Genomic DNA, 144,179 nt, shown 5'->3' with positions numbered 1-144,179 from the left:
AGATCTTATCCCTCTGATGAGACTGTATCCTAACTATTTGAATTTTTCTACAAAGTGTGGTCTACCTTTGACGATGACTGAGAATTGTTAGGTTTGTACTCAGGACATGATTACCTCATGGTTTGGAGGCGACAGGTTTATACACCTGGCATTAAACATGATCTGTTTAAATTTTGGTCGCGTATCGGCGAATAGCACATCTAATTCTGGCGACGCTTGGCCTATACGCATAATTTTTTACATGATCTGTTTAAAATGTTTGTCGAGTATTGAGAAAATAATCCTTTTGGTTACTGAATGGAGATGTCTGATACCTATTGGATGCACCTGGCTACCAATTTGATGTTGCTGTCCACCTACCGGACATGCGTTCCTGACATCTGAATATATGTGTCTGGAAACTGACTTGGCGTACCTTGCCACCAACTGGACGTGATAAACTTTCCAACCAACTGGTTATGCGTGTCTGACCAACCAACCGATGTGCCTAGTCACCGACTGGAGGTGTATAGCCAACAACTGGATGTGTCTTGCCACCGACCCGAGGTGCCTGGCCACCAACTGGTCGTGTTAGTCTGACAAAAAACTGGGAGTGTCTAACCTCTATATGGACGTGTCGTGTTAATTGACCTACAGGTGTAAATTCTGTTAAAACACATGTCAAGTCATGTAAAGGACTCGCTTCGTCTTCTAAGAAGACTGCAGGAATGGTTATAATTTTCTTGTTTATGCTCTGTTATTTACGAAATAAATATTTTGTTTGTACATTATTTTTTTATTTCTCTAGCATCTCACATTTATAGTATTTTAATTACATTGACTTTTTTCTATTGAATAAGGATAGAACCAAAGAAATACATCTTTCGAATCAATCATTATTTTAAAAAGTAATTTTTTATGATTTTTTTTAAATTTTTTATTTAAATAATTATATAAATTGAATTTGTCGTCCCAATGTCAAGATGGTGGATTTAACAGTAATAAATGTTTCCTGTACTCTAGTGGGTAAACATTTAAACTAATATGTTGGTAACGCACTCAAGCAGACGTAAACAATATGTCGGATCTAAAATGGCCTACAGCAGGCGAAAACACGATGGCTGTCATAATGTCATACTGTTTGGCCGTATATCTTGGCATTAGTGTTGGGAGGTCAGCCTACCTGTGGCTTCCGTGGAGGAAGGAACCATCACCATTTTTTGACTTCACTGGATTATAACCGGGGAATGCATGATGCAAGTAGGTTTTTAATATACAATTGTATTAAATGTTTATTTTAATAATTTTAAAATATCACCCATAAAATTTAGTTTATAATTACGGATTATCATTATAGAGGGCGTAACGAAAATTACGTTATATAATCAAATATGGCGGCTGTTCAACGATGACATCATACAAATCCAAAATGATGGGTGTAACGAAATCTGCAACTCTTCTAGATTACAAGATGGCGACTATAACAAAAAGTATATCGGTGACTTTTTGATTCTAGATGAAGTTAATTTTTGTTATTTATTTAAAAGAATTTCTTAATTAAATATGATAATAATTACGGCTTTTCATGCCCCAGCCACGCTCGTGAATTCTAGAAGGGCACCTGGGCCTATATAAGTCCGGGACGCTGGCCTCCGAGTCGGTGAGGAGTTCGGAGTTTTCCCGCGGCGGAGTTTCCGGGGCGATAGTGCCGCGAGTGCGACGCAGCGGCGTAGTCCCTGGACAAAGGTTCCAGGGCGGAGAGTTCAATTTTGAGTCGAGTTTTCCGGGTGATAGTGCCACGCGTGAGGCCGAGTTCTGGGTCGAGAGAGTCTGCGCGATAGAGTCGCGGGTGCAGCGAGAGTCCCGAGCGAAGTTCCGAGTGAAGCGTCGAGTGGAACCTCGGCGAAGGGAAGTGCGACGGCGGCGACGGAGACCCGCGACGGAGGTCCACGAGGGGTGCTGCGGCGAGAGTTGCGCCAGAGGTGCGGCCCAGCGAGGTGTGCGGTGTGCAAAAACCGAGTGACTAGGGAGTAAACATTTTTAAATGTAATTGATTATTAGGCATTTTTAGAAGATTATTTGTTAGTGATGTAAACAATGGCAATGAATAAAACTGTGCAGTAAAATCTTTAAATGGGCTATCCATTTACGAACCCAGTAGTTTTCCCACGACGATTTATTATTTTCCTTGATGTTCTTCGCCAGATGAAGTGGTCGGTGCGCGTCACTTGAACTTCGCGCCGCGCGGCGGACTTCGGCGCTCCTTCCCTTCCTACCTTCCCCCCCCCCTCTCTGCGTCCAGTGCTGTGTTTTGTCTTCCCCTCGTGAGGTGTCCGCGCATGCGCGTGGCGCCCTCTTGCTTAATTAAAACTAGGTGTAATGCCATGAAGGCTCTTCTTGTTCGTTAGCAGTCAGTCGGTGCTGGTCGTGAATTAAGCATGTAGTCTGATACTTGCTTTAGAGAGAGTGTGTGACAGCGGGGAGAATGCACGTAAGTGTTGTAAGGTGGTGACCCTTACAGTAATGTAAACGGTACTTGGTTATAGCTGTATTATAAATTCCATTTCGGCCGTCACCGTCTAAATTCAATTTGGCATTTATTGTTTTCCTTGATCGTTTTTGTATTAATACCATGCATAGTTTGTTTGACGTCTCTCCCCGTCTGGTCTACAGTCTTCGTTAGGACATGTTTTTACGTAATGTATTTAGTGTATTAATTTGTGAGTTTTCTTTTTATATCTTGCTTTATCATGCTTTACAGTAAGCTTATACCGCCTAGTGTAGGTCAGGCCGCGGTCGCCTGCATGTTCATTTGACGTTTTTTGTATTCTCTAATGAGGCATGTCTGTGTTCACGACATTGTGTAAGCGTTAATACTTAATTGTAATATTTCTATCCATCAAGTATCTATCAAGTTTCTATTATGTATTAAGTATTTAATCCTAAAGAAAACATGGATATGTGTTCACGTATTTTGCCGTAGCATTTGTACCGCTAATTTTTCTTGCTATCAGTATTATTAAAAACCCAGTATTACTCTTGTATGTGAAAGAATGTTTTACGTGAGGCTTTTGCCCAGGATTAAACGACATGTATGTAAATTCATTCTTGCTAATTCAACCTTTGCATCCATCCTTGGCTATAATTGTTATATTACCTCTTTGAAAACCTTTTATTCAGCATAATTTATTCAGTATTTTTAGGATAGTGTTACACGCAGTTGAAGGTTCACGTGAATGTACTTCACCTGTTTACACTGTCCCATGAAGCTCATGGAAGCCTTCAACTGCGCAACTCTGCTTGTGTTATGCTGACTATTAAAGTTTTTGTTTTTCTCTTTTGTCTTGCATGCACCATGGGGTCACCGGTCACGGGATGGGTGTATCGTCTGCGCCGTGACGAGCTGGTTCAAATCCTCTCCGAGGAGGGCGTTTCCTTCGAGGAGGGCGCTACTGTTGCTGTTTTGAGGAGCCTACTCGTCCAGCATGTTCGTAACTCCTGGGAATCAGCTGATGAGGTACCGTCTCGGCAGTTCCCATCCCCTTCATGGGCCGTGAGTTGACCCATCCTTTGCTTAACTCCTGGGGACTGCCGCCTCTTGAACCCGCCTCTGACAGTGATTCCCTGGAGGCCATGCTTGACGATGTGAGTTGTAATCTTAAGAGGGCCCGCGAGGCTGTAGCCGCCTCTTATAATGCTACGCGGAGACCACATGGTTTTGCTGTTAATGACTTGGTTCTCTTAAAGAATTTTAAATTGCCAAAACTGGCTGATAATGTTAATTCAAAATTGATTTCTGCTTTTGTTGGGCCATTTGTGATTGATAGATTTTTGGGAGACAACACGGTCCTATTGCGTAACCCTTCTGGTTCTAGAAAATATAAAAAGGCCCATGTGGGTCAATTAAAGAAATTTCATCAATAATTTTTTTTTCCCTTTTTTGGACTTAGTTTTTTTTGTTGTTGTTTGGGTGTTCGTGTTTCCCTCTCTTTTTTTTTTCCTTTCCTCCCACCGATGCTCCCGCCACGCCCAGAAGAGGACTTCGCGCCGCAGCGCACCCGACGCTCCTCGCCCTGCCCGAGATAGCGTGACCGCAGCCGCCCGCCGGGTTCGTCGTGTCTGCAAGGTCACTTGCTTGCTGGGACGTTGGTCGCCGTCACGTCACCGATGAGGAGCGGTGGCATGGAGTCGCCGCCGTCTCCTGCCCGTGAGGGGCCGTGACGCGTGCGGAGACTGACTCTTCTGCAGCGGCCGCTTCGGCTGGCCCTGCCTGCCAGGCGCCGAGCGTGGGCAGGCGGTGGAGACGCCCGCCGTTCTTGCCCTGGGTTCGCGCTGGGTGAAGGCATGCTGTTCCTGCTACTCTGGGATGAAGAAGATGCTGTCCGATATTGAATTTATTAGGGACGTCCCGTACTCTAAACTTTCTCTTCAGCGCTGAAGAGTCTTTATTTCAGTGGAAACGCTGAAGACTCTTTGTTTCTGTGGATACACTGAGAATCCTTGCTAGGTGTCCTACACGGAAAATTATGCCAGTCATGAACTCATTTCAAGAAATTGTTATCTAGAAACATTGGTTGTATTTGTATACACATAGACATGTGTTGAACTCACTTCAAGAAATTGCTAGTTAGAAACATTGTTTGTATTCGTATACACAGAGAAATGTGTTGAACTCACTTCAAGAAATCGTCAGTTAGATATCAAGAAATTGTTATTTAGAAACATTTGTTTGTATTTGTACACACATAGAATTGTGTTGACTTGACATTTGAGTTACTTCAAGAGTTGTGACCGGACCTGCAGTTCCTCGTGTCCTTGTGACTTGGTTGGCGAGGCTCGCGGTTGCGTTCGTCAAGGGTGGGGGAGTTGAAGTGGTCGGTGCGCGTCACTTGAACTTCGCGCCGCGCGGCGGACTTCGGCGCTCCTTCCCTTCCTACCTTCCCCCCCCTCTCTGCGTCCAGTGCTGTGTTTTGTCTTCCCCTCGTGAGGTGTCCGCGCATGCGCGTGGCGCCCTCTTGCTTAATTAAAACTAGGTGTAATGCCATGAAGGCTCTTCTTGTTCGTTAGCAGTCAGTCGGTGCTGGTCGTGAATTAAGCATGTAGTCTGATACTTGCTTTAGAGAGAGTGTGTGACAGCGGGGAGAATGCACGTAAGTGTTGTAAGGTGGTGACCCTTACAGTAATGTAAACGGTACTTGGTAATAGCTGTATTATAAATTCCATTTCGGCCGTCACCGTCTAAATTCAATTTGGCATTTATTGTTTTCCTTGATCGTTTTTGTATTAATACCATGCATAGTTTGTTTGACGTCTCTCCCCGTCTGGTCTACAGTCTTCGTTAGGACATGTTTTTACGTAATGTATTTAGTGTATTAATTTGTGAGTTTTCTTTTTATATCTTGCTTTATCATGCTTTACAGTAAGCTTATACCGCCTAGTGTAGGTCAGGCCGCGGTCGCCTGCATGTTCATTTGACGTTTTTTGTATTCTCTAATGAGGCATGTCTGTGTTCACGACATTGTGTAAGCGTTAATACTTAATTGTAATATTTCTATCCATCAAGTATCTATCAAGTTTCTATTATGTATTAAGTATTTAATCCTAAAGAAAACATGGATATGTGTTCACGTATTTTGCCGTAGCATTTGTACCGCTAATTTTTCTTGCTATCAGTATTATTAAAAACCCAGTATTACTCTTGTATGTGAAAGAATGTTTTACGTGAGGCTTTTGCCCAGGATTAAACGACATGTATGTAAATTCATTCTTGCTAATTCAACCTTTGCATCCATCCTTGGCTATAATTGTTATATTACCTCTTTGAAAACCTTTTATTCAGCATAATTTATTCAGTATTTTTAGGATAGTGTTACACGCAGTTGAAGGTTCACGTGAATGTACTTCACCTGTTTACACTGTCCCATGAAGCTCATGGAAGCAAAATGTAAAGTAGTTTAAATTATTACAATTCGCGTGACCCCTAAGCGCAAAATTAAGCAAGTACAATAGCAATATGTATAGGGGAACCTGGGGCAGAATGGGGAAGCGGGGCATAACGGGGTACCACGATTTTATCGTCAAAAACGTGCTGCCACTTGTTATGTGTAGACGGAAGTTAAACTCTAAAGTGAAACGCAACACCACAGCGTATCCGGAGCCATCTTGTTGTTTGCAGTTCGTTAGAAGTGGTAGTATGCTGTTTCAGACTGTGTGTTTTGCAATATTTACGTGATATTCCAGCCAAGGTAACTAAATATACTTACTTATTTAAAATTTATACTTATACTAATTAAAAAGTGCATGTCTTTAGCGACAATTTATGAATTCCATCTAATGTTTTAGATAAGTAAATTTTAAGCTAGAAGGTTGTAACCAAAAATGTTTCTCAAGGGGCAAAACGGGGTACCTACTAACCCATTTTGCCCCATGTTTGTTTAACTAAATACTGAAATGACAATTTGTGATATTCTGCATAGATTATTTATTCTAAAAAATCTACTTATATAAAATGTACAAATCAGTGTCTCTGAAATTCTACGGCATCCTGAAATTTCTCTTCGAAAACCTGAAGCTACATCGGTGGCACGTGCAATGGGCTTCAATAAAGTAGCAGTATAGAAGTTTTTTGATCTCTTAACAGAGGTTGTTGACAAATATGGCCTCACTGCAGATAAAATTTATATTGTTGATGAGACGGGAATCACTGTTAGTCCCAAAGGTCATTCCCGAATTATTTCTCAGAGGGGTAGTCGGCAGGTTGGTACTGTGACTTCAGCTGAAAGAGGGGAAACTGTAACAGCAGAAATTTGTTTTTCGGCTGCTGGTGTTTACATACCACCTATGCTAATCTTTCCAAGGAAAAGGATGCAACAAGAGTTTCAAACAGGACTACCTCCTGGATCATGGGCTGAGGTTGAAGATAAAGGATGGATCACAAAGGAATAATATTTATTTCATGGTTTAATAATTTGTTATCTTTTCTAGAGCATCCAAACAATCACCAGTGCTTCTCTTGCTTGATGGACATGCATCTCATACTAAAAACCTTCAACTAATTGATACAACCTGGAAAAATGGTGTTATTTTATTGTGCTTTCCTCCTCACTGTTCCCATAGTCTACAACCACTAGATGTATCATTCATGAAGCCCCTCAGCAAGTATTACGAAGATGAAGTGAGGAAATGGTTGCGTTCTCATCCTGGACGCGTAGTGACGTTATTTCAGCTTGCATCTCTGTTTGGATCAGCTTACTTGCAGGCTGCAACTATGTTGACTGCCATCAATGGTTTTCGGAAGACTGGGATCTGGCCTTTTGATGGGAATGTGTTCACTGAAGTAGATTTTCTTCCTGCAGATCCCACTGACATAGGTTTACTAGCTGATGGTCCTAGCACTGTACCACCTCTGCAAATTCCTCCCACAGATGACCCCCAAGAAGGGTGCTCTAACTCGGAAGATGCAGAACTCTAAACATCAACTTCAACACCATTGCCTGAAACATCCTTTCAAAGTAGAGCTACTCTCTTCACTTTCCCAAATTGTTCTCCCCAAAGTAGTACAAGGCGAACAGAGGAAAACACGTAAAAGGGGAACAACGGCTATTTTTACTGCATTTCCCTATAAGGCAGAATTACTAGTAATACAGAATAAAAAGACCAAAAAATTGACACGAACAGCACAGAAACAACTCAATTTAGATGAGCGCAAAAAGAAAAGAAAGAAAAACATAAAGTCTCCTCTCCTCAAGTGCTCAATAAGTGAGAGTGAAGAAAGTCAAGATGAAGATGCGGAGTGCCTGTACTGCAATGTCTTTTATTCTAAGTCAAATGAAGGATGGATAAGTTGTTCAAAATGTTTAAAGTGGGCTCACAATTCGTGTGCTGGTGTTGACAGTGATGATGACGAAGTGGTTTACATCTGTGAACCCTGTGCACACTAACTACCATAAATTTATGTATTTTCATTCAACATAATTGTATGCTCTTATTTAATGCTTAATGTTAACTATTATTAAACTTATTTAACTTATTTAGAAAATTCAAATTATTGGTTTCCAAATTTATTATAACTATACCCCATATTGCCCCATACTAGGGGCAAAATGGGGCAAAATGCACTTTCTTATTTAAATGATGATTATTAAAATCAATAGTAATTTATAATTTTCAGTTTATGATTTAGTTATTCTTCATAGACTAAAGTATCATTTTTACATAAAATTTATCAATTTGTAACATTTCTAACTACATTTATTACCTTCCAACCATTAGATACCCCATTTTGCCCCAGGTTCCCCTACTTGTATTATAGTTTAAAGTGGGTTGATCGCAAGCTGTACACCCCGACTGTGCGGACTCTCAAACGAAACTTATGAAGGTTTTCAGGAAATTTGAGTAAATTTAATGCATTGTTAATACCTGTGTTTGACTTGTCCCTTATCCGCAGTAACTTCACTATTAAAACATGTTTTTTTTTAGTTTATAAAAAAATAACGCACAAATTTAAATTTTTTGACATGGCATATTTAATAGTTTTTAAATGATAAAACTGTTCAAGACAAAAATTATATACATTAGTCGAAATCATAAAAATAATATTGCAAACGGGTATTTACATTATTGAGAACTTAGAAATATATATATTTAAATTTTTGTCTGTTTTTCTGTTTGAGCATCAATCAAAAAACGCTAGAAAGATTTTCATAAATTTTTTAAATGAAAATATTCTATTATTGCTAATTTTGAAACAAAGCTATGTCTAAATACAGAATTACACACCTAAGGGGGTGAACAAGGGGTTAATATGGTTTTGGGATAATTAATTATATCTCTGAAACTAATCACGCTTAAGAAAAGATAATGTTTACCAAAAATTAACATTATAAATCTACCCACAACTTTTTTTATACCTTTTTCAACCCGTAGAGGTGAAAAAGTATGTATAATATTTTAAAAGTTAATAATTTTATCTCCGAATTTAATTAAGTGCAATTAATGATTTGTGTTCCAATAATGAACATACGAAACATTAAAACACATTTTTTATACTAGGTGAAATTTAACACCTAAATAGTTATAAAAGGGAGTATATTTTAAATATTAATAACCCCTTATTTAAGTAAGCGTAATGGATGATTATGGGTACAAATAATACACATACATCAGCTTACAACAACAATTTTTCATTTTTATAAAATGCAACCACTAAGGGGTCAAAAATAGATAACAATGTATCAAAAATTAATAGTTATATCTACGAATTTAATTTATTGTATTGAATTATTTTGGGTACTAATAATGAACATACAAAACTTACAACTAAAATTTTTATATTGTGCGAAATTCAACCACTAAATGTTGAAAAAGTTTATGTTTTACAGGTTAAACAGCGTAAGTCCGTATTTAATTAAGCGTAATTAATGAATTTGTATACAAATAATGTCCATACAAATACTCACATCCAATATATTTTATTTTTTTCTTAGAAAGTCACCCCCTAAAGGGGTTTATTTTAGTAAACCTTAAAATGTAGAGATAGCGCAGCGAACATCATTCTCTAGAGATATAATACATTGTTAGCCTATATACCAGTATTGGAAACCATGATTCATTAAATAACGTCTGAATGAAAAGTTATAGTTAAATTTTAAATATTGAATCATTTCAATAAGTATAAACTTTGGCCCACCAATACACTTAGTAGGCTACAGACCACAGTGTTTACGAAAGTAAATATATAGGTACGGGTGCATATGGCCACACGTGGGTACGTGGTCTTGACCGCTTCAGCTTCTGGCTATAACAGCTTCTGCACGCATGCACACTGAACATTTAACCGATACATATTATTTGTGTAATACGTGGTTATTTCATTGAATTTATGGTGCGTACTAAACGTTCGCTCTCAACGCGTCTAAAGAAGTAGGCCTATAACCTCAAAAACGCAGGCGATGATAACTTCGGTCTAGGGCTCAGGGTCAGGGTTAAGACATTTAGATGTGGAGCGTTCGGTACTCATGTTGTTCGACTAGACCTGTCTCACGTTATTGCTCTGACCACTACCACTACTTACTTTACTTATCTCAGTGGCTTACGTCAGCGCTCAGTGGTGTAGTGGTTAAATTAATTTACTGTAATTGAATGCCTGTAGTCGTTTAGATAACGAAAGAGTGTGGTGACACAAAGGTAAGAGACTGAGCTTGCATTCCAGAGACCTTGTATTCGAATCCAAATTCACACATCCTGATTTCGTTTTTTTTCCCCCAGCAGTTTTCTGAAATCACTGCATTTCAATGCTGGGTTGGTTCCTTAATATAGACCATGACCGATATATACATCATAATCCTGGAATTTTGATGTGTAACCTCTCAGCTCTCAGTATACGGCATTTGGCAGGAATAATTTCGTGGATGGAACATAACTCCCATGGAACGGAAATGTGTAACCACGGTGCTGCCATCTGTGGCAGATGGTGGGATGGCGAGAAACAAAGTTCACAAGGTTGTAGTATTAATATTTTAGTGAATTTTAACAAAATCACGCTATTTCTATAAAAGTTCTTGTCGAAGATCAGGTTCAAAGTCAGGGTTTGGTATTTTTTCAAGTCTTTTTCGCTTTTATCAGACCTATTTTATAAAATAATTTAAAATTTCGCTATGCAAATTAAATGATTCGTTGATTGACGTAACTAGCCGCGGGTGCAGAAATTACGTGTGATTCGCACCAAAATATGTAGTTGAAAACCCAATTTTTGTACATTCATTAAGCATGTAATTAATTAAAAGAATTCTATGTTAAATTTTGTGTCCCATTTTTCACATTATAAGTTAATTTGCATCATGAGAAAGTATATATTTGCTCTTCATCGGTGTTAGATATTTAAACATGATTGGCGCTTACTGAAAGATTCGCTCACATTTTAAAAATATTTTTTCTTCACAGTTTCATCCTTCTTACTATTTCTTTAAGCAAGAAGAGCAAGAAGTCTTGTACTAAGGTCCGCTGTACATCCACGTTGATTCAGAACCTCAGAGACAAACGTGCTGATCCTATTTTGCAGGCTGTAATTACATTTGTTCTTCCTGTTTTTAGCGCGCCCGGTTTGACGGATAAGCAACGAGGTTAGTGGAAGGAAGGGAAACAAGCGGCAGAGGGTTAGAGGAAACTTAACTTATTTAAGGGTAAGCGTAAAAAAATTTCCCGCAAAAATCTTCTGGAGGTTGTTCTTTTTATGTCGGCAGAGCCGGGCTGCTACATCGCACCCGAGGTGGTTGTGGTGAAGGTGAATCACGTTGCGTGGTTATATGTCCGTAAATAAATTGAAATTTTTAAACTAAACAGTTCGTTATTTCACAGACACTGTTCGAAACAATCAAATACTTTCCGTGCAAAAATAACAAAACGCACACATATTTTATTCCTATGGAAAACACATAAGCCTTACATTACAAATAGGCTATATTGCATTTCTATAAAATATATATAAAGGTAACCACTAGTTAAGTTAATGTTATACCTTTATAAAGCAAATTACGACCAAACATTCAATAAAAATTAAAATGAAATTGGGATAATGTGTGACATTACCTAGTCAATAGCGTGAACTAAAGGTTTGTTAAACTAGCTTTAAAACAGCACATTGTAAAATTGTTAATAGTTTTTTCGTTTTTGTGGCGAAAACTTCATATAAGCTATATGTTACAGTAAAAATATTTATTTATGGATCATTTTATGTTAACTACAGAAAAATAAATTAAATAGATGATTTAGAAAAATTTAATGTTGCGGTTTTATCCATAAAAAAACTTTACAATGAGATGAACTCATTGCTCTTTGCCAACACATAGACCTAGATGATCATTGGGCCAATGGTCATAAGGAAAATGAACAAATCTTAGGTAATAAACAGTCGATAAGTTTCAGGGGCCTTCACACTAAAATAATAATAGTATTTTTTTATAATTTTATATTAAACGAACAAAAAAGAAGTTGACGGGCATTTTACACAACCACTAAATGAGCAAGTGGATGTTAAAAATTTACCATCAATAAGTTATAATATGGCCTTGTAAAATTTAGGCTTTCATCTGCCCTATGACGGTACTCAAATTAATATATTTGCCCTTTCAGTGCCAACAAAAATAATGTGAATGAGATTGGGCCATTCTTGAGTTCTTGGTTTTCGCTCATTATTAATTCTGAGAAAGCATGAAATACGTGCAGGTTCTGAAAGCTATGAACTAAACAACAATGTTCTTGGACAAAAATTATGAGCAATTTATGTACCTCTGAATAGGATAAAACTATAATAATTTTTGATATTCCATCACGCTATTGTTTATTGAAGTTCAAGGCATCATTTAATGAGATAGTGTGATAGATAACAAAATTATTATTACCTTTAAAATAAGATACATTGACAAATGCTTCTTCATAATTAATTCATGGAAACAAAATAAACCTATTTTTTAAGGAACTAAAACTTTAGCTTACACAAAAAAAAATAAACCGTTTTTTACTTATATTACTGTAAATTTTATTTCAAGTAGTTAGTGTAATCATTACTTTGCGTATTTGGATGACTAGAAGTAACAAAAATATTTTGCAGAGATAAGTGGAACAGGAATGAATCAAATATTTTTTTATAGATGACGTCCATAACTAATCCTAGGAGTAAAAACATCGTGTGTAAATTGATCAAGAAATGAACCAAAATCACAATCATTGGAATCAAATACGCTATCGAATGATTATCAAGAACATTTTTTTCTGGAATGTAAAAAGTCGATGTATTGGATTTGAAATTTTTCACTGTTTTCCTAGACAAGAAGCTTGAATTTTTTATTATATTTATTCTAAAAGCAAGGATGGCTAAAAATTGCAGCTCAATTCCCTATAACTAACGTTCATATTTTCTTTAGAAATCTGGTAAACCGGTGAACATTAAAAAGCAAACAACAACCTATATTTAGACTACTAATTGAAAGAATATATTATGTTTGGTACCCCGAATATTAATATTATTTTGTCGGCCACCACTTGCTTATAGCATTTTTAAGGCAATTAAATGTTAAAAATGTTTATCTGGGAAAACTGAATAACTTAAAAAATACATTGTCATAAGAAGTGGAGCTGGAAATTATAAGCTGACTTTATTTAGTAAAAAATATACACACGTGCAAGCATCCACAGTAACCTTTATATTAATAAGTAATTAATATTTTTTGCATGAAAAACATACAAACTTTTACAAATTATATGAAATTATTTCGATTTAATAGTATGCACCCTACTTAAACTTGTAAAACGACTGGGCAACAATACAATATCTAAAATATAGTAAAATAAAATTTATTCAAAATATAAATTAATTAACAGCAAATAAGTCTTTTCATTCATTTTGGTCCAAATAAAGTCGTCGCCTTATTTTTTTTCTCCACTTAGACACTTCATTAGTGCATAACTTCGAAAACCATGCAAACAGATCTTTCGCCATAACTGCTAGCCGATTTTCACCTGTAAATGTGTGTTTCAATATGTAAAACCAAAAATAATATGTTTATATTGGATAAGTTAAAGCATATGTTTCAACTTAAGGTAAAAAAGAAGCTACAATTGTTTGTCGTACCTCTTCTAGTTAATATTGTCACGTGCACCTAGCCGGTGCCACCGCCATTTCTGTCACGATCCACCTTCAGAGGGGGGGCGAGCATCGTAGCTCTTTACATAGAAACAACTCGCTTGGCATCAACTAGTCTTAACTTCATAAAATACTTTACTGTACCTAGGATCATAGGTTCGTCATCCCGTACAGGATGTCTGGTGAGAGCTGAACTAAGGAGATTTTGCAAAATAACATAATACTTAATTAAAATTATTTTATTCTTAAAGTCAAATACTCAACATCATTTTAAAGAACATTTAAATAGCGGGATTACAATTTAAAACAATAATCTCTTTACTTCCTTAACGATTGAACGACCTTACAAGAGAGAGAATGAGAGAACTTCACTAAACACTTCCCTAGTCCTTCCGAATACCTCAAATCATAATTAATACTTAAAATTAAAACAAAGATAAGTCCATACTCACATTTTCCGAAAAGCCTTTCTTGATCGATTACTTTAAAAAAAATAACGTAGGGGCCTCTCCTGCCCTTGAAATCCCGAACGAACATTACATTTTAAAAACTATGACGCGTGACCCCTGACGAGGGCCATAGCCTCCGCCCGAAAGCTTGACGACTACATTATGACCTAACTTAAATTAAACGACTCGTGGCCTCTGGCGTCGACCATAGCTTCCGCCCGAAAGCTTGAATTCCTACATCACGAACGAACTAACAACTCGTGACCACAGGTGAGACGCATAGCCTCCGCCTGAGTGAGCCTGAATTCCTACATCACGAACGAACTAACAACTCGTGACCACAGGTGAGACGCATAGCCTCCGCCTGAGTGAGCCCCGAGTCACCACTCACTTGCGCTTAAATTCGCGCGCCCTGCCGCGCCTACCATAACAAAAGCTCGTTATTGAAGTCAAATTTACTAAACAACTAACTAGAACATCTGGGAAGACTACCCCCCCTCTACCCCAATGTGCAGGCCACACCGCGCGGCTTGTTACGACAGCGCGCCCCAGTAACTGCGGCCCGTGGCTGCGCCAGCGCGCGGCCAAACAAACAAACAAAATTCTGCAAGCCCGCAGCGCGCCGCGCCGGCCCCGTGCCCCAATTACATGGTCACGCCACTTGCGCTGACGAGTGAACAGAGCAGCCAGCCCAGAGTCCCGTCAGTAAAGTCCCTAAATTTGATTTCAACAACCCTGCAAAATTTCAACCCGCGACATAACCCTCCCCTCACAGAGCTCGAGCCCCATCGAGCTACCTCAAAATTACAAATTGTCTTTTTCCATTAAACCATAACTATAAATTCCTCATTTCACAAAAATAATAATTTTCTTAGTTCCTTGCTGTCTGAACATACATCTAGATTCTGCATAAGATTTATTTTAAAACAACAAGTATTCATAAAATTAAATGTAAAACTTTTATCTGGTTTGTTCTCACAGGAACCTTCAGAGGCTCGAGTTCTCAATTCTAAAAAAAATTGTTCTGTTAGTGAAGCTCTCTTTACAAATTAAATTACTGTTCTTAGTTTCTCAGTATTCGTTAAACAATGTGCAAATTCTTGATAATTATTATTTTTTTTTTTTTTTCGGTTTCCGTTTATTACCATACTTCTTTCGTTCTTCAAAAAAAATTAAGTGTCCTTACAGTGTTTCAATTAATTAAACTCTTATCTCGTGAAGGTTGGTGCAACTCCTCGAAGTCAGTGTTGTCGAGAAGAGTAGCTCCCTGGGCTGGCCATCAGCAAACACCACTCAACTCCAACAGCTACTGGACTGGCTTCCAGGGCAGCTCACAACTTCTCCCCACATCTGCTTCGGAGTTGTGCCATCCTCATCACGAACAGATTACAATTCTGAAACATCATCAACAGGCATTACCATCACGCCTGACAAATACAAAACTAACTACTAAACTGCAATCGATGGGCAAGGATGCAAACACACAAAAAAATAAAATTAATTAATTCAACTGCTAACATAAAGTATCCCACCCTTAGCATAATCTAATCAGGCAAATAATTTGATAGGAAAAACTTAAGGAAGGGAAACATGACCTCCAATGATTTTCCCTACCTCTTGAGTCTTGATCTTCTCTATACAGCAAATAGTCCCCACGAAGTAACTGGGTTGAAGGTCACTTCACATGACCCACCCATAACCTTTCTACTCTTCCTTTCTTCTGGGGGCAACCACAATGCCCACCAATCTCTCTCCATGGTGCCGAACCAGCTATCCCATGAGAGTAAACAACGTAGTCAATAGAAGCGCAGAGGGGAAACACCAATCTCTGGCTTGTCGAGTCATAAAACTGCTTTATCTTCTTCTTCTTCTGAGTAAAAATATCTGACTAACCTTGCTTCTATTCTTCCAAACAGTAAAAGTTCATCAGGTATCTTCATGAAAGAAACATTCTAACTAATAATTCTTCATTTTTCTTCTTCTTTATTTCTGTTAGTTGTAATAGAAGGCCATGTTAGGGAGGTTATAGGGAAAAAGAGTGGCCAATTCCCACCCCATCACCCACCTAGATCATGACTAATTAACTTTTAAACTTTCTATTTCAAACAAATAAAAAAAAACATTTTTTTTTATTCAAACTTTTAAACTATAATTACTTTTACTTCATAACCTCAAAAGCAAATCAATAATTCTAAATGAAATTGTGATTTACTGCATCCTTGTTCCATCCGATCTGTTTGTTTATAACCTTTCTGGTAAAGTATAAAATTTTCAAACATTACTAATTCAAAAAAAAGTAAATTCTGGTGTCCTTCGAGTTACAATTAAATTTACTATTTCTTAGCTTGAAATAATTTAAGTTTTCAGAACTATTTCATTGTCTAATTCACAACACTTAAAAATCAACTCAAAACAACAAATCATCAAAATCAATAAGATCATCTGACCTACCTATCAGTACTGTGAACTTGAACTGTTCGTACACATTTATAATAAGCTATTGTATTTAAATTCCAACCTAAATAAGGTTTAAAAAAAAACTACTAATCCCTCTGTAAATTAAGAAAATTAACTTTAAAAATTAAACTTAAGGTATTAGTTCTTTTTGACAGCTACCACAACTCACTAGTTCCATTACATTACTATAACCTAAAAAGTTCTGTAAATAATGTTTATAACAAAAAAAAACTCCAGTTACTGTCTTCCATAAAAAAAAATAAAACTTTACATGACCTTATTAATCTCCACTTGTAAGTCCATGGCTGCCAGCTTTCTCTTCTCTTGAATCTTCAGTCTTGGCTCTTGTTTCAGTGATCTTGTATCTTGTCTCTCGAACTCTTGTCATCTTGTAAACTGGACTGCTGCTCAGCTCATCTTAAGGAATCTGTAACAGTTTCAAAAATACATGTTAATTTAAATTACATAATTCCTGTTCTTTGGTCCTAAAAAAAAAATTGTATTATTAGTACACATTACCCTGAAACAACATTATTATTCATTGTTTATTACTTAAAAAAAATGCTTTACCATAAAATCCTTTTTTGTTCTTTTCATTAGGCCTATTTATTTTCCTTCTTCTTAATTAAATTCTGCTTCAAATGTTAATCCTAACTTAAGACCTACCATCTATTTATTATTCATTACCTACATTATTTATGTTACCCTAAAATTCCCATAAGTTTCTAATACTTCCTATCAAAGACATTCTCTCTAAAAAAAAATTTACTTGTGACTCTTAACTTAACAAACTTAAAAAAAACTTTTACACTAGACTTAACTTATTATTCATTCTTAGTTACTAAATTTCTATTTGTAAACTTTAGTACTTACAAACAAAAACTGCCTATTTCTCTCTACCTCTTAATCTCTTTCAATTATTACAATAATAATGTTACCTTGCATCTTTAAACTTTCTTCTTTTCAATTAAATTAGACATCTCATAACAATAAAAATTCTGCCTATACTCTTCTTATGGGTGTACAAACCAACAACAAAATTTCAAATTCTCAAGTTTCCTTATATTTAAATTATGCAATGCACATAACCTCTGTGGTGCCTGTACCCTTTTAGGCCTACCACCTTCTCCTCTCACAGCATGACAACTCTTATTCCTCGGGGTCTGTATTCACTGTTACAAATCAAATATCTCAAAAAAATTAAAAACAAATTTATTATTTTAAGAAAACAAAAATTTACATTGACTTTACTATGGAGCCTGGAAATCTCAATGTCCCACAGCAGCTAACATGACTAAATCCCATGGAACCCCAGGTTTACATAACCTGTGCCCAAAAATTTAAGCATACCAGGCTTTCCCTGCACTGGTTTTACAGCATCACACACTATTTAGGGCCCCTGATCTGCCATCAGTCCCAAGGAGTTTTCCCACAACCCCTCTCTACACAAGCGCCTACCGCATTCCTCTCAATTGGCTATCGGTTTTACGGCATTCTTTTGGGATCCGACCATCAAGTTAGGGCTAATCGAACACTAAACCTCCATACTTCCAAACTAATGTAAATCAATTAAATTTTCTCTGTAAATTCTAAAAATCAAAAAAAAATTATTCCAACATGCCAAAGAAACTTCCAAAAAAAATTCATAATCTTATCTTCAAACCATTAAAATAAAAATAAATAGATTACTCTGTTTTCTCCTTAATAACTGTAAACTGTCAACAAATATTATGTCGTAAATTTAACTATGCTTACTGACTCTAAATCAAAAAATCTCATTTGTCCTAATTAATAAACAACCGATTTCCTTAAAATCTCACTGTATCTCTCAAACTCCACTGGCTGAATATCTCAATAAATTCAAAAACAAGTATCTAAACTCTTAAAGAAACTCCTCCCCAATTATTCAACTTATTTCACATTATTTTATTTCATTTCTTAAAACACCTTACTCAAAAAAAATTAATTAATTATCTAGCTATCTTCCATTATTATTTATTTACCGAACAAAACTTTCTCCTAAATTAATTTAGTAAAATTCAATTTCACATTAGGCAAGTACACTAACTCTCTACAGCAATGTTTCTCATTTCCCTCCTTCCTAACTGAATCCAATCTTACTTAACCTCCAGGGAATTTACCTCACAAAATAACCAAAAATTTCACTGTAGTGCCTATCTGCTATAGGCCCACTACACAGGGGGCTCTCACCCCACCAACAAACTTCATTGAAATGGTACCCTATCCCATACAGGATAGCCACTTCGGTACTACATGGGGAACTCCTGCCCCAAACTACTCACAACTCTCAGGATTCTCCTGACCCTTAATTCCGTAGTCAGCCCATCTCCTATGGTCTGCGCTACAATTCCCTTTCTTCCCAGGGACACAACGCCTCACCTTAGGGTCCCTCGCCCTAATGAAAACATTAATTTTGTCTCTCTGTTCTTTTGGAGTAAATTCCCTCTACACACAAAATCTAGCCTTCCCAGTTTTCTCAATGCTTATCGATTTTATAGTGTACCTCCTTAATAATGTTTACAAATCCCAAAAAAATATTTTTAAAACCGAGGTAGAATTTAACTAACAAAAACATAAACAACTTACAACGAAACACTTCTAGCCTATACATCATACACTTCTTAAATTAAATTACTTACATACTGAAAGTTCCTCTTCTCCTAAAACACACTTAAATTTAAATGTATTTAACCAATAGTCTATTTTCTTATCGCTAAGTTACCGTACAGCTGATCAAAACAAGGTCACGGCCTGTCCACGTCTCCGTATGAGCCCGTGACGTCACCGAATTCCATCAGGTGCGCCAACCCTCGCTTGCGGTTCCTCCGTTCTCCGCTAGGTCTCAGCACCTCCCCGTCACGTGTTCACTCTGCCACGTCCACTGACGTGTCGTTCTGAAACAACTCTCAACATTTTTCTAATTAAAACAAAACATCACTATAAATTCTATAACTCTCTTTTACATAAACTCTCGTTTTCTCTTTAATTCCTTTCTAACGTTTATCCTTCCCTCGACTGATTTAATTCGTACGTCTCGTCTCCTACGCGCACGAAAACAAAACAAACTTCTCTTGAAAATAATTCCTATTTACGACAAAAAATTTTTATTTTAAATTATAATTCTCTTAACCTACAATCTTAAATTAACTTTAATAAAACTAAACCACTTGCATTATCTTTAATAAGCATTTAACTTATAACGTATTCTCCTCACGTAATAATCCCCGATATAAATCTACAATAAATTCAACGACTTAAAACAACTTATCACTATAAACTTTATCCTTACAAGTATCCTCAAATAAACATCTGTTACGTCAAAAAAAAAATCTCAAAGACTTCCTCCACTATAGACTAAAATTCCGTAATCCTCTCCTCAAGTAAACTCTTAATAACCTGCTATCAGAAGCTGAAACTAACTTAATAATAAACATAAAAATCTACCTCTCTCTCTCCAGAAATAGAACCTACCCGGCGCCTCCACCATTTCTGTCACGTGCACCTAGCCGGTGCCACCGCCATTTCTGTCACGATCCACCTTCAGAGGGGGGGCGAGCATCGTAGCTCTTTACATAGAAACAACTCGCTTGGCATCAACTAGTCTTAACTTCATAAAATACTTTACTGTACCTAGGATCATAGGTTCGTCATCCCGTACAGGATGTCTGGTGAGAGCTGAACTAAGGAGATTTTGCAAAATAACATAATACTTAATTAAAATTATTTTATTCTTAAAGTCAAATACTCAACATCATTTTAAAGAACATTTAAATAGCGGGATTACAATTTAAAACAATAATCTCTTTACTTCCTTAACGATTGAACGACCTTACAAGAGAGAGAATGAGAGAACTTCACTAAACACTTCCCTAGTCCTTCCGAATACCTCAAATCATAATTAATACTTAAAATTAAAACAAAGATAAGTCCATACTCACATTTTCCGAAAAGCCTTTCTTGATCGATTACTTTAAAAAAAATAACGTAGGGGCCTCTCCTGCCCTTGAAATCCCGAACGAACATTACATTTTAAAAACTATGACGCGTGACCCCTGACGAGGGCCATAGCCTCCGCCCGAAAGCTTGACGACTACATTATGACCTAACTTAAATTAAACGACTCGTGGCCTCTGGCGTCGACCATAGCTTCCGCCCGAAAGCTTGAATTCCTACATCACGAACGAACTAACAACTCGTGACCACAGGTGAGACGCATAGCCTCCGCCTGAGTGAGCCTGAATTCCTACATCACGAACGAACTAACAACTCGTGACCACAGGTGAGACGCATAGCCTCCGCCTGAGTGAGCCCCGAGTCACCACTCACTTGCGCTTAAATTCGCGCGCCCTGCCGCGCCTACCATAACAAAAGCTCGTTATTGAAGTCAAATTTACTAAACAACTAACTAGAACATCTGGGAAGACTACCCCCCCTCTACCCCAATGTGCAGGCCACACCGCGCGGCTTGTTACGACAGCGCGCCCCAGTAACTGCGGCCCGTGGCTGCGCCAGCGCGCGGCCAAACAAACAAACAAAATTCTGCAAGCCCGCAGCGCGCCGCGCCGGCCCCGTGCCCCAATTACATGGTCACGCCACTTGCGCTGACGAGTGAACAGAGCAGCCAGCCCAGAGTCCCGTCAGTAAAGTCCCTAAATTTGATTTCAACAACCCTGCAAAATTTCAACCCGCGACAATATGTTTAGGCCTTAAAATTATTATTTTTATATGTGTGCGGGTTATTAAATTATAATTTTGCAGTTTTCATTCTTAAAAATAAATTTCTTCTACAGAATAATGTTTTTAAAAACTGTTTTGAATCATCAAAATATTTTTACAGGTGTTTTATTACAAGCTATTATTTTGCAAGATAACCAACGCCTTATTTTTATTTGAGGTGAAAATTATGTCCAAAATTCAAAATCGCGCTCGCAAAAATCATTTTGGCTACCCTAATACCATAATTATAAGTTATAGAATTGTAACTACCGATGAACGCTTTGAATTAGACTGGAACACAATTTGTAAATATTATTCCGTAACAACTATATGTTAATTTGTGTGTACAAACAATTCGCTGTGGTACTATGTCCACTTCAACGAATATAATTAATGACTATGAATCACACAAAGTAACACAAGGTTCATACTTGTAATTTTTTCCATAATAGTAGTGTAACTTATTGTTAAAAACTTCATACATTAATTTACATCTTGTGTGGAACATTAATATTGCAAACATTTTCATCTAGAAAGTGCTGAAAAATGTAGCTGTGTACTCACCTGACAAGCTGTGGAACAGCCGCGTATGCAATTAAAATTCTGCTTAAAAGAAGCAATTTTATCTTCATGCATTTTTTAAAATAAAAATAAATAGTACATCAACTACACCAAATACATTAGAAAATAATAATAGACAGCTCCAGATTTTGTGTGTGAAAACCAAGCGTTGTTGTCATGTTAGTCCGATAGATAGCAGACTGTATGCTCAGTACGAACCATTAAAGTATTATTTGTCTGTGGAGTGGAAGTCTGTTCTGAAGTTGAATACAACTGGTCAGTCATTGGATATGAAAATAATTCTTAAATGTATAAAAGCAAATATTCTATAAATTTTTTTAATAGCTTAAAAAGAACTTGCTAGAAAGAATCGTAAAGATGACCTCATGTATTGAATATTGCTTAACAAACTTATACCAACACATCTGCATGAGGTAAGTGTCAAACTTCACTATAAAAAATAGTTTTGTTTTGCATACATGAAAGGGGAGTAGGAGTTGTTCTCATTTTGACTTCAAGTAATAACATGGCAATGATTGTACACATCAACTCCCTTACGTCGTACCTCCTTAGTATAAACAATGTACCTGTTTAATGCATACGATACCAACATGATGAAAACAAAAATTACTTTCTTAACTGTCAGAATTTTTTTTCTTTTAAACTGATATATGAGGAAAAATTAACCTTTAGCGTTGCAAAATTCCTTTAAAAGAAGTTTATAATATATGATACCAGATAATAGAATATATAATATAAGATTTATCTATAAAATATTTTTTTTTCGTGTACATCTTATCACTAGGTGTTTTTAAAACTCCCCCAGTGTGTTAGTATAGAGATGTCCGTTATTAGTCTCTAGTGTGTCTGACGTCACTACTACGTGGACCGCAAATATCTGTAAGAAGGTGCTTGAAGAATAAGGAAGATAACATGTGTCATGTTTTGTAACCATCTCGTAAACGATATTTTTTAAGCAACTACATGTTTTAAAAATATTTGAATTTTTTTGGGCTAGGATAAAATACTAAACTGCCCGAAGTTTGGGCTTGTCATATTGCAGCCATTCTCAAGAGCGAAGAGTTACTAAAGGTTTAGTCTCTTGCCAAGGTATTTTATATATGGCCAATAACAGCAAAGCTAAAATTGGTCACTGAATGATGGTCACTGGATGATGGTCTGGCCAATCAGGATTGTGCTGAGTAGAAGCTCAGTTAATACAGTTATATAACATTTGCTACTACCTTCTCCGCATACACAGATTTAAATCTTGCTGGAGGGCTTTCGTGGCCAAAGTTTAAAACAACTTCTTGTTTTTGAAGTGAAACTTCTTTGGGCGCATGGGAGTAAAATTTCATGGCCGAATTTTAATCCAATATTTTCGTCTATGAAACATTTCTGACGCAAAAAGAATGGTGAATTTTATGCGGACGGTGCAGAGAACTTTTTGGGCCTTGAGCGGGCTCCACGTGGTGGCGTGCGGCTCAGGGGTGAACCCCGCCATGCTGCAGGGATAGGCGGGTCGCGGCGGTAGGGACCCGCCTGCGCCTGACTCGCTGGCATCTAGTAAGGGAGTATCTGGGCAGAGGGCAACACAACTGGATTTGAGCTTATTTTTGTGCACCGTGCCAAGGGCCATATTCGAAAGAAAATATTGTTCTTTCATTTATATATAATTATTTTAATGACTTGTGTTAATCGTTATTGTTAAACAGTGTTATGTGAGTATTTTTTTAGCTGTTTAAATATTTTGGCTGGTATAATGCTCTTCACGCTTTAGTTTGACATGGATATTAAATTTTTACCAATTATTATTTGATTTAATCACTCACATTATTATAATTATGAGCCAACGAGCGCATAAAATGTAAAATCCAACTTTGAATATTGTAATTAAAACTTTTAACAAATACTGTATTTGAAATATTATCTGTTTTTATTTTCTCTCTTTATAAAAATAGATTTAATATAAATTATTTCTGTGAGGAAGGTCCCTGCCGTTTAGTTATCCGGTCGCGGAGCGGCAGAAATTATGACTTATTTTTTTCATTTGACGGCAGATCATTATCAATGCCTATGATTGCATTGCAGTATGTCTATGTAGCCTAATGGCAGAATAGGTTGCACTATCACTAAATGATAAGTTAATGATTGCATAACTAAGAAATCAGTTTATAAGAATTTTCGATCACATCGAATCTATAGGCCTACATAGGCGTACTTACAGTAATTTTAGTAACGCTCAAGCTAGCTAGTTAGATATTTTACACTTGTTTACTGGACCCCCATGTTTCTCCCAAAACTGAACTAATCAGTCACAGTAAAACAATCAGTTACAATAAACTAATCAGTCCTAGCACTGTTGTTAACCACAAAATAAAATCACTATTATATCCTTTTTATAACTAAATAATTGATTTAGGTTTACTGAAGGTGTCTCCTGAAATGATTAACTATTATGCGGTGAAGTATTTTTTACAAGTCAATTACCTCATTAGCAGCACACAAATAATAAGTTTGGATTGAACATACATGAGATTTGATGTAAGCTTTTGGACATACGCCATTGCTAAGCACATGTATGTATGTAGAAGAAAACTACAAAAAACACAAAAGACAAAAACATAAATTAAGCAAAAAATTGCTGTTGTCAACAGGATATAAACACCACATAATATTTCATAACAGGAATATGGTCAGCAAACAAAGAAACAACAAAGAAAAATGGACTAACAGAACGAAAAAAAAAAACAACACAAGTTATGACAGCACATACATGTGCTTAGCAATGGTGTATGTCCAAAAGCTTAGCTACATCAAGTCGTGCACTCCCATTGCACAAATCTTTCAAAGATAATACATGAGATTATTGTACAGGCAGGGCGACATCCAAAGCTGTCATAAATTCAATAAAACGTCTTAAAATCTCAAAGCTTCGCTATATTTTAATTAAATTTAATTTTTAACTACCGCACTCCACATTACAAATGCGATATTTTATTTAATCTTGCAGATTTCCCGGTCAAAGCTTCGTTTCCAACACCAGATGGTTGGGAAAATTATTTACTAGAGTGTATGGAAGTAGAAACTATCTGGACGTCCCATTTTTTATACCTCAGGCCGGAAGTACGCCATAAAGAATTCTAAATTATCCTCTGAAACTGTCCCGGAAACAATCAGATTTGAACTGCGCCCCGTGATCATGCAATAATATCCTACCAAACATTATTATAAATTCTAAACATTGACTAAAAAGGCCATAAAATTAATAAATAATTGATAACTTTGAAAATACAGACAAATCGTAAAAAAATAAATTAAGCGAGTCTTCAGTACGCACCAGTGATATATAAACATTAAACTTTTTTAACTGCCAATTTAATGTATTCTCTTGCTGAAAATAAATTATAATACAAAATTCCGATACGAAATTTACGCAGAATTCTTTAAAAATATAGACGCAAATTGTGTTTTTAACTACATTTCTGGACGCGAATCACACGTAGTGTCCGCTCACGTCGCTAGAAATCGCTATCGGAACATCTACGTTGACAGTCGAATTATTCGATTTTCAGAGAAAATTTTTAGACTATTAAGAAACGGCTCTGATAAAATACCTAAAAATTAAATGAAAAAATACTAAAGTCTGACTTTGGATCAGAATTTTGACAAGAAATTTTCTTAAAATACTTATTAAATAACTAAAAAAGCTTTTTAAAATTCATTAAACAGATAATAATGTAAAGTTAAACTTTGGCTTTGTAAACATTGTTCCGTACCATCCGCCATAGATAGCAACACCGTAGTAACACATTTCCGTTTAATGCGACTTCCGTTCCATGCGACTTCCGTCCCTTTCACGAATTATTCCTACCAAATGCCGTATACCGAGAGATAAGATGAATACACATCAGAAAGCTTTGACATAACAGGATAACAATTTTTTATAATATTTAGGCATTAAAGAGAAAACATAGCAAAGCCATAGAAGCGGTAAACTTGTAGATTGTACATTTATATATCATTGAGTTTTCGGTGAATTGTGTTCCGAAATTTCCAGTCATTGTTTCACCATTTATAATAAAAAAAACATTATTCTTAGGTAATGCCGTTATATTGAACCTTTAAGTAGTAATAGCCTAAAAAAATATTTGGATTTGTCTTAGCAAATAAAAATGTTAAACATTTATACATTTAGTGGATAAATAAACTTATATATTTGCCGGAAATAGTGTTAAATATATTTTTACAAACATTAGGTTCTAAATAAAACAAAATAAATATCTCATAAAAACTAATATTTATAAATTATACCAATTTACATGTTATTAACTATGGGACGTGTATGGATTCATACGTAACTAAACAGTACGTAACAAAGATTTTGGATACATACTTATTTCCAACATAAAATGTATTAAATATTGTAAACGTCAGGTCCTAATTATTTTTTATTTGTAAAAACTGTGATGAGAATTCACAAAATAAATAATACCCTTATTTGATAGTATAATTAATACTGTTTGTTATTGTATTAATTGAAATCATGTAATTTTATTAATTACAATTTAAGGTCACGTACCAGAACAAAAAATATTCATGTAATTAAATGTATTCTTATTTCAAATAAATTGTTTGTTTAAGTAAACTGAGAGTAATAATTAGTTGTTGAATATTTTCCTTAGAAGTAAAATTATCTGTGAGTAATGCATAAATATTTTTCCGTTTTGTGTGAATAAATATCTTAAGAAATTTATTTGGAAAAAATGAAATTTTTATTAACTTTTCCAAAATCAATTTATATTTTTCCTCATGTTAAAATTTGATTTATTTACAAAACCGTTTATTTAGACTTGTGTAAATTTGATTTATTGTAATACTAATAATGATAAAATTACAAAAAAAAAAAAAAAAAAGATACGTATTTTACTGACAACTGCTAGCATTTTAGCGTAGGAAGCTAGAGAGAAAATAATTATTTGCTCGTGAAAATTTCATTGTATTTTTATTTTTTTACTTCTTTATATACTTTTACGGTATATTAATGCAAGCAAGACGTCAACACTAAAAAAATCCGGGCAGTCGCCGCCGACAGGGGATATAGAAAGAAAAAAAATATATATTTTTTTTTCCAACCCTACCTCCAACAGGGACACTTTCCCGCCAAAATGTTTGCAGCCGGTGAAAGTACCCCCTCCCCCACCTGTTGCGGGGGAGAAGCGCTACGTACCGTTGATTGCACTCTCCACTTTAACACCGTCGGGGAAGTTTCGCCGCCGTCGATAGTGCCGCTGGGAGGGAGGGGTGGAGGTCGTGTTGGGGAGGGAGGGGTCGCGCTCCCACCGGACGAGGCGAGGGAATCAATCAAGCGGCCCGAGGGAGCAGGGACGAGCTAAGGAGTCCTGAAGGTCGCGGGCGGGGGGTGGGCAAGAGGCGAGAGTGATTTGCTAGGCCGGGATGGGAGTTGTTGATTGAGTCAACTCGTCCGGAGGCCGTGGACAAACACCGGCCCTTGTCTCCCCCCCTCCCGGGGCCACACCCCTCCCCCACCTCCATCTCCGTGGTCACCCGGGTGGTCACTTCGCCAGCTGTCCACCTGGTGGTCCCCGCGCAGATTCCATTACTTCACACCCTGTGTGTGTGCGTATACAGGCCGAGTCTGAACTCGACCGACCACTTTTAGCTCAATGTTTATAACTTAAAAATAAGTTGAAAACATACATACCTACGATAGGCCTATATGTTCTAAATACGCCTTTGAATTTTCAACTGAAACGGTATTTTTTTTTTTAAATAATAAGAAACTATTGATGATGAGTTGCCAAGCGTCTACGTAATGTCTAAACAAACCAAGTTAATACAAAAACTGCAAATCTTTAAGCTTAAGTGAAATTACTGAAAGGAAAAATTTAGAGTAAAAACCCTTACTTTTCATTGATTTTGGTGGAGCAGAGAAATAATGTGGTTTTGTAAAAGCTGATTATTAATACCTATAAGTTACATGTCCATAAAAAAAAATTGTGAGTGAGGTTTTCAGCACTCGCCAGTGATGTCTGAACTCATAACCTCAGTGTTATCATGTTGTTCATGTTGCAAATAAACTTATAATACAAAACTCGCACATTAAAATTAAAGTTGAATTCTTTGAAAATATGCCCACCTTAATAAATAAACTGATAAACAATTTAAAATTTTTTAAAAACAGCTCCGACAAAACCCAGAATTTGTTTCTGAATTTCAAAAAGTAATTTTACTAATCTACTACTGATCTTGTTAAAATTCACTACGCAGTTAATACTATGAAGTTTTTGCACATGTTAAAAATTATACTCCTACTGCCTCACTACAATTTTAAACTGAAACATTAAAAAAACATATTATAAAACCTAAGTATAAGTTTGTATATTTGTTTTCCTTAAACGACTAAAAACAGTCTGTTAATACTTCCTACAAACCAACACCTCTTTGAACTGATTCTATATATATATTTTTATATTATTATATAATAATGTTATTAAAAAAGTAAAAAATACAGTGATGAGATTCAAACCACTTCCCTTAAGATTAACAAGCGTGTGCTCTAGCACTGTGCAACTATGACTACTGGGAATTTATAAAGAATGCATCTATTAAAATCATTGTAATGCCAGCTTTCTTAGGTATTTTAAAACTTTAGATTACACTTTAATACGAATATTGTAGTTTAGAAAATATATTCCAGTGTTGTTTCACTATAATACAAAATAATTCGGCACACCTTTACGTTTGGTATGCCTCGTAAAGATTACGAAAGTTATTATATACAGGTTTATGTGGCTAAGCCATCTTTGTCACATTTCAGTTTATCGACTTCCGTTCAATTTTTACGAAATTACTCCTTCTATTATAAATTACAATAATTTGTAGCAACTGTGTAAGAATAATTTTGCGGTAGGCATTTAGAAACATTGATCGCTTTAAGGGCAGAGTTTTATCAAATTCTATCAAGTGTTCGCCTGTGCTTACAAATGCTTATCTTAACACATTTGAGCCCAAATAATTAAATTCATAAAATTTTGGGAGAATATTACAAGAATTGAACCAAATAAATGTCATATAACAACTATGGCGATAAAATGTCTACATATGCCATAGTTTGCGAGAAAATTCACGTGATATAAATATGACGATGGGCATAAGTGAGCACCTCATCATTAAAATTGTAAATTTATAAAATAATAAGTTAGAAAAGTTATGATGTATTGTATTTAAAAATTTTCATTATTTTGTAAGATTTATCGTATTAACCTTATGCTGTAAGCATGATTACTAGGGGCATGAAGATTTCGCGAAAAGATTTCGAGACTCGATGAAAGTTAAAACACTGTAGCACCGTCTGTGTTTCGTGATTGGTTGAGTTTCTCCCAGGTACACGTCAATTGTAACAACACCAATCACAGCGATTCAGTGCGGAAGTAAACGCGTCCTGAGTGGCTCGTTGAAACAAGGCAACGACTTCTCTCACAGACGGCCGCCAATCACATGGAAGAAACCACAGGAGCGGGTATACCTTGTTGCAGTCTAATAAGTGTTCAGATCTTTTCGCGAAAAGTTCTTGCCCCTAATGATTACACTTATAAACATAAAATCGCTCTTCACGTTGTATGAAAGAAATTGAGCAAACAGTTATTCAAATATAAAATATTACCAATATTTAACTGAGATTAAAAAATATTCGATACTTTTCTACATTGTTCTTTACAACTGATAAATTAAAAATCACACTGCACATACACATGGACATATGTTACACTCATAGATAGAGAAAACTAAACATTATTTACACATAATTTAGTGTACAATTTTGAAAAAGTCAATTAATGTATATGTTCGTCTTAACTTTGACAGCTTATTTTGATAAGTATACCTACTAATCATATTACAAAATATTTTGTGTAACTTTGGAAATAACATTGTGCACAATGTGACTTCACATTTTGTACAAAATGTTAATGGGTTCCCTTTGCACCATCTGAAATGGAAACGCCTTTGCTTGCCTCTCTTTCCTATGATTTGATCTGTTCTGTCAACTTGAACATCCGAAGTAACTTTTTGTTTGGATATAGATGGAAAACTGTTTGGCCTACCCTTCAAATTATTTCTTCCATGCCCCAGTTTCAAATACTTCATGGCAATTTCTCTACAAAATCTTTTATGGAGATTGAAGTTGGTTCATGAATCAATCTATAAAGTTCGAAAACATTAAGAGGCCTATACAGACAGTCTTCAGGACGTGATTGTAGGGCCTTTTGCTAAGAATAATTTGCAGCTTCCCATTACAGATAACACTGTCATTTTTTTTGCGTGCATAAGGAAAGGATGAATGGGTCGATCTATGATTTTTATAATGCTTTTAAAAATTCGTAACATAGGTAAAAATATTTCCGAATGTGTGGTTTTACGCAGCTGTTTTATGTATCGTGTGTAATGCATACAAAAAAAGTAGAAACACACAACGATAGAGTATTAATCGTTGATTAAAATGGTGTAAAAAAATACATAGGTCACCGCTGAAAAACTCCCAGAATTCTTCTACGACGAAAAGCATTTCCGCACATTTATTCTGCCGGGAAGTGTCTCCCTCGCGCGGCGTATTCTTCAGCCGGCGACTGGAGCCGAGGAGTGGGGCTAGCGGCTGCTGTGAAGGCAGCGGAGGGGAAGTTCGTCTGACGGCTGCTCGGTCGCCTTATCAGCGCGTCGGGGTATCGGATATCGCGATAAGCACATGTATTCGCAGGAATAGTGTCTACCACTGAGGCCGCCTGGTCGGGAAGGGTCATTCCATGCCAAATCAACCAGAAAATAATAATTTTTGGCATCACCATCTCAGAATTAAAAAAAACTCGGCAAATTAGCAGTAGGTGTGCAGAAAAGTGCATTAGCAAAGTTAAAGCCCCCTGTGAATAATACTTTTTATACAGCAGGGTTGCCAACTTGTGGAAAAAGTGGAATTTTTGCTGCGCGAGGTCCAATAAAAATATTTGTAACTTCCTTTGTAGTTGAGTGAGAACCTTGAAGTAGGGCTCAATAGAAAGCTAGAAAAGTGTCCTTTGAGATAAAAATAAGTTTTACGAATTTTAGAAGAAATTTGTTTCAAGGTCATGGTCATGTAACATGTGACCTTGAAAATTTTTGAAAAGTATATTTTTGAAAAATGTGAAAAAATTATATGTTATGAAGTGCGTTATTGGTCTAAGTGACATAAGTTTCATTTTGGGATGGATCTGGGATCAAACACTAGAACATTGTGAATTAGGCCATGTTCACTAAAACTACTCTAGTAAGGCATTAACACAATTCCACTTTTTCCACAAATTGGCAACCCTGCTGTATAAAAAGTATTATTCACAGGGGGCTGTAACTTTGAGAATTCACTTTCCTGAACCTGTACTGTTAAAGCCCTAAGTTTCATTGAATTCGGTGATGGTGATGTCAGCAGGTGTGTGAAATGGCATTGAATGACCCGGAAGTAATAAATTCTAGGATTCAGGCAGTTATTCCCAGAGAAAACCTCAACCATTCTACGCCCACCATATCGCGCGGCGAGAAGACTCAGTAAGGCATACTCGGAGCCAAGTGGAGGTTACCTGTAGGCGGAAAAAGTTGAGCGACTGTTATTTTTACCCCTTGTTAGATCGATATTTGGCTTTGTAACAGCATCGAGAAGTACTATTATATGCACGATTTCTTTTTCAAGGATGGAGTTAAAAAGAAACTGGAGAAAATAAAGAAGAATCATCTTTATATTTATGCAACAAGAAAGAAAAATGAAGCTACTCATCTCAAAGCATACTGGAGTCAAAGGTCAGTTTGTTTTGTAATATGTCATACAAAATACAGATTGCGTTCATTAGCCTGCGTAGTCGAAACTTAGTCTACCTTGTGATCTCTCACCTCCAACACTTTCCCCACCATAATATTGAGTTATCTTAGATGAACAGTCGCATATTGAAAAGTTTATTTAAAATATATAGGTTAAATATGTATGTTTATAATATGTAAAGCATCCATAAGTTATTATTTTGGACAGACTGAGCTCCCTGTTGGGAAGGGGGAGGGGCGGAAACAAACTCTGGCTCCTCACAGTCAAAGCATATAATATGTGTTTGTATTAACGTTGTAGTATTAACCTTTAAAATGTGTAATGTGTACATTTTTTATTTGGCACTGAATTATCAATTTATTCACAGGAATAAAACTATACCTAAACAAAACCATGTCAATGAAGAATTGGAAAACCAGAGCCTATCAAGAATTCACTGCAGCCATCAAGAACTGATTGAAAACGAAATAACTTCCGGAGTGCATGAAGTAGTGTACTATGAAGAAAGCTATCCGGCAAAGTGAGTAACTGTTTACATTTTATTTAAAACAAATCTAAGTTATTATTTTAGAGAAAGTAAGATTGGCAACACAAACAGTTCTATTAATTTAACAAATATGTTTTGGCCAAAATATACATAAGATTTTTGGTCTGTTCAGTGTAAGGTCATTTATTGCACAAAAATAAAGAAGTCGGTATTAAAAAGGATAAATTTTATGCATTGCAGGAAAAAATTTAAACTTGATAGCTGCAGTTATCAAGTTCCGGAAGGTAGAGACTCACGATGACACCTTGGCAGCCAGGGAGTAAAAACGGCACAAGAAATTTCTTCAAGAGAAAATGACACATCAGATGAAGAGAATAACTACTCTGTAACCAATGTCCTGCACAATGAAGATGGGCAGTGTATGTAAGTCCCTTAGCCCACTTTAAAAATAAGTTAATTACAAAGTGTTTTTAATACATGCTATTTTTCTTTCTTCAACTATTTCCTGAAAAATTGTTTACTTTTTTTCCTTCGTATCATTTGCACACGGTCGGGTAGTTATAATATTACACGAAACTAGACATTCTTTCGAAACTATATTTCTATCTAAATAAATCAATATAAATAGTTAAATGTTATTGCTACTGTAATGTGGCTCTTTCAGCTCTACAGCCATGTCTTACACAGAAATGCAACCGCCTCTGAAACTATTTGAGATGGAAGCAGGATGTTCTTTCTGGTCAACCACCGAAGGAGCCATTGACATTCCATATGAGCTGGTGGACAGGAATGAGCCAACTGTAGACAGTAGATGTATCAACAATTCAGAGACAAGCAATCAGGTTAGCTGAATAACAATTATATTGCTTTTAATTATATTGACCTGTTAAAAAATTACAGTTAAGTTATAATTTAACTTTACGAATATACTTCAATTGAAAAATTACACAACTACTCAAACTACATAAATGTTTTTATCAGAAATTTCACTAAAAACAGGGCAAAAAAATGAATACAGTAAAAAATCTTATCCCCATTTAGTGACAATAGACAGCATATTTTACTGACCTTACTTAAAAGTGATACACCATCCCCAGTTAAAACATAAACAGCATTCATAAGAACACTGATTTAAGCACTGAAAATGTTTATATTGTAGCAAGACTTTTCAAAGTATGCATCATACATTGGACAAAAAACTATTAAAGATACTACAGATACTATAAGTACTTTTACTGCTATCAATATTCCTGTTTTATTCGTAACTAGGGAAAAAATAATATATACATATTTTATGCACATAGAAATATAACATGATTTTAGGTACATTAATAGATATAAGTTATTCAAAAATAATATATTTATGAATGATTTCAGCCGAACAGTTTATTCATTACTCCAAGAAAATATCAACATTTGGATGAATATATTGAACATGTAAAGGAAGACAACGGTTTGATACTAGAAAAGCAGCAAAAATCCACTATGGTCCTCAATGTCAACAGCCTGACATGGATCCAGAAACATTTGAGGAACAGATTCAAGCTTTCCTCAGTAGGTTACAACTAACACAAGAGGACCGTCAACAGTTAGAGAGAGACACAATTCTCCAGGCAGGAAGCGGAAAATGGCTTGAAACACACAGAAAAATTCTAACAGCTTAGAATTTCGGGAAAGTCTGTCGTAGACGTGCATTAACAAGCTGCGTTAACTTAGTTCGCAGAATTGTTTATACCTCCGATATTTTGAACGTGCCTGCAATTTATCATGGTAAAAGGTTTGAGGTGATGGCTATAGAACTAGAAAAACAAGAAGGAATATAAGGTTGGAAAAAGTGGACTCTTCATTGACAAGGAATTCCCTTTCTTGGGTGCCACTCCGGAAGGTGTTATTGGAGAAAAGGGTCTTGCAGAAGTTAAGTGTCCATCATCTGCAATTGAAAAAGATGTTACTGCAGCAGTTAAACAAGGGAACATCCGATATATGAGTTCGAAGGAGATGAACTGAAACTGAAAAAACACATTCATATTTTTATCAAGTTCAGGGACAGCTGCACATTTCAGAGAGGGAATATTGCATTTTTAGTGTTTGGACATCAGTGGAAAAAGAGATGGCAATATTTCGAATTGAAAGGGATGACAATTTTTGTAAACAAGAGATGGAACCACATCTTAAAAAATTCTATTATAACTGCATTTTGCCAGAACTGGTGGACCCTAGGCATACGAGGAGCATGGAAATTCGAGACCCTCCATACATTATTGACGCTATTGAAAAAAGAGCAAGAAAAAAATTTGCTGCTGTCAAGACTTGTTCAGCTGCTCATTAATTACCTCTGTAGCGTATCTTCTTAAAAAATGTGGGAATATAATATGTATTTTTTCTTAAAGTATTTATTGCGATATGACATTATTATATAAGAAAATTTAAACTCAGTGCGCTGTTAAATTATGCTTGTAAAAGCAGACCATCTAAATTTACTCAACTGTATCCATAAACTCATATGTTTATTGTCTTTGTGGTGTGCAAATGTGTTCAAATTCAATTATATTTGATTAAATAAGATGTATTTGTACAACTTCATACATTAACTTTTTTTTTCTTCAGAAAAGCCAAAAATAATTTGTACAGATAAATCGATGATTGTTATTTTCTGAACAGTTATTGGGTGGAGATGCATACAAATATTTTAAACAGCAAATTGTAAACAATCTAAACATGAAAAAAATACAAGGTAGAAAAAATAACATGATTCTGTGCCGTATTGAAAATGCATTTTGGCACAATTATCATTACCACACTTCTTTTTAAAATCAATAATAATTGATATTGACAATGTTGCAAATATTCTATTTCTAAAGGAATAAAGAGTTAAAAATACATGATATGACATGCTAAGTTATCGCGTCATTATTTCAAAAAAAAACTATTCACAAACAACTGGTTTGTTTACGTTTGGAATAAAAACTGTGAACACTAGTCACACACCGTAAAAGCCACACATCTTCCTGTATACTCACTTCATGTTATAGAATGGGGAAAGTCCGGGTGAACAAAATTACGATTTTTGCCTCATAACGTCACCATGTTTCGGATGACTTAAGACGACTTGTTCCGTAATTTTTTAAACTTCAAATACAATTTGCAGCAACAAATAGTACCTGTGACTATGTTATATGACTTCGTTGAGCAAAGAGATGCATTTCAACCTGTTGTTGAAACAAACATATTTTTATGTAGGAATGTTTGTTAACTGATTGTTTCATCAGTGCACGCTTCAATTCGTTTGTAGTCGTATGATAAATTGTAGTTTAGTACGTACATTTAAATCTAATACGTATTTTATGATGAACGAAATTATATATATATATATATTACCGGAAGGGTGAAAAATCATGTAAACTGTTGATTAGTTATTTCTGAAACCCAGTAATAATATAACTACGTTCGTACATAGTATAAAATTGAAAATTTGGAAAATATTATTCTTTATTTGATTGTAATCATATTACTTTCTTGCTGGTGGACACGTAATAGCACACAACTTGAAGGATAACCAGACCCAAGTGTATAACTGAATTATTAATTATTATATAACTCAAGTCAAAACTTAATTATTTAAGTAAATCATTGCTTGCCAATAATTGGCACAAATCAATTTTAATTTCTTAGTCAGCAAGGTTTAAAACTACAAACGAAAAATTTCCCAGCAAGGAAGTGTGCATGTGTCCGCGTATGCGTACCTGTGTTGTTTATGCTTAGGTATGCGCACTTGCTATGCTATGTATGCATTATTTTTGACTAGGTAACACGTAGGCCTACATATTTCCGACTATGATATTAAAATATGTAATATTTTTTGGTTAAATATAACGGAAAATGCATTTGATTCGTTATATGGATATGAGTTTCGTAGTTATGACAGCTCCATAGAACTTGCAATGAAAGTTCGGCGCAGCTCCGAAAGCTTGGAAAATGAGAGATCTCTGAGAATAAATACTCCAGCCAATAGTCTTCTCTAGTGTAAATAACCTGGCCAGGGGAGAGAATTGGGAGGTTGGTGGGCAATGCGCTCAACACAACGCCAAGTGCGGCCTTTATCCACTGACGTATAGTAAATAACTGTGCCTCGAAGGTAACGCGACACCGCGACAACACGAGACTCGAGGACAGAGCGATAGCGGGTACTGAACACCGCGATCTTTCCTAAAAGACACTGTAAGCTGGAATGACGGCGGGGTGGAAAGTGTTTCCCCCACTCCGCCTCCCAGTCGAAGTGACGCGCCGCCAAGATAACCAATCCACGTCTCCTCCTTCCAGCTTTGTCCCGCCCACCTTGCACGATGCCGTAAGCGCAGAACCCGCTGGCGGAGTTGCGCCCTGTCTGTATAGGCCTCTTAACGATTGTCATATCAATCACTCGAGTCACAAGACACCAGTACCACATTTCTCCCAGATTGTGATTCAATGATTTCCCAAAAGTCAGTCATTGTGATCAAACACCCCACTCCCCCATATATTTGTTGTAAATTCTTTATCAGTAAAGGTTGGAGAACAGGTACTAGCTCTTTCGCTTCATGGTTCCATCTTGGTGCAGATGAAATTGGTTGAATGTTGTCAAAGTTCGTTGCCAATGAAAATCATCCGTTGTCATTCCATATGTCATATCATTACTGGTATCAAAGCTGTAATCATACGAACCTCGCGATGTTTTCTTAAGTTACTTTTCAGATTTTTTTTTGCATTTTTTTTTGTTATATTTTCTCGTATTGTAGCAGTAGCTCTGAATTCTTTCTGCTACAATTCTCTCACAAGTGAATGGCTGGTAAAGAAATTGTCGAAGAATACAACATGACTGGCAGGATCGTCGACAGCTGACAGCATACTCACTACCACTTTACTGTCTGGTGGAACCAATAGATGGAGCTGCAGAAGGTTTTTTTTTTCCAACGAGGAGGCTAAATTTGTAACAGTATCCACTCTCTCCACACATAGTACATAAATTGTAGCCAAATCTAAACGGTTTACCTAATAAACTGCTTGAGTGAATTGTACCCATAATATCTATAATTCCATCAATAGACAAAAATTTGTAAAATATACCCCACTGCAGGAACTTCTCATTGCTATTATTATAAATTGGTTTTATTACAACACTGTCAAAATTTTTTCCAAATTATAATAGTTTGCAATGATACTCAGTACGCAACTATGTTAATGCACGATTCCATAAATTTTGAACTAAGAATGTTTGCATATTTACGTTTTTTTTTTATTTAAGTCATTATGTTTAAGACATTCAAATGTTTTATTCATGATTAAAACTTAATTTTAGATGTTGGCATTTCCCACCCGCACAGTTTTTTGGTGGCCATGTTGCGCCCGTGTGCCACAGAGTGCCAGCTCGCCGTGCTCGAAGCAGTGTAGGCGCGGCGCTGATTGTCGGAGCAATACGTCGTTGCCGCGGGGAACGGCGCTCAGTGTCGCTGGGCAAGGGGGTAGGGGGGTAGGGAGGAGCCTCGTGCGGCTCGATAATCGCCAGGGCTGTGCTGTCGCCATTGTCACTGCCGTCTGTAGCTCTCGACCTCATCGACATAATGCACCGCCGCGGTGCCCTCTTCTCCCCCTCATTCCTTCCCACCCCCGCACACGCCGACCCCATCATAACAATCACCAGCCGGTAGGGCCTCGCTACCGCAGTTTAGTGTCTGTTGTTATTTTGCCAGTGGCGAAACAACAGTTGTCATCTGGGGCGTTGAAAGATATGGCCATAGAGGTTACAATTCCCCCAAACATTGCAGTAAGTGTCATAATCTCACATATTTTACTTTAAACCCCTCAAACCAAAAGCACGTTTTAGATTTTAGTTTCACTATATTTGTTTGAAATTATGTTAAAATAAAAAGAAGTATATTAAGTTTAAATGTATCAATGTCTCGTGTTGTTTAGGATATAATCTTCATATTTTGTAATTTTAAAAACATAATATACAAAGAATTTAAGTAAAAACTAATTTTTTTCTGTTAGTTTTACCCATTTCCTGGAATTGCGAAACGTCTTCCACCAAACCTTTTTTCTTTAAAGAAATGGTTTAACAAAATATAAAAAACAAGCAATCTTCATAAATGTATTTTAATTTAAATTAAAGGAAATTTTACAAATTGTTATATTATTTTAAGATCTGTTTCCAATGACAATCTGCGTAATTTCAGAGTCGCACCTGTGTTTCCGTGCCATGTGCGTCTCTGCCTGAGGACGGGAGCAGATAGCAGTTCCCGAAACGTCGCTTGTTTCTGTTTAGGTAAAACTATTGTATTTGTTTGTTTTTTCGTTTTGTCATGTTTTTTGTCTCGCTTCAACTGTTGTGCTGAATTATTTTGGGTTTCAATATTTTTGTGTTGTCATCATTTGTGGGGATTTTTTCGTTCTCTTAGTACATTTTTCTTTGTTTTTTCTTTGTTTGCTGACCATATTCCTGTTTCGGAATATTTTGTGGTGTTCATATCCTTGTTGACAACAGCAATTGTTTGCTTAATTTTGTGTGTTTTTTGTATATTTTTTTGAGTATTTTTATTTTTATTTTTATTTATTTATTTTATTTATTAGTTTTTCTTCAACAGAAAAAGTTCTTAGCAATGGCGTATGTCCAAAAACTTACATCAAGTCATGCACTCCCATTGCACAAATCTTTTAAAGATAACTTCTTAATTTACTGTTCTAAGAAATTGACAGTACATTTTTTGTTGTTTACTATAGCAATAGATTATAATCTAAAGTTTAAATAGTAATCTTTTTTAAAGTATGGTACTAAAGCTTTATTTTGATTGATTTAATTATCTTATACAAGTAGTGAACATAGGTAAAAGCAATGGATAAAGATTATTATATATTTTTAAGAAACTTTAATTAACTGCATGCATTTAAGACGTATCACAGAATATCAGTATGAACAATATTATGTATGGACTTAAAAAAAGTTTAAATTAAAAGTAAAAGGATGTCAACAGACTTCCATATATGGTTGTGATTATACTTGGTAATGCATTTACGCAAAACCAATGTAACTGTTCATTGTTTATTGGGATACTTAAATATGATACACTTAAGACTTTGAGAATCCTAAATAAAAATATAAAAATAACAATTAAGATCTAGTATATCATGATTCTATGGGTCCAACCACACAAATTCTGTTTCTATTTAAAATACAACTACTGTACTCTGCAGTCTCAAGTTGTTTTATTTTTATGTTCAACCTTTATACTGTATGTACAGAGTCCTAAAACGGCTATTTGTCGTGGAAGGAATAATAAGAGCTTTGCTGCTAAAAAAAACACTGTATTTAAGCTTGGTGGCGGTGCTTAATGCACTGGGACATCAAGGCGACCATATTATTCTTTATGCCGCCTTGAAGAACGAAGTCGTTGTCAGCGCCTGCGTCCTTGCACTCACGTGAACTAAACATATTTTTACCTGAGATGTGGATACAGTAGCTGGATGAGTCCATTACCTGCAGGCGTGTACTACTATTTCCTGGGAGGTGAATACAGGAGCTAGGGTGAGTACGTTACCTGTGGGCGGGTATTTCTATTGCCTAGGAGAAGAAAACAGGAGCTAGGGTGAGTACATTACCTCTGGTCGGGTACTTCTATTGCCTGGGAGGTGGATACAGGAGCGAGGGTAAGTAAATTTCTTGTTGGTGTTCACAACTATTACCTGGGAATGCCACAGCAATTTGGCAATGTGTAGATAGATACACAATGTGACTTGCGTTTGATGAATAAAATACCTCTGGATGGAGTGTTTGTTATCCGTATCAATATCTGAGATTGAGGAGCTCACAAGGTGGTATCTGTTGCTTCGGGAATATGACCTGGAGATAAACCACATTAAAGGAGCATACAAAATCACTGCTGACTGCCTGAGCCTATATGTGCGATCTGGATGTGAGCAAGTTAAAAACCAAAATCAAAGAATTTGTCATAGTCCCACTATCTTCCGAGTACTGGATAAGGATCCGTAGACTCGCCGATATCATGCGAGACCTGTCGGCGAAGCAACCAAAAAAGACTTCTGTCAAGAAACGGGCTCTAACTGCCAGAAAGAAACACCATTGTTACACACGATACAAGCCAGTTCTGTGTATCACGAGACGAGACACTATTCGCATAATGAGAAAACAAGATGGCGTTCAAGGAAAATTGGAAGCCAGTCATCAAAATGGATCCGAGGAACCTGGTCCAGGAAGCTGTCAGATGCCATCTGTCGACAGCTGTTAATAGCCCAAAATGCCTAGTCACCGCCTCATGTGACATATGGCCAAAGGCGCAACAGAGAACTAAGCTCCTACATAGTGAGCTTAATGCCAAATTACCCGATGGGCCTCTAGAACTGTTGTCTGTGGATCTGTTCCGCCCATTGGAAGGTGTGCAACTCATATTTTTGAGCCTTGGTCGCTGGTCCTTGAGCTGCGACATAATGTCGTCCCCACCTGGCATAGGCGTGTAACAGTGGGACGTCCTTCTCTCCTTCCCTCCTTACTTCCAGATCACTCTAGACATCCTTCCTTCCTTTCATCTGGGTGGACACCACACTTCCCTAGAGGGTGCACTGCACCCTTTAGGAACTTTAATACCTGGTGGTTCATACATAGTCTGACTTTCTCTCCGAGTAACAGGTCTCTGAACTTTTCTAACACCCACACAATAACGAGGGCATCTTTTTCGGTTACTGTGTAAATACAATCTGCTTGATTCATTGTGCAACTGGCCATTGCCACGTCTTCTCTAGGCCCTCGTCATCGCACTGTGATAATTTGCAACCTAATTAATAATCGAACGCATCTGTAAAAAAGAACTCTCTTTGTACCAGAGTGACTTAACACATTCTCTTTTAAAAAACAGGTTCTTATGGCGCTGAATTGCCGCTTTTTGTTCGCCGGCCATTCTCACACACTGTTCATTTTCAGTAGCGCGAATGATGGCAGTGGCACCTTAGAAACTCGCCAATGTTAATATAATAAAATCCTACTAGGCCTAGGAATACCCTAAGTTGTCTAACTTTCCTAGGGGTAGAAAACTCCTGCATGGCTTTTAATTTCTCAGGCGTTGTTGTTATTCCAGTTGGTGTCATTAGGTATCCTAAAAACAGCAGTTCAGAAATTTGATTTACTTATTTTTACGGTCATGCCGGCAATCTTCAACTTAGTCAACACAATGTTGACATGCTCTAGGTGCTCCTCGAAGCTCGGTGACATGATTAAAATTTCTTCAACGTACTCTCACATGAAGGACTGCACGCCGACCCTAGAGTCGCGTCCAAACACCTGGTGAATACCGCCACATTACAAAGACCAAATGGCATTACCTGTAATGTGTACTGATGATTTCTACATAAAAGAGCAGTGTATTGCTGTGAAAGTATTGTTATGCTTTAACGAAGAATTTGTGGAACCTAGCCTTATTTCTGAGGAAAGTTAATTTGGTGATAGAATATTTCCTGCAGAATATTATCTGGTCAGTAGGACTTTGATTATTTTCGTAAGGCCAGAGAACTTTGTAATTTTCGCTTGCAGTGTAACTCACCTCGTGCCCTAAAATTATATAAATTTTAATTAATTATAAACACCTTGGAAACTGCTGGGCAAAATATTAAGAAAATTAAAGTTAATTATCAGAGGGGACACGAGGCGGTGAACAAGATAAAATTTACACTCCCTGCACACTAGTAACTTGGGAGTTCGTGGATCGTTATGTAGAAGAAGGTATATGATAAATAAATACACTATACAAATAATTTGATCTATAGGTTTTCCTGGTTTATTATTAAAAGGTTTTGTTTAAGCATTATTTCGACATGATAATAAAGATCTTAGTAATTAACAAAGTTAAGGGGGCGCCCCGACATTATTTAAAACAATACATATTTCACCTTAACAAACAAATGATTACATTAACAAATCTTTAAAGTATTGCACCAAAATTTGATTCTCCCAATGGTTACATATATTATTAGTTTCCTTGATTTTCCATGTTCTTGAGGATTATGTTCTTAAAGCACTGCTCGCTGGTATCTTTTTAATGAATTTAGTTCCTTCTATGCAAGTGGAATATATATATATAGCTCATATCACCCGGGTCTTCCCAGGATGACATCGGACAGAGAGGAAAACTCTTCTAAAGGGGAAAATCAGCTGGAGGTCCCGAAGATCATGCGGGGAGAAATTTCTCTCCCCAGAAACTTGGACCCTATCTGAAACACAAGTCAAATTCAAAACGAATTAGACCTGCTTCCAGACAGTCATATACAGTTGGCGCGAAAGGCCAACAAATGGGAATATGGGGAGGAAAATAAAAGCCGGATTACTCACCAAACAGGGTGTGGAAAAAGGGCTTCCGAGGTGTCTCGCGCCGACATCAGGAAGACGCGCACCGAGAAATCGCGGATGCGCGAAGGAAAACAAATTTTAAAGAATTAAAAAAAAATAAAAAACTTTCACTAGACATGACTTTTTCTAAAAACTACATCTGACTGGCTACTGTACAAATGGGATCACAACCCTTAAGCAACTGACTACATCTTTCATGCAACCGAAAACCGCCGTTCCCGCGAAAAGCCTCTTAGTGCAGAGGACGCCGAGAAGACGTGGTCAGTAGCCGAGGTCAGAGTGCTGAGTTCGGCGATGGCAGACAAGGCTCCTTATTAAATCAGGCTCTAAAGCCCCTAGGAAGAAGGAGGGGGAAGGTTCGGTTCTATGCCGAAAACATGCGAAGGTGCCCGAGGTGGGCGTGACAACAAACGACATGAGCGCTCTCAACCGGCGGTAACAGGAAGCTAAAAATAATCGACTTCTACAGGCCGCGAGAAGGAAGCATAGGGCCTTATGGCGCCGCGGCGCTGCTCTCTAGCGGCGTAAAGGGGAACTAACTGAGGCGGTGAGCTGACTTGCCACCAGGTGTCACGAGGGTGTGCTCTGCACGCTGGCGACCAGGCACGCAGTTACTTTTTCTGCCGCTAGATGTCGTGGACGTCTCTGTAGGACCAGGGAGAAGGTCCTTGAAATAGGCCATCGTCTTGGCTAAGTTCACGTCAGGTCACTGCTCCTAGCATAAATTCTCAGAACTAAGGTGGAGAGGGCGGAGAGGGGAGGGTGGGAAGAAAACACCACTCCGCTGGGAACGCAGGTCCACTGGAGACCCATTCGTGACGAGACTTGCTATTCTCAGCAGGCCTCTAAGAAGTAGCAGCTTGCAGCCCAGAAGCTGCTCTATGCAATTTTGGTCATGAAGAGAAATAAAATTACAAACTCGGGACGTGACTGCAGGCGAGAGAAATTTCAACCGGGCTGCCCACGCCCACATTAGACAGCAAAATATCAGATAGGCCCCCTGAGAAAGGGGGCTTCGGTCCACTGACACAAAGTTTAAACACGTGGCATACACCGGCCTAACAAAGAGTAAATCACCCCCTTAACAACCAGATAAATTAAAAAAAGATTTCCAAAAAAAATTTAAAATTATAGAAAAATTAAAAAAAAGGTGACGAAATGCCTAATTTCCGGCACAGCAGTCAGGACTTAGTTTTTGAAGAGATCACCCAAGGAATAATTCTTAACAAGATTTTGCTTACTTCTACAGGGCCACGACACTATTGACCTGGCTTGGGTGGCCATTTTGTACGTAGTAACTAGCACTCGGTCGGCTTTTGAACATAACATGTATGAACAGATGCTTAAGGACAGACATATGAGTTTTCATTACGTAAACGTATTGATAAGTGATATACGGCAATGTCATCAGTTCACTACGCTGCGTAACATTCACAAGTTTCTGCGCTATTGGTGAAGTTTTACTTCTGTGTCCACAATACCTTACATAATCTCCGTATCGGACTTAAATAAGTTTTGAGGACTGCACGAGTGACTGGTGTGGACTGTACGAGCGGCTTGTTGCGAGAGTAGTTTTAGTGTAATCCACTTTGGACCTGGTCGTTGAAGTTAAGAAGAGTTCCTAGATTTGTTTCGAAGATGTGTATTAGTGGGAATAAGATGAACAAGCTGTCAGTCAGCTCTGAGAGGCTGCTGACATATGAAGAGCCTGACAAACCCTGGCGATCAGCTGGTGGAATAGTTCTGTGCGGCGCCTGATATCCCCCTCCGAGGACTTGGGGAGTCTCCGAGCAGCCGCGCAGCATTTTTAGGACTCGTGAGGCGACTGTTTTCGAATTTCAGGTGTGGAGACTTTTGTATCGTAAATTATACATAAGTCCATGGTGTCTACACAGTGACAGTAAAGGCAGTTACAGGTTTTCACCACAGTAGGGGTTTTCATAATTAGAGTTGTTTTTTATTAACTGTGCTTAACTTGAAAGCTTCACTTTGTAATTGATATTAATTATTGTTTTTATAATGATTGTTTCGTTTATGTTTGATTTTAATTAGTTGCTATAACTTTTTTTCTAATTTGTGTGTTATTCATAATTCAAGGAATTTAATAGTACTTGCTTTGATTTTTTTGTATTTTAATGTTCTCGATATTTAAAGGCAACTATTTTTAATATATTTGTTTTTTAGTCTTACATCTGGTCTGAAATATTTTTTGATAGGAATAGGAATTGGTGTTAATAAATAGTTACGGTGCCCGGGTTCCTTGCATTCAGTGTAGTAGCAGAGAAATTGATGCTCTTTTGTTGCTTGTTTATTGTTTATTAATATAACGCATTAAAAATATTGTAATCACTCTATGTTTCTAACCCAGTACATATGCTTCCTAACAATGTGCCTCTTTGTGTACAACAGGGCTAGCGCATGACGACCCACCAATTATTTTTTTACTTAGAAACGAAATTATTGGTAGTAGTTATCTTTGTTGTGTGACGGCACTGAAAAAGGGTATTCACTAAAACACGAAACCTCTACTCCACTGTTCAGCAGGACAGAAACTTCTTGAGTATTCACAGATAATATGGCTTCCGGGCAGATATTCTTTATCCTGGATAATAGATCATAGATGTGTCTTCAGACAATAATTCCCTCTCATCTTCTCGTAATAACACTGTAACTAAAAATATCTTATAATCTAGGAAACTTAGATCAGCACCAATATCATGGTGCCACTACTGCCTAATCTTTTGTCTGGAACCAAGGGCTTTGTCTTAGTTTGACAGACCTTCAGTGCACCGGACCTGGCTATCTGATGTGATCAATTTACTTATTAACGGTGGCGCAGTAGGCACTTGACCTTTTTGGGTTTTAAAGCTATTCGCAGAAATTTTAAGTGGCTGCTGCCTCTCGAAATAACCTTTTGTCGCCGGAGGTGGATTGGTGATGATGAATGCGAGTGAAAATAATTTGTAATTGCTGCTTGCGGCGTCTTGACCTGGCGGTCTTTGATCAGACCCTCGTATACAAATGGGTGCTTGTGTTGTGGCGGACGATCTTTGGGCGCTACTGGCGGAGGGCTGGTTTGTTGACCGTTTGTTTGAATTTCCCTTTTCTCTCTATATTCTTCCTTCGATCTGAAGGGCCATGAAGCTGGAGGGGCAGACTTGTCTCTGTCCTGTCTTTGTAGCCTTCAACTCGCTGTGACGCTCATATTATTGTCCCTGATGACCTTATTTACGGCCGTTTCTTGTAAAGCAGGGTTCCTTTGGAGTAGAAGTAGCTGTTGTATGCCTTCCCCTCTCCCTTAAAACATCCCTTCCAGGGAGGTGACCATTGATGAATCTGACACTCCTCCCTCCGTGAAAGGGTATTTAAAGCCTTCTGTTCACGGGACTTCTGTCAATTTCTATTTTGCCAGTGGCTGAGCACTTAAATGTGTGGGTTGTTGTGGTAAGATCCGTGCTTCTCAGAGTTGTCTCTCAGTGGAATTGTTCGGGTAAGCTTCGGGAATCGGTTATATATAAGTAGTTGTTCGCGAAAGACTGTGAAGTCGCGAAACGTGCGCCTTGACAGCTGTACTTGGTACTTTAGGATAGTTGTGTTAGCAGCACAGTGATGAGCTCCTCATTGTTCATGTCCAAATCCAGATGTCAGTTCTTTCAATCATATTGGGCAGATGGGCCTCCAGATAATTCCCCTTTTTTTATTCATACCTCTCAGTATGAACCTGAACTCTTAGGTTCATTCGTAAATCTATATACGTTTTTATTCTAAATTTATATTCTTTTGATCCAAAATAAGATTCGAAAATTTATATATATATATATATATATTTCTTTACACAAAACTTAACCCCTTTACACCCCTAAGGGTTAAAACATTGAAAGTAATAAAAAATATTATTTTCATTTTATTATTTTTTATTATTAATACCACTATGAGTTTCGGAAATAATATTATTTAAATAAAAATAAAAACATACCCCGTTTTCACCCCCATTTAAAATATGTATTTTCATGAACGCAAAATAAAATATATTCGTTACTCTAGATGCAGGTTTTTTAAGTCCTTTATTCCTAGTTTTAATTGAATTACAAGTTTTCTTTCGTTTTTAAAAACAGCAACACCGTTTACCAACCACAGGTTTTAAAATTTGTAAAATTGTAAAATATTTGTTGTTAATTTTTGTATGTTCGTTATTGGTATCCAAAAATACTTATTACGCCTAGTTAAATTCGGAGACGTAATTGGTGATCTTTGAAACATACTATATTTGAAATCCTTACGGGCTGAATTACGCAATAAATATAATTATGGTTGCTAGTTTTGATATGTTTTTATTGGTACCCAATATACTTTATTATGTTTGATTGGTTTCAGAGATATAAAATTCATATTAAAACATTGTTTATCCCTACTTCACTTCCTTAAGAATGGAATCCTGTCTTGTTTTTAAGTTAGTCAAAAACCTTTCTAATAAACAAAATATTGGTTTGTCTGTAAAGTCGGTTTACGGACGATAGTTTAACGTGACAACGTCGTAACAAAACATTGATGAAATGATTGCATACTTTTATGAATAAATTAGAATCATTCTTATTGAAATATAACTATTTTGTATGGATACAAAGACGAAGTGAAATGAAATCAACAATTTAATTGATAAATTTTCTTTTATTTGCACTCATTAATTCAAATATGTTTATTACTTTAACGAACAGATTATTTTAACTATACCTTTTATACATGTTTGCTATTTAACTTCCAGATCGTCGAGAATGTTTTACGCTTTTTCGCAATTACACATTTAACAACGAAGTTTGTTCGTCGTGAAATTAAACGTAGAACTTAATAAAAATGCCCTTGATGTTAATAAAATAAGTATTAGTAAGTTTAAGAAAGAATTTCGGCTTTTATCTCCAACCCAGACGCTCGTGGTGCGCTGGGGCCGAGATTAAATTCGTCGAGAATATTTTACGTTTTTATGTCTTCCAGTGCTCATAATGATATGCAATTGTGGTCCCGGGCACGAAATTTTATTTATAATTCATTAATAATAACGCCCCTCGCGATAAACAAAGGAAAATACGTATTAAGGAATGCCTGGTTCCCGCGATAACGGATAGATATCGCGATTCATTCGGTTCGCGTCCGTCACCGTAGATTGCAGAACGGTAGGGGAATAATATTATTTTATTTTTATAACACGTTTTTATAACAAATACGCATCCCAAATACACCAAATTTTATTTATAATGTGTGATAATATTTTTTAAAACATTGTGCAAAAGATTCCGGGTGTAATTTGAATTATTATGTGTAACTGTAAAACACCATTGTTCGTACAAAAACGTATTTGAAAATTTTACATTACTTTTAAATAACCGTACCGATTGTGCTGAAAATCGGTGGACGATCGTTAAATTACATAATATTAATAATTCAAAGTACGAAAACATGATTTAAAAGTCAAATCGATTGTTGTTCCAATCGAGTGGAAGAAAGATGCGGCGCAAACATACAATGAGCGTAACGGGACACGTCAAAGTGGAACAATGTGCGTAACGGGACACTTTTTCGTGCATGCAGCGGCGTTCATAGATTTATTAGACGTCACGTCAAAAATTCATTAAAATCCATCAAGTAGTTTTCTATTGACTATTGAGCAAAAAAAAAAATAGATAAAAATTTAAAAATTAATTATTTGTGTTTCCAATATATTTTTATCATTTCATAAAATGTACTTAATGTTTGCATCAAACTGTTTTATTATTATTTAGAAGACCAGTAATGAAATATTATTCACCTTGTGCTCCTTGTGCTTGACAGATAAGTAATCTAAACACACTGAGAAAAAGGTTTTGTTTGGAACAGAAATTTTTTTTTATGGCGAAATAAATTTATTTTGTGGATTAGGGCTAATATTTTGAAGTAAGAAAGATTTCGTTAATCCAAAAAAACAAAATTGTAATTCAACTGAATATTACATAAAATGTGAGAAGTCAATTTGGTTACTCACTAAATTTATTGAGGCGCCCCCAAAATATGTTTTACGTTCTTAAATTATTTATGCAATGGGCAATTTTGATTTAATACCATTTCTTGAACATACGTCATTGCAGTTATGCACTGTTTGTAATGGGAAAACCTTATAAATACACAATAAGGAAACACAATAAAAAACAAACCGAAATCAGCCGATGTTAAACAAATAGACCCAACGATGAACCTAAACAGTTACTATGGACAACAAAACGACGAATTTCGTGAAAGGAATTTTTGTCTTGAAAAATAAAAACAGCACAGTCAAACGACGACGAGACAGTTTCAACAATAACAATAAATGCAGGCAGAAAACAAAATCTGGACAACGCAGCAAATATACGGACACAAAGATAGAGATAAATAGATATTATGGACAACACAACGACGACACGGCATTTCTTGTGCGGTCTGATATGTATGTTTGAATGTGTTCGACTGTGCCTTCGTCGTTGTTTTACCTTGGGTATATGTGTTTGGCATCGACTGATTTAGGTTAGTCTTTCGTGTCAGCATTTATTGTTATTGTTGAAACTGTCTCGTCGTTGTTCAACTGTGCTGCTTGACAAAATTCCTTTCACGATATACTTGTGCTGTCTGATATTTAAGTTTGAATGTGTTCGTCAGTACTGTCGTTGTTGGGTTGTGCATAGTAACTGTTTAGGTACATCGTTGGGTCTATTTGTTTGACATCGTCTGATTTCGGTTGTTTTTTTTTTGATTTAATTCTTATTTTTGCAGTTATGAATTTTTCTCATGACAAACAGTGCAAACCTGCAATGGCTTACATCCAAGAAATTATATTAAAACCAAATATTCAGTAACGGGGAGAAAATGATTGCTTCGAGTAGTATGTAAATGGGCATCCGAGCGCAGGCTTCAGGCTGAGGATTGAGGAGTGTGACGTCACGGCGGTCATCTTGTGTTGTGACGTCACGGCAGCCATCTTGGATGGATGTGACCTTGACCTTTGACCTTTACCTTGACCGCGGCGGCCATTTTGGATCCGCCATCTTGGATCCGCCATATTGGATGACGTCATTGTGTTCTCGAAAATTCCGGCGATGTGTTTTCCGCCATATTGGATGACGTCACCGTTGCATTTTCCGTTACGGCTGCCATCTTTAACTTTTTTATTTATTATCCGATTTCAACGAAATTTCTTTTAAAAATTATTAATAAATCCATTTAATAAAATTTTAATAATAAATAATTTTAAAATTTACAATTACGACACGGAGTTTGGATTCCTCGGTTCGAACCCGACGGGTGCAAAAAAAATTAAAAATGGCGACCGATCCTTCCCTCACAGTGGGTGCTGGCAGACTGACCCCCACCACTTCTTACCAATGCATATACGAACTTACACCCCCCCCCCCCTCCACCACCCCCCCCCCATAAAAAAATTATGTTTTTCGCACACGACGATCCACCCATCCCCTTTTTTATTTTATTATTATTTTTTCATCGTAATAGCCACCCTCCTCCACCACTACTCTAGTTTTTTCCCCTCCCTCCCTCACTTTACCGTCATTCCCACCCCTACCCTCCTCCTCACCCCTATTCTACCTTTTAAAGTATAAATACCGGCCGCAGGACCCGGGAGCCGCCAGTTTTTGCCTCAGTTCCTCCTCACCAGCATCGTGGTCCTTGCAGCAACTAACATGTCAACGAAAAAATCAATCTATGACCCATGGATGCTGGAGTCCTCGACGCAAATACGTAGTGACGATATGAGCGATGAAGAAGACGAGGAAACGTACCTTCACAACTGGTATGCCATCGAGTGCTGCAGACGACAGGGACGTCGCTGGTCGCGAGACGAGCCACGGGGTCGATCCCCCGATCGTGACCTCTCACCAGTGGAGCCTATGCGTCAAGTGTTTGGAGAGGCGGGCTCTCGTCAGTTCGTGAACCATGAACCATCACGTGAGGCGTCATTGTCCCACACCACCATTGCTGGTGCTGCCCGAGAGCCTGATACATCTCGTGACGGATCTCCATCTTTGTCATCTCCCACACCGTCGAGACCATTAACGCCACTAACGTCAATTGCATCACGCCGAATGTCAAGTTCTGCAATGTCTACACCGTCGCCATCGCTACCTCATCATCATCCCGTGTCGAAGTATACGGATAGCCATCGCTCCATACCAGAGTCCACAGAAGAACAGTGATCTGCGTGACGACAAGTATAGCGTGAAATATTTACAGTGTTCAAAGTTTGAGACACCTTGCTGTCGTGAACTGTGTCCCGTGGCCAGATCAAAACTATTGTTTGACGCTAACTTTAACGCGGCAATGCATATTCATAGGCAATGCAAAAATTAACCGTCATATACTTTATAAATATTATTATTTTGATGTTGTATATTTTATGCAGTGAATCTTTTTAATCAAAACGTGAACGAAGAAAAAAATAGCCATGTTCTTACAACTATTTTGTTTTTTGCATCTTTGTTAAAAAACTTTGTAATCAAGAAATATTTTTTTAAAAATGTATATCTACAAAACTAAATTAAAATTCTTATAATGTTTTTGATGTTAAAGTATGTATAAAAAAACTTTTTAAACAAATGAATATAAAAAAAATAATTCTACGTCTAAACGGTACGAAGAAGGTACTTGGTAGGGGGGAGGGGGAATTGGGGCAAAAACTAATGTGTGAGCGATGTATATATATATATGTATGTATGAAACGCAGAGAAAATAAAATGGAAAAAAAAAATTTTAATGTTTGTGTTTTATCGTAATAATAAATCCTCCCAAGTCACTATACACACATTGTTTTTAAAAACAAAAAAATATCTCTTCATGTTTATACTTGAAAAAAAAAATTATACATATTTATACTTGTAAAAAAAAATTAATTCTTTTCAGCTTTATACTTGGAAAAAAAATTATTCATCTTTATACTTGGAAAAAAAATTATACATATTTATACTTGGAAAAAAAAATTATACATCTTTATACTTGGAAAAAAAATAAATTCTTTATTACTTTATACTTGTAATAAATATTAAAAGTTATTCTTTATAAAATAATTTTTTAATATATTGTTAGCACGTGGCGACCAGCACACGAGTCCTTGAAGAGGACGTTAGGTCTCTGCCCCCAGCGCCGGGTCCCACGGTTCGGCGAGCCACATGGAGGGGGAAGATGCACCAGCATGGTCCAGGGGAGAGGAGGGGAAATTTTTGCAAACTAAGATTCCCACCACCTCCACCCCGCCTCCACCGCCGCGGCCAGGGGACGCCGGACCCCCACCACCGCCGCGAGCGCTGTGGAGGGGGTAAAAGTCGCCTCACTGTCCGGCCGACCGCGTAACGGAGCAGCCGTGCTTCTCGCACGCTCCCCGCATGACGCATATATACACGTACAGAAATTAAAAAAAAATACAATTTATTACATACAAAGTTTTATTTATACAAAATATGTTTTACACACACAAGTATTTAATTTAAAAAAAAAAACTCATTGTTTTAAAATATCCTTTTCATCAATCCACGAGTCAAACTCTGGTCCATGATGCAACCATCGTATTAAGGCCTTACCCTTCTTACGCCGTAACACTTTTTCAACGAGAAAAGTATCTGGAAATTTAGTTTTCATAATCTCTTCTCCATAAAACGCCCCTGTTATACGTTTTCCTTTCAGATCCTCGAGAAAATAAGTACGCGGATACGTATTTTTTATTCTACATACACGAAATAGTTCACCAGTCCAATTCCCCTTGTAAGGTCTGTGAAAAATTCCGCGATTTTTCGAAATCCGCACAATGTCGCCGATATTCGCTTTTTTCTTTCGCGAATCTAGTATATTAGTCTTGGAGTACACAGTTCGAAGCAGTCGATTGTCCTTTACGTCCTTTGGCTTCATTTTCGTTGTAGAATGCACAGTAGAATTGTATTCTCGTACCAGTTTAGGAAGTAAACTCAGCCACTTGTAATTACCGTTCACTGTAAAATTCCTATACAGTTTATTCTTCATCGTACGAATCACTCGTTCTGCCATTGACGCTTTGACACCGCTAAACGTAGAATAATGCGTAATGCCAAACTTTTTCATCAGTGCCTTGAATGATGCATTGTAGAATTCTTTCCCGTCGTCCGTCTGCAGTATCGAAGGTCTTCGTTTATGTTTCAAAATATCCGCCATGGCATTCGTAACTTCCACGGCGGTTTTCCGTTTTAAGGGTCTAGCCCACAGGAACTTTGAATAAGTGTCTATGACTATGAGAATGTACCTGTAGCCCTTGTTCACACGCGAATACTCAATCATCTCGATCAGGTCAGACTGCCAATTGTCGTCTAATCCTTTGATTTTTATTTTTCGTCGCGGATAATTACGTCTTGTGGGTTTATGCAACTCGCCCGCAATGGCAAACTTTGACATGATCACTATTCAATATATCCCGCTTCCCGTAATTTTTTAAGTATGGAAGTGATTTCGTTGGTGTGCGAATTATTTCCCACGCTCTGAGATGCCTGTAGCAGTCTAAGACGATCAACTATTTGATTGGGGTCGTCATAATATACATAGTCCAATTTTCTACCAGTGTCGAGTTTATAAATTCCGGCCCCTTCGATGTCTAAGAAAAGACTAGCTATCAAAGGATATTTCTCATGTTCATAATCTTTGAATCGACCTGTTTTCGGGTCATTTTTCACGTAAACGGCGTTGGAAGCGTCTAGCAATCTTCTATATTTTCGCAAATCCACCTCTGAATATCGTCGCGGTTTTTTACGAAACAAAAGTTCGCATAATCCGCGAGTAAGTTTTATCACCTCTTTTCCACATTCAATATTATCGCCGGACACGAAATGTACTTCCTTCGAACCAAGGACCCATTTACTACCTCGTTTATGCACGCCATACGTCGCGTCGCTGTTTCGAGGCACAGATGAGGCCAGGTACTCGCTAGCGAGAGGACCGACTTCGAAACCCTTTTTATTTCGAGGTTTCTTCCTAAAAGTTCGACCGACACGAACTTTGTCTTCGCTAGTAGATACGTTGGAATCGTCTGTTAATTGTGGACTCCGCTTGCGTTTGCCCGTGGACGTAGTTTGCGGCTCCTCTTTTACTTCGATTTTAGTCGGTTTCTCGTTTTCGACGCCCCCTCGCCTGGCTATGAAACTATCCAGACGCGCACTCAAGGGCCTCAATTTTTCCTCTCTTCGAACCTCGTCGCTTAATCTATGTTGCTTGGCGAGCAAGTACTTTGTTCGTATGGCCTCGATGACATCGTGCAGTTGCTTAGCCAAATCGGTGTTAACATCCATACTGTTTATCTCGAAGCACCTTAAGACCCCAGACGTAAATTAAGTTTTGACAGAAGCGACTTTAGGTCGTCGCGTCTTTGTGCATTCGATACTTCGATCATGTCGCGAATTCGAGAATCCGAAGCTTCCACGCGCTGGTCTATGGCTACGAGGTACACGAATATTTCGTCCTTTGCGCGTTTTATTTCCTGGCCGAATAGCGAAATGTATTTACGTATTTCATCATCATGTTTCACGGTGCATAGTTCGGTACGCGGAGCTCCACTGCTACGTCCAAATTTCGAAATGCTATGATTCATGTTTGACGATAAACTGATCGAAACCCTGTCTGTACCTGCCCTTATATAGAGACCAGTCCTTTACGATGACTAGAAATCCGTGTTCTTCTTTCCAACACAAGGAACACATGTCTTTAAATTCCTGAAACGACATGTCGGTGTTTACGTGATCGTCGTAAGCATGACGTAAATTAAGTTCGTCCATGCGAAACAAAACTATTACATTCGCATTATCACGCAGCAAATGTTTGGGTATTCTACCGTACGTCTGACACAGGTATACGCAGTCTACCTTAGCGTGTCTACCCATGGAAAAGTACTCTTGTATTACGCCTTGTTTCTCACAAGCCACATCATCGAACACAAACACGGAATTAGGCTTTGCTTCGTCGGTAGACACCACATCGGTATTATCGCTAAACGGAAAATACTCCAGACCATCCACCGAGCGAAGAACAGCGGCCAAGCGCTGGTACTTTGGCTGTTGCAACGACTTGGAATACAAGTAAACGTTCTTGAACCGAAGACCGTTTGGCTCCTCCAGTAAACTCAGTAAAACACACGTCTTGCCGCAGTTTGACGGTCCTGCTATGATGCAACGTACGGTGGACGGTAATAATATACCATGTCGTGATTCACGACCGATAGTTTCATCGTCTTGCGTAATGCACACTGGCAAACAAACATCTTGCTTGACTACCTCCATCGTACTGACGAAAATTCTATAAGAGAAATCGTATTTATTGATATTAGGTCAGTTGCATGTAATGTCTCGAAGAGGCAGGAACAAACAACACATTGGCGCGGGACTCGTAAACTCGCTGATAAACAATCTACCATTCGAGCTACACATTCCCGGCTACAGATTTTGCGGCCCCGGCACGAAACTAGCGAAAAGGTTAGCTCGAGGTGACGTGGGAATTAATTCTCTCGACGAAAAGTGCAAGCAGCACGATATCGCATATTCATTAAGCAAGGATCTGGAATCTAGGCACCGGGCCGACGAGATATTGGCACAGGAAGCCGAGGTAATAAGCAAATCGCCGGACGCGGGACTAGGAGAGAAAATCGCGGCCTGGAGCGTATCTAAAATCATGAAGGCAAAGACGAAATTAGGAATGGGTGCTCGTCGCCGGACAAGGTGTCGCAAGATCAAGAAGCGCAAGACACAAAGATCCAATAAGAAAAAGGGCGGGTTTTTACCGCTGCTGGTGCCTGCTATTGGTGCACTAGGCGGGATCGCAGCAGCCGCGGCAAATATCGCTAGAGCAGTCAACACTAGCAAGAACCAGAAAAATCAATTAAAGGAAGCACAACGACACAACGCCAACATGGAAGCCATTGCCATCGGTAAAAAAAAAACGGCGCAGGACTGTACCTACGACCTCACAAGGCAGGTCGAGGCATGAAAAAGAAACGAGTAAAGAGAAAATCCTAAGTTCCCTACCGAAACGACCGCTCACCAACGTAGATTTAATAAAGTACGCACGCAAACTTAAAATACCAAATTTCCGTGGCGTGTTTATGCGAGACACTTTGCCCAGCAAGCCAAACACACGTGAGTGTGCCATAATTAATTTAGACACGTCGACGGGTCGAGGCACGCACTGGGTGGCCTATGTAAAGACGGGAAAAAAAGCAACTTACTACGACAGTTTTGGTAATTTACGTCCTCCGCCCGAACTTAGGCGGTACCTGGGTCGGACCACTACGATGTTTTACAATTACGAAACGGAACAGAGGCCTAATCAAACAAATTGCGGACACTTGTGCTTGAGATTTCTGACCAAATATGAAGTATATAAAATAAACGTACAGTAGCGAAAATCAATCAGTCATGTCCGTAACACTCATATTGACAGGTCGTAGCTCGCAGCTACGAGCCACATTCTACCCGCCTCTGGATTTAGTCGGAGAATGGTGTATCGGGCTCGTAGATTTTCAAACGTATAATGCCATACCTAATATCGACGAAGAAAACTGCAAAATGTGCTTCTTGAAAAGTGATGGAACAACAGCTCGGGAAGTTGCCATACCTACCGGCGCATACGAGTTGAGCGATATTACAAATTACATCAAGCAAGCCCTGTCTCCAAACACAATTTTCGAGTTGCGAGATAATCCAAACACACTACAGTGCGAACTTTACTGCAGTGAAAATGTCGACTTTACGAAACCTGGCACCATAGGTACCATGCTCGGATTCGAACCGAAAATATACGCAGCCAAGACCTTGCACGTCTCCACGCGACCTGTAAATATCATGTCGACAAATGTAATACGCATTAACTGTAATTTGGCAAGTGGAACGTACCTCGACGGAAAACTAAACAACATGGTACACGAGTTTTCGCCAACGGTTTCGCCCGGATATAAACTGGTTGAAGTACCGCAAAGTATCATTTACGCCCCTGTGCTCGCCAAAACAGTACACGAGGTGGTAGTCGACATTGTCGATCAAAACGATAAACTAGTAAATTTTAGAAACGAAGAAATTACACTACGTTTACACTTGAAGCGATGGGACTGATTTTCAAGACCTATAAATCAAATAAGCGACACGAACCCAGGACCAGTCTGTTGCGAGGCCGCGGCGCGCTAACACCTCTTAACGTTAAGTATCTCCGAAGTTTAGGCTACAAAGTTCACAAGCATGGAAGATTATTTAAACGTGTCAGAAAAAGCTCAGTTTAGCGACGATGTAAATAAATTTGAATATCACTGCTACGCACCCTACCTCCAAGGACCGTATATGCCCGGTAGGGAAATACGCATCCCGGTACAGAAACAAGACGTTTACACTCTACCCTGCCAGTCGTTTATTCGTATAAGAGGCACGTTGACAAAGGCGGACGGAACACATCCCACAACTGCATATTTCGGTCGAAACGGAATATTTCATTTATTCGAACGAGTTATTTTCGAATTGAATAATATTGCGATCGATGAATCGTGGGACTTGGGCATTACCGCCACGATGAAAAATTACCTGTCTCTAACACCGAACGACCTGAGCGCGACCAAAATCGCGGGTTTTGGAATGGAACCCGATTTCAAAATTCCCATCTACGAATCTGGAAAATTCGAAGTTAGCATACCGCTTTCGATGCTTCTCGGCTTCGCGGAGGATTACAAGAAAATATTAATTCAAGCCCGCCAAGAACTCGTGTTAATTCTAGCGACATCGCACCTGAATGCCGTCGTGGGAGCACCCGAAAACGACCCCCAGCCGGTCGCAGTTACCGTCACGAGCACCGAGTGGTTTGTTCCGCACATAACCGTCAGCACGAAAGAAAGAGTCAGACTTTTAAGTTACGTCAAAAAGGACAAGACGGTCGAAATTGCGTTCAGGAGCTGGAATCTCGTAACGTGCCCCTTACTGACCAAGAATAGACGCAATCACTGGGTCGTCAAGACGTCGAGCAGTACGGAAAAACCTAGGTATATAATATTAGCTTTGCAGACAGACAGACAAATGAACCTCAAGACCGACAGATCGGTGTTTGACCACTGTTTTATGGAAAATGTAAAATTATTTTTAAACAGCGAAAGTTACCCGTACGTGGACATGAACATTGATTTTGAAAATGGCGGTATTTCCTTGCCGTATCACATGTACACGCAGTTCCAATCTTCGTACCACGGACGAGAATCGCACCCGATCCTAAGTCCAGGCACCTATAAAACATTAGCTCCGCTAATCGTATTTGACGTGAGCAAACAAGACGAATCGATTCGCAGTTCTATGATTGATTGCCGATTGGAAATTTCCACGAAAGATGACGTACCGCCACTCACAACGGCGTACTGTCTAATCCTACACGACAGAGTAATTAATTACGATGCGTTTTCAGGTCTCGTGAAAATATTGAACTAGATATAAATACGTCTGCATGTATCATCCCATCATCAGTCGGTTTCGGAATGTACTGCAACCTGCAATGTTTCCAGAGCCAAAATGGGTTCGTGCTCAAGGAAATTGCCGTCACTCACGACGGCCGGACTCGAACCCGCAGCTTCCGACCCCCGTATCCGTGGAAACTACTAGACGAAAAAAGTAAACGGTCGAACGAATGGCTATGTAAATATTATCACGGACTAGAGTGGGACGAAGGAAAAATTCCGTACCACCAAGTGAAAAACACACTTCAAGATTTACTACTGCGAAATCCGCGTGGTATAATCTACGTTGCCGGACCTGAACAGAAGAAATGGCTACGAGGACTGTGTGACGACGGAGCAGCTGAAATCGTGGATATACAGACCGACTACGGCTGTCCTTCCCTGCGCAAACTATGTTCAATGTACGAAGCCAAGCATCCAAACGACAAGTTTGAACGTGTCTGTGCCTGTTCAAACTCGCAGCTAATGCAGAAATGGCACGCGCAGCAGTGCGAATAACTTTTTTTTTAAATATTGGCAAACCCGATTTTTTTTTGTCAAATAGTGGCACACCTGAATTTAATTTTTTTGGTATAAATAGCTCGAAAACCGTGCTCTATCAATCAGTTGACGTTCGGACACGATGACGCCATTCCAGCCGGAAACCGAGTACCTGAGTGCGAAACCAGACTACAGCTGTATTGAATACAGTTTCCTGGACGAAGAAGAAAATTTACGCACGTATACGGAAATATGTTACGGTGGAGTATTACATTTCCTAATGGCTCATTCACCACGCAGTTATGAGCTATCACAACAACAAATAAACTGTTGCGGGGCGGAAAAGTGCGTCGTGTTTTACCTCAGACCAACATCCGTTCTTCCATGCACCAAGGAAGAAATTCTCGGTACAACTCTACACGCATCCGACTGCACGTCAGAAGAGTGTAGCGGTATCGACCCTGGCACCCCGGGCTGCAGTGAGCAGTCCAAACCCGAGGTTTCGAAGCGCAGCGACTTGTCCAAACTCGCCGCTTCGAAGCGCAGCGACCTGTCCAGACCTGAACTCAAGACTAGGACTCGACGTGACCCTCTCCCAGACTCGAACCGGCAACTCGGCGCCGCAGCACCAAGAAACGTGGATTGAGCGTCGATACGCCGCAGATCTACAGTGATAATGCTACGGACTTTTACGAATTTGATTCTGTAAAAACCATTCGTACCGCCCTGTGTTCTGTACTCTCTGCCTTGCTAGATGTTTTGAAGTAATAAAAAAATCAAAAAACTATTGTAATGACTTTTTATTTATCCTTCCGTTTAAAAAAATAATAATTTGGGATTGAAAAGGTAATCGTAAAATTAAAAAAAAATGATATTTTACAGCCGGTTATGTAAATATGAAAGTGATGAAAATAACCTAATCTATAAAGTGTCATAGTATATAAATTTTTAATAAGTTGGTAATTATTTCGTCTGGAGCATGGCGATTCACGTGGTGAATCTTCCAGCTGCCAGGAGCTGAGTGAATCTGATTGGCCAGTGGATATCCCCACCATGCCGTCGGCCCTAGGCGGGGATTGTCAGCCTCCCTCCCGATTCCCGCAACATTCGCTCCTCCCACTTCCCTCATCCCTTCCCCTGATTGCAAAAAATCGTCCTGACCATGCTGCAGTTTTCGCAGGGCCTGATTGGCTAGAGTCTGTGACCAAGGGGGGAATTTACCTATAAATTGGCGTGTGAGACGTCGGGGGCTTCACTTTTGGTCTTGCCGCCGTCACCGCATGTTCCCGTTTGAGCTTCGTTGCGACTCTTTCCGCCTCTACAACTCCAGCAGCTTGGTAAGTACAACTTCTCCGTAAATTTTAACTTTGAAAATTTTGACGTAAATTTTAACTTTGAAAATTTTTCCGAACGTTTTCAACTTTGAAATTTTTTCCGAACGTTTTCAACTTTGTAAAATTTTTTCGTAAATTTTAACTTTGAAATTTTTCCGAACGTTTTCAACTTTGAAAATTTTTCCGAACGTTTTCAACTTTGAAAATTTTTCCGAACGTTTTCAAGTTTGAAATTTTTTTGAACTGTAATTTTTTTTAATCTTTTACATTACGGTCTCGCGTGTGTGTATGCCTTCGCTGCGGCCTTCACCCAGTGGCCAGCTGTTAGGCTTGCTGACTGAGTGAAGGCCGCAGCGAAGGCATACACACACGCGAGACCGTAATGTAAAAGATTAAAAAAAATTACAGTTCAAAAAAATTTCAAACTTGAAAACGTTCGGAAAAATTTTCAAAGTTGAAAACGTTCGGAAAAATTTTCAAAGTTGAAAACGTTCGGAAAAATTTCAAAGTTAAAATTTACGAAAAATTTTTACAAAGTTGAAAACGTTCGGAAAAAATTTCAAAGTTGAAAACGTTCGGAAAAATTTTCAAAGTTAAAATTTACGTCAAAATTTTCAAAGTTAAAATTTACGGAGAAGTTGTACTTACCAAGCTGCTGGAGTTGTAGAGGCGGAAAGAGTCGCAACGAAGCTCAAACGGGAACATGCGGTGACGGCGGCAAGACCAAAAGTGAAGCCCACGACGTCTCACACGCCAATTTATAGGTAAATTCCCCCCTTGGTCACAGACTCTAGCCAATCAGGCCCTGCGAAAACTGCAGCATGGTCAGGACGATTTTTTGCAATCAGGGGAAGGGATGAGGGAAGTGGGAGGAGCGAATGTTGCGGGAATCGGGAGGGAGGCTGACAATCCCCGCCTAGGGCCGACGGCATGGTGGGGATATCCACTGGCCAATCAGATTCACTCAGCTCCTGGCAGCTGGAAGATTCACCACGTGAATCGCCATGCTCCAGACGAAATAATTACCAACTTATTAAAAATTTATATATTATGACACTTTATAGATTAGGTTATTTTCATCACTTTAATATTTACATAACCGGCTGTAAAATATCATTTTTTTTTAATTTTACGATTACCTTTTCAATCCCAAATTATTATTTTTTTAAACGGAAGGATAAATAAAAAGTCATTACAATAGTTTTTTGATTTTTTTATTACTTCAAAACATCTAGCAAGGCAGAGAGTACAGAACACAGGGCGGTACGAATGGTTTTTACAGAATCAAATTCGTAAAAGTCCGTAGCATTATCAGTGTAGATCTGCGGCGTATCGACGCTCAATCCACGTTTCTTGGTGCTGCGGCGCCGAGTTGCCGGTTCGAGTCTGGGAGAGGGTCGACGTCGAGTCCTAGTCTTGAGTTCAGGTCTGGACAGGTCGCTGCGCTTCGAAGCGGCGAGTTTGGACAGGTCGCTGCGCTTCGAAACCTCGGGTTTGGACTGCTCACTGCAGCCCGGGGTGCCGGGGTCGATACCGCTACAGTCTTCTGACGTGCAGTCGGATGCGTGTAGAGTTGTACCGAGAATTTCTTCCTTGGTGCATGGAAGAACGGATGTTGGTCTGAGGTTAAACACGACGCACTTTTCCGCCCCGCAACAGTTTATTTGTTGTTGTGATGGCTCATAACTGCGTGGTGAATGAGCCATTAAGAAATGTAATACTCCACCGTAACATATTTCCGTATACGTGCGTAAATTTTCTTCTTCGTCCAGGAAACTGTATTAAATACAGCTGTAGTCTGGTTTCGCACTCAGGTACTCGGTTTCCGGCTGGAATGGCGTCATCGTGTCCGAACGTCAACTGATTGATAGAGCACGGTTTTCGAGCTATTTATACCAAAAAAATTAAATTCAGGTGTGCCACTATTTGACAAAAAAAAATCGGGTTTGCCAATATTTAAAAAAAAAGTTATTCGCACTGCTGCGCGTGCCATTTCTGCATTAGCTGCGAGTTTGAACAGGCACAGACACGTTCAAACTTGTCGTTTGGATGCTTGGCTTCGTACATTGAACATAGTTTGCGCAGGGAAGGACAGCCGTAGTCGGTCTGTATATCCACGATTTCAGCTGCTCCGTCGTCACACAGTCCTCGTAGCCATTTCTTCTGTTCAGGTCCGGCAACGTAGATTATACCACGCGGATTTCGCAGTAGTAAATCTTGAAGTGTGTTTTTCACTTGGTGGTACGGAATTTTTCCTTCGTCCCACTCTAGTCCGTGATAATATTTACATAGCCATTCGTTCGACCGTTTACTTTTTTCGTCTAGTAGTTTCCACGGATACGGGGGTCGGAAGCTGCGGGTTCGAGTCCGGCCGTCGTGAGTGACGGCAATTTCCTTGAGCACGAACACATTTTGGCTCTGGAAACATTGCAGGTTGCAGTACATTCCGAAACCGACTGATGATGGGATGATACATGCAGACGTATTTATATCTAGTTCAATATTTTCACGAGACCTGAAAACGCATCGTAATTAATTACTCTGTCATGTAGGATTAGACAGTACGCCGTTGTGAGTGGCGGTATGTCATCTTTCGTGGAAATTTCCAATCGGCAATCAATCATAGAACTGCGAATCGATTCGTCTTGTTTGCTCACGTCAAATACGATTAGCGGAGCTAATGTTTTATAGGTGCCTGGACTTAGGATAGGGTGCGATTCTCGTCCGTGGTACGAAGATTGGAACTGCGTGTACATGTGATACGGCAAGGAAATACCGCCATTTTCAAAATCAATGTTCATGTCCACGTACGGGTAACTTTCGCTGTTTAAAAATAATTTTACATTTTCCATAAAACAGTGGTCAAACACCGATCTGTCGGTCTTGAGGTTCGTTTGTCTGTCTGTCTGCAAAGCTAATATTATATACCTAGGTTTTTCCGTACTGCTCGACGTCTTGACGACCCAGTGATTGCGTCTATTCTGGGTCAGTAAGGAGCACGTTACGAGATTCCAGCTCCTGAACGCAATTTCGACCGTCTTGTCCTTTTTGACGTAACTTAAAAGTCTGACTCTTTCTTTCGTGCTGACGGTTATGTGCGGAACAAACCACTCGGTGCTCGTGACGGTAACTGCGACCGGCTGGGGGTCGTTTCCGGGTGCTCCCACGACGGCATTCAGGTGCGATGTCGCTAGAATTAACACGAGTTCTTGGCGGGCTTGAATTAATATTTTCTTGTAATCCTCCGCGAAGCCGAGAAGCATCGAAAGCGGTATGCTAACTTCGAATTTTCCAGATTCGTAGATGGGAATTTTGAAATCGGGTTCCATTCCAAAACCCGCGATTTTGGTCGCGCTCAGGTCGTTCGGTGTTAGAGACAGGTAATTTTTCATCGTGGCGGTAATGCCCAAGTCCCACGATTCATCGATCGCAATATTATTCAATTCGAAAATAACTCGTTCGAATAAATGCAATATTCCGTTTCGACCGAAATATGCAGTTGTGGGATGTGTTCCGTCCGCCTTTGTCAACGTGCCTCTTATACGAATAAACGACTGGCAGGGTAGAGTGTAAACGTCTTGTTTCTGTACCGGGATGCGTATTTCCCTACCGGGCATATACGGTCCTTGGAGGTAGGGTGCGTAGCAGTGATATTCAAATTTATTTACATCGTCGCTAAACTGAGCTTTTTCTGACACGTTTAAATAATCTTCCATGCTTGTGAACTTTGTAGCCTAAACTTCGGAGATACTTAACGTTAAGAGGTGTTAGCGCGCCGCGGCCTCGCAACAGACTGGTCCTGGGTTCGTGTCGCTTATTTGATTTATAGGTCTTGAAAATCAGTCCCATCGCTTCAAGTGTAAACGTAGTGTAATTTCTTCGTTTCTAAAATTTACTAGTTTATCGTTTTGATCGACAATGTCGACTACCACCTCGTGTACTGTTTTGGCAAGCACAGGGGCGTAAATGATACTTTGCGGTACTTCAACCAGTTTATATCCGGGCGAAACCGTTGGCGAAAACTCGTGTACCATGTTGTTTAGTTTTCCGTCGAGGTACGTTCCACTTGCCAAATTACAGTTTATGCGTATTACATTTGTCGACATGATATTTACAGGTCGCGTGGAGACGTGCAAGGTCTTGGCTGCGTATATTTTCAGGTTCGAATCCGAGCATGGTACCTATGGTGCCAGGTTTCGTAAAGTCGACATTTTCACTGCAGTAAAGTTCGCACTGTAGCGTGTTTGGATTATCTCGCAACTCGAAAATTGTGTTTGGAGACAGGGCTTGCTTGATGTAATTTGTAATATCGCTCAACTCGTATGCGCCGGTAGGTATGGCAACTTCCCGAGCTGTTGTTCCATCACTTTTCAAGAAGCACATTTTGCAGTTTTCTTCGTCGATATTAGGTATGGCATTATACGTTTGAAAATCTACGAGCCCGATACACCATTCTCCGACTAAATCCAGAGGCGGGTAGAATGTGGCTCGTAGCTGCGAGCTACGACCTGTCAATATGAGTGTTACGGACATGACTGATTGATTTTCGCTACTGTACGTTTATTTTATATACTTCATATTTGGTCAGAAATCTCAAGCACAAGTGTCCGCAATTTGTTTGATTAGGCCTCTGTTCCGTTTCGTAATTGCAAACATCGTAGTGGTCCGACCCAGGTACCGCCTAAGTTCGGGCGGAGGACGTAAATTACCAAAACTGTCGTAGTAAGTTGCTTTTTTTCCCGTCTTTACATAGGCCACCCAGTGCGTGCCTCGACCCGTCGACGTGTCTAAATTAATTATGGCACACTCACGTGTGTTTGGCTTGCTGGGCAAATTGTCTCGCATAAACACGCCACGGAAATTTGGTATTTTAAGTTTGCGTGCGTACTTTATTAAATCTACGTTGGTGAGCGGTCGTTTCGGTAGGGATCTTAGGATTTTCTCTTTACTCGTTTCTTTTTCATGCCTCGACCTGCCTTGTGAGGTCGTAGGTACAGTCCTGCGCCGTTTTTTTTTTTACCGATGGCAATGGCTTCCATGTTGGCGTTGTGTCGTTGTGCTTCCTTTAATTGATTTTTCTGGTTCTTGCTAGTGTTGACTGCTCTAGCGATATTTGCCGCGGCTGCTGCGATCCCGCCTAGTGCACCTATAGCAGGCACCAGCAGCGGTAAAAACCCGCCCTTTTTCTTATTGGATCTTTGTGTCTTGCGCTTCTTGATCTTGCGACACCTGGTCCGGCGACGAGCACCCATTCCTAATTTCGTCTTTGCCTTCATGATTTTAGATACGCTCCAGGCCGCGATTTTCTCTCCTAGTCCCGCGTCCGGCGATTTGCTTATTACCTCGGCTTCCTGTGCCAATATCTCGTCGGCCCGGTGCCTAGATTCCAGATCCTTGCTTAATGAATATGCGATATCGTGCTGCTTGCACTTTTCGTCGAGAGAATTAATTCCCACGTCACCTCGAGCTAACCTTTTCGCTAGTTTCGTGCCGGGGCCGCAAAATCTGTAGCCGGGAATGTGTAGCTCGAATGGTAGATTGTTTATCAGCGAGTTTACGAGTCCCGCACCAATGTGTTGTTTGTTCCTGCCTCTTCGAGACATTACATGCAACTGACCTAATATCAATAAATACGATTTCTCTTATAGAATTTTCGTCAGTACGATGGAGGTAGTCAAGCAAGATGTTTGTTTGCCAGTGTGCATTACGCAAGACGATGAAACTATCGGTCGTGAATCACGACATGGTATATTATTACCGTCCACCGTACGTTGCATCATAGCAGGACCGTCAAACTGCGGCAAGACGTGTGTTTTACTGAGTTTACTGGAGGAGCCAAACGGTCTTCGGTTCAAGAACGTTTACTTGTATTCCAAGTCGTTGCAACAGCCAAAGTACCAGCGCTTGGCCGCTGTTCTTCGCTCGGTGGATGGTCTGGAGTATTTTCCGTTTAGCGATAATACCGATGTGGTGTCTACCGACGAAGCAAAGCCTAATTCCGTGTTTGTGTTCGATGATGTGGCTTGTGAGAAACAAGGCGTAATACAAGAGTACTTTTCCATGGGTAGACACGCTAAGGTAGACTGCGTATACCTGTGTCAGACGTACGGTAGAATACCCAAACATTTGCTGCGTGATAATGCGAATGTAATAGTTTTGTTTCGCATGGACGAACTTAATTTACGTCATGCTTACGACGATCACGTAAACACCGACATGTCGTTTCAGGAATTTAAAGACATGTGTTCCTTGTGTTGGAAAGAAGAACACGGATTTCTAGTCATCGTAAAGGACTGGCCTCTATATAAGGGCAGGTACAGACAGGGTTTCGATCAGTTTATCGTCAAACATGAATCATAGCATTTCGAAATTTGGACGTAGCAGTGGAGCTCCGCGTACCGAACTATGCACCGTGAAACATGATGATGAAATACGTAAATACATTTCGCTACTCGGCCAGGAAATAAAACGCGCAAAGGACGAAATATTCGTGTACCTCGTAGCCATAGACCAGCGCGTGGAAGCTTCGGATTCTCGAATTCGCGACATGATCGAAGTATCGAATGCACAAAGACGCGACGACCTAAAGTCGCTTCTGTCAAAACTTAATTTACGTCTGGGGTCTTAAGGTGCTTCGAGATAAACAGTATGGATGTTAACACCGATTTGGCTAAGCAACTGCACGATGTCATCGAGGCCATACGAACAAAGTACTTGCTCGCCAAGCAACATAGATTAAGCGACGAGGTTCGAAGAGAGGAAAAATTGAGGCCCTTGAGTGCGCGTCTGGATAGTTTCATAGCCAGGCGAGGGGGCGTCGAAAACGAGAAACCGACTAAAATCGAAGTAAAAGAGGAGCCGCAAACTACGTCCACGGGCAAACGCAAGCGGAGTCCACAATTAACAGACGATTCCAACGTATCTACTAGCGAAGACAAAGTTCGTGTCGGTCGAACTTTTAGGAAGAAACCTCGAAATAAAAAGGGTTTCGAAGTCGGTCCTCTCGCTAGCGAGTACCTGGCCTCATCTGTGCCTCGAAACAGCGACGCGACGTATGGCGTGCATAAACGAGGTAGTAAATGGGTCCTTGGTTCGAAGGAAGTACATTTCGTGTCCGGCGATAATATTGAATGTGGAAAAGAGGTGATAAAACTTACTCGCGGATTATGCGAACTTTTGTTTCGTAAAAAACCGCGACGATATTCAGAGGTGGATTTGCGAAAATATAGAAGATTGCTAGACGCTTCCAACGCCGTTTACGTGAAAAATGACCCGAAAACAGGTCGATTCAAAGATTATGAACATGAGAAATATCCTTTGATAGCTAGTCTTTTCTTAGACATCGAAGGGGCCGGAATTTATAAACTCGACACTGGTAGAAAATTGGACTATGTATATTATGACGACCCCAATGAAATAGTTGATCGTCTTAGACTGCTACAGGCATCTCAGAGCGTGGGAAATAATTCGCACACCAACGAAATCACTTCCATACTTGAAGAATTACGGGAAGCGGGATATATTGAATAGTGATCATGTCAAAGTTTGCCATTGCGGGCGAGTTGCATAAACCCACAAGACGTAATTATCCGCGAAGAAAAATAAAAACCAAAGGATTAGACGACAATTGGCAGTCTGACCTGATCGAGATGATTGAGTATTCGCGTGTGAACAAGGGCTACAGGTACATTCTCATAGTCATAGACACTTATTCAAAGTTCCTGTGGGCTAGACCCTTAAAACGGAAAACCGCCGTGGAAGTTACGAATGCCATGGCGGATATTTTGAAACATAAACGAAGACCTTCGATACTGCAGACGGACGACGGGAAAGAATTCTACAATGCATCATTCAAGGCACTGATGAAAAAGTTTGGCATTACGCATTATTCTACGTTTAGCGGTGTCAAAGCGTCAATGGCAGAACGAGTGATTCGTACGATGAAGAATAAACTGTATAGGAATTTTACAGTGAACGGTAATTACAAGTGGCTGAGTTTACTTCCTAAACTGGTACGAGAATACAATTCTACTGTGCATTCTACAACGAAAATGAAGCCAAAGGACGTAAAGGACAATCGACTGCTTCGAACTGTGTACTCCAAGACTAATATACTAGATTCGCGAAAGAAAAAAGCGAATATCGGCGACATTGTGCGGATTTCGAAAAATCGCGGAATTTTTCACAGACTTTACAAGGGGAATTGGACTGGTGAACTATTTCGTGTATGTAGAATAAAAAATACGTATCCGCGTACTTATTTTCTCGAGGATCTGAAAGGAAAACGTATAACAGGGGCGTTTTATGGAGAAGAGATTATGAAAACTAAATTTCCAGATACTTTTCTCGTTGAAAAAGTGTTACGGCGTAAGAAGGGTAAGGCCTTAATACGATGGTTGCATCATGGACCAGAGTTTGACTCGTGGATTGATGAAAAGGATATTTTAAAACAATGAGTTTTTTTTTTTTAAATTAAATACTTGTGTGTGTAAAACATATTTTGTATAAATAAAACTTTGTATGTAATAAATTGTATTTTTTTTTAATTTCTGTACGTGTATATATGCGTCATGCGGGGAGCGTGCGAGAAGCACGGCTGCTCCGTTACGCGGTCGGCCGGACAGTGAGGCGACTTTTACCCCCTCCACAGCGCTCGCGGCGGTGGTGGGGGTCCGGCGTCCCCTGGCCGCGGCGGTGGAGGCGGGGTGGAGGTGGTGGGAATCTTAGTTTGCAAAAATTTCCCCTCCTCTCCCCTGGACCATGCTGGTGCATCTTCCCCCTCCATGTGGCTCGCCGAACCGTGGGACCCGGCGCTGGGGGCAGAGACCTAACGTCCTCTTCAAGGACTCGTGTGCTGGTCGCCACGTGCTAACAATATATTAAAAAATTATTTTATAAAGAATAACTTTTAATATTTATTACAAGTATAAAGTAATAAAGAATTTATTTTTTTTCCAAGTATAAAGATGTATAATTTTTTTTTCCAAGTATAAATATGTATAATTTTTTTTCCAAGTATAAAGATGAATAATTTTTTTTCCAAGTATAAAGCTGAAAAGAATTAATTTTTTTTACAAGTATAAATATGTATAATTTTTTTTTTCAAGTATAAACATGAAGAGATATTTTTTTGTTTTTAAAAACAATGTGTGTATAGTGACTTGGGAGGATTTATTATTACGATAAAACACAAACATTAAAAGTTTTTTTTTTCCATTTTATTTTCTCTGCGTTTCATACATACATATATATATACATCGCTCACACATTAGTTTTTGCCCCAATTCCCCCTCCCCCCTACCAAGTACCTTCTTCGTACCGTTTAGACGTAGAATTATTTTTTTTATATTCATTTGTTTAAAAAGTTTTTTTATACATACTTTAACATCAAAAACATTATAAGAATTTTAATTTAGTTTTGTAGATATACATTTTTAAAAAAATATTTCTTGATTACAAAGTTTTTTAACAAAGATGCAAAAAACAAAATAGTTGTAAGAACATGGCTATTTTTTTCTTCGTTCACGTTTTGATTAAAAAGATTCACTGCATAAAATATACAACATCAAAATAAATATATTTATAAAGTATATGACGGTTAATTTTTGCATTGCCTATGAATATGCATTGCCGCGTTAAAGTTAGCGTCAAACAATAGTTTTGATCTGGCCACGGGACACAGTTCACGACAGCAAGGTGTCTCAAACTTTGAACACTGTAAATATTTCACGCTATACTTGTCGTCACGCAGATCACTGTTCTTCTGTGGACTCTGGTATGGAGCGATGGCTATCCGTATACTTCGACACGGGATGATGATGAGGTAGCGATGGCGACGGTGTAGACATTGCAGAACTTGACATTCGGCGTGATGCAATTGACGTTAGTGGCGTTAATGGTCTCGACGGTGTGGGAGATGACAAAGATGGAGATCCGTCACGAGATGTATCAGGCTCTCGGGCAGCACCAGCAATGGTGGTGTGGGACAATGACGCCTCACGTGATGGTTCATGGTTCACGAACTGACGAGAGCCCGCCTCTCCAAACACTTGACGGGCAGACTCCACTGGTGAGAGGTCACGATCGGGGGATCGACCCCGTGGCTCGTCTCGCGACCAGCGACGTCCCTGTCGTCTGCAGCACTCGATGGCATACCAGTTGTGAAGGTATGTTTCCTCGTCTTCTTCATCGCTCATATCGTCACTACGTATTTGCGTCGAGGACTCCAGCATCCATGGGTCATAGATTGATTTTTTCGTTGACATGTTAGTTGCTGCAAGGACCACGATGCTGGTGAGGAGGAACTGAGGCAAAAACTGGCGGCTCCCGGGTCCTGCGGCCGGTATTTATACTTTAAAAGGTAGAATAGGGGTGAGGAGGAGGGTAGGGGTGGGAATGACGGTAAAGTGAGGGAGGGAGGGGAAAAAACTAGAGTAGTGGTGGAGGAGGGTGGATATTACGATGAAAAAATAATAATAAAATAAAAAAGGGGAGGGGTGGATCGTCGTGTGCGAAAAACATAATTTTTTTATGGTGGTGGGGGGGGGGGTGGTGGAGGGGGGGGGTGTAAGTTCGTTTATGCATTGGTAAGAAGTGGTGGGGGTCAGTCTGCCAGCACCCACTGTGAGGGAAGGATCGGTCGCCATTTTTAATTTTTTTTGCACCCGTCGGTTTCGAACCGAGGACTCCAAACTCCGTGTCGTAATTGTTAATTTTAAAATTATTTATTATTAAAATTTTTTTAAATGCATTTATTAATAATTTTTAAAAGAAATTTCGTTGAAATCGGATAATAAATAAAAAAGTTAAAGATGGCGGCCGTAACGGAAAATGCAACAGTGACGTCATCCAATATGGCGGAAAACACATCGCCGGAATTTTCGAGAACACAATGACGTCATCCAATATGGCGGATCCAAGATGGCGGATCCAAAATGGCCGCCGGGGTCAAGGTCAAGGTCAAAGGTCAAGGTCACATCCATCCAAGATGGCCGCCGTGACGTCACAACACAAGATGACCACCGTGACGTCACACTCCTCAATTCTCAGCCTGAAGCCTGCGCTCGGATGCCCATTTACATACTACTGCTTCGCTGGACACAAACTAATGTTTGTTTGATTGGAACGATCCTTGTCCTTGAGTGCAGGGTCACGGCGGGAAGCAGTCTCGGCAGACTCCTCCACGCCGAGCTGCCCCAGCCAGCGATGGTGTAGGGCTCCTTCACTTCCCTTCTCCCTTCACACTTCACCCTTCACACACCAGCAGAGACCCGCCTCCCACCGCGCAGGGCCGCGTTTTCATTTCCTGGCCGGGCGAGGGGAACTCATCGCCTGCTTCCCCGGGAACCAGACCGAGGGAAGCAACTTGAGCACCCGCGTGCCGCCGCGGTTCTACACACAACACACTCTCACGAGACATTGCTTTGTAAACCAATCGCCAATACTACAGGAAAGATATTGTTACTTTGTACAACACATGACTATAGTTATTTTTTTCGAAAATTGCCTCGTAATTTTATATTTTTATTGACATTCATTCAAGCATAATTTTTTTTATGCCACTGTTAAAGAAAATTTAATGTTCTAAAATCGAATAATCGGACTATATTATGTTGTGTCATGCTTATTAATGTGCGCAGTTAATACCAGAAAGCTGTTCAGGGTACTGTCTTTGAAAGATATGTGCAATGGGAGTGCATGACTTGATGTAAGCTTTTGGAAATACGCCATTGCTTATTACTACGAAAACTATTTTGAAGTGATACAGTGGTTTTCATATAAATTTACAAATTAACAAATATATATGTATTATGACATGAATATTTCCGCTCCACTTGCGATGAAATTTACAGTCACGTGTATTGCCTCGAATGTACAGTAGTCTCATGTACTACCAACTGTCCACGCATCATTCTGCCACGGTTGTTCTAAATAGCAGTGATTGAAGAAAAAAAATGCACGTGGTCGTCAAGGATCGAACGCCAAAATCATGAATGGTTTTGCAAGTTAGACTGCATCGTGAACTGTTGCTTTGGAGACCAGTCAGATGACACACACACACTTCAAACACTATGTTTAAGACCAGTGCTAAACTGTGAGAATTTTTTTTAAAATTCCTTAACATTAAGTAGATATTATTTATCTTTACATTTCTGTTTGGAGTGTTATCAAACAAGTATTGTACGTTTACAAATCTTTGACGGTTTCCTAAAGAAATTTAAAATTGAAATAATAAGAAATTTACAATACATTTTTTAAGCTACAGACTTCTATTTTCTGCTAATAAATTGTTTCGAAAAACTTTTAGAACTAAGCTGGGTGCTTGTTTTCAATGAATGAATTGAGGCTAAACGTCTAGTCCGCATTGGTTTCGCGAGGTACAATGTGATGTGATGAGGTGAGAAAGAAACATTTGTGGAGTGAATTGCTAGGGGAAGCGGGGTCACAACAAGGAAAACCTACAGGCTCACTGCAACGTCCGACCCATGACTCAGTTGCGAAATCACCAGGTTTACACCCGGCGGGAATCAAACCGCGACCGCTTTGGTGGGAGGCTTATTGAAACTCCACATTACCATCCTCGTTTATTTAATTCCACTGGGAAGTTGTGGCGCTTTGTGGAGGTAACACTGTGGTGTTGTCAGCAGGAAGACAACTACGTATATCGAAGCGTTTCCGCTTAGCATGGTTAACACTCAGATCAACACAGGTGACCTTCAAACTTGATATTATCAGTGGGTTTTAAGCCCAACACTCCAATCGGAAGGAGCTGTATTCTTCTTTAAATTATTGTGGTCAACTCTTATTTATTCACCTCCAGCCCTGGGAATTTCATTGAAAGGTATTTAAGTGTCGGCAATAATCAACAGTACGTTTTCTTTGCAGATCTGGCACCGGTATATACTGCCATAGTCGCTAGGGCATATGGGACCTATCACTCTATCAAAGAGTTTATAAACTAAACTTTACTTTTAAGCTTATCTAAAGATTTCATCACTTACGAATGCCTTTGCCTCCCCATTCTAAAAAATTTCCCTTTGCTTCCATCTTACCAACGAGCTTTTAAAATCCATCTTTAAAACTTAATTTATATTAATTCCATTGTTTTCACTTCTAGTATGCAGACATTCTATGTAAATGTACAATTATGTAAATGCTCAACTGAATGACACTGTAACGCTGTATGAATTCGGTTCTCATGCGCTTACAGTTTAAGATTTCCATTGCTCTTTGCTTTTGTTCCTCCAGCATTGCTGCCGAGTCCGTGGCGGGAAGATGATATGCATGGGGGCATTGCGTCACATTTTGACGAGGCCATAGTTTCAGGATTTCTCAGTGATAAAGTAGCGATCCGTGGCTTAGTTTGCCAAGTTTTGGTCGCGTACATCAGTTTCATATAATTCAAGTTGTTGGCCTCCACTTACAAAAATGAATCTACCAACCACTGTTTTGTCACTTTTACAACGCAAATAATTTCATTACATTGACCGCAAATAGATGTTAAGGTACATTTGAGTTGTGGCATGCTTATGTTATTTCAAACTTAATTAAATTGAGCACCTTCATACGAAATTTACTGCCAACATAGATGCCATTCACTGCACGGAATATTATTGAATGATCATAGACAATTAACACACAATGAAGGTTCTTAAGATGATCTTCATGAAAAAGAATTATCGTTGAATAATTTTTATCATTTCATAGGCGAATATTTGTAATAATTTTCATTTGCACATTTTAAAAAAAAATTTAATTTTTAACAAATATTTATTTTATAAAAAGTTAAATTGTTTGTATATTCATAATTTTTAAACATAACTAGTTAAATAATATTTACTGAACACCCATATTTTAAAAAGGTTATAATTGTTCTTTTTAATTATGTGGGATGTAAAATAATATTTTGGTTTGTGGAAGAACGTTCTCTTAGAGTGTGATTGTTTATTTAATAGATTTGTAAGTCGGCCTAAAGTGCTTATCATAATAGATTAGAAACCAATAAAATAAAAAAAAACCTGATTTAATGTCCAAACGTTATGTTAATATATAATTCTTTTTATATAAATATACTGCAATTACCGAAACAACAAAACATTCATTTTGGTTTTTAGAATTAATGCAACGTAAACGGTTATGTTAACAAACAGCACTGGGGATTGTGCCACAGCCTCACTATATCTACTCGATTTTACCTAATCACATAAGAATGGTCTCGGTGATCATGCACGCCAAGGATCATGTGACGAGGAGGACAAAATATCGAATGCTTGCGTCCAACTTCCAGCAAAACCTACAATAATTAATGAACAAGTTTATACGATGTAAGTCAAACGGCCAGTTAATTATTTGTAGACGCTAAAATCAATATCTGTTGAACCAAACCTTATTGGGTTACATTGTAAATTGACACTGCTACACTACATGGACAAAATATTTCAAAGAGAAACTTTATGACGACTTGGTGTTGTGTTTTTTACAAGTTATTTTGCCAGCTTTCTTATTACACTCGACCACAACGGCAATATATATATATATATATATATATATATATATATATATACACATAATATAAAACAAATTGAAACCAAATTATGCTATCCCACATAATACGAAAGGAATTTACAGAATAAAAAAACGAGTGTTTTTCAGTATCCATTGTGATGCACAATTCATTTGCTCTATAATTAAGTTTTGAAATAACTGCTCAAAACTATGCGTTTCAGCTTTATGATACCATAAACATTTCAATACTTACAATAAATAATCAATCTGTGAATAAAAGCATTGAGTTTAAGAGCATTTTCTTGGATATAATTTCTAGGAATGTAATAACAGAAGTACAGTACTATTCTCTGATACTTTAAATACTTCTTGCAGCTTTTTACAGCAATTAGTACTCAAATGTAAATTTTTATTCACGGATTATTTTTTGGCGTACTTTTCTCATTCTAGAAGAGAAAAAAATATGAGTTTATTATTGTTTTGAATTTCAATTGTTTCGCACAACACATTATTTTCTATAGCCTAAGATGATTCAATTTAAACAAAGGTTCTTTTAATGTCAATACTGCAGTCAATGAGTAATAAGTCCGTGAAAGGTTATATGAAATGTCTCAACGATAATACATATTGGGTGCCAGCAATATTATAAGTTTTCAGCAGTAATGCGGCGCGAAGGTTCAACACAGAAAAAAAAAAAGCTGTGCTTTTACAAACGATTCCTTTGTAAATAGTTTGAATAAGTACAAGCAATATATTGCTAATTTGTACAACACATGGCTATGGTTTTTTTGCATATATTTACAATACTTTTTTTTCCCTAGATAATGCCAAGTTTTTCCTATAAAAACTCAATCAAAATTAGGTATATTAATTGATGTTTCGTTGACCATTATTTATTTAAACCATGGGAAAGAAAATGGAATATTCAATAGTTGGAATTTATTTTGATTTATTTTGCTTGTTATTGTGCGCAATCAATGCTCTTCATATTAATTTTAATGTACTTAACTTTTTCAATGGCAAACAATGCAAAACTGCAAAGTCAAAGAATTTGAATAAATAAAAATTCCCCGTTGCATGAATCACTGAAGAAAGCTTGGCCTCGTTGATGGCGCTGACGGCGCTAACGACACATCTTGCCTCTGGCTGCCGACAGCGAAACATTTATGTTCGTCCTATCACTATGTTTCAGTTTAGTGTGGTCGAAACAAAAAAATTATTTCAGAAGCAAATTATAGAAAAATTAACGAATCCAAAAGTGCAATAAAATAGCTAAAGTCCTTTCAGAAGAAATTTTAAAATATAGGGAGTATTCAAAAAACAACTGGTGCTTCTGGTCTTCTGATCGTGTGGTCAACGCATGCTTTATTTAGAAGAATCAATTTTATGGTAAGGTATTTAATTTTACTGGCTTGCGTATCATCGAGCATGTTGTTGGCACATTGTTGTGCTTGAAAATTATCGCAGTGTTTAGTTTGTGTGAGTTTCAGTGCAAAAATAGTTCGATTATTTATAATAACATTCAATAATATATTTCCTATGTGAAATAACATTATAAATTACAAATTTAAATAAGCTTGTTTATAGAGTTATGTCGGTATCCTGTACACTAATATTTATACCCTAAAACCAAACGAGCCAAAGTACAAATTTGGCTATTTTTTATAGAAGATTGCGTGTTAAAATTGCGTGTTCTACCTTATCATAACATATAAACTTACTTAAAACAACTTATTTATGCTCTTTAAACGTCTTAAGCTTAAGTCCAGCGAGAAAAAACATGTTTTCAGATAAAAAGTTAAATTTATATGGCTACTGGAAAAAAAATGTAACCAATTTGGTTTCTTCTGGGTGGCCATATTTATAATAAATGTTTGTTTTGACGTGACAACGTATAATAAATCGATGAACGCCGGCTTCACGCACGTAAAAGTGTCCCGTTACGCACATTGTCCCGTTACGATTTGTCCCGTTACGATTTGTCCCGTTACGATTTGTCCCGTTACACTCATTGTACGCTTGCGCCGCATCTATCTCTCTTCCACTCAAAAGGAAAAACCATCGATTTGACTGTTTCGAGGCTCATTAAACTTGAAACACTCCCATTCGTTTCCTACTTTTCCTATCATCGTCCTATCCTTAACAGAATAACACAGATTAGAAGAAGAAGTTAAATCGCAAACATGTATAAAAATATAGTTAAAATAATCTATTCGTTAAAGTAATAAACATATTTGAATTAATGGGTGCAAATAAAAGTAAATTTATCAATTAAATCGTAGATTTCACTTCACTCCTTCTTTGTATCCATACAAAATAGTGATAATTCAATAAAAACGATTCAATTTTATTCATAAAAGTATGCAATCATTTCATCAATGTTTTGTTATGACGTTGTCACGTTAAACTATCGTCCGTAAACCGACTTTACAGACAACCAATTTTTTTTAAGCATTGATATTTTTTAAAGAACCGTTTTGTTTAAGTGGCTGATTTTTGTTTTTGAAATTGGGCTGGTTTGGTCCTCAAGTAGAGATATTTCATATTTCTGCAGAAGACGAGACTCGATGTCTCTGAGAGGTGGTTCCCGCCACTCGCCGCCAGAGAGCCCTTGACCCGGGGGGGGGGGAGGGGGGTGTAGCGAGGCGGACTGGCATACATCCCGCCGGCTGTCAGCCGGGCGGGGCAACCAGAGGCCTCACCGCCGAGGATCTGATCCCTACCCCCTACCCCCTCCTCACCCTCCCGCGCCAGGCGCCCTAATTTAAAAGATAGGCGGCTCTCCGGAGCTGCGGCGCGGGCCATAAATCGGCGTAAGGTTTTGGCGCGGGGCTAATGGCGCTGTCTCCAGTTGCCGGGGCGGGCTCTCGGCTTGCCGGCACTTTTCAGGTCGGGTTGTGCCGGCGCGTCCCAGCCTCCTCGGCAGAGCAAGGCTCGTCGTGCATTTTATTTCTGAACACAATTCAATCCCAGATAATTATAGCTGTTATTTTAACAGCCTTGAAAATTGCAACTAATTACACTATAAAAACCTAATTTAGTTACGTTAAATATGCGATAATTTTTCGAAACTTTTGAACTTTGATTATAGGTTTAAAGCAATATAATATTACACACCTTTAACAATTTTAACGTTTTTTTAAAACAAATATGATATAACTACCGTGGTTTTTAAGAAATTTCTTTATCATTCGTTAAATCCAATCAGGAATGTACAGTAAAAAAAAATGTGGGCGAATCTTTCAATATTCGCAAATGATGTGTGACGACCAACCTCGTTAAAGAGCAAATTTAGTTTTTATAATGTTGCTAATGAACCTAAAGTACGGAACTCGGGCCCCGAACACAAAATTTAACGTATGGTTCTTTATAATTTATCACAAGTGTAATAAATATGAGTAAAAATTATTTTCAAGTACATTTCTCGACGCGAATCACGCGTACTTTCCGCACTTGTCGCTAGGATTCGTTGTTGTAATCGTACAGAATCGTTTGCATCACAATGCGCAGAAAGAAGCACAGTCGCTACGTTGAATTTTGAAACTTTCGATTAGCACACCGAAATTATAGACCATTATTAAACGGCTCCAGTAAAAGCGAAAAAGGTTTGACAAATTACTTAACCCCGGCTTTGGACCCAATTTCCGAAAATAAATTTTATTAAAATACTGCTCTTATTGTGAAACACATTAAACAGTTAATACGATAACGTTTTTCTTTTTTCATTGATATCTTTGGTTCAGGCCTTACGCCATAGATAGCAGGACTCGTCAGCAACGGTCTGTTGTACATTTCCATCATATTCACGCAATTACTAACACCAAACGCCATACACCAAGAGCTAAGGTTTTACACACTTTACATTCTTAGTTCATTTATTGAGGAAATGTTTCAGTATAGTCGAGATAAAAATCAGGATAACATGAAGTGTAACAATAAAACATCTTGCTCCGTGAATGCAAATAGTTAAAACACCTGAACAGTAGCGGATCCAGAGGGGGGCTAAGGGGCTCAAGCCCCCTCCAAAAGCATCTGGGTCCACTATTGTTTTAGTGTTTGCCTTGATAAAGCCTAGCCTTAGCTGGGTCAAACCCCTCCCAAACCAAAATCCTAGATCATTCACTGCTCCTGAACGTAGCTGGCGTATTATCTTAAAGTTTTTTTCCTTCAAAATAAATCTTCTACAAATAAACATAGTTGAAAGGCGTTTGCCTGACTTTGGGTCCGCCTGCAGTCGTCAGCACAACGTCGTTGGTCAAATATATTAATTTTTTTTTTCTTGCACAATCGTAAAGATTTACTTGTGCCAAGGCAAAATTTTAGTTTCCAGTGGTGATTTAACAATTTTATGGCGTAGGAACGAATATAAATGTGTAATAGACTCTTCTAAACTTTGTCCGTGTTTGTCGTGCTAAAGAATTATCCTAACAATAAACAGTTATAAATATTATAATTAGAATTATTAAATTAAGTTTAAAAAATTTGCTTGTGTGATTTCAAAATATTTATAAAACTTTAATTTGATCTAACTAATTTTTTGTCACTGCATTTTAAATTATTTGTGTGAACAGTCACAACTTAGGTATACTAAACCGTTTTTAAATCCCTAAACGTTTTCTTAAAATTTAAACAACAAATTTGTGGCAATTTAAAGAGTCTTAAATATGTGCTACAGGTGTAAACAGACACCCGTTACTTTCTTCCTAACCCATCTGTTTAATGAGTAGTTTACGCCTGGTGATAAACCAACCGCCATACATCCGTGTTTGTAACGTTGTCTGCAGAGTGTTTTGCAAGGAGTAAAGCTGGGTTTACGATTGATTTCCTTAAGGATTATAACTTAACATCGAGCACACGATTAAGTCAAAACTACATTTTCCAGTTTATGATTGACATAAAAGTCGTTAATTCCAACCAATCACAGCACAAAACACATGGTCAGCCATTATTCGAAATGGAGAAGCAGGTTTGAAATAGGTTATTGACAAATGGGATATCTATTTTTCGAAATGGATGATGATTACAAATTACAAATATACGAATTCTAACCAAAAATACTGCCTCGCTCGGTGCAATACCAAGACATAAACTTCCGGCTGAAAGGTTCCGGTTTGTTGTGATTGGTCGCTTCCCTTAAGTCTTAACGAAAAATATAAAATATAACCATTTCTGTTAAGTCTTAAGTCATCATATGGTTCGCACACGACCCGTCAAAATTCACACACGACAATCATAAACCATTCCACTAGTTTACATAGAGTCATATGGTAAGTACACGACTAAGTCTTAATTCTTAATTCTTAATTTTCAATCGTAAACCCACCTTAATTCAAGCCGACTTTTTCCACGTCGCGTCGTCAAACGTGGCCGGGACGGAGCAGGCTTGCCAGACTAAAAAAGAATGTTCTGGGTGGTTCTGGACGGCGAAGCTCGTTGGAGCCGAGCGACCATGCATACTCGCTGGCGACTCCTCCAAGGTAGAGCACTCCACTCTCGCTACCGGAAGACCACTGCGCCGCCGCTGCCTTGAGCATCGCCCGGGAAGAAGACGCCACGCTGCCCGAGACCTACGAAGTCTTCAAGTGCGGAGATAGCCTCAACGAGGGTAAGAGACATTTCTGCATTTCTTGAGCGCGAACTTGGCCCATGACCAGAGGAAGCAGCCAAGGTCGAACATTTAAAGACCAGCAAAGAAGGTAACTCGCTCCACGAGTAGTGAACTCGCTCGGCGAGTAAATTACCGAAAACTCGCTCCTCGGTATTCGAGAGTAATTGGTGAGGAGAGTACCCGGATGTGTCTTTAGCAAACCCGCCGACGACTGTAAGTGGTAACTCGTCGTGCGAGTGACGGTCGGGAAGGGGGGGGGGGGGGGAGCTAGACGGAGGACTAAGTGAGCGCAAAACAGGTACAAGAAACACATCTGGAAGCTTGGAGGAAGGGCTGGTTGGTCAAAGACAGGAACGTGGGTCGCGCAGCGTGTGTGCACAGACCCGACACCGAAATCATTTATAAACGAGTGAACACATTGTTGGGTCTTCTCGAGGGGAATCATCGAGGCAATGATAGTAACAAACTGTCCTCACGGTGCAATATAGAAGTGGTTAGAGACATAACGAGTGTGTCTAAGACAGTCACGAGTGTTAGTGAAGTGGCGTGGAGCACCGCGGGGAAAGAGGGTCTCACTAGCAGGCCACTTGCTGCATCTCCACATCGGGAACTGCGTGTACCTCACGGCGAGTGATGTAACAGTATAGGCCCTAGTGGTCGAGGGGTCGTGGTTTGGGACAAACGGTCCTTACACCTGAATATCAACAACACAGTGTCATTTTATTCTGAACTTAAATTTTTTTTATATACTAGACAAAACTTTTTCTGGTCATCCCTTTATTTAGAATCTTAATTTTGTAATTGATTTTTTTTAAATTTAGGTCTTAGTATTGCAGACTTTTAAATTTAGTGTATAGTGAGAAGCTCTTGTGAAGATTCAAAATTTACTGTTTTTTTGTAAATATGTTTGTACAATCCATTTTGAGCATTAATGTATAGGAGTAGTCAAATTCTAAGGAAAAATGTAATTGTTATTTTGAAGTAATTACTGCCGACCACGTAAATATAAATGCAAATAATTTTTATTAATCAAATTTTTGGTTTCTTCTGGTTTCTGTTAGCAGTAATACGCTTACTGTGAGTGCAGCTCTGTTACGTAAATAATTGTTCAAGTTATTCATAAGGACAAAATAACAATATTGTTAGATAGATTTTTTTAGTTTACCATTTAAGTTTGACATTTATGTGAATAAAATTGTATTCTTCCTTAAATCTCGTTCCAAGTTCTAAATCTGTGACTCTTCACTAATATCTCTGTAAATTACGGATAAATTTGTGAACTTACAAATAGTCACCAAAATGTTTAGAAGGTTTTAACATATTCCAGTGGAGAATATTTAACAAGTAATCAACAAAGTAATAAGTACAATAAGTAATAATAATATGTAAGTAAATGTTCGTGTCAATTCATTTAAGTTAACGTTTTTGTAAAACTAGTGAGAAAAATTAAATTGTTCAAATTGATTAATTTTTTTACTTCTTTAATGTTTTTTTTTTAATTTGCTACGTGGGCGATGTTCCTCACAAAAAATCATTTATATTTGATATATTTATTCATAAATTATATCAGTGCTCATCAACACAACCAGAACACACAAAGTTCTACACGTTTTTTTGAGTGAGCCGTATGTTATGATTGCATTAGGTTTTTTGAATCAGAAAGGAGGTGTTCAGTTTTAATTATTTTATGCAACACTATACCACTAAACTGAATCTTATAATCTCCTAATATTAAACTAAAATAAAACTGAAATTATAAAGGTTACTTTTTAAATGAGTAGGCTAATATTGTCATTCCCATGCCACTACAACTTTACATAAAAATGCCATCACTCATTATTATATTTGTCTGTCTATTTTAAATTAGGCAAGACAACTGATTGTATTTAAATCAAACTCTATATCGGTAACAATTTTATTTAAATTTAATTTCTATGCTGTGTACATAACAAAAAAATCTACTCCCAATTAAAAATGGGAGTAAATATCTTTCAATAATAATTTTAAAAATCTCTTAAGTTAACTGAGCAGAAAATAAGCTATAGAATAATAATATTGTGGATTCAAACCTCTAACAACTTTGTATTGTTTTCCGAAATTATTCTCCTAAGGAGGGTGAAAAGTTTAATAATATTGTTTTTTTAAAAACATTACAAATTTTATACCTCTTAGATTACGAGACACGAAAATGAGCTTCAAAGAAATAATTACATAATATGTAACTTAGTGTAAATTTCTCTTTTAGATAGCTATGTGGGTAAATAGAGCTAAATTGTGTTTTTTTTAAATGTAGATAAATGTTTGGAAGTAAACATAGAAGAAGGTAATAACCTCAGAATAAATAATACTCGAACATAGTAAACGCATAGGTAGGGTGGGGCTATTTGGGTCGTGGGGCTATTTGAGTCGAAATAAGATTTTCGGCTACTGCGCAATAACTCCGCGCATCATCGGCACGGACTGGACTTTAGAAGCGAGAAGAAGGTTGTGCTGAGCAGACGGACATGTTGTGTGCGGATGTTATGTGATATTTTGTGTACGGACGGGCGGCGAACGGCGCAAGGTAATCATCTCACTGTCTTGAAATATTAAACTCTAACTTTAATACCCGGGGAAATAGTGATATCCAAGTGTAACATTAAACTTTATCGTAAGTGTTATGTGTAAAACGATAGAGGAAGCATTTGTGAGTCTCTTAGTATATTCACAGCAAGAATTATTTTTAATGAATTGAATAGTTTGCTAATTTTGTGATTTAAAGTAATTGGGGCTATTTGAGTAGTTTTTCTGGGGCTATTTGGGTCAACAATGGGGCTATTTGGGTCAACATTGGGGATATTTGGGTCAACACAAAAGTGATTGTTGTGATACCAGAGATATATTTATTAAATGTAAAGATGGTTTTTGCTAATATTTATTATATTACATTACATTTATATGAAAAAGTTTTGTTGCACACCATATTATGTAATTTTATCGCACTTTTTTTCAGATGGTTCGCACTTACAAAAGGACTGGTGCATATTTAAAGTGGACAAGTAAGCAGTTTAATTTAGCATCCAAAGCTGGGTTGGAGTGCCGTTTAAGTGTGAGAGCGGCAACAGTTCATTTCAGCATACCATATGAATCTTTGAGAAGTGTGTATACAGAAAGACTTCGACAATCGTACAATGAGCATCACCTCCATGAATATCTTTAAAGAAAGAAAAAAAATTAGCCACCCAACAGAACAAGAGAAGGAACTTGTTTTGAGACTGATAAACTTATCCAACTGAGGATTAGGATGTGATTCTAAAGGAGTGCGTCGTGCTGTTTACAAGTAAGTTGTGTCAAATAGTATAAAACATCCATGGGGAGAATCTGGAATCGCAGGGAAAGATTGGTTCCTTTCATTTATGAAAACACATCCTGAATTATCGTTGAGAAAACCCGAAGGACTTTCAAAGGCTCGTGCTGCAGGGGTGAATAAAGATGCGGTTAATGACTTTTATTTTTTGCTTCAAACTACAACTCTTAAAATTGGAGTCAACTGTAAACCTCAGAACATTTATAATGTTAATGAAAGTGGCCTACCTATGAACAATAGAGCAGTGAAAGTTGTAGCTCCAAAAGGGAAAAGAGAAGTAACATCCATCACCAGTTTAGAACGTGGGGAAAATGTTAAAATAGTTGCAGCATGCAGTGCAAGTAGTCAGTATATTCCACCAATGGTGATATTTAAGGGTGTTCGTTTCCGACAAGAGTATAACGAGCACATGCCATCAGGAACGGTAGTTAAAATGTCGGAGTCTGGGTACATAAACGAGGAAATATTTCTCTTTTGGTTAAAACATTTGAATGTTTTTAGGGTTCCCGGAAAATGTCTTCTCGTGCTGGATGGACATTCTTTTCACTGCTCCCTCGAATGCTTGGAGTTTTGTGAACAAAATGAAATTGAACTTCTTTGTCTGCCCCCACACACAACTCATGTGCTTCAACCCATGGACAGAACTGTGTTTAAGACTCTCAAAACACACTATCATGCTGAAGCCACGCAGTATATCCATAGCCAACCAGTTGGAAAAATCAGCAAGTTCAATTTGGGGGAACTGTTCAAAAAGGCCTGGCTCAAAACTGCAACGCCAGCTCTTGCAGAAAAAGGTTTTCAATGTACAGGAATATATCCATACAATCCTGAAATAGTCCCTGAAGAGAAATTTTTACCATCGACACTATTCTGCACACAGCAATAACCACCTGGGCTAGAGAGCTCTATTTCATCGACTCCACTTTCTGGAGAATCTGCTTCTACACAAAAAGATCGTGATTCCTCCGAGATATCTACTGTAACTTTAACCACGAAGCAGTTGACTTCAAAGTCTCCAGATTTTTCACAGATTCTCTCAACGCCAATTAAAACAAATAGTAACAAAAAACAAGGAAGCAGAAAACAAAAATCTCGACTTTTGACACCAAAAGATAATATTTCTGACTGTAGAGCAAAGAGGCAAATAAAACTATTGAAAGGACAACCAGGCAAGAAACTAAAGAAAAATTCCATTGCAAGAAGTGTTCACTGTACAGCTGAAGATATACGTGAAATATCTACAAATTCATCTTTTGAGGGTGATCCAAACAAAGTATCAATGCACTGCGAAGAAACTGATAACACACCATGTAGTTTTTGTAGCCTACGTTATAACTCCTTGGAATCGCTGAAGAAAGGTGACTGGATAGCTTGTCAGCAATGTGCTCGCTGGTATCATGAAGTTTGTGTTGGAGCTGTTGGTCAGAAAATGTTTGTTTGTGGGAAATGCATTTAATGCCTATGGAAACTCGTGTTTCTGTTTAATTTTTAAACATTGTCTTAGTGGACATTTTATTTAGTAGGAAACATTTGTACGTGAAAGATTGCCTAAAAGGACTTGCAAATAACTTCGAGCACAATTTATGTTATTTAACAGCTCATTTACTCCAGAATTAAATATAATTTTAACGACTCAAATAGCCCCTTGCGAAACCCAAATAGCCCCTCATATTCTATTATTGACATATTTTACAATGGGATTGACTTTTATTTCTGTAGTATGCATTTTGATACATACGACTTCTATAACTGAGATACGTGTAATTCAATAAGTGAAATTACAATGTTTAACAAAATTTTTTTTTTTTAATCGATTTAAGATGTAAAATTTTTGATTGTAATGTTAGGGTACTCAAATAGCCCCACCCTACCTATAGAGATTTATTTTTGGTGAAATAATTTATTGCCTGTCAATGGATTAAGTTAGATATTTAAAAAAAAAACATATCTCAAAAGCGAACTAGGTGGGTTTTGAGTAACTTAAGAAATATTATTCACTATAGTAAGAGTATATTGTTCATTTAAAATCTTTTAAAATAAGATTGCTTCGGTAATGATAAAGCTTAGACAATAGTTTAATATCTAGAAATATTTTTGAAAATAACAGAGTTGTTCGTGAATTGGGTTTTTTATTTAATTATACTAAATCTGCAGAGGGTAAGCCTGTTTTATGACATCATTTTAAAAAATTACGAAGAAAAAGTAATCCACTGATATTTATCTCATTTTAATTTCGGCATTAGTTATTTCGTTAACAGATTAAGTGTTATTGTAGCATATAATCAAATAACATGCTTATTATATGTAATAAAAATAAGTGAGTGTTTTGACACCTCCAGCCACGATGTTTGCAAGAAAACATTATCAAAGATTTATGAGCCTAGAACATATAAGAATAAATAAATATCATTATATATAAAAAAGTAATATATATTTAAAAATCGTTTAGCATAAACAGTTTTTGTTTTCCTGGCAAATTTTTTCGCGAAAGAGTGTGGGTTGTTTGCATCTAGGTGAAAATCCGTCCTCTAGAACGTCATATTGAGCTTCAAGCAGGGAGCTTTTGTGTACAATATTTTGCGCGTGGCCTGATTTCTATGCTGCAGTGGTACGCAAGTGACAACACGTGGAGTGAACATATAATATTTGACCCCGCTCTCTGAAGGGAAACCAGTTCCTCCTCTTTAAAGAGGACAGTGCTTTACATCAAACTTCGTTTGCTGGAGAATCCCGTTCTAAACGGGATTTTCCGTTCCTCTGCTGCAAATAACTCCCTTGTGTTGTTTCCGAGAGTCAAGCTGTCGCCTGACCCGAGAGAAGACTGGGGAACAAAAAAAAATTGACATTCTGCGCAAGGCAGGCAACACAGCGTTATTGCGGTTTTTTTTTTTTTTTTTTTTTTGCGAAATGCGGTATACGTCGCCAAACAGAACTCCTTACGTGGAAACCTGTGCCCACTAGACACAAGGAAAATTCGCGTTGTTGTCTCGTACCAGTGTGAGCTTCACACACTATTATGTATTTAAGTCAGTGACATTTTCTCATTCTACCTTGATATTGGCTTATGCAGTCTAGCAAGCCTCTCTCCAAAAAAATAACGGGAATTTTACACTCAGAAAAAAAATTTCTTAACCAAATACAAAAGATTCCATTAGAAAAAAAGTTACCATGAAATAGTTGGTAATACTACAATACAGATATTGCGACTTTGTACAACACATGGCTATGGTTATTTTCGCATGTATGAAATACGTTTTTCAAGATAATACTAAGAATTTGCTGCTAAAATTGGCGGATAATTTTATATTCTTAGCAATGTTTCATACAAGCAAAAATTTATCTAAATCATGGAAAAGATAAATTAAAGTTCAATAATTTGAATTAACTATGCTTATTTATGTGTTAATTCTTGAAATATATGCAGGGAACGGTTTACGGAATGACTTAATTATTGGAGGTACTGTGACAACACAGAGCATGAAAGCCCGGGGTAAGAATCCGATCCCAGTGTTGCTAAAAAAAAAAAAAAAACTATTTTGTAGTGATACAGCCATATACATGTTCATATACAGTATTTACGAATATCTGTAGTTTAACATGAATACATATGTTACATTTACAAAGAGATAAAAACGGCGCAGGTCTCTACGCCACAGGGCACACGAGAACGTGTCGTTGGAATAACTGAAGAGAGAGAGAGAGAGAGAGAGAGATGTTTAATAAAACCCTCACCGACGCACACCTGCGATGCAGAAATATTGTACTTTCATGAGCCATTTGTATGCAGCCCGTTAATTCGCGCGACTGCAACTTGTCTATTGGTTGCGGGGAGTGGGCGAAAGCTGACCTCAAGCGAGGGGTGGATGGTCGAAGGAGTGAGAGAAAGAAGGGGTGGAGGGGGGTATTATATCTGACCAACAATCGATGCATCGCTTCGACTGTGACACCCTGTCCCCTCCTTCCTCTCTTCACGGTAGCCTGGCGATTATCTCGCGGCCTTCGCGTCCGGTTCCACCAGGAACGACCGAGACGCGAGGGCTTATTAATGCGCCCAGGGCTCGGTTCTGAAATGGGAAGCCTAAGATGTACATCAAGTTCTGTCCCTGCCCGAACACGCCCGAATATTCACCTTCGGCCAACCTCGGGTTTATTTATATAGATTTATATTTCTCTATTTATTTTAATGCAGCTATACTAACCTAACTAACCGTCCATAGTGTTTTTAAGTGTTTTAATGTAGCTAACCTAACCGACCACTTTTAATACTTGAATTCATTTTTCCTGCGCAAAAATAAAACAAATCCCGAGGTTGGCCTAAGGTTAATATTCGGGCGTGTTCGGGCAGGGACAGAACTTGATGTACATCTTAGGCTTCTCTTTTAAAATGCACTCCACGAGTAGGCGGTAGGCGTGAGTGTTGTCGGGTTTCCCCCGCCTGCGGGGCGGGTCGTGACATCCTCAGACACTAGCGACAAACCACGGGCGCTCTCTACAACCAGAGCGGCATTTTACAAGCTCCCCGGTTGCGAGGCTATGTCCTTTAATGTCAGTGCCTGCGGCTTGACCAGTTCATTCAAGTGGCCAGTGATTGTAGCCTCGTGCACGGGAGCCTGGAAGCCTGGAAACTGACGAACTGTTGTCACGAGCGACGAGAGACGCCTGTGGCTTGTCGTCAGTATCTGAGAATACCACAATGAGGGCCACAGGAGGGAGAACCCGTAATCGCTACCACCGAACCGAAATCGTCAACATAGTAGACCCACGTGTTGCAGCATAAACCCATATACCTTCAATTAGTGAACACCGGGGGACGCACCAATAGTAGTTTATAGTTGCAAAACTATACTCAAATTCAAATTGTAAACTTAATTAGTCATTGCAAGTAATAATCACAACTTAAAAAAAATTAGTTGTCTAGTATTTTGTTATTGATTTCACACAATTTAATTATATTTAGATTGTGCTTGTGTAACGCAGTGATTAAGCGTGCTTGCACAGGAATATTGCATTTTTTTTTTATTTTGTTGAAATCTTATTGATGACAATAGTTAATTACTTCTTTATACAAAAGAATAAAGCAGTATATAAATTCTACTTCAAACAGAAATGCCTCATTTATTTTTGTGTATATAATTGTTGTAAAAACTTTTAATACATAGCTCTGCCTGTTGTTCATATTACGTAGCCTTTTTTTGTATATTATAGGAAATATAAATCTTATGAGCACAGCTTAAACCGAATAATTATTTCTATAATTGAACACCGTCGTTTGTTAGAAAATAAGTTTCCACATATTTTACATGGCTGAACTAACTTCTCATAGGAACGGTACCCCAGTTAAATAGGAAAACGAGCTGGTTTTATTTCACTAAGAATATATGAATGATGGGAATTACTATAGTGTTAAGATAGGCGGTTCTTTTTCTCTAGTTAAAAAAAATATGTAATTTTTAAAACAAGTTTAAAGATTGAATTCAGTAGCATTTTAAACTCTTAAAGTTAAAGGATCACAATTAATGCTGTGAATTATCTGGATGAAGTGACTTATTGCATGTAATTTTATGGTGATATCATAAAAAATCTACATTAAATCAGACCCCATATTCATTATATCCTTTATAATAAGCATTACTAGATTTGAAAAAAGCCTTATACGAAAATTCAATTTAATTAAGTCAACAATTTACATGTTATTCATATATAGTAAGATCCCTTTGTTGAACTTTCTGAATTTAAGTATAGAAAATTATAATAACAAAAATACATTTTTACACAGTTTTAGATTCGAATGCTAAAATTTTTAGTGCCATATCATTATTTGGTTAAAATACAGACATACCTATGCTTATTTACACCCACATGCAGCGACCTTGATCGGCCTTTCTGGTTGGCACATTACGTGAAGAAAGAAATTAATTTTTCTACACTTCTATAGGAACATGCACGCCTACTTTTATACCTACGGGGATAACAGAAAATATGGCAGAAAATAAACATATTTAAGGCCGGCTTAATGGCAACCTCAAGTATCACTGCTGGCCAATATTAGTCGAAAATTTATTCAAATACTAACAATATTCTGTAAAATGTGCTTAAGTTATGTTTGTTATTTCCTTTTATGAGACTTTCTTAACTTGGTATAATTAATTTTTGGATAGGTGGCATGGCAAGGAAGAATTAAATTGTAAAACAAGAAATTAATTTCGTTTAAATTTAAAAACATTTATAGACTGAATTTTTTAAAGCTTCAATGTTCCTGAAAACACAATGACATCGCTGTTGAAGTGTCCACTGCAACATTTCATTCATTGATTTTGTAGCACATATAAAGCTTCAGAATGAAATCTTGCAAAAACATATTTACATTATATCTCTCTTTTGACACAGCAATAATTATTTTACTTTCACAAGCAAGTAAGATGCAACCAAAGTATGTTATAGGTAAGTTTCCTTATTTCTTAAATACAAAATATGGTTCATGCTCTCTTGGTATTCGCATCAACTAACTGCAGTGTGTTGCAAAACGTTTTCTAGGCACAAAGTTATGCTTAACTCCACGTCTCATCATTTTGCGTGTTTGGTAAAATAGGACATATTGTTTCCAAAAATGTTTTAAAAAATCCGCTAAAAACATAAAACTTTAGCTTTAACAATGTACAGACCAGCGTGCCTCTGAATTAGCAGACTCAATCTAATTCAAGAGTAAGACAACTAAGACTTAACAGGTAAACACTTTTCTGACTTCGCGACCTCAACTCAAGTGGTTGTATGTTTTTTTTCACTGTATTTTATCGTGTTCTGTGCGCATCCAAAGAAAACGATTCGCTCAATGATGCTCAAAAGTTAGTCCATTTTTTTTTAGCACAAATTCAAGTAACTTCACTATTTACTTTAACTTTTCGGAAGCACCTAAATGGTCCCCCGGGGAAGGGGGGGGGGGTGTGTGGATAGAATTAATCAAATTTAAATGGGAACACAATGTTCCCTCGTTGGTGACCAAATCCCAACCTAGTGCCGGTAGTTACCCTCAGCACAACACCCACCGAGCAGAGCTGTCTGGCGGGTTGCCGCTCGAGAGGCCGAAGGGGCGCCGAACGTCTGTTAGTTCTGACGGGACAAGCCTGGCCGGCGGGCGGACACACGTTGAGTGGCGCCGAGGGCGGGCGACGGGGACCTGCCGAGTGGTCCCACGGGCCCCGGGGGACCACTCGGCGGGACAGGACACTCCTTTGACGGTCCGCGCAGTCTCCTGCCCGACTGTGGTCTGCGTCACGCGACGGTCCTAGCGTTTGACATCCCTCAAAACTATTCACTATTGCCTATACCGACATCTTTAGCCCACCTTCTTGAAGTTTATGCACGTTACAAAAAAAATTGAAAAGTGGAATTTTACAATCCGCGTGCACTATGCAAACGAAATTTTCATGGAATGAAAAAAAAAAAAAAAAAAAACGACTGCACACAAAAGGCTACATATATATATATGCCTTTAAATCTTATACTTTAGTAGTTTGGCATCGAATCCTTGAGTTAAGAAAATATCTTATATAAATCGTGTTTATAATAATTTTAAGTGTATTTATATAAGTGAGTTTATGTTACCGTACGAATAATTTCATTATAATTTAATAAATATTAAAAATAAACTAATTATAATAAATATTTATACATATATTTTTATTATAACATTTATACGATTATTTTACTTAGTTAAAAAATATTAATTGCATACACTTGTGGGGGGGGGGGGGGGAAAACCACCACGGCCCCACCCTCTTAGTCCGCTGGTGACATCAGCTCACCACACTGGGTCGCCCCGCCGCCCGGCCGCGATGCACGTCATCGCTCGTGACCTCTGACCCCCTCGAGACCGGGCTCGTCGGAGCGCGAGAGACGGCGCAGCTGTGCCTGGGTCGCCGCGGGTAGCGCGACGATACCAGCGTGCACTACCCTGGGCGGGACACGAGAATGTTACTTTTGTTTTTTTAGATTTTTTTTATGTTTTATTTATACTGTAATTCCGAGTTGCACATTTTATTGCCCTGAATACATTTCTACAGATAAAACATTACGTAAACTGTATCTCATCTCCTGTGATAAAATAAGGAGAAAATAATATTTATTATATATATATATAATATATATTATAAAAGTTCACCAGATTTCAATGCCTTCTGTCGCGGAACTCTTCAAAAAATCAGCCATTACATCCACCATATTGAAATACCATCAAAGTCTACTGAAACATTAGAGCTAATTAATCAAAAAAAATCACAAACCCTTATGTGGCTTAACGCCTTGTCAATGAGGTCATTAGAGACGGTAACATTCAACGACAAATTTCAGGGTTGTCAGTGAAAACACCGGCTATCGCCAATACGAAGAAACTTTCCCAGCATCCGGCTGGAGTGAATTAGCTAAGCCACGGAACGCCAAATCCAAGCTGGCCAGACTGGAAATGTACACTCTTCAAAATTTTGACTTTCAATTTACGAAGAATGCTGGTCACAACTAATACCTGGATCTTCGTAAATTTACGGCTAGCTTCATAAATTTATTTACACTGAGTACACTTACATAGATCAAAATTAAAAAAAATATATTTGTCTGTAAAGTCGGTTTACGGACGATAGTTTAACGTGACAACGTCATAAAAAAACATTGATGAAATGATTGCATACTTTTATGAATAAAATTTAATCTTTTTATTGAATTATCACTATTTTGTATGGATACAAAGAAGGAGTGAAATGAAATCTACAATTTAATTGATAAATTTACTTTTATTTGCGCTCATTAATTGAAATATGTTTATTATTTTAACGAAGAGATTATTTTAACTATTACTTTTATACATATTTTCTATTTAACTTCTTCCAATCTGTGTTATTCTGTTAAGGATAGGACGATGATAGGAAAAGTAGGAAATGAATGGGAGTGTTTCAAATTTAATGTGCCTCGAAAAAGTCAAATAGATGGTTGTTCCAATCGAGTGGAAGAGAGATAGATGCGGCGCAAGCGTACAATGAGCGTAACGGGACAATGTGCGTAACGGGACACTTTTTCGTGCGTGCAGCTGGCGATAGTCAACGTAGCTTCAACAGCAGCAAATTCTAGCGGTGGATGCGAAACTACGTTTGATTCACGTCCAAATATTTAGTTGAAAATATAATTTGCGTACAAATATTTATCAGGCTTTGCATTATTCTAGCGATTTAGGAGCTACCATTTTGTGTCCGAGTTTCACATTGAAAGTTTATTTATAACGTGAACAACATGAGAATACATGAATTTGCTAGTTACCAAGGTTAGATGTTTACACATCTCTGACGAGTACTGAAAATCTTTCTCATGGTTTCTTTTATCTGCCTCGTGTTTATTGGCTTCACTGCCGCACACACGTCGCTGTACTTTGAAAGATTCTCACCATACGGAAAATGTGAAACCCGGTTGGGAGGAGTATATTAGAGGAAGGAGTGGAAGGGGAGGGATAGCGCTAGTGTAGCACACGCCACAAACACAACCAGTTACATTTGCTTCTGAAAGAACTCATACCATTAAAAATTAATTTTGAAGAAACAGCAAGAAAATTGACTGTAATAGACTTTGCTGGAACGAACTAATCTTTGTGTTTGCTCCTGGTTGACTGTTACAAAATTAGCGCATTTCATAAATAAAATAAAGATAAATATAAAAAATATGTTTTTTAATTTATTTTCTTTGAAGAGAAAGCGTGAAATATAATTTTAAAAAAATCATAACTTATTTATGGCCAACCCATAATCCAAATCAATAGCTGACTGGACTTTTTAAAACAACTCTATGGAGCTCCAGAGCTCTTTGATGTTCCTCTGGACGCCTTATATATCAACGTTGATGCATTGGTGGTGGGTGTCACGTATTATGGCAGCTAGGGTTACCAGATGTCACTTTTATCCACTATATATGTTATAACTTGACTACTCTGCCTTCATAGGAGGACATTATCGCACGAATCACCGCAGCGACTGAATTCCTGGGCAAACAATCGTATGAGTCTGAAATTTACACTGCCAACAAAGTCCCTGTAATCAATTACGAGGTAAACAATTAAAACTTTTTAAAAATATACTGCTTATTATTTTGTTCATATTGGAATTTATGACGAAATGTGTAACACAAACCAGTTATCATATAGAAACCGCTTAAAAACCTACGACACCTCACAACGTCTAAACAATGATTTTTAAATAATGAGTGCCGTATTGAAAATGATCAGTCTCTCGTTTCGTCCTACATACTAAGCTTTGTCGCTATAGTTTTCAACCATGCAGTAAAAAGTTTTATAAAAAAAATAAAAAGTGTTTGGCAAGCCTTTAACATAGGAAAACACACAAACATCTGATGAAGCGATTACTGAGTTAATTGTAAACCGTAACAATTTTAGAGTTGGATTGCAATTTATATTTGCCAAAATAACAACTTTTAAAATTTACGTTTGATCTCTATGGTATAAATTTATGATACAGCAATAAACTTTCATTCAAAAAAATAAAAAATTAGGTGGTTGTAAATCCTTAAATCCTTCACATTTTCACAAAAAAATTTCTAAAAGTAAATTATAACGTGAGACATAATAAAACAAGAAAATACTCATCTAATCCAAAAAATGTGTATGCCAATGATGATACGCAAGTTTATAAACTCATAAAGATCATTTGATTCAAAGAAGCACATATTAAATGAACCGAGTAAATATAGAATTAAATATGTTAATACATTTAAAACAATGCCTGTAATTATGGAATCAGTTACTAATGTATTACTGTTATTTTGATCACTTTTTGTTGCAGGAAAAATCAAATTAAGTCTGTACAATTTTTGCTGGTAAGACACATTTTTAATGTTAAAATGACAGTTAAAATTTTACTTTTGCTAAGAAATTGAACTCCTTACAAATTAATATCGGTAAATTTAAAGTATTCCGGATATATGGCGATTATACAGTGCTGAATTTTGCTTAAAATTATTCATTGAGTACAAGATTATTCAATCCTTTTAATTAATTGCATATAACTTTGAAAATTCGTCGAAAGCGTGGCTAACTTTTCATCTCAGACATTGAATGATTCCGTTAAAAGAATAATTCTTTTTTTTTGACATGTTTAAAATTATTTGAATTTGGTTTTTAAATTTTCGATTAAAAAGGCTTTTGTACTTTTGCGCTATTATATTAGTACCAAAAACAACTTCAATAATCCTAATCAATATTTCTAAACTTATTTTAATAAATTTAAAAAATAAATAAAAAAATTAGTTTTATATATTTATGTGTATAATGACCTGAATAGCTACTCATTGAAAAAATAGTAAACCCTAAAGGAAGAAACTTCTGTAAGGAAAATAAAATAAATTTAATGAAACTACATTGTTAAAACAATTTCTAGCACAGAAAAGTAGAAACCAATATTAATTATAAATTTTGTATTCTTTATTTATAATCTTAAAATAACATTACAAATGTATAAATAGATGTAATTTATTGTTTGAAATTCAAACAATATTTTATAGTTTTTAAGGGCCTTAAGGAAAAGCGTCCATATATACATATGTATAACAATAAAGTGCTTTCTTCAAACGCACACGATTAAGTTGGTAACTAAAAAAAATCAGAAGGATTTACTAATATTCGGTGTTTAATATATATTTTTGAAATAAAACAGCAATGAAAACAATTTATGAGCCTATTAAAAGTAGGAATTTTAAATTTTAAAATTGTTCTTAATACTTTATTTGATTAATGAAAGGTAGAGAGTTGTATGGAAAATAAAGCAAGTAACAATTAAACTATTTAAGGGCCGTACTGTCAACTTGCACCTTTATGTCTGTAATCAATTTTCTAAAAAATTGTTATACCAAATCACAGATGATTTAAGATAACAATGAGATAAAATGTTAAAGGTTTAAATTTTAAAGTTTTGATATTCGACCGTGCATGAAGTGTTTGAAAAATTAAATTTCTAACTTATACGCTTCCGTAAATATCCGTCACAGTTTTCAGCTCTCCGGCAAGATTTTTCTCATATTAGCTTGGCTATTTTCCCACCATCCACAATTTAAACTGTCTATCTCTCTCTTACCACGAGTTGATTTACTGTCTTTATCTTTCATTTGTAAAACATTCCTCGAGGGTATATGCTTTTTACTTATTATAAAAATATGCCTGTTTCACCAACCAATTAATTTTTCGACATTTATAAAGTTTAATTTGAACTCGTGTTTTAGAAATATTTTGGAAATTGATTAATTATTTATTGATTGTTAATTTTAATTTTCTCCTTAGTAAAAATATTAACGACATTAAAGTTGCTTAAGTTTATTTAAATGACTGAAAATATTTTCTTGTTTTGAAAAACAATCTATTTTATATTACTATAAACATAAAAAAAACTTAACTTTAAATGAGCTTTGTGTAAATATTTTGTGTTTTTTATAAATTTTAAAATTAATATTTTATTACATTTTGCTACTTAGCATTAATTGGAATATTAATTCAAATGAGCATAATACATTTTATAGTTATGGTACCATATAAGGTATTTCATTTTCTTCACATAAACTTAAATTTACATGAGAAAAAAAGACAATCAATAATTTTATTTTTATTCATTTTAACATGCATGCATTAACACATTCATCCATGCAAACCCACATGAATGCATGCATGCATGCTTAAAATATTTTTCCTTGTACAAGCCTGAAGAGAGTACTCAAACAAAATTTAACGCCCGAATTACATCAAAGATTTCCTCACAAGTAAATAATTTCCTGTAATAACAGTGCACTCAAAAGTGGTACGCATGGCTATCTGAATTCCGCTCGTTTTTTCAGAGAGTCGAGTTCTCTTTGTAGAGGAATGTAACCAAAGGCATTTTAGCTCTCGGTATACGGCATTTGTCAGGAGTAATTTCGTGAATGGAATGGAAGTCGAATGAATGGAAATGTGTAACCACGTTATGGCCATCTTCTGTGGCGGATGACACAGAAATCTCGAAAAGATGAAGGACTCTCGTGATTCATACGAATATATTGCTTTTGAGAACACCACATAATTTGCACCACGTCGAGGTATTGCAAATTAAAACTTTATAATAGTTTATATAGCCTTTAATACTTACGTTATAATTAATTGCCCTAAAAATATAAAGCACAACTTAAAAAATACGCAGTGCAATTTTTACAACTCTTAGTTAACATTGTAATGAAGAGATAGCACAGCAATCGCTATACTGTAGAGACGCAAGAAATTGTATACCTACATATATTCGACGCCTGTTCTGATTAGATATAAATGCTAAATGTCGAATCATTTCAAAAATTTTCAGGTTTGTTTTAAGGAAGCATTAAGACTGATTTTAGTCTAAAAGCAAAATATAATATACAGACATACATAGTATGATAATTTTTATTTTAATATTACAGATGCGTGATTGTGTTTTGCCCGTAGACGTTCATAGCGAAGCGCGGGTAATTCAGCTGTTATATTATAATACTGAGTAACACATATTTCATACCTAAAATATATTAAGTGATAACATGCATGGAGGCATCCATCATCAAAAAATTATACTTTTTAATTCTTAAAAAAATAATTTAAATATGCGAGACGATTAAAAATAACAGTATATCACAAAATTTTCCGAAAGTCTGAGTGGTTTAACTGGATAAGGTGAGTGCCCTTCCCCAGATTGTCATTATAAATATTTACAGTAGTTAGAATATAAATCCAAGTAATATTCAAATTACGAGTTCTTCACATAAGTAGTTCATGTAACATTAAATTCTGTAATTATGGAAATAGTTTGAAATAATATATATTTATAGACTAAGCCAACAAATTAATAACCTTTTCAATTAAAATAATAATGATAAATTAAAATAATGGGAAATAAATATAAGCTGAGCATTCATTAGCTCTTTATTTGCTATATTTCGCAGATTTGTGTTGTGTTAAGGGTAATTTAAAATTCAATTACGTTAATTTATTAGGAGGTACTTAATTTATAACGGGAAAAATGTTAAAATAAAGTATGTGAGTAAACTAATGAAATTAAATAACAAAGTTATTACTCGAAGGTTACAAGAAAATTTATTTTACTCCTTTTTACAAAATAAGTATATTTATTGATAATTTTTATGTATAATTCATATTTATGGGTCATAACACATTTAACTATTTAACTTTTAAAATCACTCCCAATAATTATAGAGAGCGACAGATATTTGAAAAAGGCACTGAATTAATTGGGAATATAATTATTTAACCTCCCAGCCAGGAAAAAAACTCCCGGAGAACGCAAATTCTGAAGGTTTTTCTGCGGACGTTTACGCAGGAATCGACAAAGAAATCGATGAAAGCGAACATTTTTTATGCTTCGGTTGGTAATTTGCGTAATTTTCCGCCTCTTCTTGGGTTCGTTCCGTTCTCGGTTTCTGCTTCTCGCTTAAAGGAACGCAGCCTGTTCTGTTTATTACTTTTATAGAGAGAAAATGCAGCCTCAGGGCTCAGGAACGAATATTTTGAGGCAAATGTGCCATAACTCAATTCCATTGGCATATAGAGCACAATTCAAGTGGCTTGTTAAAAAACTCTCACCCTACATACAAAAAAAATCGCGAACAAAATAAATAACGGCCCTTACTTAACTTAGTAGTAATATTAAAAATATTAATATTATGAATACGTTTTATAATAAAAATTTTCCCTTATTATTAAATTTCAAACCTACCTCAAATATTTATCAAGTGACTCGACAAAGTCGTAAAAAATAGTTTTATAATATAGTTACGAAGAAATGAGTGAGACGAAATATTTAATAATGGAAAATATCTGCGTTCTAAATAATTAAAATTACCGAAACATTTTTACTAAACCTATTCATATTTTTTAAGGTTTTAATAATTTTATATTTAAAACTATGAAATTAATTACCGGTAATAAAATGAGAGGGTTACTGATAAAAAATTTTACATACAGGGCGTGGGACGTTTGTTTTTCCATAAAAACACGACTTAAGGGTTATTTGTTTTTACTTCTGCTTTATATATTGTGACCGTACTTTATTATAGACAGCGGAAATAAAAAAAAAAAACTGTTCAAAGTAATCGGACTAGGATCGATTCAGGCCTACAGTAAAGAACCATCCTGGAATATGCCTGATTTCAGGGAAATATGAAAAACCGAATCCAGGACGTCAGGTACGGGTTTCAAACCGGGAGGTAAGGAATGCGAGCGCAGTTTCTTACAACTGCGCCACCTCCTCTATGTAACTTGTAATGGGAGCTTACAGTGCTGAATGATGTCTCATGATGACAAGGTTCCCTGTTGACTCGACAAGGCGTAAAGCTCAAAGCTCCATATCGCAGCTACTGTCTCCGTGTCTCGAGGGCTAAGAGGCACAAAGTCAGCAAGACTTATTCCCGTTTGCGTCAAGCCTTTCCGGAATATTTGAGAAACGCAAAGAAAATAAATAATATTCTTATAATTTAATTAAAGGACACTTAGTACATAGTTTTTTTTATTTATTTTATTTTATTGGTGTATCTATGTGCATTTGAAAAACACGAAGGAAAAATCAATTTTAAAAATAATTATGTTTTGAGGACATTTAGAAGAAAAAAAAGTTCATTTGGTTTATTTTAAATTATTTTGGGTTTTTTATGTAATAATATAAACGCTAAAGTATTTTAGATATTATCGTTTTAAAAGTATGCTTATATTACATTCACATTTTCATGTCCTAGGATGAATTTTATTTACTGATGCTAACTATAAGCTGACAATTAAGTTATTAACACACATTATTTATATAAATATGTATTTAAATCGTAGTATTATTAAAATCTTTATTACGATATTGAATATTTACAGTAACGTCTCCTTTTGCCAATATAACCTATTTTAAATTTAAACTTTTAAAATGGGATTGTAATAAATATCATCTTATATTTGTTTATTGGATAAAATATATAAAATAAATTTTTTTAAAATTTTAAATGGTAACAACATTTTTTTAATAAAACTGAAAGCAAATTTTGATTAAAGCTTTTTCCAACTTAAATTTTATAAGCATGTAAAAAGTTTACATTATGAAATTATTGCTGTATTCATTTTCTATAATATAATCTTGTTATAAGCTGAATAATTAATAATTATTAACGTCTTAATTTTGTTCTATGTGTTAAAATAATAGCCCTCTAAAATATTTTATTTGGTTGATTTAAATCATATATTAAACATTGTGTATCTAAAAATAAAAATGGCTGCAGACATACAGGTAAACACAAAAAAAAAATGACGAAAATTATTAAAATACGTGATTTCATCTTGACTTCAGTTGTTTTATTTTAAAGACCTGATATTTAATGGTATAATTTTTTTTTTTACTTATTTGTTAAGTTTAATCGTCCAAATGAGCTAGTGAAGCAATCTAAGATTGTGGCATCGTGCTATGTTTGTAATAAGGTATAGATATTTGTAATTTTTCCCGGAATTTTTTTAAACAAAAACGTGTTAATTCTATTCATTCTAAATGACCAGAAAAATAGTTAAAAAAAAAGTAGAGTCTAGTCAAATCACGGAAATTGATTTCGTTTTGGCTATATTATATATTTTTTTATTTAAATGTGGGAACGAGCTTTTTTCAACGACTCCAACCAGTAAGTAGACAGACACAATCAAAGTATTTTGTTCACTTTTGTATAGCAACCAATTTCATAATTTTTTTATGTTGACAGAAACTGAGAAAAATTTCCGGATACATTTCACGATTTACAAAAATCCATACGTTTCAGCATTTGTGGTGCTTTCGCGATTGAGTTACAGACTATCCATAATAATCTAACAAGATTAAAATACATTTAAAAATAATTATTTCATCCCATGCATGCTGCAGCTATGACATCCTACAAATAATAAATAATTACATTCAGAAAAAAGTTTACATTTTCCCGAGTGCACAAATAATTATAGAGTTTTTCTTAAAGGCTATGGCTAGTTTCTTCGCATGAATTTTTTCGTCTTGATCATGCACCAACGACTAGTCATCAGCTACAGCACTGTAAAATGTTTTATCATTGTAAAAATATATTATACTAAAACTATTTTCCAGAAATATTTTATTGATTAGCTCCAACCAAACATAATAAATTTTACCAAACGATCCAGTGGAAAAGTTAAAATAAGTGTTATATACAAAAACGAAAGAAATCCTGCCTTACGAATTATAGTAAATAATGTGGTCACAGCATACATTATGCGAGTCTCATAGAAAAGTATTCTTTCTTTTATTTGTGTCATATAAATTTTACTCTTATGTGCCCTCTCATTTAAAATTAAGTAATACGAGACAAAAATCCACAACAACACAAAGTAAGGACTGGAGAAGTATCTGTAAGGATCTATTCCGACTTGTGGTTGGAGTATTTTTGCACGTAAACATTAAAAACAGAAATCAGTCTCGTTGGACTATGATTCAAACCAGTCACTTCTGTAACGCTAGTTCAGTGTCTAACAACCGCGCTGTCTCATTCCATGTAACATTTTTTGCTCAATTTACATTATTTTACCCGCTGCGTAAGTATCAAATTGTCATCCATATTCCAAATTTCTAGCTTGTTAAACGTGCAGAAATTGCTTTACTGTAAATTCTGTCAGTTCCACCGGCCGACATCGTGTCGATAAAACATCGCAGTCGTCAGCGAACATGTGCGCCTAGTCCCTAGCCCCCCTCCCCGCAAAGACAAAACACGACCATCGCGCGTACCGCGAATCGATTCGCTCGCTACACGCAATCCGGGCAGCTTAAAGATAAATAAAATAAAATAAATAAAAAAAAAAACTTGAGTAAGTATTTCTGTACTCGCCAGAGACGTATAACATCTAATTTGGGTAACGAGCATTTTTGTGTGTTCTCATATTGGAAATACACATAAAATACGAAAATCGGACACGGAATTTAACGTAAAAATCTATAGAAAATGCCCAGCCTGATAAATATACGCAAATTGTAGATATGTCCGGAAACTAGCTTCTGAGTGTGTATTGTGTGGATTGTTGATTGTCGACCGATATATTAGATTGTGACATAACAGCGGCTATATTGGATGACCTTGAACTAGACCATTGACCTTGACCCCGTATTGGATCGGCCAGTTTGAATTCCGCCATCTTTGTTTCACCATATTGGTTTCTCGAATATTCCGCCATTTAGTGTTCTAGAACATTTCGCCAACTTGTTTTCTAGAATTTTCCGCCGTTTTAACACCCCACTCCATGGCATTGAAATTTCCGTTACGGCTGCTATCTTGAAAATCTGTAATTTTCATGTTAGAAATTTAGGAAAAAAATTTTAATTTAAAAAATACTAGCTTTTACCTGCGACTTCGCTCGCGTTGATGTCCTTACAAAAAGAATCAGAGATCATGGAAAAGAAAATAGAAAAATATGGTAATAGTTTTTTTTTATTGCGAGTAATTTCGAAAAAGAAAATAGAGTGAGAAGAAAATAAACAGACACCTAACCTTAAAAAAAAAAAAAAAAAAAAATTTTATGTATTGCTTGGCGGTGACAGAAAAATAAAAATAACTGTGGAAACAGACGCTATACTGAAATGAACATTTTCCGCGTGAAAGCGTAAAAAACTAACTAACTAACTCACATTACACTTTATACAATTATCCTCGGAAAATTAAAATAACAAATAATATATACTTCAATATTGACAAAAGAAACGCAGTCACAAAGCGTTGGCAGTCACAAAGAGTAGGTATAATTTAGGTAAAACCTACACAAATCTTTGAAAGCCTTACTATGTGCATGTGTAGAACAATGACACAATGCTTGGTTCCAAAGTTTGACAAAACCACATAGTACAATAAGAGGACTTTAAAATGCCCTTAATGTGATAAAAAATCAAATTAATAATTTCTAAGTATAAAAGGAGGCGAACGTACTCTGTAAATTGGTGTTCACGTTTGTTTTACCTACTACGTAAACTTATTGGTTTCAAACGTTTTTTCATGTAACATTTGTTCCGTATCGTAGAGAATAAGGTATTTCTTATTGGAGTTTTACTTCTTTAGGTGCGTTATGAATAACGATGCGAGTGAATTTTTACGATGCGCGCGCACCATGCAACGAAATTTTTACAGAATGAAAAAAAGGTACATACAAATATAATTTTTTTATGTCCTTTTAAATATTCAAATTGATTCATATTGAATACTGGTTCATATCATTAAAACATTAATTTATTGAATAAGTTCTAAACTGAATAGTGAATTGATCGCCGGTAGTACAGTATTAGATTGGCAAATTATTTAAATATACTCATTGAAACACCAGATGGCGTTAAATTTCATTCAAATTACTCAAACTGTGACGATCAATGCCAATATCAATTTTTTTTTTGCCCTTCGGAAAAAATATTGTGTTTTTATATAAAAGGTGTCCTATTTCCTTAAAAATATGGCCACAAAATTTCATGATGATCGGTTGAGTTGTTTCCGCGTGAAATCGTAACAAACAAACAAACAACCTCACATTCGCATTTATAATATTAAGTAAGAATAATTAGTTAAAATTTTAATATGAAACACTTCCCCATTTAAATTTTTATTCAATATATTAAATATTAGTAAATATCCGATTTTATGGGAAAAAAATAAAATTTATAAAAAAATTAATTAAATTTTAATTTGAACATCGTATGCCATTTAAAAAATTGTCCGCCATATTAAACATCCGAATTTTGTAACCAGTTAACATAGGAAAAATTAAAACAATTCATAAAATATTTAATTTATAAAATTTAAATTTAAAAACGAACTTTTTTATGGAGTCTTTAGTTTGAACCTGCCATGGGAAAAATTAAAATGGCGGCGGATATTTCTTCCACGAAAGCCACCGGCAGGCTGACCTCCTACCACTAAAGCCAAATGCAGATTTTACGTCAGCAGTATGATGTCATAGCGGCCATATTGTTTTTGTCTTCTGGAGGCTGCTTCCGACATATGTTATGGTCTGCTAGAGGTTCTGCCGGCCAATCAGTTTAATGTATACCCACTAGGATGAAGTAATCATTTATTTTTGTAGCGGTTGCCATTTTTCAATTTGTCAGCTATCTTGTAAATTTATAACTATTTAGCTAGAAATTTTGGAAAAATTCCCCAATTCATAAAAAACATACACTAATTAAAATAATTATTGTATCGTTAGCCTTGGTTAGATATTTCACTCATGCAAAAAAAAATATAATGCAATTAAAATTACCAAGATAATGACAGGTGCGAAAAATAAAACACCACAAAATAACAAAAAAAGTTATGTTATGTAATTTTTACAAAACACCAAAAAAAAAACTAATTACTACCGTTTCTCTATTTCTGCATCTGATACCCACGAATTAATGTGAAATGGGAAGCCCCATTTCTTAGCACAGGATCGTCCATTTCTTTGTTGAAAATATTCTTCATCAAATACATGTCGGGATACATAGTAGGCTGATTCTCGTCGGCATAGAAGCCACCACGAATATGTTTGTGGTCCAAATCTTCGTGGTAGTTGGTCCTAGGCTCAGATTTGCGAACATGGGTCATACGGAGACGTTCGGGACTCAAATTCGCAGTGAAACCTTTCTCGAAGACACCTTTCTGCTTGGAGAGTTGTACAATGTCACCGACATTAGCTTTAGGGTTTCTTGGATCTTTCTTTTTCGTGTTGGAAAACATTTTTCAAGAAGTGACTGTCTTTTATGTCTTTTGGCTTCACTTTTATGATAGAATGCACAGTGGATTTGTATTTGCCTGTTAATTTCGGCATGATATCAAACCATATGTAATTTCCATTAGCCATAAACTTTCGCCGCATCTAGGTGCGCAAAGTTCTGGGGAACATTTCGAAAACACAGGCTTTGACATTACTAAATGTTGAATAGTGTCGGATGCCAAACTTTTTCGACTTATTCTTGAAAGTACCATTGTAGAATTCTTTGCCAAGATCCTTTTGCAGTTGCGACGGCAAACACCCACCAAATAAAATATCTTTAATGGCCTTGGTTACGTCGATTGAATTCTTCGATTTCACAGGTCTGGTTCAAAAACTTGCTATACACATCGATGACCATCAACATGTTCTTAAATCTTTTATTCAATCGGGAATATGGTAACATCTAAATAAGGTCTGCCTTGAATAAATCATCAAATCCGCGCACTAAAACTTTGGAACAAAGTTATTTTCGTATTGCAGGAGCGTGAAATTCACTAGCGATTCCGGTTAGACTCATTGTATGTAGCGAGTAGTTAAATTCACTAAACAAAGCCAAAAAAAAGTCTTAACCTATCAAACAATTTGTTTGGGTCTTCCCAATACACATAGTCAAATGTCTGACTTTTTTTCAGCTTTTTTCAACTTTCACCATGAACTGTTACTTCATTGAAGACATTGGTGAAAATGTCGATTTTTTCATGCTCTTCGTCTTTTTATGTACCACTTTATGGATCGTTATCGCGAAAATGTGCATGAGTTAGTTCTAAAAGTTTCTTGTACTCTTGAAAATATTTTCGTAGGAATAGCCTTTAGGTTCCCTGCGAACAGCAATTCGTACAGACTTGAAGTCCCATGTAATTTGTACTCTTCTACACATGCGATATTTCCTGGTAAAAAGTATATTTCTTTAGCACCGATGAAACACCTATTATGTTTTCTGTACATCTCGTAGATCATGTCATTATTCCAACTGGTAAATGATTTTAAGTATCGTCGGACCATTCCATTAACTTGGTGTCTTCATTTTTCTTGTGTATAAACTGTGTATTCATAAAGTCCTCTTCTTCTGGAGCTGGTTCATACTTCCTCTTTTTTACAGTAGGCATTTTGTCATCAACTTCTGTCTTCACTCAGATGGTTGGTTCTTCCTTATTTTTAAGTTCGTCGAGACGACTAGTGATTGTTTTAAATATCTCTTAATTTTTCATTTCACCTACAAGTCTGGCTCTTCTAGCAAATATATATTTTTCCCGAACAGACTGTATAGCACGATGAAGGTCACTGGCCAAGTTTGACATTGTACTGGCAGAAAACATATTGCATTACTTTCTTTTATAGTTTTTATTCGTCAAATATGTGAGCTATAAATTGTAACGGTTCCTATAAAAGCTAAAAAAAAAAAACTTAAAATACTAAATCTTTAATTTAGTCCTGAATTTCGGGAATAAATTTTACTAAAACACTTAATTTGATAAAATTCATAAAACATCGAATAAAATAAAATTACTTTTGGCTTTGTGAACTTAAGTTCACGTTATCTACTATAGATAGCAGGACCTCTGTTAGATATTTCCGTTACTTTTCATCCGTTTCATTCACCTAATTACTGGGACCAAATTCCATATACAGAAAGCTAAGACGTTACAAATCGAAAATAAATAACAGCTGAACTGGCAGGGAGACACAAAATTGCAGCAGACTCGTTGACGTGATACTCGAAATTTTCGCCCTCTGCAGTTCGTACGAATGTACGCGCAGCAGAATAATTATTCAATAATTAAATTCTCAGTGCGTTTGGCCTCACGCGTCATCATTTGTGATTCTAATTTCTTCTCCATAGAAGTTAATTTTATATTAAAAAAATAGTTGGGTATAGAGCAATAATTCAATAAATTTGCTAAATAATTAATCATATACCAATTGCATATAAATTTAAAATAGAAAATAACATATGTATATATTTTATGCGTATTCGATATTTTATTAAATAGTATATGTTTGCTTAAGTTTTCAAACTCTTGACTTAAAAAATTAGAGTTCAATATCTAAAAGTACATAAAAGTGTACCCCAAATGATTTGCTCAGAAAAGAAGACATGACTGCAAGTTGGGTACCAACATCACCGAAAACAAAAAAAAAGTTTTTTTTTTTTTTTTTCAAAATATGTTGTGCTGATATAATGTTGATATAATGTAAGAAGTTCTATGCTTACCTATATTCTTAAAATCGGTATGAATAACAGAGCTATATAAAATTCTGTGGAACTCTTAATGAAAACTAATGAACTCTGACTTAAAATACCAGAGGTGCTTATAAAGTCAAGCATTTAGTCTCAGTAACAATATAGGATACTATTAAGTCACAACGCAACAAAAATTAAATTTCTGATTTTGATTTATTAATATTGCTGGCAGTGCAATATTAAAAACAATGCTGGTTAGAACGTTAATTTATATATTATTTTAACGCATTTTTTACCGATAAGACAACTAAATATAAAGAAACTATTTTCTGTGTACGCAACAAGAAACTTAAAAATTTCACAAAAAATTCCCTATCGGCACAGCCTACAGGCGTAGGTAGACTTTTAAGTACCTATTACAGGAAATATTTTGGAAACTTCTGTTAACTCCTGGAACATTTTCAGAACTTTATGTAGCCTACAAAACATCCTATATGTTCCTCAATGTTCAAAAATATCGATTTAACATTTTCCCATATTCTATGCAGCGAAAGTATTTTGAATGTTTTTAGTTTAATGCATTCAGCAGTTAATGTCTTAAGAATTTTCATATCATGCCTACTAAGATAGTTATGGAATTATTTTTGACCCCCTAAATCTATTTTTACATGCTTTATATTAGCTTCACCTGTATGTTTGTCTGTCCGTCTGTAACTCTTTCGACTAAGTTTTCTTTTCTTGCAAAGCACATACTTTTACCAGTTTCAATTGTTCCTTCCTCTGTGCTAGCCTTTCAGCTTGCTTAACCACGCCGAAAAAAAAAAATGTTTTTTTTTTTTTTTTTCCGGTAAATTCTAAGATTATATCCATACATATAACTGTAAATGATTGTCTGTCCGTCTGTAACTCTTTCGACTAAGAGTGAGTGTCTCATGATTGTAAAATGTCCCACCAATTTTATTACGCTCGTTAGCCGAGCGGTCTAAGGCGCGCGACTTCTGTGACATTAGCTTTCGGATTCAGCGATCGTGGGTTCTACTCCAGGCCACGCCGAAAAAAATTTTTTTTCCGGTAAATTTTAAGATTATATCCATACATCTAACTGTAAATGATTCGGAGAGACTTTACCATTTCTTTGTGACGTTGCAACTCCAAATAGTTATCTCAGATGGTAATAGGTAGTGTCGGTAACTCATTTCCCTATGATAATTATACATAAATATAGTTTAAAAAACTAAAAAAACATGCTTTTAAAGAATATCAAACTAAAAAGTTAAAAATAAATATAGTTTAAAAAACTAAAGAAACATGCTTTTAAAGATTATCCAACTAAAAAGTAAAAAATAATTTTAAAATTTAATTTATGACAATAGTATATATGCAATACTAGTATAAATGAGAAAAAAGCATGGGGCGCTTAATATACAAAAAATATGGCACAAAGCGCCTCAAGCTTTTTTCTCATTTATACTAATATTGCTTATATACTATTGTCATAAATTAAATTTTAAAATTATTTTTTACTTTTTAGTTTGATAATCTTTAAAAGCATGTTTCTTTAGTTTTTTAAACTATATTTTTCATCCCTTACACGAATACGTGAAAGTATATATATATATTTCTTAGACCACGGTTTATAAAAATATTAAGATGGTTATTAAAAGTTTCGACGAATTTGATACAAAGAAGGTTTGAATTTTTTTTTTAAATTTCAATATCGGTTTTTACGTTTATAGTTTGTTTCAAAGAAAATTCTTTCAGTCATATGTTTTACAGAAAGTTAAGGAGTTTTGCATTAAATTAAAATGGATTTGATAGTTTACCTATATATTTAAAAAAAAGTTGTCTTTCAACCATTGTTATTTCCACATATGGAAATAATTATTTGATATATAATATTTACTTTGGACAAACGTTTTCAACAATATTAAAAAAATTGAACAAAATAAACATAAATTTGATAGAGTACACGATAAGGAATATTTAATAACCTACTTCAGCCCCAGATTTTTTCAAAATATTGCACTAATGGTTTGTCTTATTAAAAATTGTTTCAGAAAATTGTTTTAGAAAAAAAAAATTATATTTAAAAACAATTAGAACTGATTTAATAGTGAACCTACTAATGTGTCTATGAATTATGTTTTAATCCTACCCCTCATTTTTTCAACCCCTTGAAGTAATGGTTCGTCTTATCAAAAATAGTTTCCGACAAATATTTTGGATAAAATTAATGAATTTTACAAACAATTTGAGCAGATTAAATATTGCACCTACTAAGGGAGTAATGATATATTTTAAATCCTACCCTTCATTTCTTCAACCCCTTGCAGCAATGGTTCACTAATCAAAAATTAATTCAGATAAATGTTTAGATAAAAAATACATCAACAAAAATTTGTACGAATTTGATGTTTTGCCTACGAAGGTAGATATGAATTTTTTTTAGTCCTCCAACCCTTGTTTCTACAACCCCTTGCAGTTATGATTGGTCGTATCAAATAATTATTTATACAAAGGATTTTGGTATTACTTCTACCAGTTATAATACTTTCAAATGGATATGATATTTTCCATATTACGGGACTAAAAGATTTTTCTGTTTTTCGAAAAAAAAAAATTATTTCTACTTTTTGGTCGGATGTTGTCCATTAACGAACTCGACAGAGATTGTGAAAAATTTTAAAGTTATCTTGTCCAATTGTGATATATATATATATATATATATATATATATATATATATATATATATATATATATATACACACATAGAAAATTTTGATTTGACGATGTTTTTTGGGTCTGTGTACCATGAAACGTAAAACTATATAACATTTTTCTATAAGTCGCTACAGGGTTACGGCTTTAATAGGTTGTATTTATTTGAAATCTACCTAAAATTCCGAACAAAATTAATTGATTAATGTTTAATAAAAATTATTGACATTAATGGAAATTTGAAGCAAAAAATTCTCATATGCATTATTTCTTTGGATTTTCCGTACCTTAACTCTCATAGCAACATGATTCGCAATATTCTAACAAGCTTTTGTTGCTTCACTTTTAACTAACTATGTAAACAGATCTTGTTAGTCAACTTTAATTTACTTCTAACTAACGTATCGATTTGAAACATTTAAAATCTATGCAATATTAATTTTAATAAAATAATTTCATACTATAAGTCTTAAAGTTAATGGGAAAGTTTCGAAGGCGAAAAATACAACTACTTTCGAGCAATAGGCAATAACCATGGCTTCTTTACATTCATTGGTCCGGGGCATGGTGGGAAATTTCCCGAAGTCTTCAGCCCACCCTTTGATGGGGTATCAAAACCACAAAATTTTTAAAATTTCAAAAATCTACTTCTACTTACGATGGGCTTAAATGTGTTCTCACTTTTCATGTTAATATAACTTCCATTAACTTCAGTATTACTTAAATCATCAACGTCCTTCAATTTAAGTTCTTTGTCGAGATCAGGTGAGCTATGAACATAATCACGTTCAAGACATGGAAAATTATTGTCATCATGCAGCACACTCTTCTTTAGAATAGTAGCTCCATCATTGTCCAGTAACTTGTAAGTGAACTTGGCTTTACAAGTTCTACTGTGTCTTTTTAAGCTTTATCTTCGCGTAAAAGACTTGCTACAAGAACACTACTTATTATATTCCGTAGTGGGGTTTTCACACAGTCTTTCTTCTTGTGTTGTCTAGCATTCTTACCCAGGACAGACCCCCTTGCTGGAGTATCTACAGCGGTGTCCTTTTTATACAGCTTCATGTAACGAACTAGAATCTATGTAAGTTTCTGCAACTAAAACCAGATGCCAAGATAGAGTTTTAAATTGGAACATTTACTTAAATAGAATTTTTAATATTTCGTTATTTTAATCCATACAATAAACTTATCTCAAGTTGTTCCTATTCTTTCAACAGATGTCACCACGTGTTGTGTTGAGGTAAATATTTTTTTTATTTTTCATGTAGTATGTGGGATGCTCACTTTTGTTCGCAAGAGAAGATATTTCATGGAGAAGGAAGTTCGTCTTCCATGATCGTGTTTCTCAGCTCTTTTAAGGCAAAGTAATCGATTGAGTAATGAATCATTTGTATGATTTCAAACCTGAATAAAGTATAGCAAGTGCTTTTTAAGTAACAGGAATTTAGCAAAAGAAACGAAACTCTGAAGAAAATTAATTTTATGTCTTATTTGGAAAAAAATAAAGGCAGGGATTGTATTCTCAGGAATAATCAGAGTACTCGAAGAATATCACCAGAAGTCTCACCAGGAATTACTAGGAGCACACGGGAAGTCAAATAAAATATTAACATGTGTAATCAGGATCATACGGAGAAAACCAAAAAAAGTCTCGCCAGGAATGACCAGAAGAACTTGGAGAAAATCAACATACAACTTGTAAAATTAAACTGACAAATTAAATGAAATAAAAAAATACAAAGAACCTTTGTCAGCTTGTGAACTTCTCCTTTTTTCATCAAGGATAGACTTCTTGCCCAAGCCTGAATATGTTTGTGTAGAGTTATAAATTTTAAAGAAACGGAATCAGATATTCATAATAACGATAAAGGTGGTAAGCATTGGGAGGGTGAAACTCTTTATGATTTTTCAATTTTTTAAAAGTGATATTCAAAATAAATATATACCTTAAGAATTGAGCTAAGAATTTAATGGTTCATCCTAATTCCACCCACATTAACATAAGAAATCTTCTTTACATATTGTGTTGGATAAGTTCACTAACAACTTGTATAGTAAATATTTATCTTACTTATAGACGGTAGTTGTCTTTCTTTTTAAGTTTATATTACTTTATCTTTTTGAACTGGTATCCTCATAATTCAAATATGTTTCACGTTGTTATAATTGTTTATATGTTTCATAGATATTTTCTAAATTCATGCTGAAATTTATGTCGCTTCAAGCAAAAATAATAGCATAAGATGTCTTCATACAATTGTTACTAAAATTATGACAGTGGTGAGTATGTTAGTGCACGTATAAATAATAAACAAAAAAATTTTGCATCAATGGTTTGAGATTTCATTCGAACATTTTACTATGCTGGTATGTAAAAGATGAAATAATTTATATATTTGGTGATGGATTAAATTTTATAGTTGTTAAATACTGTCTATTTTGCGCAAAACAATTTATTTGTTGTGTAAAATAATTTTTACTCACGTATTTGATTATTTGCTGTATAAGTTAATGCTATAAAGCAGTTTTGGAACGGCTTGGTGTTATAAAATGGAGGAGCATCTAGAGATCCTATCAGTTATCAGCATCTAGATTGTTTTTTTTCTCATGAAAAATTGTATTCTGAGCCTCTAGTAGTAAAACTCATATAAACGTCCCTGAAAAAAAGCGAGAAGGTGAGATATTTCACAAAATTTGGGGTGGTAGATAGGTCACCATTCGACAAGATGTCAAAGGCATGTGTCGTTTTCCGAGCAGCCGCTTGTTCCACGATAATATAGCTGCTTCGGTTTGATGGAGAACACTCATATCACCCCCGCCTATTTCCCTCCCGTTGCGACGAGAAAGCGTAAAATAGCGAATATTTGTCGTACACATGCCTCTTCCTTGTTCGTAGCTCCCGTAAATAGCAGACGATCAATAACTTGGCTGGCTGGTGTAGTTCAGTGGGTCGTGGAGGGTGGATGGGTTGAGTGAGCCAGGCTGGAATTTGAGGGCTGATGTATTAATCCAATGAGTTAACCCATAGGAGGTCAACCTGTTTTTTTTTTATTAAATCCCGTGTGCTAGGTTGATCACGGTGAGAAAAAAAAATCAACGATCATCTTAACCCTAGTAGTGGAGCCAGCTCTATACATCATGAGATATGGACGTAAAACTGTGTGTGGAAAACTCCACCCTTCTAATTCCACTGAAGCACTCCCTTTTAGGAAAGGTGAGAGATAAACGAGTAGCGTCCATTAACGTGGTCCAATAATCGTCCATCAACCCTCTACCTTTTTCCACCGACACAAGCGGATGGTTTTTTTTTAGGTGTTTTAAGGGAAGGGGTGGGGGGATGCAAGGCTGTAAGAGGGACAGCCGGCCGATTGGATATTAAACTTGGAATTCGAGCACATTCCCGGCGTTTGAGTTGCGATTCTACTCCCCTCCCCTTCGCCGGGAGACACACGCCACCCTTCCCCTCGCCGAACTCACCCCCGCAGATACAATCAGGACTGCAGCTAGCCACAGATCTCCGCGCCAAGCTTCCTGTAGCCACCCGGGTTTCATTTCATTCCATTTGCATTTTTCTTTTGATCGCTGCCTGATCCAATCCCCAACATTTATTTGACTTTTAAATTTATTTGTGAACGAATTGAGCTGGAAGGGTTATTCATGGCGTATATAAAAAAGGGGCTGCCATTTGGTTCCTACGAAAGTATTACACAAAAGGCTTCCGAATTAGGGGTGAAAAACGTTACAATGTAAATTATTTTTATCACTTATTTTTTCTTTTCATTTAGATTTAGTGAATTGTATAGTGTCGTTTTACTTTCGATGGCAATTCAATTTTCCAGAATCAAAATTTCTCGTATACTAAAAAAAATTCGTTACAGAAAGAAAATTGCCGAAAAAAGGGTATATTTTTAATCTTTCAAAAATCATGGAATCATTGAGCCGGTTGTGCTGAATATAAATTTTGGTCAATATTTAAAGGTCTTATTTAAGTCATGTAATAGAAAAGGGTCATATTTTGAACTCATCATTAAGAACAAGATAATTAATAAGAAATTGTTCTATTTCATTACATACTATTATTAGGAAATGTATTTGCAAGGTATTAAAGTATGTTTTATTCGTCGATTACCTTTATTTACAGGTCTATCTATAAATCCATTATGACTAAAAAATCCAATTTAATACCATATTTATTGGAGACAATTTAACATTATTTCTACCACACTTCGTAGGATTAGCAGGAATAACCCTACGATATTTTGATAGAGACGAAAACACTGAAAAACACAAATCACAGAATTTAAAGGATACGTCAGCTTTATCCTGAATTTAATAAACGTCCCATAATTTTTATGGTGTGGTTTCGAAAAATCGAGGAAAAACATAAATCATTATGTTTAGATTCTTTGATTATTACACTGCTATTTTGGACACAAATTTTTATAACCCTTTTAGACAACCTTGCTTAGTAAATTATTAACATCCTGTATTTTCGCAGATGAAATTAAAACAAATTTAAGGAATGTAAAAGCCCAAATTCATCTAATTTTTTTGGGAGTTTGAGAACGTAAATTTGCTTGATTGTTAGTTACTTGTAAGGCAGAAAAGAATTTGTAACTTAGGTTGTTTCTTTTAATATTTTGTTTCGTAAAAGCTAATGTTTTATGTCGCTCTTTATTTTATAAACTATATTTAGGTGGTTTAAAACAACGCCATTGATAGTTAACAATAATTAAGCAATATGTCTATAAAAGAATATCCCAGTTATAAGTTTTAAATGTAAAAACTGTAAGAGTTGTAGAGTGTTGGTTCTATGTCACAATTAAAGAGTTACTTAAACTGTTTTGTGGTTTTATCGCTTGCAGCGCCACCTAGGCAAAAAAGAATAAAGCGTTTTGTGTTCTGCAATTTGCTAAGAGTGAATCTGTGATTTCAGTTAAACGTGTTTTCTCCATTCTAATCTCTTTGTACGAGAGTAGTTGAACGTCGAAGTCCCTGACCGTTTTATAGGTTGCAATGGTCGAGACGACAGAGCTCTTTTTAGCTGGTCTCCTAATTCACCTGACATAACGCCGTGTGATATTTTTTTCCTTTGAGGCTTTATAAGAGATGGTGTCTATGTTACGCCGCTACCAAATTGTTTGCCACAGTTGAGACACAGAACTGAAGAGGCCATTGCTTCCATTGCTCCAGAGGTGTAAACCAAAATGTGGGAAGAATCTGACTTTAGTTTAGATGGTAGATGGTAATGGTAGATATTTTGAACATTTGTATGAAAAGCTAGCTTAGTTTACCTTCAATTTTATATATAACTAGTGACCCTTAAATATCTTTTGATTATGAATGTTATAAAATCGAAAAAAACTAATTTTGTATTCATTTGTAATGAAAATATTACATTGACCAAAAAAAATTATTTTGATTCGATCACTACCAAACTTCACATGATCACTCTGGACTAATCTGAAGATTGCCTGAAAATGTCATCTAAATCTGTATAGCCGCTTTGGAGTCCATATGGAATATAAACCTACATACAAACATACATCGATTTTTATATACATAGATTTGTGGTTAATAGTCTAAATTAAACTGTTATAATATACCTACTATTGAAACTGGGACTTTTTTAATGTATATTTACGGTAGCTGTCATATGCTCGTTTAATCAGTCACGTGACAACCAGTTTAAACCGTTCATTAAATTATATAATGTCAATGTTCCTAATGGCAAGAATCATTAAAGGAACGTGGATGTGGTTGGGCAGTTATCTATTCCGTGTTCAAGCCAAGCGGCTAGGCGGGAAGCGAGTCCCGTGTCTTTCTTCGCTCAGCAAAGCGAGTGAGTCTGGCTGGGGAGTCGCTGCCCTGCAATCATTATTTTTGACGTGACAACGTCTAATAAATCGATGAACGCTGGCTGCACGCACGCACGAAAAAGGATGACTCATTGTACCGTTACGCACATTGTACGCTTGCGCCGCATCTATCTCTCTTCCACTCGATTGGAACAACCATCGATTTGACTTTTTCGAGGCACATTAAACTTAAAACACTCCCATTCGTTTCCTACTTTTCCTATCATCATCCTATCCTTCACAGAATAACACAGATTGAAAGAAGTTAAATAGCAAAGATGTATAAAAGTTATTGTTAAAATAATCTCTTCGTTAAAGTAATAAAAATATTTGAATTAATGAGTGCAAATAAAAGTAAATTTATCAATTAAATTGTAGATTTTATTTCACTCCTTCTTTGTATCCATAGAAAATAGTGATAATTCAATAAAAATGATTCAATTTTATTCATAAAATTATGCAATCATTTCATCAATGTTTTGTTATGATTTTAGCACGTTAAACTATCCTCCGTAAACCGACTTTACAGACAACCAATTGTTTGTGAATGAAGAACTGAAATATTCATGTCAAATTACGTATATTTTAAAATTAATACTTTTACATGAAAACAACTGTATCACTACGAAATAGTGTTCGCTGTTATACTGCGTTCGGATTCTTACCCAGGCATTTATTCTTTGTGTTGTCCCAGTACCTCTAGTATTTAAAGTCATTTGTGAACCGTTCTCAGAATAGCTTTGCAGTAGTGACTGCACACATTGATAAGCAAAGTAAAGTCCAATTGTGTAACATTTTATCATCTCTTCCATAGGTTGAAAATTTTATGTCAATTTTCTTAAGAAATACTGAGTAATATCGCGGGAAAAGAATGTTTTTGGTGCATGCAAAAATAACCACAGCCATGTGTAGTACAATGTTACAATATATTTCTTGAAGTATCAAAAAAAATTGGTTGTCTGTAAAGTCGGTTTACGGACGATAGTTTAACGTCACAACGTCATAACAAAACATTGATGAAATGATTGCATACATTTATGAATAAAATTGAATCATTTTTACTGAATTATCACTATTTTATATGCATACAAAGAAGGAGTGAAATGAAATCTACAATTTAATTTATAAATTTAATTTTATTTTCACTTATTAATTCAAATATGTTTATTACTTTAACGAAGAGATTATTTTAACTATAACTTTTATACATGTTTGCTATTTAACTTCTTCCAATCTGTGTCATTCTGTTAAGGATAGGAAAAGTAGGAAACGAATGGGAGTGTTTCAAGTTTAATGTGCCTCGAAAAAGGCTAATCCATGGTTGTTCCAATCGAGTGGAAGAGAGATAGATGGGGTGCAAGTGTACAATGAGCGTAACGGGACAATGTGCGTAACGGGACAATGAGTCATCCTTTTTCGTTCGTGCAGCCGGCGTTCATCGATTTATTAGACGTTGTCACGTAAAAAAAATTGGTAAAAGTACATAATAGCTATATGTTTTTGGTGGTACCGGCGCGCGGGAGGGGCGGGAACAACATCGTGGCAGGGGCTGTACCGCCCCCGCCGCGGCGGGAACTTAATTAAGGGCGGCGGGAGCGAGGGCGCCCGGCCCGCCTGTTTACCGACAAGATGGCGCCGCGTCACGTGGTACGGGGACGCGGCAGCTGGTCCCAGGCTCGTCTCCCCCCCCTCTCTCCCTGCTGCACCGGGTCAGGCCCTGCCAGGCGTGATTCACGCCCGCTTCACCCGGGCAGCGACACCAGACACGCGCGGTCCCGACTTCCTAGAGTCTTGTTTACCGTAGAACTGGCGCGGCGTGGTGTGGTGACCAACACATTTGACACGCATTTCATTTTGTGTGATATACCATTGTAGAACAACAGCTTTACGGTTAAAGTATTTTTTTAACAAAATAAAAAACAGTCATTCCTTTTTTGAGAAACATTTGTAGACACACACATACGCCAATGCTTACACGTAAGAGTTACAAAATAGCCATTAAAAAATGCAAAAAATGCGTGGAGAAAAATATTTATTCTACATTATCACTATTCTATAGTCCGCTTACAAGTTGCTGCGGATTAAAAAAGCACATAATAAAAAATACTTCTGATACATGTATATAAAATAAAAAAAAATATTTGACAAAAACTTATGACTATATATAAATATATATTTAAAGTGCATCTGTGCTAGTTACCGATAATTTTAGCAGCAATAAATTAAGTGCCAGAAAAAGAAGAATATAATATAAAAATTCAAAATTTCGTAATTACAAAAAACAAAACCAGCAAAAATCTTTCGGGCATAATTACATATATATTCATAAAATACAACTATGCAAACGGTTTATTAATTCAATTATTAACTTCAATGCTATAAGAACATTTAAAATTAAAACAAACATTTTCGAAAAGGCATAAGAGCAAAGTTAAAAATTTTATTAAAATATTTCCTATGACGCATAGGTACGTAGATTTCCAATAAAGGACAAAATTTTCACGGTTTTTCTTTTTTAGCTAAACTTTCTGAGATACATATAGAAATTTTTTAGTAAAATTAAGCATAGTTATTCGTAAGGCTTATAAGGCACCCATTTAAAAATTAGGAATATAAAAAGAAACATTTATTTAACAAATAAGACATGTTCCACTTAACTAGCTGTATTTCAAAAGTTTTTCTAATGTTACACTTTTATTATTTTATTCACATCTCTATTTGTGCTTCATGATACGATTGTCTCCAAGGTATACATATCTCTGGCGTTACAGAGTCAGTGAGTCTAGGATGAACGTAACTGTATATAAGACTATTGAAAAGTGTGACAAGAATTTCCTTATAACTCCTTGTTAGGGAAGGGAATTACAAATGTTTATACGACAGATATAATTGTGACATCAGAATTACAAATTGGAGGTTAAATAAGATTGTTTTATCTCTTTAAGTCATATTTTATTGCAATCACATAAATCTACAAGGTCATATCGTGTGTCTGTTTCTTTATCTTTACTGCATGTTTGCATGCTAAGTGTATTTATGTCAATGATAAAATGTTTAATGGGATTATTTTGAAACATGCTTTTGTTTCTTGCACCACGCAGATAAGCACACGGCTTCTGTATGAAGTAAATAATTAAATAAGATTTTTAACGCGCATCAGATCATTAAACGGGCCAGCTTTTCGGCTCTTAAGTAATTAGCCAAAAGTATTAACAGCTTTACTTATAACACAGTTATAGGGAGAGTTTAGATATTTTATAGTATACTTGTGTTAAATTTATGTAAAGAATTTTATCTAAAATGGATTTGTTTTATGGTATTATGGAGGTGTGTGTAAAATAAACAAAGATGTGGTGATATTACTACTTCATTAATTTGATATATTACAGTCAGACGTATTCAAAATCACTTCTTGGTGGATAAGTAGGGTGTCGGGAACCAAATTTTGTAGGTCCATTTAAATAACTTTGTTTTCTGGTAAATATTAACGTTGCGTTGTATTTATTTGGCTAATCCTTCCTTAAAATAAAAAAAATAAAGGTAATTATACTGAAAGTTATGCCAGTTATCGATTACAGTACTGAACTTGTGGTAATACATATTAACTGACTTCAGTACGACAAGCCGATCGCGCCTCTGTACCGGCGTGTAAGACATTCGGTAGTAACGATATTTTAGTTTTTTTTTACAAACTCCACAGTTTTTCATAAAGCAAGAAAGTATATTAGAAATAAACACAACGGAAGGAACAAATTAAGCTGCGTGGCGTAATATCTGCAGAGCAGAGCAGGACGGCATGATAAACAAACTTGGGTAACACATTTGTCTACACACTGTATGTTGTGTTTCAGTTAAGTGAGGCAGTTGTTGGAGCACTTGCCTTGTGATTGTGGTATTGGTTCGGTAAAGTACAATGTTGAAAATACATATCGAAGCCTAAAAAATAAAAATGTTGAGTTAACAATAGCACAATGAAGTAACCTGTAAAATAAAAGTAAAATGTTTGACACACTTTGTGAAAAGCTTGGAACGCTTTGCAGGAATGATTTACTTATTACAATTCACGCTATGTTCCCAATGTTCTCAATGTTCAAGCTACCTGAGTTTCTGACTGCCAACCCAGAGAACATGGGTCGACGTCCGTCACAAGCATATGAGTTCCAAAACAAATCAGCCATGGCGTGTGCTTGTAAAGTCCAGCATTAAACCTCCCGTCATTATAAGAGGACTTAAATGTAGTATATTAAAAATGTCACAAAATATGCAAAAAACACATACAAAATTAAAAATTAATAGTTACAAGCATACATTTTAAAATATTACATTTATTGCCTTTTTTTCATGTTTTGTGTTTTAAACTATCTAATTATTGAAAACAGCCGATAAATTGCTTGAATGTAAAATATTTAATCAATGACATATATTTAATCTACATACATAAAAAATTAACTAATGGTCAAGAGAAAAAAAGAGATTAAATGATCTTCATTGTATTATTGTTTCGTTCGAACGTCTGGATAAATGGTTATTATAATCGGGTGTTGGAAAAATAAGCTAATACTGTGGCTCATTAAAAAATCGTAATTTTAACTTTTCTTACCATGTTTGGCTCTTAACTTTTGTACTCCCAGAAGAAAATACCAAATAAAAAATGAAGTTTTTATTCTAGTAGACGACTCTTTATTTTTATTGACTAACTAATCTCACACTCTCACCGTAATTCACTGTTCACAATTTTTCCAGTGAAATGAATTTTTATACAATGTTCTTAAAAATGTAGAGAAAATGTAGATATTTTAAGGAGACGGGTTATCTTACGTAGTTCGTAGTTGGTTATAAAAATTAAACCTAACATATAAATGTAGTAAACCCATGTTCGACGATAATAATTAATCGATTATTATTAAACAAGGTTTTAATATATATACTATTAAAAAATAAAATTATTTTTCTACATCAATTAGTTTTGTGTAAAAGCAGATTTATTCGTTTCAAAATGAGATAGTTGGTTTTTGAGAGAATAAAATAAGTAAGAAAAATAATGGAATTATGTTTATTCAATGGTATGCTTACTATTAAACAGTGAAATTTTTAGACCCAATTTTAGTAACAACATTTTAAAAATTTATATCTTTTTACTCAAAAAAATCCTTTCCTAGAGCAGACATTTTTATGTCTAAAGTAACAAAAAACTCAACTCGAGGATTATTGTATTACCAACAATTGTCTAACATTTTTGCAATCATAGCCTTACATTCCTAGAGTTATAATTCGTTATTTAATTTCTGATTGTTTGTGATCCTCTCAAGTTTATGATGATCTTATATACTCTTACGAAGATTTGCGTCTCTGTATGTATTGTCATGTGCCGTGCGCCTGAGCGCGCGGAGAACGCAACCCGCCCTGCAGAGAGCGAATGGCCGCTAGTCACTGCGCGGGAAAGCCTCGACTATCTTCGGAGCCGCTCGGCCATCCTCGTGTTTGGTGTGGAATTGAGCGGAAACCCCGCTCAGCTATTCCGGATCCATGAGCAGCGGGAAGCTTCTGGAAACTGGGGGAAGCTTGCCCAGGACATATATATAGGGCCGCCATCGGACGAGTGCCGGGAGACCAAGAGAGAAGGACGAAGGGGAAGGAATTGGATAAGCTACTCAACTGAAGAAGACACTGTCAACGCCATTACGCCGTCAAACCGCTTGCTGCCGTCACTTTGACTGAAATCGTACACAAATGAACTTCGAAAATTTCGATGAGTCCCTCAAGTGTGTATTAACGGCTGAAGTAGGGACAACACTTTGTGGTAGAGTATGTTGTAGTAGAATTTAAGTTGAAGTAGTACAAGCAGTGTGGGACTTGTACTTTGTCTTTGAGAAACTATACGCGTTAATAGCGAGGGACCGAAGTTCAGACTACAGGCAGGCAACCGAGTGACGGAGGCGTAGCGCGACATTAATGACGCTAACCGGACTTGGACGGGTTGAGAAGGTGTTCGGACTTAGTCTTTTCGTCGGCCAATCTTAACTGTACTGGTAAGAGTTGCGGTGCAAACGTTTTGCAGTAGCAACTGTGGCACATTGGCAAATGAGGCAAAAATAGACACTCGTGCAGACTTATGTTTAGCGCCAGCTTGGAAAACAACTGTGAGGCACGAAGAAGCTAGGCTTCTGTGAGACATAACGAACTTTGCCAGTCAAGTCTTTGTTGTCATCTCTGAGCCTCTCGTTGCAGTGTACAGGCCGAGGGAGAATGTAACGACGAGTTGTACTGTACGGTCAGTAAGAAGAGGGGTGGATCCAGTGCCTTTACCAGATTCTTGGTGCTGTATCTGCGAATTCCTGCCGGAGAGCTGTTCTTCCGATAGGTGAAACATAGCGGACGTTGAGGTGTGAAGTTCTAGAGGCCACAAGGTCTGGACGAGGCTACTGACCCAGGGATATTGTGGCGAGTAAACACAACGATCCCACACGCAGTAACCCGTAGAGAATTCTCTTCTTTACTTTCCTGGAATGTACTTTTGAAAATGAACTTTATTCTTGTACCACTGATACGTACTGGGTTAAGGTAAATTTTGAATTAATTTAATGAACATCGGAAAGCTTGTAAATATTTGTTCTTATGTTTCACTTTGTATATAATACTTTGTATACATTCGTAAATAATTTGCACACTATATTTTTTGATATATACAGCCTGCCATATTTCTTGGTGATAATAGTGTGTGAGCGGAGCTATAATATGTTAAAGTTTATACTAGTAACAAGAGAAACTGCGTTACGTAATGATTTTTGAGGCTTTTGCTAAAGTATTATTTTTTGTTGAATCATTAATTATTTTTTTGCCTCTATTATACATATACCTATTTTTGATGGTGTAGGTGTAAATGAACAGTCACGTAACCAAGGCGTGCTGTCTTGTGTCCAAGGTAAAACAGGTATTACAGAGTATATTATTCATTGTTAAAGTTATTGTCAAAAATTTTTGTAATGGTATTCTTAAATGCTGGTTTACTCATCGTTCACAGATGCGTTACGAGCATACCTCTAGTCCATCCAAGTGTATTATTATTGTATCTTGTGCGTACCAGCAATTAATATTCGTGATCCAAAGGGGTTGATAATAAATGAGCATATTTAGACACTTGGTAGTCACTGCTGCTAACCCATCCCCTCTTGTCACAGCTCCCTGTTATTTAAGGTGGGGGCAGATAATACTATCACTGAATGTCTGCACTTAAGTAAATTCTGTAGGAAAAGTAATAACATAAAAGCGTCGTATATAGGTTTCAGCATATTTTATGCCATTACAATCTCATGTCGTTCTTTTTCCTAATTTTCTTTTTTTAAAACATAGTGTTAAATTTATAGAATGCCTGACGGTTAAAGTGAAGGGATACGCCTGTGAACTCATTGGTGTTAAGTGCTTAATTATTGAAGTTAACTATTTTGGATGCGATGAGAGTAAATTTTATGACCGAATTTTAATGCAAACATTGTTGTGTAACGTTTATGACGCGAAAAGGACATATATAACGTACTTGGCCAAATAAATATTGAGATCACTATACTATATACGTTGCTGGGCCCGTTTTAGTTCTCCTCTTTGTGAGATGGTACGTTGATTCATCTTCCGCCTAAAAAATTCGAGAGAGATGTATGAACGAAAGAATAAGTCAGAGAGTGTGCTCATGCGCTTGTTTCAAAAAATGAATATTGGTATCCTATACAGTAATCTGTAATTGCCTTGAATTTTATATTTGCTAGCAGTGCGCTCGCGTTCCTCCTTGTTCAACCAGCAGCGTAGAGAGCGCTGTTGAGAGAGTTCCGGCATTTCCCGCATTTGTATTGAATTTCCTATTTCCTTTAGATATTTGGCATGTTCCAAATGGTAGAATTGTTTAAAGAAAAAAAAACAGTAACACGCACAGTTTCTTATAGTGTATTTAAATAGTGAGTAATATTTATTGTAAGTTAATAATTATTTATTAATAAATAATTATGGTTATACTCAGCACTTATTTTGAAGTGAGTAATAATTTTTTTTAGGTGTGTTTATTTTGAAAAAAAAAAGTCTTCTTTCTCCCTCCCCCCACCCTTCTTTCTCACTATGCCAATTTCCCTTTAAAAATATACTTACAAGTCAAGGTTTCAATTGCCCAAGATTTTTCACTTCAATCACGTGTATTGAGTTACCCGTGCTCTTTTGTTTTCAAACGAATTAAATTGTAATAAAACCGTCTAAAAGACGCGTTCTTAGTTGTCTTTGCAGATCAATTATTGTTTGTACTGCGTCTTAACGATAAAAAAAAATTGTTTCGGCATTAAACATCTAAACTAATGTGGAGTGTTTAGTTTCGTCCCTCATCCAAGCGCCTGTCCACAGTGTGCAATGTCGCGTCCACACCGGGAAGCCTACGATTCACTCGTCCTTCTGGACATACCCGAATACTCACGTTGGCAGGCCTTTTTTTAACACACAAGAGAGCCAAACCCGAAGCTCCCCGAAGTTCATGCTCGCTTTTTTTACCGTTCTATCTCATTGTATAAACCGGTGTGGCATTAAATTTTGCAGTCGATTAGGATGGGTTAGCTATATTATAAATAGTTTAAAACATTGTGGATGGTTGGTTATATTAGATAAGTATAGCTACATTAAAAATACTGTAAAATCATTTTATGGTTGTTAAGCAAATAACTTTTTAATATGTAGCTATCCAGGGCTAGGAAACGGTTTACATGATTTCACAGTATCTTTAATGTAGCTATCCTAACCAAATCAACCTTCCACAATGTTTAAAAGTATTTATTACGTAGCTAACCTAACCAAATTAACCATTAGTATTCATGAGTTGTATATTTATTTACAATGAACAAAAAAACCGAAATGCACGATCGGGCGTTTGGCTCTCTCGTCTGTTAAAAGAAGGCTTGACAACGTGAGTATTCGGGTATCTCCAGAAGGACGAGTGAATCGTAGGCTTCCCGTCCACGCCGGCCGGGGGTGGCAGGCGCCGGCTTGGTTCCTTCGTCCCCCGCGGCGCCGTGTGCGGCGCTAGCTGTCTGCGGAGCTGCGCTCTTGGGGGCGACCTTCTGCCGATACCCGGCGGCGACTCCTCCGTCCGTGCTGGATCGTCAAAGCAATCCTCCAAGTTTCCCGAGTAGAAAAGTACCAGCAGTGCTGGAAGCATCGCACCAACTTTTGGGTTTTGAGAAACGTTTCATTTTGAGAGCATTCTTGCAGAAAGTTTCAAGTAAACATTACGATAATGGTCCGATTAGAATCAGGAAAATGGGAGTTTTCTTACAAGTATGGATGGCTTGCAGCAGCTAGACGAAAAAAAAAATCTCTGTTTAGTCATCCATAGCTTCCAAAATTATATCGTGTTTCATACAGTTACCATATTTTTTTAAGTAGTCTCTAGGTTATAGACTTAAATACCAATACCACACTTAACAATTAAGATGGTTTGTACTTTTGAAATCTGAAGTGATGTTCCGTAATATAACCTTAACTATCAAGAAAAAGGTGTTGAGCATACTACAAAAAAAATCTAGTTTTTCAGTAACATTCATATGATGAAGTATATTTATTTTGATAAGAATTCAATTGTAGCCTATGTTAGTTATCGATAATTTCCCTTAGTTTGTGGTACATATGCCTAAAAGGTTTTTTTCACGGTTTAACTCCGTTTCATCGAATGTACTGTTTCAGAAAGAGAGTAAGTACTTAAAATAATTGAGTATGTGTTTGTTTCAAGGTAGGTTTTTTAAAATTTTTCTTTGATATTGCACACTTGTAGACCTACCTTTATTTATCACTAACCATCAAAGCTCACGTCAGATATTTTTTACGCTCTTGAAGAATGAAATTTAAAATTGTAGATATATTAACTTTTAATAAGAATGAAACATTTATTTGACATGACTTGAGCACATAGAAACATCATACAATAATGTAATATAAGTTCTGAGAGTATAAAAACCTTTCCCGAAAATCATTGAATTAAAAAAAAAAATTATTTATCTTATAATAAGCATACATGTCTATATTGCGCAAAAGATCAAATATTAAAATATTTGATGTATCTAAGGCTATTATTTTTAAGTCAGCAGGATTTTAATATATTTTAGGAAAAAAATTGAAATACAAACTAAAAACACCACTGACGTATATTTCGTTTTTAGATTCCCAAAATTGTGCAAACAAAATAAATACTGTTGTGCGACCTACATGATAAAGTGACGAGAAACTGGATGAACAAATACGTGGACATAATAGGGTTTTATTGATATTACGATGTAGTTTGTGAATCTCTGAATCCCCAAGAAAATGCCCTCACACACCCTTGTCTAAAAACGATCTCAAATGTAAGATTCTTTCTCTACGATTAATAAGAATATAAGAGGAAACTGACTTCTTGATCGACCAGTTCCTGCATTAAAGGAGTTGAAATGAACACAATGGCGGTGTAGTTGTACACTTGCCCAGGTCCAATATTCATGTTCAACTTAGCAGACAATAAAGTTAGCAACGGATCACAGACCATCAATTGAATTGTTGTGGTTGTTATTTAAATAAGAACTATATTTTTTTAATACGAGGTTTATTGTAGGCCTTTTAAAAAAGAGCTACTAATTAGATTTTAGTATATGACTTAATAAAACTGTTGTATATTTCAAGGTTTGCCCGACATTTTGGCGTGTCTTCTTGCAATTCATCTTCAATGGTGAGTGACACTGAAAGCCTGATGGTCTGAACATTATTCAACAGAGACATTCACAGCCGGACAGTGATTGGTCCATGTAGGTTGCCAAAATTTAAGAATTGTTTGGCCAATCTGAATGCATATGTATATTCGGTGCAGAAGCCTTGATTCTGGGTAATTCTTAAATTATGGCCATTTAAAAATTGTTATGATGAAAATAATTCCAAATATGACCTTATCTGAACCATCATTTGTGATGACATTATTGGGAATTTTTTAAGTGAAAATGCTTTGCTGAGGGGCTACAATTTTCGACCGTTACGAAAATTCCGATCGCATGAGGGGACTAAAGTTACGTGGTAGGGGAACTGGTTGAGGAGGAGAGAGAGTGCATCAGCGGCGACGCCACTCCAACGCATGCACTAGCGGTCGAATGAGAAGAAGTTTATGAAGGGGGGATAGGTACGTAGAGTAGCATGCTATATGTTAGTTGTAATGGCCAGAAGGGAAACGACAGGCGAGAGGTATAAATGACGCAACAGTGATGTTACGGAATTCTCGTAACGCTGCTTGTATTTGTCTACTCCTCAGTTTTCGTAACGGCTAACGATTTACTGTATGTCAACATTTTTATTTTATTTAAAGTATCAACAGTTTATTTATTCATGTGGAAAAGAGTTTTTGATATATGAAATTAACTTTTTAGGTATCATTTTTTATTATGTGAATAGTGTGATAAGTGAGGTTAGCTTTATAAGTGTAATTTATTTTTGGTATTTTAACACTGTGATTTGAAATGTCGAAGGAACATTTACTTGGTAGATAGACTATATAAGTGTTATTTATTTTCGATAGGAGTGTTTCTTTGTTCTCTCGTTTCATACAGCTGGAAGTCGTGATTTAACATCATGCCTAAAAATAATATAAAGGCAGAACTGTAAGAAGTAATATCAAAGACAACGTTGGAATAAACTATTAAAAGAGGCGCCGAAAAGTTCCAATGAACTGATGCGAGAGTATAGAGCGCGGAAAAAGGAATTTTATTTTCACCTGAATGTTGTCATGCTGGTTATTCAGATAGTCACAAGACTGTGACAATTTGTTGCATCGATGTTTCCATGTGAAAATTGTATCATCCACATAATATCAGAATTTTTGTTTGAACTTGCTTCCTTGGATAGCTTTCATCTAGAAGTGTTTGAGCTAAAAGAGGTGACAAATGTGAACTCATTACAACTCCTACTTTTTGGCCAAAATAATGGTCTATTTGGAGATGAATGTTGAGGTCACACGGTGGTCCCTTTTTCGATTCTGGTTTTGAAATAATATTTATTTAGGTTTCCGTGGTTTCTTACACTAGAATTTTACTGAACAGTTACTGCATATCAAAATCACCAACAGACAAACTCTTTCTATGCAAATATGTTGGAAGATTTGTAAAAAATTGCCTTCAATATGTGATAAATGATTCAGGTTGTTGTGAGGGATCCTATCAGGAGGTTGTTGTTGTGCTTGAAAAAAAAGCATGTGTTGGTGAGTTTGTAGCATTTAATATAGTGCGGCAAGGTATGCATGGCTTGTAAATTTTGGGTAATCCATAAACAGCAGGTGTTCTACTTGCTTTCGAATATTTCTTTTCTGGAATTCATCTAGTTACAGAAGGTGTGGACAGCAAAGTTTTGCAAAGTTCATTGCTTTACGTCTAAGCCTGTCAACAACGACGAGGGTAAGACATCTGGGCCCAACTTTAAGTCACCATAATAGAGGTCTGTTCTAGACCAAACATTCCATGGTTTAGTTGCAAATACCTTTTATCTCGTAGGATGACGGAATGCATCCTAATAAAAAAACTATTATCAGTCGAGATTTGATCAACTTAGAAGAAGACGTCAAGTACGTTCCCAAAGGTGAACAGAAACATTTTAAGTGATGTGTACAGTGCGAAAATAATCGACCATTTCAAAGACTTGTCAAAAATTAGGTAAACAAAACTTAATAGTAAAAATCTGTCAAAATAATGGAGGCTTTCACTTCAATAATTGAAATATCCAACTATTAAAAATATATTCTACTTAAATCGAAATAACTGTTATAATAATGACTACAAAAACTTTTGACGTATTTTTTAATATTATTTTAAAAACCAACAGTTTAATATTGTACTTTCAATGAACAATTTTTTAATAACATATTTCCTTTGTAAATTGATTATATAATATTACAAATTCTTATAAAATTCTTAACAATAAAAATAAATTCTAATCCTTGTGTTTTACTTTACTCAATTTAAAAACTGTCATTTTTTTAATAAATAGTGGTTTTGTGTGAAATTCCAAGCATAAGATTTGCAATTTAAATCACGTGAGTGGTGCGAACATTATAATACGTAACACATATTGAATTTGAAAATTTTTATTTTGGTATGAATTTTAATATTTCAATTTATTTTTTAACTAAATAATGAAATAAAGGAAGGTGACCTAAAATTTTTCTCTAATTAAAGATGATGATTACTATAATATTCAAGAATAAAATTTTCCAGAGTTAAACATTGTATCCGAGGCTACAAAAAAAACGGCCAAAGTCAAAGCTTAAGTTGAGGGTCAAATACGATGGCTACCATAACTCCACAAATGCAAGATGATGGCATACATCTCGACTCCTCCACCTAACGCTTGCGCTCTGGCATTTTTAAACATACACCCGTTATGATTGCAATGGAAAAATGTATATAGTTTGAAAATTGACATTTTGATTTAGAAAATTCGTGTTCATCTTGAATATAAAAACATTTGGTATAATTGTAAAACAAATAATTAAGAAAATTGTTACTCCTTGGAAACATTTGATTGATGCAGACTCTGGCTCTTTTGCCGGTGTTTTGCCTGGCCCCAGGAATAAATGAAATCAAAAGAATATGCCGTGAAAACCACCGGGATTCAAACCGATTTTACCTTGTTACAAGGTTGGGCATTTATACCACTTTATAAACACAGATCTTTCGTAAAGACTTAAAACATAGATACAAATTAATAGCGCATTTAAAAACTAAATATGCTTAGTCCTACGATGATTTCTATGCTGTTAGAAAAATGAATTCAATATCTTGATAACTTACATAATAAATAACCTTTCAAGATAAGCTGTTTTTTTACTGCCAGCTTTTACAGCTCTGGAAGCCGCTGGTGTACTCGGCAAGAGAGTAATTTAGTTTTACTTTCGCTTGCAAATGTCTTTGCAAGGGAATAACGTCGCAATGGTTGGGCAACCCCGCAAGACGCATTCGCCGCCCTTCAAAGGACCGGCAGCCTTGCTGGCGGCTCCCGGCTTCCCACACGCTCGCACACACACACACACACACACACACACACACACGCACGCACGCCGGCAGCCACTTCGCGCTGCGCTCCGCCGTGATGAATGTGATGGATGGGCGGCTCGGGATTGGTGAACGCGGCGGGTGAATGTGCGGAGGAGGGAGGCATGCTGATTTCACCCGCCCGGGAGTGGGACATTTGTCAGCTCCCCCCCCCCCCCCCAACAACACCCACCGCCCATACGCCAGCGCGTACGTGTGTGAGTAGGGGGAGTGTGGCGGTTCTGGGGTCGAGGTGTATGCGAGTAGGGGGAGTGAATCGGTTCTGGCGCTTTCAATCCCACTCCCCCCTCCCCATCCACTGCAGCTCTTAACACTGTGCCAATGGAGTTCTTGATGCCCCCGACCAACACGCGCTTCACCCTAGCGTGGCTGCAACCAAGTCGAACAATCACATAACACCCACCACCACTTCCACCTCCTACACATCACCCCCCTCATTTTCCTTCGCTCGCTGTTCCGCCCTTCTGCGCACGACCTGTCGAGGTGCAAGTTTGCCGGCCCCCATTCACTCGGGTTTCAGCTCGGTGCCATGCCCCCCCCCCCCCTTCCCCCAACCCCCCCCCCATTTCCCCATTTGCTACCCACTCGATGCTATTCTTGACCTTTTTCTAAAGTACTTGGTTAAGTCATTTAACCTCCTGGTACAACAAGCGTATCTGATGCACAGATGGCTAATATAGATGCAGTCACGGTTAAGTTTTAGTAGTGAAAAACTGATCAAAATTATACATCGTACGAAATTAAAATAAAAAAAGCATTAATTAAAAAGTTATAGCAATATTAATACTAAACACAACTTGTTCAATGAAAGAAATTTTAAAAATTAAATAATATTTATTTTTCATTTTAAATAAAACTTCTATTAATTTTTAACTTAAAATTTATTATAAAGGATATAAATCATATTGTAGGACCATGGGTTTATATTTTACAAATCACTTGTTTAAATTGTGTAGTAACTGTGACACAGTAAAAGTATATCCATGTTATAATCTAAGTTAAATATTGTCGTTGAGAAATAAGAAGTAGGGCCATTATTATTTCTTTCTTATTAAGGTTATGTTACTTTTTTGTCCCGGTATTATGTTTGATAGAGCATAATGGCTATCTATAGCGATCAGTGCAAAACTTTCATTATTTTATACTGTGATCTGTCATTATTTAAAATTCAATTTTTGGTAGATCGCTCTCTTCTGTTTTGTGTTTAAATTTTACGGCACAGGAAGTTTACTTTATTTAAGGCTCTTATTAAAGCTGGACATGCAGGCACCAGCGTATTTGGCACTTAAATACACCAGTAGTAGTCACAAGAGATTATTTAATTTATTTCAATCAATAATATAAATCACATATTGATATTTTCTTTGATTACAGTTTTGATTTAGCAAAACCTATGATGTGTTTTCTTCTTTCGGTTCTTAATTGTTGTATAAAAATTTATTTAATGTTAATTTAAACAAAATGTGTGGCACATTAATGAGAAAGACGTCAGAAAAAGGCAATATATTTCAAATAACTGACCAGTGTAGTTAAAGTGAGTTGGAAAGGAAACACGATTCTATCAAAAACAATACAAAATGGAATTCTTCTAATGAATTTATCAAAATATTCTTGTAGGAATTCTTTTAAAGCTAAATTTCAATGGCGGTTTTAGGTAGGGTATACGATCCATTTATAATGATTTCATTGTCAAAAAAGATTTCCTTTTCCCTTTTAAATATTTGTTTTATCTGCTTACCTACAATCTATTCAGTGGTGTCATATTTTCTCTCAGAGATTTTTTAAAATGTATTTTAAAATATTTAATTTATGAATGTGGTGACATAAAATATTGTCCGTATTTTTGACATGAACTTCAAGCCTACATTTAGCTAGTGCGCATTTTAATTAAATGCTGTTAAATAATACGATATTTTTATTCCAGCGCTGAACTGTTGCATTTCTGATTTGTTGCCTCATTTATCACTCGATGAATGCTAGCTATACCACAGGGTCTTATTCCTCAGACGGCCCGTTATTTAAATTGGTCCCAAATACCAGACAGCAATTTGTCCTGTTGCAAGTAGTGAGAGACTGTCCTACCCTCCTCTCTCACCGCCCCCCCCCCTTCCCCCAACGAACACCACAGCGGTGGTTATCGAAATGTGTGTTCGAGAGGTTTCTTTCGCACGAAATGCGAAAAGGGAGAGACACGCAGATTGGGGTCAGAGGAAAGAAGGGAATAAAAGTGGGCGCGCCCTGACATTTCTTGTTGGGATTCAAGCTGCGAATTGCAATTATCTCTGAGAAGAACAGACAGCAGGGGCATTTAATAAAATTCCAGTTCTCCTCCCCAACTGGCGCTCTTGTCATGTGCCTGAGTAAACTCCCGCATTCCCAGGGGTTTTGTAGGAGGGGGTTGTTGGGGGGGGGGGGGGGAAGGACGTAGCTAAAGGAGCGTGCCCAATAAAACAAGAAGGAAAGTGAATTCAAAAATTGCTGGTGGCAGTGTGAAATTTCACACCGACACCGAGAGAGTAATGGAGTTAATGTCGTATTTGGCATTCCACATTCACTCTCGTTAAAATCTAATTTCGCGGCATCAAGGGATGACTTGAAATGTGGTTATTATTGATTTTCTTTTTTTATTCTGCATGCTACATTTTAAGACCACAGAAATTTCGGGAGTTTCTATGGCGATTTATTAAATAAAGCTCAGCTATTTGTCAACTCAAATTATTTAAAATGTCTCACACTTTAACTTATTATACATATTATATAGTTATTGGTGATTAAACAGTGAACACATTGTTCTGCTTAATAATATTAACTAAGTTTTACATTTACATTTCAACTTAGGATTTTTTATTTGTTTGCAAATATGAAGTTTTTAAAATTGTTAATAGGATTTGTTTCCTTTTGATACAAATTTTTTTAACATAAATGAAAATAATTAAACATTAAATTTAAAATAAAAATACTTACAAAATAATTTTTACTTATTCCTCTAAGTTTATTTGAAACATTGTTTTACGTGTCGTTAAAGCTCTAAATATTTAAGCGTAAATGAATAACGAACATTTTCCATTCAAATAGTATTCTTTGCTACAGTGATTACATTTTGTGAGTTAGAAAAGCAAAAATTGGGCTGCTACCATTTAAACCCTAACTATATGTTCTGCTGTTCAGAATTTATAAATAGCTTTCTATTAACTCTATTTATGCCTGTGTTGGGAAATTTTCCAATTTATTTGAACAATTATTTTTTGAGCTCACTGGATGTTCACGCGTTGACTCATTACACCCAAAAGAAAAACTCGAACAACTCAATTAGCAACTAGACTGAATCATAGCTTTCACCACAAAATGGTTGCGTAAAATCACGATGATGCAATTTGAGTTTTATGACTAATATCACAGATTTAATTTATAACTTCTGGTTAACTTGTTCAAAAAACAGCTAAACATATAACATTTCTGTGTATTCCAGAAGGGTAATAAATAGCAAAAGAACTGATAATTCAATGGAACTTTAAGAACTCAAAAAGCGCAAAATAATCTCCTTGTAAGAAACTTAAAACTGTTGTCCATTTCTTAACGAGTGTCCTTAAATATGTGGAACAAACACTGACTAACTGAGTTATAAGCAAATTGAAGTCTTGGGTTCTGTAGTATTTACCATTTTTATTTTTATTTTGTACGAGTATGTAAATACTTTTCTATGATTTCAGGGAACTGTAATTCAAACTTTTTACATGTTTTCCATACATAAATATCTACACAAATACCGTGCACTAGCAACGCTATTGTACAGCAACTGAGAGTGATTAAAAATTAAATGCGAAAATTGTTGAAATATCTAGCAAGACAATATATGGTTTTATAAGTAGGTATGTAATGGAATTTAAAAAAATAACAACTATACTAGCTACAAGTACCGGTATAACATCTGGTATTAAATAATTCATGAATACATTTTATAATGTTGTCAATAAAGTCTGGACAACATAACATGGTTCCAGAAACAGATGCACTCAAAGCAGTAATAACACGACATATATTAAAGTTAATTACAACCAAGTAAAAATGTCATAGGCTTTCGATGAAACATTAAGAGGTGTTTAATTAGTGTCCCAATATAATGACTTAAATCTTTTACATGGGATGTTATTAATATTAAATTGTAAAAAGTTGGTAGTGTAATGATAAAATAAAAAATTTCTTTCTTTTAGTAGTCTTTTATCATAATATAAAAAATAATGTAAATAATTTTTTATCGTAAATAAGTTGCGATATAATTAAAATATGTTGAAAAGAACTCAAATTAAATTGCTCTTAAATGTAAATAACTTAAAGGACTAGGGGCATGTTTCTCATGATTTACCAATATTATTATAGTTACACGATGTTGATTACAAAAGCAAATAGATCAGATAGTTAAAAGTTCAAATATTAAATTTGTCTCAAATAACCAGTGTTGTATATTACTGTAAATTTTTCCTAATCAGAAGTTTTATGTAAAAATCGCTGGAATAAAATAATTAAATAATTTTTGCTATGTCAAATTATATTAGAATAAAAATATCAGTAAGGGTTTAAATTTTGTCTGTGTTACTCATAAAGTTTTAACAGCAGCTACTGTAGCAAACTCCATGGTAATTAAAATAAGCGGGAAAAAACCTGCTCTTATTGTAACATTGTTCTCTTCCGATATAAGTTTAATTGATGTCTATCTACGTAAACCAGGCTGACTTTTTTGGAAACAAACATCCTACGTCATCTGCAGAAAATTGCTGAAGGGGTTTACATTGTTTCATTTAGCATTTTATAATTTTTGTATGTAATTCTAAAAATTCATTAGAATTAAAATTTACAAGCTCTAAAAACTGTAGACCACAACCATTTCGCTTATGGAAAAATTAAAAAAAAAAAACACTGGAAAAAAAATTCTTAGGCGTTAAAGGATATTATTCTATAAGCAGATCAATTCATTTTTAACAAAATCAAAGGTCAAAACTTATAAAGGTTAAACAAAGGTAATTTTTATATTAACTTTTGTTAATTATGGTTTTTTACTTTAAAAAATACATAGATAAAACTTAAGAATGACATGCATGTCATTATTTCAAATTATTTCATACATCAGAATTATTAATAATTGTTTTATTTTTATTACCTTATTAAATTTACAAATTTCGATACATGTTGAATAAAATATCACGTTTCAGGAAATAGAGTCAAAATGGCTCTCGTTGAAATACATGGAAATCTATTGTGTATAGGCCTAAACGTTAGGAAGAAAACTTTATCTGTGTACTATTTAATGGACAAAAGTCTACTTTTACTAGAATAGGTATGCATATTTGTAAACTTATGAAAAATGTTCTATTTTTAATGTATGTACTCTTTGCTTGTGATCCAAGATAAACACATTTGTAATATTAGATATTTTAAATTTTTCAATGATATGTATTTACATACAATTATTTTATTAATGTGCAATATGTAGATTGTATAATAAATATATGAATTTGAATAAAGTACAAACCATCCATTTTTAATTCCCTTTGGCTTTATTTTCTGGTAATCCATGCTTATTCAGTTCTTTATATTTTATGATTTTAATTACAATTAACTATATAATTTTTTTACGTTGGTCCTCACAGATAATTTTTTTAAAAGGCTACATCTATCGTTATATGATCATAACAAGTTTTGGTTGGTTTCTTACAACTAGTTTTACTGTAACGACATATTTCGATATTCAAAAATTATTTTATTTTATCTCAGTGAAATAATTTAATTTTTTGTAAGTAGTAGTAGTAGTTCTGTTGAACTCAGTGATATAAGTTCATGAAGACTGGCTATTGGTTGTAAAATTTCCTTGTCGAGTTTCAGGTGAGGCACGCGCGTAACTTTGTAAGAAATGAATTCTTCATCGTACACACTGTTAAGGCCCAAACTATTTATAATACACGAGGAATTAAGATAGTATTAAGACAAATATTAGCCTCTAAGACACAATACTGTAACTCTTAAAATTGCAAAAAATATTGTCATGGTCTGAAAATTTCATTACTTTTTTTTTCTTAAATTTATTTTACTTTTGTTTCTTGTTAGATTAACGTGTTGGTGTACGTGCGCGTTTCCAGGCTCGGCCGGTTGATTTCGACACACGGGTAGTGAAATATAGGTTGCTGCGACGTTATTTTGCAGGCACCGCGGGCTTTTGCGAGGCTGCGTGGTTTGCTAATTCTCGCGGGTCGCTGGCCAGGGCCCGCTGAGAGGTTGCAACACGCCGTTCCAGAAAAACCCGCTGTGTAACGACGATTTTGTTTGTCTCTGTCATTTTCAATTCGTGTACTCGTTTCGAGGACTCTGTCCTGATTAGTGTTGCCATCTTGCGTCCGAATTTGGAAACGTAGACTGAAACAATCGAACAGCGCAAGAGGGGGAGGGAGAGCTCGCTCGCGCCTGCGCAGAAGGATTTGTCGACTCTGCTTGTTTTGTTTTTCCTTGCGGGAGGGAGGGACAGCCATTTTCCCTGTGGCTAAGTTTTCCCGGTGTTCGTGTTTTTTTTTTTTTTTCGGAGGGGCCTAATTTTGTAGTTAAAACCTCCTTCCAGGGAGGGGCCGAGGCTTTTTGCCTGGGGACCTCTCTGGAAGCCGGGTCCACGTCGGTTTGAAACAACTTTTCTTCGCCTCAAGTCAGAGGGTAAGTGGTTGGCCATGGCTCGTCCGCCACAATCGTTTCTCGGGCGGTCTTCGTCCCGATTCTAAATTCAATGTAGTAATTCAAAATAACTTAGTTTTTTTAGTCTTATCTTGTATGTTTTATTTAAATAGGCGCGGTACCAGGTTGATGCGATGCGAGCAGATATGTGCTGGGTTGTAGCACAATTAATCTAGTGGGTGCTAATGACTAGAGGGCTGCCATGTTGTGTAGTATAGCGTGCTGTGTACGCTAACGTAATTAAAATCATTGTAACTAGATCTTTACTTTCTTTGTTAAATTATTTATTAATAATTAATTTGTTAAATATTTGTTTGGTTATTGTTTTCTCAGCTGATGGCTTAGTAAATAAAATCTGTCCTTAAATGGATTAATAATGTTTCTTTTCAGTGCATAAATCGTTCCCTACACTCCCTGTATGGGGAGAAGACTTGATCCCTAGTACCTCGACTCTGCCTAACTACCCCCTCCCCCAATGTTATAGGTTATTTATTGTTTTGTGTATAGGTGTACGCGGGACGTGTGACGGAGTCCCGCCACAAGTGGTGTGAGGCGCCGGTTAAAAGTCTGTTGAAGGGTATTTTGTGTTGTCTGACAATTAATAACATTTCTTTATTTCAGTATGGAAAGAGAAGAAAGGCTAGTGTACCTATCATTTTATTAGTTACGTTTGGTCTCTGTTAATAATGCCTGTGTTGTTTTTCAGACTTTAAAATACTCAAGTTAATTTCTTTTTCTCTTACAGCAGCCTGTGTTAGGAGGTCCGAGATTAAAATAAGAGCATTTTTTTTGTTGTTGTTAGGATAAGCAAACTACCTATTTAATTACTATGTTATCAATTAAGTACATTTCAATTATTTTTTTAAATTAAGTTATGTATTTAAGTTACAATTATTTAGGTTAAATAATGACGCATTTGTTTTAATCAAGCACTGAGATAAACTACCATGCTATTTAAGTTATATTTAACTTGTTCACTTTAATTATAGCGAGATTTTAATTCCAGTCTGTTTATTATTGTTTTGTTAGGATGAACAATCATTGATTCGCTACTTATCTTTCGGTGGTCGCAGACAGTTTTAGTTATTTATTTTTTTTATTTTTTTTTTCTCTCTCCCTCACATATAGTGAACATTATCGGCTCTGAGTTAATTTAAGCTTGAATTATTTTAAGGGTTGAGGTATGTCACAGAGGTTCACCATAAGCTTATGTGAGGATGATAAAGCAGGAATACAGGACGTAATAGGGAATAGTAGCTCTGATGAAGAACCTTTAGTGAACTTACAAAATATAATACGATTACTGCAGCTAGCGAATTCTTGTGGAGACTCCGAAAACATGGAGGCAGGAAAATTCTATGTAGACCCAGGTCATTTTTGGGGAAAACAGTGTGAGGATGTGGAAGAGTTTTTGAAGCAGTTCAGGAGAGCAGCCAAGGTTAATGGGTGGAACGAACAAAAATGTATTTCTTATCTACCAACTTTCCTTAGGGGACCTGCTGGGCATTGGTATAATAGTTTCGAAAAAACTTTATAAAACCTAACCACATTTGAGGAGCTAGCCACTGCATTGAAAGCAGCATTCACACGAGCAGGGCAAGTAGAAGATTTGGAATTAAGACTTCAGTCAAATATACAGGATAGGGATGAGCCCTTCGAAGCTTTTGTTTATGATGTTTTACATTTGTGCAATAGACTCGATTCAAAAATGTCTGAAGCCAACAAGGTTAGGTACTTACTAAGAGGACTAAGGTCGGATATTGTTGAAAAGGTTATGCTATTTCCAAACAATACAGTTGAGCAACTATTACGGAACCTTAGGAACATTGAGGCAGGACTATACTACGCAAAGAGCCATGACAAGATACAGGGAAGCAACGGGAAACCAGAACACGTTCCCGTTAGGAACATTAGGGATACGAATAACACCAATGCTACACTTAAAAGCACCTTATTTGAATTTGGGAAACAGTTGAATCAATTACGTGAGGACATGAAAACACTGCGTGTTCAATCAATACCACAAAGGAGTTTTAAGCCAAGGGAGGAGTATAGACAGGGTGTGCCCAACAATTTGTATCCACCAAACAATCAGTTTAGAGGTAACCCGTTTAGGAACATAACACCAGGCTCGGGTCCTAGACCTTTTAATAGGCCCCAGCGGACGTCTGATGGACGACCCATCTGTTTCAACTGTAATAAGCCCGGACATATGAGAAGGGGGTGCCCATCTCTGCACAATAACCAGAAACAGGTAAACTAGCCTGGGCGGGGTACATTCGGGGTGTGCACTCGTCCTGGGAAAACAAAATATCCCTTTGTAAGCGCGATGGGGTGTTGAGTTTAACAACAAAAATTTTTGGGACAGAAATCCCCGTGTTTATTGATAGTGGGGCAGCTGTTTCACTACTAGAGAATCGGTTGATGCCAATGAACTACTGGAAACCCGCTGAACCCAGAGTGTTCTCGGGAGTGTCTGGCCAAATTCACCAGTTGAAACACATGAGTCGCCTACACTTTAGACTCGGTAGTTTTCGATATTCTAACCCTGTGGGGCTTGTGGAGACACCAATAAAAGGGCTTATTTTAGGGTGTGACTTTTTGAGCAAATATGGGGCTGTCATTACATGTATAGGAGATAGGAGTTTGTCTCTGACTTTAAACCATCCTGATTTAAGTATCCCCACACGAGGCTCCGAGGTGAAGGAAGCCAAAAACAGTCATCGTGCGAAATGTAAACAGACTAAACAAAAACAAGTAAATCCTTTCCCTACAACTGGTAAGGACAACCAGTCAGCTGTTCCGACAGAGCAACCTAACTTAACCCAAATTCAACCAGAAGGGATGGTGAAGATAGGTTTTGTGGCAGTAGCCGAACACTTGCGTCTAGATGCTCGAACACACCAGTTGATACCTGTTTACTTCCAGGGAGGTGACCTACCTGATGAAGTTTTGCTTGAGCCTAAATAGGATGTGTATAGTAGATTTTTAGTGTTGGTCCCTCGTAGCATCGTAAATCAAAAACAACATAATCACTTATGGATCACCAACACCGCACCCCAACCAGTGGTCTTACATCCAGGGATGAAATTGGGGTACCTACATAAATTTGAGGGTACTGCACCCTCCCCCTCTGAGGAAGTAAGTACCATCTTACAAGCTAAAGAGGAAAACCAATTTGATCTGACCCAATTGAATATTAATCCTAAGTTACCTCCTGACCAACACGAGAAGTTAACGCAACTGCTTTACAAGTACAAGGGCTGTTTAAGTTGGAACCCCACACAAATAGGACGCACTACCGAGGAGGTTGTCTTCCTTGATACAGGAGATAGCCCTCCTATTTCTTCTGTGCCTTACCGCGTGTCTCCAGGAGAACGCGAAATTATTAACAAAATTGTACAAGAGCACATAGATAACAAGATAGTTCGGCCATGTGACACCAGCTGGTGTTCTCCAGTTGTGTTAGTACGAAAAAAAGATAATGACTTTCGCATGTGCGTTGATTATCGTCGGTTAAATGTAGTGCTTAAAGACGATAAATATCCCCTACCCAGGATAGATGATTTTTTGAGCCACCTCACGGGGGCCCGATATTTAACTCACCTTGACATGAATGCTGGGTATCATCAGTTGAAAGTAGCCGAAAAGGATAAGGAAAAAACTGCTTTTGTAACTTCAGATGGGACTTACTGTTTTGAAACTTTGCCCTTCGGTCTGAAAACAGCACCTTCTATTTTTCAGAGATACATGGATAAAACTTTAGCAGGATTAAAGTGGGGTTCATGTTTAGTTTATCTTGATGACATCCTTGTGGTGGGAAATTCATTTAACCAACATTTATGCAGACTTGAATTAGTGTTAAAAAGAATGCCAGATGCCAACCTAACTTTGAAACCCTCTAAATGTACATTCGGGTACTTTGAAACTGAGGTCCTGGGACATGTAGTAAACAGTGAAGGCATTAAGCCCCACCCTGGAAAGATTTGTGCAGTCAGGGATTTTCCCCAACCTAAGGATCAACGAGGAGTTAGTAGTTTCTTAGGACTTGCTTTGTTTTATCGTAAATTCATTCCAAATTTTTCTCAAGTTGCGAAACCTTTGTCCTCTTTATTGAAGAAAAATGAGAAATTCATCTGGGGAGCAGAACAGGAAAAAGCATTTCTAACTTTGAAAGACAAATTAACTACAGCACCTGTGTTGGCCCATTTCCAGGAGAAATTACCCATTGAAGTGCACACTGATGCCAGTACATTGGGCATTGGGGCTACCCTGTTGCAACGAGTAGATGGAAAGTTACAACCCATAGCCTATGCTAGTCGTACTTTGACAGATGCAGAAACCAGATATCCAATAACCCACCTGGAATGTTTAGCTTTGATTTATGCTCTTGACCAGTTTCTATCTTACATCTACCTCAAACAGTTTAAGATTGTTACTGACCACCATAGTTTATGTTACCTTGATAGGTTAAAGTTCAATGCACATAGTGCAGGTAGATTGACAAGGTGGGCCTTGAAACTGATGGAGTATGATTACACTGTGTGTTATAGTAGTGGTAAGGCACATGGTCACGTGGACAGTCTGAGTCGTAATGCCGTAACAGAGGGAACTTTAAGTGATGAAGATAAATCTCTGGAATTACCAATATTTGTGTTACAGGATGTTGATTTAGCTAAATTACAACAATCTGACCCTAGTCTGGCACCTTTAATAAATGAAATGAAAAACCCTTTTGGACTCAATAATAATCTTAGCAGACAAATCAAAAATTTCTCTTTGATTGACGATGTGTTGTACAAAAATAACCCCAACTCAGTTGGTAAAGAAAAATTGTTAGTGGTACCTGATAATCTGAAAGCTGAAGTTTTGAGTGAATGTCATGATAACCCTATTTTTGGAGGACACCTAGGCGCAGCGCGCACGATAGATAAAATCACCCGTCGGTATTATTGGACTAACATGATTAAAGAAATTCAGGCATACGTACGTAGTTGTAGGGACGGTCAAGGGAAGAAAGGGGTCCCTCAAAAGAAAGCTGGGCTACTTCAACCCTTGCCTGTTTGCGAGCCCTTTGAACGCATTGGAGTTGACATTCTAGGCCCTTTTCCCAAGACGACATCAGGAAATAAGTATGTGTTAGTTACAATAGACTATGGTACTAGGTGGGCTGAGACAAAAGCCACTCCTACCAGCAATGCAAAAGATGTAGCTAATTTCTTATTGGAACAAATTATTTGTCGCCATTCTGTACCCTCTTCTATCCTTACCGATAGAGGAAAGGTTTTCAGTTCAAAAATTGTCAAGGAGCTGTTAAGATTAATGGACATACAGTCTTTAATGACCTCTGGTTACCGCCCTAAAACTAATGGTCTTTGTGAACGTTTAAATGGTACCCTAGCCATGATGATGTCTCAGTATGTATCCAGTTCACAGAAAAATTGGGATGAGTATTTACCTTTGGTAACTTTCGCCTACAATTCATCGAAACAAGAAACCCTTAATTTTAGCCCTTTTGTTTTGCTTTATGGACGAGAACCTGTCCTACCCTCAGAGATCAACCTAAGTGAACAAGTAGATGAGGACGAGAGTCTGGGGTTGCGCAGTCGTTAGAAGGATGCACTTCGCCAAGCAGGTGAAAATTTGAAGAAACAGCAACAGGTAGACAAACGCAGGTATGATAAACGTAGACGAGTTGTAAATTACAGAATTGGGCAGGAAGTGTTGGTATTTACCCCTATTCGCAAAAAAGGTCTGTCCGAGAAGTTGTTTCATCGCTGGTTTGGACCCTATGTAGTGGAGGACAAGCTGTCGGATAACCTGTATCGACTGAAGAAGAGTCGACGTGGGAAAGATGTTTTTGAGGTGACAAATGTGGAACGTATGAAACCCTTTTATTCATCCTGAGTTTCCTTTTGTGTATTTACTGGGTTCGTCTCAAAATCTATCCTGATGTTAGAGAAGTAAGAGTGTGTCTAGATGTTATGTTTGTTTAATTTATTTATTGCAGGTTATGTTTCAGTTTATCGATAATAATGTGTCTAAATTGATAACAGAGGTTCGATTATGTTTCGTTTTGTTTGATAAAAGGTTGTTGACGGTGCTCTAGTCTCTATTTTGTACCTAAAATCAGTATTTAAGAGTGTTATAGGTTGCTACAAGTAAGCCTCTCAGGCCCACGGTCAGAAGATGAACCTCTGGGTGCTGGTGGGGGCCGTGCTAGTGGGGGCACTCGATGGTTCGGCTGCCTCTTCCCCTCATCAACAGCGGGACGCGGTCGGAGTAGTGGCCGGGGCCCACTTTGAGCCGTTGACTCAGGTGATGTTGTATACTTCTTCGGTCCCACTCAATTTCAAGGTCTTGTGGCCGACCAAACTAATTGATATTCAGGAAAGCATTGTTCTTTTAACTTCCTGTCCCAGAAATGGTTCAAGTGATTGGTGTAAAATTTTCAAAGAACTTAAACAGGTTATGTTTCATTCTGATATGTTGATTTCAAAATTAAATGATGCTGCTGGAGAGGATTTGGTTTACAATCAGGTTGACGAGAGAGAAAAACGGGGTTTATCCTTTATTGGTGAATTTGTTAGGTGGTGTTGCGACATCGCAGTCACCAGCCAAGTTGAAAGTTTATTTTTGAATCAAAGACAAATGGCACAACATGTTAGATTGATGGAATCACAAATTTTAGATGATCATGTTGCTCTAGCTAATCTAAGTAATACCATATGTGTGGTTAATGAAGCTATGTCCGGTGTGCTGAAACGAATTCAGTTTAAGTTTGTTAACCTTACTAATTACCTTAAAGATTTGAGAGAATCTATGACAGTGAAATTTTCTGGAATGGTACAAGAGATAGGGCATTCTTTTCAATTTCAGCTCTTGTTGGCAGCCCAACTGCTCAAGCAATCCCATTCTTTGACTCGAATTGAAATTTTGGACCAATGTCGTTCCCATAAGATACCCTCTGTTTTGGTTACCCCTGATCACTTAAAACAGCAACTGCAAATTTTGGAGACTATTTTAAACAAAGACGGTCATAGGTTAACTATTAGTGTTGCCCAAGTACAAAAGTATTTTCATTTGCCTATTTGTCGCTGTCACATTTATCAGGAGAACTTGTATGTCAAACTTAAGATACCTATTGTTCATGTTAATTCCAATTGGAAACTATTTCCGTTTGTTGTGGTACCTTTCCGCTGGAAAAATAACACTTGCCACTTGGAGCACGAGCCCAACTTTTTAGCAGTCAATAATGAGCAACTGGTGACCATTCAGGGTAGAAATTTGTTGGATTGTCGTCCCTTCGAAGACAGTTTATGTTTTGTTCCCAGATTTTCAGGTGATGTCATGGGAAGTTCTCTATGTCCTAAAGCTTTATTTCAGGGAGTGACTGCAGAGAAACTTGGTGAACTGTGTGCTTACAGATGCCATTCGGGAATCCACCTCATGATTACGCAGGCTGGTCCTGAACGGTATTTTCTAACTAACCCTGTTGGTAAACTAGAAGTACAGTGTTTAGTGAATAAGAACCAAACCTTGTTTTTAGCTGCTGCGGATCGACATGGCACTGTGGACATTGAGGTCCCTTGCGATTGTCGCTTGTACATGAATGATGAGCTTAAAATTAATGAACTTTATCCGTGTGATTTTCTTTCTAAAGCTAAATTCCAAATGATTCATGTGATTTCAGCTGCTTGGTCAAAATTAAAAAAATTAAAGATTTTACCTTTAACAGCGTCTTCACACACAGTTTTTCCTTCATTAGAAGACTGTTTAGACGAGGATTGGCCTTCTGTTATTCCGCACTTGAATTTGGTCGTTTCACGTTCCTTTGCGAGGCCCGAAGAATTACAGCTGCGAGACCCGGTGGAAGTTGTAAGCTTTTTGTTAAAACATTTGCAAAGTATTTCTTTATTTGTGATTGGTGGTACTTTATTACTAATTGTTGTAAGAAACCCTTATCTAGTGGGGATTGGTACCTTACCCCGCGTATCAGCTTTTAGTGAAAATGCCATGTTAACAATGGAGATAAGCATAACTGTATTTATACTTGGTGTCATAATGTGTATGATTCTTTTTCTGCTATGGAAATGGTTGTCACTCAAGTGGAAATTACGGAAAGCTGAGGAAATTTCACCCACTGTACAGACTGTTGTTGCAACTACAAGTGAAACCTTTAATTTACGTGAGAAATTTTCTGAGAATTGTCAATTAAAATCTAAGTTGGTTAGTGAGTCAGGTGAGGAATTTCATGTTTACCTCACCCTGTGTGATTAATTAACAGAACTGTTGTTTATGTTTGATTTGTTCACCCCATTAAGGGCACATAGTTGTTAAACACTTTTGTGGTTAGGATTTATAATGATTTTGTAATTAACTGTTCAGTTCAGAGGTTTTTTCCTTTTTGTTTAAAGAATAAAAAAAACAACAATCGAGGATGAATCTAGGGGTCCAAGAAATTATTAACCTAGGGTTAATTTTTTT

The 144,179-nt window shown here is 36.7% G+C and overlaps 1 protein-coding gene and 1 long non-coding RNA gene across 3 annotated transcripts; one reads left to right on the top strand and one right to left on the bottom strand.

Moving 5' to 3' along the window:
- The first annotated feature begins 30,109 nt into the window (after positions 1 to 30,109).
- On the top strand, positions 30,110 to 33,432 carry LOC134541569 (uncharacterized). Of its 2 annotated transcripts, XR_010076659.1 has the most exons (3): positions 30,110 to 31,665; positions 32,052 to 32,204; positions 32,412 to 33,432. It is a non-coding gene; the product is annotated as an uncharacterized LOC134541569 (long non-coding RNA). The 2 variants fall into 2 exon arrangements; XR_010076658.1 differs by lacking the exon at positions 32,412 to 33,432 and having other exon boundaries at positions 32,052 to 32,205.
- An 18,262-nt stretch (positions 33,433 to 51,694) lies between these two features.
- Positions 51,695 to 132,259, bottom strand: LOC134541725 (collagen, type I, alpha 1b-like). The gene is made up of 7 exons (XM_063385372.1): positions 132,237 to 132,259; positions 129,175 to 129,350; positions 116,411 to 116,600; positions 90,473 to 90,594; positions 71,121 to 71,262; positions 68,511 to 68,684; positions 51,695 to 51,875 (listed from the first exon to the last, which is right to left on the bottom strand). Exons 1-7 carry the CDS (start codon positions 132,257 to 132,259, stop codon positions 51,695 to 51,697), a joined length of 1,008 nt encoding a protein of 335 aa, XP_063241442.1.
- Positions 132,260 to 144,179: the final 11,920 nt, after the last annotated feature.

This window comes from Bacillus rossius, assembly GCF_032445375.1.
Source record: "Bacillus rossius redtenbacheri isolate Brsri chromosome 4 unlocalized genomic scaffold, Brsri_v3 Brsri_v3_scf4_1, whole genome shotgun sequence".
Taxonomy (NCBI): Eukaryota; Metazoa; Arthropoda; class Insecta; order Phasmatodea; family Bacillidae; genus Bacillus; species Bacillus rossius.
This window is presented reverse-complemented; position numbering and strand designations above follow the sequence as displayed.

What these genes read in the sequence shown, in the direction of transcription:
- LOC134541725 (XM_063385372.1), bottom strand. Translation starts at nt 132,259, where the DNA reads ATGAGTCAACGCGTGAACATCCA. An exon ending in CACTCCCCCTACTCACACAC is followed by an intron (nt 116,601 to 129,174) that starts GTACGCGCTGGC and finishes GACCCGGTGCAG; the next exon opens with CAGGGAGAGAGGGGGGGGAG. An exon ending in CGCCCTCGGCGCCACTCAAC is followed by an intron (nt 71,263 to 90,472) that starts GTGTGTCCGCCC and finishes TGTTGTGTGTAG; the next exon opens with AACCGCGGCGGCACGCGGGT.